Source organism: Anomaloglossus baeobatrachus, chromosome 3 (genome assembly GCF_048569485.1).
Source record: "Anomaloglossus baeobatrachus isolate aAnoBae1 chromosome 3, aAnoBae1.hap1, whole genome shotgun sequence".
Lineage (NCBI taxonomy): Eukaryota > Metazoa > Chordata > Amphibia > Anura > Aromobatidae > Anomaloglossus > Anomaloglossus baeobatrachus.
Window position 1 is genome coordinate 650,095,920 of NC_134355.1, and position 144,179 is coordinate 650,240,098.

At 45.6% G+C, this 144,179-nt stretch overlaps 2 protein-coding genes across 2 annotated transcripts; both read left to right on the forward strand.

The window, feature by feature from the left end:
- The first annotated feature begins 31,267 nt into the window (after positions 1 to 31,267).
- LOC142297355 (astacin-like metalloendopeptidase) lies at positions 31,268 to 77,761 on the forward strand. Its single transcript, XM_075341586.1, has 13 exons — positions 31,268 to 31,333; positions 31,450 to 31,462; positions 34,812 to 34,874; positions 38,150 to 38,284; positions 38,388 to 38,505; positions 45,858 to 46,036; positions 49,323 to 49,407; positions 49,732 to 49,859; positions 54,635 to 54,744; positions 55,124 to 55,349; positions 55,515 to 55,633; positions 61,614 to 61,842; positions 77,620 to 77,761. Exons 1-13 carry the CDS (start codon positions 31,268 to 31,270, stop codon positions 77,628 to 77,630), a joined length of 1,482 nt encoding a protein of 493 aa, XP_075197701.1. The 3' UTR covers positions 77,631 to 77,761.
- Positions 77,762 to 129,610: 51,849 nt separating this feature from the next.
- LOC142297356 (ribosomal protein S6 kinase alpha-6-like) lies at positions 129,611 to 140,989 on the forward strand. The gene is made up of 9 exons (XM_075341587.1): positions 129,611 to 129,656; positions 130,652 to 130,818; positions 131,000 to 131,253; positions 131,576 to 131,714; positions 131,871 to 132,062; positions 132,187 to 132,319; positions 138,335 to 138,505; positions 139,873 to 140,075; positions 140,390 to 140,989. The coding sequence occupies exons 1-9, from the start codon at positions 129,611 to 129,613 to the stop codon at positions 140,987 to 140,989; spliced, it is 1,905 nt and encodes a 634-aa protein (XP_075197702.1).
- The last annotated feature ends 3,190 nt before the right edge of the window (positions 140,990 to 144,179 follow it).

A 144,179-nucleotide genomic window follows, 5' to 3' on the forward strand; every position in this document is an offset into this window, starting at 1 on the left:
TTAGTAAAGTCAGCTAAAGGGTTACTCCGGCAAGAGGAGATTGTTGCTACAAGTAAAGTAGACAAGGGAAACCCAATAAGGGGCTGGCATACAATATGAAGGGGCTCACACGGTAGACTAGGATACAAGGTGAATGCAAAAGAACATTGTCATATGTGTATTACAGTTATTGGTCATATGTAGTATGCCAAGTGAATGGTCAAGATGACGTCAGTAATGCTAGGAGCACTTTGGATAAGGGTGAGAGCACCAGGAGAAAGCCAAAATGGCGAGGTAGAGTGATCAAAGTTCACTGCGTTCTGGGCTCCCACCACGCAGTGAACTTTGATCACTCTACCTCGCCATTTTGGCTTTCTCCTGGTGCTCTCACCCTTATCCAAAGTGCTCCTAGCATTACTGACGTCATCTTGACCATTCACTTGGCATACTACATATGACCAATAACTGTAATACACATATGACAATGTTCTTTTGCATTCACCTTGTATCCTAGTCTACCGTGTGAGCCCCTTCATATTGTATGCCAGCCCCTTATTGGGTTTCCCTTGTCTACTTTACTTGTAGCAACAATCTCCTCTTGCCGGAGTAACCCTTTAGCTGACTTTACTAAGTCCTATTGTACCTACATGATTTTTTACCACAATCTTTTTCCCGTGCTTTTGACCCCTGGTGAAGGCTCCTGCGTGAGCCGCAACGTTGGGCGGGCAGTACAATATTGGTGTAAAATAAAGAAATTCTGTTCAAGCATAAATACCTGGACTTGCCAATTTTTCACACACTGTGTGCCGGGATTACCCCTCTCTATTGACTTCTTTTTTTCCCGAGCACCAGGACTATAGCAGTGAGCACAACTTATTCTCTATTGTTACAAATCGAATTTGGAACATGGTGTAGAATTAAAAAATCTGCTTGAACATATTTGCTGATCTTCACTCACTACATCTTATAACTCAGACATGCCTTGGTTCATTAGGGTTTGGAAGATGGAACTTAAGGACTGTTCTGCAGAAAAATGTGCTACGGCTTTCCTTTGCACAAAAAAGTTTCCCATGGTGCGTTGTACGCAAGAGAAAAACATTGAAATCAACCCTAGACTGTACTGCTATTCAGTTGACCTCCAAAACTACCTTATGATGAAGATACCAAAACGCAATTTTCTGTTTGCTTCATGAATAGTGGAGATGGCCTCAGATACAGGCTCTTTGGGATAACGTGTTTGGCATTTTTTCCTATAGCCATGTCCAAAATTGTTGGCACCCTTGGAATTGTTCCAGAAAATGAAGTATTTTTCATAGAATATTATTGCTATCACACGTTTTATCATACACATGTTTCTTTCCTTTGTGTGTATTGGAACAACACAAAAAACACAAAGAAAAAAGCAAATTAGGTATAATTCACACAAAACCCAAAAATGAGCAGGACAAAATTGTTGACACATTTCCAAAATTGTGGGTACACAATTTTGTTTCAAGGATCTGATGCTCATTCAAACTCACCTGTGGCCAGTAACATGTGTGGGCAATATGAAAATCACACCTGAAACAAGATAAAAAAAGAGAAGTTGACTCAGTCTTTGCATTGTGTGTCTATGTGTGCCACACTAAGCATGGAAAATGTAAAAACACTAAGAAGCAAATGCACATAATGAGATCTTATCTGGTAAAAATGGAAAAAAAGAGAAAGAGGTACGCTCTCCTTTTCAAGTTGTGACAGAGACAGGTGGAATAGCTAGAACAAAAATGAAGCCCAAGGCAAAAATTCAGGAGATTAGTAAATTTACATAAATTAAATTATGCTTTAATCTTTCAATCGGAGATGGACAAATTTATTCGAGTTGAATTGAATTCTACTCAAATTTGACAAAAATCTGTTATTTCCAGAATGTAGATTTTTTTTTGGAATTGGCTCCTCCAGCTAGCAGCCATTTTGTTGAATCGCAGATGGCTGGCAAAAGGTTAAGAAGCAAACAAGCTAATACCTTGCCACTCACGTCTGCTACTTGATCTCCCCTGTACAATCCATAACACCTCTTCTCTTAGCCATCACTTGCTGAAACCACGCGCCTTTTGACCGTAGGCCATGATAGGTTTTCCGGCCATGACAAGTCAGGGACAGCTCTGTCCATGTACATTGTAAGGTCGCAGCAACATCGAGATGCTAAGACATGTGCCATGATCTTCATATGTGAACTCCCTCGAACCCGAGAGCAAAATAAGAGAGAAATTTGTTACTGTCATGATGGTTATTTGCATGGCTGTTAAGTGCCTCCCTACTCACTGTGTGCTCGCGAGTTGCATATTGAAACACATCCAGCACTGATACATCCTCCTTTTGCTGGAAAGTTAGCTGTAGTGAGGCATAGCCAGACATAGCCAGGCACAGCCATGCAGGAGTTGAATCACCTGTCTCCTGCGAGTGTTGCTTCTTTGGCCTATCCCCTGCCAGTAGTGGATATATTAGGCAGCTTCTCCCTCCACACCTCACCTGAGCTTTGGTTCAAGTATATTTGTATCTTGTTCTGGAGTCCAGAAATGTTTGGCTGCATTTCTTTTTGACTCTCCTGATACTAACCCTGCTTGTTTACCAGTTTATCCTGACCTCCCCTCTTCTTACCTCTGCATTTTTATACTGAACTTGTGCTGCCTGCTCCTACATTGGACTTCTTGACCATGTTTCTGTCTTCTCCCTTTGTGCCTCATATTCCCGCCCTCACCCTTTGGTCAGCTGATGCAGGACCATGGACTGCCCTGGAGTGATACTTGATGATGGCCCTAACGGCTCAAGCCTATCCTCACCATCAGAAGTTTTAGTGAAGGCCAGGTAGTCACTTTGTCCCGCTCATACAGGGTAGGCCTGGTTAGTGGCGCAATGGGTCAACACTCACCAATGTCAAAACTACAAATTAAAATTTCAAGTAAATTTTTGCAATTTGGCAAATCCGAATCAGCTCATATCTTCTGTCAATTAATTTAGCTGAAAATAATAAGCAAAAGTTTTATGTCACAGTTTCAAACATTGCTATCATTTTTCATACTACCAATGTGGCGTTAGCTCTTTTCCTATTTGCACTAAAGTTTGAATAGATATTTTCGCCATCATTAAAAATATGTTGTTAATTATAAAAGCAAGAGGCATGTGACTTCAGATCTTAGGGGTCTGACAGCCATGGCCCAATGATCCTTACAAAGATTATGGCATATATGGTGATATTGAGTTCAGGTGAACAGACTTTTTGCTGGTGCAGACATTGTGGTCAAAGAAGTTGTAGAAATCTGTTTTGTGTGTTGGTAAAATAATAGTGATACTTTTCGCCTATAGATTAGTGGCATTTCTGGAGAAGGAAAAATAAAGCAAATGATGAAAACAGCACTCTGCCTACAGTGAAGCATGGTGGTGGCTGGCTAATACCTACAATGAAGCATGGCAGTGACTTAGTGATGTATAAAGTAAAACATAATGATACCTCAGTAATGATTTGCGGTGCCTTTGCGTTTTCTGCACTTGGAATTCTGCAGAGTATAAATGGCAAAACATTAAAAAATAAATCCTAGGAAATAACATCATGCCTTCTGTGAGCAAGATCAATCTTGAAATTATTCTAAGCATACCTAAAAGTCCATCAAGGCTTGATTTCAGAAGAAGAACTTGAAGATTTGGGAGTGCCCATCATAGATGCTTGAACCACAAAGAAAATGTTTGGGGTCACATGTAAAGAAGGCATTTGCAGTTTGAAAACGCTAAAATATTAGTGAGCTAAAGTCCATTGTCCATGTGGAATGGGCTAAAATGTCTTAGGAACTCTGTGAGAAGCTGGTGTCTGGCTATATATGTTTACAGTAGGTCATAACAGCCAAAGGGGCTCTACTATGTACTAGGTACTACAGAAACCAAAAAAACTGCATCTCCAAATAAAACATGTGTGAACAGGTGTCAACTGCTATAACTACTCAAAATACAAATAAAAAGGATACAGCAGCCCTTTGTAAGCACCAAGACACATGTAAACATAGAATACATGAAATTGAAACTGCATTAAAAGGGTGGTTCACCCATTTTCATCACTGGCCACATCGATATTATGTTGAGAAACAAGTTTTCTCTCAAATACCTTGTGTTGCTAATTGTGCCTGTGAGTGGCGCTATTTTGATCCACTCACCCCTTTCGTGTGAACCCTGGGCTCTGAGACCTCTGATGTCTGGTGATGTCATGTCAACTGAGGTGGGCCACAGTCTTTCCGAGTGACTGGGCTGTGGGCGGTGTTTCACCACTCGTCACAGCCCAACGACACAGTGCAGAATCTCCCTGCTCACTCCTCCGTCACTGCAGAGAGCCGCAAGCAGAGAGATGCTGGGCTGTGACGAGTGGTGACTCGCTGCCCACAGCCCAATCATTAAGGAAGACTGTGGCCTGCCTCAGTTGACGTGACATCACCAGACATCAGAGGTCACAGAGCCCGGGGTCAAGCAAAGGGGGTGAGTGGATCGCAAAAGCACCGCTCACAGGCACTATTGGCAGCACAAGGTATTTGAGAGAAACCTTGTTTCTCAACATATCGATGTGGCCAGTAAAGGAAGAACGGAGCCCTAAGCAGAGCCATGGGCGGAGTGACCCATGACTCAGCTTTGGAGGGCAAGCAAAAGGTTAAAAGGAGAGCAAGCTGTGCTGTGCTGGGGTTTGATACTTTAAGGGGAGGTAGTTTGGGGAGGTGTGGTCAGGAGATTTGTAGGAACATATATAGGATGAGGTAAAAGGTGTGGCCTGCAATTAGCACATAGGCACCACTGCTGAAGGTCCCGCCCTCCCTCCCTGATGAATGGGGTGGACAATATGTATGTACTGTATATGTGTTGTGTATGTGGGGATATATATATATATATATATATATATATATATATATATGTATGTATGTGTGTGGGTTTATACATATATGTATGTTTGTGTGTTTTTTTTGGGGGGGGGTTTTTATAAAAAAAATTAAAAAAAAATAATTTTAAGGTCATGTTTAACGGGTCATTTCGGTGTTGTGGAGGAGGCGGGGGTTCTTGGAGTTGGTGGCAAAAATTGTGGTTGGGAGGTGGTACATCTGGTTCATGTAACTTCCCATTTTGGATCAGATCTTGGTTTATTGCCTGGCGGATTGGGGGGCTCTTCAGGGTGGAGTCCATGGGAGTCGGGGATGTTGGTAATTTTCCGGCAATAGTGGTGCCCCCGAGCTTGTGGTTGCAGCTAGGGGTAATGCTGGATGGTTTCAAGTATTTATGGCTTCCGCCAGGCTTTAGAGCTCCAAGAACCTCCTCACTTTTCACGTTGATTTATTGTATGTTTGTTATAATAAAGGCCGATTTGGCCATAATTAATCCAAAATGGTTGTCTGTCATTTGTGGAAGGGGCATCCAGGTATGGGGTAGTTGTGAACCCGAAGGGGAGGTAAATTGAGGTACTAAGTAAAGCCTTTACAATACTGTAGTCATGAAAGCGGGTGAACCACCTCTTTAATGCTATATTGAATATACTTTTTAGAAAAATGAGGGTTTTTTGAGCAAAAATTGGCCAATTCTTGTATGCCCATCAACCGCGGCAAGGTGACATTTTGGATAGGATTTTGGATAATGGAATTTTCTATTGAATTTTGAAAACTACGTGATATATTTGTTGTGTGAGGATCTTTATATTGGTCTTGTTTCATTACTTTATTGCAAACAACAAAATGTTAAAGCAAAGATACTCCTAATTTGCAAGGGAGGTTGCATCATTTTGATTGCAATTGAATCATATAAATTTTATTTTAATTCTTTGCAATGCGCTGGAAAGTCTCTGGAGATGGGTATACGTGTTTAACAAACTTATTTACTTAAGTGATCTTTCTGTATACACCCTTCAGGAATAATTGTTTAATGGCCATGTAATTAGTACAGAGTAAGTTGCCTGTCCATTCACACCAAAGTATATAACATCCTCAGGACGAACACGTAGACAACTGACCAGTCTTCTACATATCAAGTCTTCCCGCACCTGTAAGTTGGGTGTATAAGGAGGATATTGTATTGAGTTCCACACTTCTTTTCTTACACACGTTTAGGCTAGAGCTTCCAAGTGTAATTACCCATTAGACGATACTTCACTGTGTCTAATGAATTCTTCATCGTGCTAAATAGTAACCTGCGGGCAACTACATTCATATCATGAGAACAAGGAGAACAAAAAGGAGTGTATTGCAAAATAACAATTTATTGAAACAGGACTGGCACGAGAGAGGATGGGCGGCGACATCAAAGACATGTGTGTGACAAAATTGTATGGATGATATTACAACATACAATATAATATCAATGGGCCACCATAGAGTAAAAGATTTAAACAAACATGAGTAACTGTAAAAATGGCGACATGGGTTATAAATATGTATAACAGATACAATTACAACCAGATGCAAAAAAAAAAAACAGAGGAAAAATTTATCATAAGCACAGGTTACGTGCCCCCCATTAAATCATGCATCGGAAGTAACCACGGCCATTCACATGATACCCATGATAAGTTATCATATAGCATATGCAAAAAATAATATACATGTGCACATGGGAGATGTAATAGTACAATTGCATATAAGTAAGACCAGAGTCGTAGGTTATAAATGCAGTAAGGCAATACAGCGTCAGCAACACATGTATCCCATGATAGCACAGGCAATTGCTATATTAGACATAAAATTGCATATGAATAACAAAAAACAGGTGGCAATCACATTGAGCCTAAATCAGGCATATAGTGAAAAAACAATGGGCGCGAGCCAAATTGAAAGCATACCCATAAGACACACACAGCCAATGAGTGGCAGCAAGGAGGTCCCCCTGGAGACCCCGACGTATACGTTTCACGATCCTGTGAGTAAGATCATTTCATCAGGGGGATGACCACGCTGTGGATGAAACATGCTTTTAAGCATGGCGCCTACCTCCCTGGTCACTCCCCCCACAGCGTCAGCGCAGACCGCATCATAGGAAGTCCCGGGCCCGGAGTCGTCGGCAATCAACGCCCATCAAGATGATTTGCGCATGCGCGGGAATGAAGACGCGTCACTCATAGCCCGCGCATGCGCAGAGGCGATTAAAGATGCCGAGGAGACCGGCTGTTACCCGGAAATGCGGCTGTCAGACGCGGAGGGGAGGGACCAGGGAGGGGGCATGAGAAAAGGAGTAATAATGGATCACATAGAAGGAAAATACGATGTAAACAATCCTGCAGTCATAGGTATAAGTCCAATTCTGTGATCCCAGATATAGAAATAATAAGAGGATGCCATGCAGAGGTATTCAGCGCTCCTAAGGAAGTGCCAGAAGAAATTTACAACTAAAATAAAAACAAAAATGTAAATGATTAAAAACGAGGCACTTAAAACCAGGGAGACAGAAAAGGTAGAGACAATGCATAATCACAAAAACGGTGCAAAGCTAAGATGTTCGTTTAACCCCTTAGGGGACATTGTCCCCAAGGTGTAAATCCAGCGGGTTTCACGTTGTGCTAAAATTTTACGTACATTCCCTCCACGTGCGCCCCCATGAATAACATCTATACCCCTAACAAGCAGGGATTTAGGATCACAAGCATGAAAGGCATGAAAGTGACGTGGAAGGGTCTTGAGGCTGGAGGTATCAACCACCGTCCGGGCCGCAGCGATGTCCCTCACATGTTCCCTCACGCGTTTGCGTAACTCTCTGCTGGTGAGGCCAATATATATCATGCGGCACCCGCAAGTGGCATAATAAACCACATTGCTGGTGCCGCACGATACATAATGCTGAATATCATAAGTACGGGCCCCGTCAGCAGAGGTGAAGGATGAACTGCGAAGGACATTGCTGCAGGCCAGACAGTGGCCGCAGGGAAAACAGCCCCTAAGGGGGCTACCAAGGTCCAAGAAAGTACTGGGCTGGCGTGGGATGTAATGACTCCGGACAAGAATGTCACGGAGATTACGTGACCTACGAGATGTCAGGAGTGGATAATCAGAAAGTAAATTACGGAGGGTGGAGTCCGATTGGAGGACCCCCCAATGTCTGCTAAGGATGGTTCGCATGTTGTTCCATTCATGATTGAATGTAGAGATGAACCGAATTGGACCGGGATTGGAGGAGATGCCAGATTTAGCTGCCCCACCATAGAGCAAGGTTGAACGAGAGGTATGTTTAGCCCGTAAATAAGCTCTTTTTATACTCCTGTTACTATAACCCCGCTCTTGAAACCGAATTGTGAGGTCCGCCGCTTGCTCCTCAAACTTAAGGTCAGAGGAGCAGATGCGCCTCATGCGCAAAAATTGGCCCGTCGGAATGGCTCGAATAGTAGATCGATCATGGGACGACGAGGCATGAAGCAAGGAGTTAACCATTGATGGAAGGAACTAGGTATCTTTATGCGTTTTTTATTTAAATAAATTAATCAAAATAAGAGTTTGTCCTTCACTGACTAATTCAATTAAAGTGAATTTAAAGTGGATATATTTTAAAACTTAGAGGGGTTGTCCACTACTTTTATATTGATGGCCCATCCTTAGGATTGGTCAGCAATGTCTGATCGTCCGGAGTCCGACGCCCCACACACCCACCGATCAGCTGTTCCCAGTGCAGGCGGTGGTAGCAGGCAGCTGGAAATGCTCAGTTCCAGAAATGTTCTGATAGCGGCTAGGTACTACACATCCGCCTCCTATTGGATTTACAAGGCCACAGCCACTATGAAAAGACAGAACAGCTCTGGAACTGAGCATTTCCAGCCACCGAGACCGGGAACAGCTGATCGGCGGGGGTGCGGGGTGTCGGATCCCGAGAGATCAGACATTGATGACCTATTCTAATTCTAATAAAAATATGGTAAACCTGGCTCACTATCGCAACTAGGTGCTCTGGAGAAAAAAGTCAATCATGCAAGACATAAACTCCGGCACACTAAAAAGGATGTATGAGAAGTCCAATATAGTGCTGAAATTTTTTTTTTATTATTTCATGTGCAAAGAAAGTCCATAGAAGATAGTCCAACGTTTCAAACCGTATGGTTCTTCAAGGACAACAATCTAATCAACATAATGTGGAAAATACAAAATGACAGACTTAGAAACCCTCACAATTAGGGTACAGAACATACATATATGCATTGCACAATGTCATAAATGGTTCCAAAAAACAAAAAAGAAGAGTGAAATCTTGATCATACATAATAATCATGACACGCAATAGAGGGGTAAAGGAACAAACATACAAAATAAGCTGAAGTTGCAGCCTCCAATCTGATCAATCATATTCATAAATTCTCCTCTTTGACATGTTAGATCTGTTGAAATGCGGATGGTGATGTTAGAAACGGCTGAGGGACAACTATAATGTAACCTACCTATATAGAGATATAGGGGCAGTTTCTCTAAGCAGCAGTAACTAAGGTAGGGACCCGTATATGTAAATCGATGAAAAGTCTATGGTGATGAAAGAAAAATCTTTTAGATTTATGCACACAACAGAGGAGATCACATATCATAAGCAAATCATATGCAATGTGAAGGAACCCTATTGGGGGAGATCACAGAGGCTGTATAGGGGCATACCTGTATGGACCTTTAGGGGTACAAGACACCAATGTTAACATGTATACTGAGGTGTGGGGACGAGATAGAGAGAGACCGCTTACTGTGGGTGGGATGACAACTGGAGAAATGCAATAAGCTATTCTTATCTGTGAGTTTCACATAGAGATCCGTGCTTAAGAGTCCGTCAGGTGATAATTAGACCAAGGTGTCCAGGAAGTTGATCTTACCTGGATCATGATGCATTGTGAACGTAAGTCCTGCTCTGAACATGTTGATCTCTTGGTGAAACCCGCTTAATTACGGTCCCCGTGCGAGATGACAAAGATGTAATCTATGTACCTTTTCCATAGTATGACCTGTTGTATCCGCCGGGGAAATATAAGTCTCCTCGAAATGGGCCATATAAATATTGGCATACGGGGTGCCATATTTGATCCCATTTCTGTACCCCTTTATTGCATGAAGAATTGATCTTCAAACACGAAAAAATTATTTTCTAAGACTAGTTGGAGTAAATCTATGCAGAAAGAATGCTGCGGTGGTGTCAGGTTGCCTTGGAGATCTAAGAACCAATTCACTGCCATAATGCCGTCACTGTGTTCGATGCTCGTGTAGAGGCTGTTAACATCTAATGATGCGAGCAAACAATTAGAGGGGACTTCCGGTAGTTGACGCAAATGTGGGAGGAAATCTGATGTGTCCCCGAGGTATGAAGCTATCTTAGGGAACATTGGTGTAAGAATTTTATCAATAGTGATGGCAAGCGGTGACAGGATAGACTCGGTCGAGGCAACTATAGGGCGGCCGGGAGTTGACTGGAGGTGTTTATGGATCTTAGGTAGCGTATAGAAAATTGGTGTTACTGGATCAGTTTTAATGAGAAATTCTGCAAGTTTCCTGTCTATAGTTTTTTGTTGGAGATGATAGTCTACTACATCCTTAATTTTAATTTGTATGTCCCTGGTAGGATCCCTGGGTATGGGTAAATATGTGGACCTATCCTCTAATTGTGAGTGCGCAAACCTCATCATCAACTACAAAAAATGTCTGTGCTTGCCAACAATGGTTTTTCCGCCAAGTAATAAGTCTTGTTTGCCAGAGGGATCAAATACTTATTTCTCACTGCAAAATGCAAATAAATTTATAAAATTTATACAATGTGATTTTCGGGATTTTATTTTGGATATTCTTTCTCTCACTCTTAAAATTAACCTACCCTTAAAATGATAGACTGTTCATGTCTTCGTCAGTGGGCAAACTTACAATATCAGCAAGAGATCAAATAATTATTTCCTTTGCTGTATAGACTAATACTTTTGTCTTCCCTTTCAAAACAAGTTATTCTCACAAAGGAGGTATCTATAAACAAGTTCTTTAAACCCCAGGACAAACACGTACAGACCAGACCAGTTGTCCTCTAAGTGCCTAATTCCAGTCGTCCTTTAAGTGCCTAAATTTCCTGCATATATAATTTTGGGAAGTAATTAGGTGGCTTCTTCCTGTGTTACCTGCAAATTCACCAGGTCCTGAAACTGGAAGGATCATTATCTTCTATTCTATTCCACTTATCTTTTTCTTTCAGGTTAATTACGTTCACTAAACTTTAGAGAGGAAGGAGATCAGAAGATCGGGTATGAATATTCATTAGTGGTTTTATAAGGATCCATAGTATATGCTGTGATTATCCTGAACAGTAGTTGGAACGCGATATTCCTCCTGTCCCAATCTTAACACTTCTTGTCGTTCACGAGCACAGATGTGTGTACTGTAAAATGATTTCACCTTGGTCAGAAAACACCATAATAAAAAGAAAAGCAATGCCAAAATACTGTAACAGTAGTAAAATATACAAATATATATACCATGTTTTTCCAAAAATAAGACAATGCCTTATACTGTATTTGCTCCGAAAAAAAAGCGCTAGGCCTTTTTTTCCGGTAGGCCTCATTCTTGGGGAAACACAGTTGGGAGTAAGTTTACCCCCCCCAAAAGGCATGTATTCTGAAACACTGAGGCAAAACATGATCCCCTCCCTTCGTATTCCAACATGATAATGAATCACACCCACAAGATGCATCTCCAGACCAAAACCCTATTGAGCATCTGTGGGGCCTCCTCAAATGGAAAGTTCTCCAACATCCACCAGCTCCGTGATGTCGTCATGGAGGATGGACTCCTGTGATGCTCTAGTGAACTTCATGCCCAAGAAAGTTAAGGTAGTGCTTGAAAATAATGGTGTCAACACAAAATATTGAAACTTTAGGCACAATTTGGCCACTTTTACTTAGGGGGTTTACTCACTTTGTTGCCAGTGGTTTAGAGGTTAATGACTGTGTATTGAGTTATTTAGAGGGCACCAAATTAACACTATTATAGAATCTGTACACTGACACTGTACATTGTGTCAGTGTCTTATCTCCAGTGTTGTCCTATGTTATGTAAAGATATAATAAAAATAGTTACAAAAATATGAGGGGTGTATTCACTTTTATGATATACTGTATATAGATTCTTGCTCCGATGCTGCCACTGGTTAAATACTTAATTGATTAACACACATTAAAACCATATTGTGATCTACAAAAATTAATAACAAAAAATGTTGGAGTTAAAAAAATTATATAATCACATCCCAATATTAACTCCTTAACGACCTAGAATGTACTGTTACGTCCTAGCCTAGACCATATCGGGGTAATCACCGCCGGCTGCTGCGGTGAGCCGGCGGCGATCCCTGCACATGTCTGTTGCTTTGAACAGCAGACATGTGTGGCTAAACATGCACGGGTGGATTCACGATCCACCCGCGCCTGTTAATCCCTTAAATTGCGCTGTCAAAATGTGACAGCATGATTTAAATGGCCACGATGGGGAACGCGCAGTTCCTTGCCGCCATCTGAGGCCTTATGACGTGATCACGGGGACCAGATGGTGCCATAGTAACAACGGGTCATGTGATGAGTCCTGTCGCTATCATGCCATATTTTCTGTTAAAGCCAACAAAGCGCTGGCTCTAACAGGAAGAAAGCAGTTCTGATCAACAGAAATGAACAAGCGATCAGACTGCTGATCCTTATAGCTCACTAGGTGGACTAGTAAACTAAAAAAAAGTAAAAAAAAGTTTAAATTAAAAAAAAAAAAACTAAAAGTTCAAATCCCCCCTAAATATTAAATAATACTAATAAAAAAAAAAATAATATACACACATATGGTATTGCCGCATTCAGAATGCCTGATCTATCAGAATATCAAATCAATTAACCTGATCAGTAAACGGCATTGTGAGAAAAAATTTCAAGTGCCAAAACTACGTTCTTTGGTCATTTTTTGCACCAAATGCAATAACAGGCATTCAAAACAGAGCATCTGCGCAAACATTAAAAATGTCAGCTAGAGACGCAAAAAATAAGCTGTCACTGAGCTCCATATCCTGAAAAATGAGAACACTAGGGGTCATAGAAAATGTCACAAAAAGTTTTTTTTTTTTTTACAAAATTCAGATTTTGTTTTTATCCCTTAGATAAAAGTAAACCTATACATGTTTGGTATCTTTGAACTTGTACTTATGAGAAGCATCACATAGATACACCTGTTTTACCATATAGTGAAGATGGTGAATAAAATTCCCCAAAACCAATTGTGCAATCGCACTTTTTTTGCAATTTTTCCTGCACTTGGAATTTTTTTGCTGTTTTCCTCTACACTATATGGTAAAACTCATGGAATCATTTAAAAGCATAACTCATCCCAAAAAATAAGCCCTCGTATGGCAAGATTGATGGAAAAAGAATAAAGTTATGGCTCTCAGAAGAAGGGGAAAAAAAACAAAAACGTAAAATCGCCCGATCCTTAAGGAGTTAAATGCAAATATTTTTAAAGATTTTATCATGATGTAATTTGATTTGTCAGTTATATTCTAAGACACTGAATGTCTAATGATTATTGATGATTGAACCCGTGGATATTTGGGTTCGCCAAACCAGCATGGACTAAAAAAAAAAAATCGGGTTCAGCAGCTGAATTTGACCACAGACAACAAACCCCATAAAAAGTCAAGTTCTGGGATGTCAAATAGCCATAGTAAGCGCTAGGGGGCTACAAATGGAAGTTAAATGGTAGTAAGAGCATGATAGTTACACATACCGTGGAAAGCTTCAAGAGGAACCTCAAGACCCACCTCTTCCAACAAGCCTACAACCTACAATAGCCCTCAGTCCAGTAGACCACTGCGCAACCAGCTTTGTCCTCACCTATTGTACCATCACCCATTCCCTGTAGACTGTGAGCCCTCGCGGGCAGGGTCCTCTCTCCTCCTATACCAGTCTGTCTTGTACTGTTAATGATTGTTGTACGTATACCCTCTTTCACTTGTAAAGCGCCATGGAATAAATGGCGCTATAATAATAAATAATAATAATAATAATAATACCGTGTTTCCCACAGGATCGCACAGCAGTCAGACTCTTTTCCAGTCCTGCTTATTAGGGTTAATCAATATTCACTGCTTCCCTCATTCATCCTGTGTGCTAGTGTCTGTGATTAGTTTTAAATTGCTATACACACCCACCACCCTGTGTCCATGTATGTGATATGGTTGCTATGTTAGTGTAAAAATAAATAAATAAATAATTAAAAAAAAAAGGACAGAAGCCCCCATATTTTAATAGCCAGTGCGCCTAAAATAGCTTCTTGTTTTCTTAGCAGTAATGCGCATTCAAATTCCAATATTCACCATCTACATTCGTGTTTTTCTCCTTCCCTTTGAGTGCAACTGTTATTTTTGAATATTGTATGTCATATTCAGTATGCACCAGTTCAGACTGAGATTAGAAGGTGCCGGTAATTTTTTCTAGTGTGATATGGTTGCAGTCAGTTTTCTGTTTGTTAGTGTAAAAATAAATAAATATTTTTTTTTTTAAAAAAAAAAGGACAGACGCCCCCCCAATTTTTGATAGCCAGTGCTGGTAAAAAAAATAACTACAGGCTGAAGCCCCCACCTATGACCTTTACCGTGGCTGGATATCAAAATAGAGGGGATCTTACAATGTTGTTTTGTTTTTTTTTAATAATTTAAATAAATAATTTTTAAAAAAGGCGTAGGGTCTCCCCTATTTTTGTTAACCAGCCATGGTAAAGCAGAAAGGTGGGAGCTGGTATTTTCTGGATGGGAGGAGGCATGGATATTGGCCCCCCAGCCTAATAATTCCAGCCAGCAGCTGCCCAGAATTGGCAAATCTCATTATATGTGCCAACCCTAGTGCTTTACCTGGATCATCCCAATTTTCCTAGTGTAGTGGCAACTGGGGAAATATAATGGGTTAATGACAGCTGTGATTTGTCAAAAAATAATAGGTGCCATCAAGCCCTAGATTAGTAATGGGAGGTGTCTATGTCTATGAGACACCCCCGTTACTAATCCTATAAGTGAAAGAAATAAAACACAAACACAGAAAAAAAATCCTTTATTTGAAATAAAAGACACACCCTCTCTTTCCCCCTTTATTAACTCCCAAAACACCGTTGCAGATCTGACATAGTTGATATGAAGTCCAATGACAATCCTCAGCTCTACTACATCCAGAGGCTGCAGAAAGTGAAAACATGTCCACTCTCTGCAGGCTCCAGAAATCACTGACAGCCAAGGGGGAACTCAGTTCACTGGAAGTCACACAGTGTGACTCAGGTGACCTCACTGTCAGACTGCAAGACACAGCCATGATCAACAGTCCGGAAGTCAGGTTACCTGAGGTCACACTGCCCCCAGTGAAAGTCGAAGCTGCCACTGGACTGTCAGATTGTGGGTTACGACCATATCCTGTAGTCCAACATTTTGGCAACACTTTCACTGGGGCAGCAGGGGAGCCCCTAGTATAACCTTTGGTGACCTGACTGCTGAACTGCCAGACTGTAGGACTGCGGGTCACTGCCATGTCCCACAGTCTGGTAGTCAGGTCACCTGAGGTAAAGCTCAGAGGTGGGGGCTGCAATCTGTAGCTGTAGTTTTAACCGTGCTGGCTATCAAAATAGAGTGGGAGCCCACGTCATTTTTTTTATTTTCTTTACAGTGATTTCTCTGAACAATCAAAACCATACCAATACTTGACATAGTTGTGATGGAGCTGAAAGTGCCCACACTGGAAAAGCTTGTTGATTGGCTGCTCTGCAACCTTTCAACCAGCTTTATTTGGATGACAAACCCGAACAGGAACCGGACATACAGGTAAACGTCTGTGTTCAGGTCCGGGATCTGAACACCTGGTGTTCGGTACAAACCCTGAACTTTACAGCTCGGGTTCGCTCATAACTAATAATAAATATTTTACTAAAAAATGACTGAACATTAATTAATTTTTATAGTGACAGATTTAAAGTAAATTTCCTTAAATAGTTTCACATTGACAACCAACATAAATTCAGTAAGAAATGCCAAAATGTGAAAAATTAACTGTTACATTTCCATTAAATGTTTAAATTACAGTGCCTACAAGTAGTATTCAACCCCCTGCAGATTTAGCAGGTTTACACATTCGAAATTAACTTGGCATTGTGACATTTGGACTGTAGATCAGCCTGGAAGTGTGAAATGCACTGCAGCAAAAAAGAATGTTATTTATTTTTTTATTTTTTTTTTAAATTGTGAAAAGTTTATTCAGAGGTCATTTATTATTCAACCCCTCAAACCACAAGAATTCTGTTTGGTTCCCCTAAAGTATTAAGAAGTATTTCAGGCACAAAGAACAATGAGCTTCACATGTTTGGATTAATTATCTCTTTTTCCAGCCTTTTCTGACTAATTAAGACCCTCCCCAAACTTGTGAACAGCAATCATACTTGGTCAACATGGGAAAGACAAAGGAGCATTCCAAGGCCATCAGAGACAAGATCGTGGAGGGTCACAAGGCTGGCAAGGGGTACAAAACCCTTTCCAAGGAGTTGGGCCTACCTGTTTCCACTGTTGGGAGCATCATCCGGAAGTGGAAGGCTTATGGAACTACTGTTAGCCTTCCACGGCCTGGACAGCCTTTGAAAGTTTCCACCCGTGCCGAGGCCAGGCTAGTCCGAAGAGTCAAGGCTAACCCAAGGACAACAAGGAAGGAGCTCCGGGAAGATCTCATGGCAGTGGGGACATTGGTTTCAGTCAATACCATAAGTAACGTACTCCACCGCAATCGTCTCCGTTCCAGACGAGCCCGTAAGGTACCTTTACTTTCAAAGCGTCATGTCAAGGCTCGTCTACAGTTTGCTCATGATCACTTGGAGGACTCTGAGACAGACTGGTTCAAGGTTCTCTTGTCTGATGAGACCAAGATCGAGATCTTTGGTGCCAACCACACACGTGACGTTTGGAGACTGGATGGCACTGCATACGACCCCAAGAATACCATCCCTACAGTCAAGCATGGTGGTGGCAGCATCATGCTGTGGGGCTGTTTCTCAGCCAAGGGGCCTGGCCATCTAGTCCGCATCCATGGGAAAATGGATAGCACGGCCTACCTGGAGATTTTGGCCAAGAACCTCCGCTCCTCCATCAAGGATCTTAAGATGGGTCGTCATTTTATCTTCCAAGAAGACAACGACCCAAAGCACACAGCCAAGAAAACCAAGGCCTGGTTCAAGAGGGAAAAAATCAAGGTGTTGCTGTGGCCTAGTCAGTCTCCTGACCTTAACCCAATTGAAAACTTGTGGAAGGAGCTCAAGATTAAAGTCCACATGAGACACCCAAAGAACCTAGATAACTTGGAGAAGATCTGCATGGAGGAGTGGGCCAAGATAACTCCAGAGACCTGTGCCGGCCTGATCAGGTCTTATAAAAGACGATTATTAGCTGTAATTGCAAACAAGGGTTATTCCACAAAATATTAAACCTAGGGGTTGAATAATAATTGACCCACACTTTTATGTTGAAAATTTATTAAAATTTAACTGAGCAACATAACTTGTTGGTTTGTAAGATTTATGCATCTGTTAATAAATCCTGCTCTTGTTTGAAGTTTGCAGGCTCTAACTTATTTGCATCTTATCAAACCTGCTAAATCTGCAGGGGGTTGAATACTACTTGTAGGCACTGTACTAGTTGAACTTGTAATCTACATCCCCTGGCAAATTTCAGCACCAAATCTGCAAAAAAAATGGTTTTAACTCTGTTTCAGTGCAGTTTTCTGCCAGTAGGTGCAAACTTGCTGCTGAAATCTGATGCAGACATTATTATTATTTATTATTATTATTTATTTATAGAGCACCATTGATTCCATGGTGCTGTACATGAGAAGGGGGTTACATACAAAATACATATACAAGTTACAGTAGACAGACTAGTACAGAGGGAAGAGGGCCCTGCCCTTGCGGGCTTACATTCTATAGGATTATGGGGAGGAGACAGTAGGTGGGGTGTAGGTGGGGCGGCAGCTCCGCACGGTGGTGGGGCGGCAGCTCCGCACGGTGGTGGGGCGGCAGCTCCGCACGGTGGTGGGGCGGCAGCTCCGCACGGTGGTGGGGCGGCAGCTCCGCACGGTGGTGGGGCGGCAGCTCCGCACGGTGGTGGGGCGGCAGCTCCGCACGGTGGTGGGGCAGTGAGGTCATTCAAGGTTATAGGCATTTCTGAACAGATGAGTCTTTAGGTTCCGTTTGAAGTTTGCAAGTGTAGCAGATAGTCTGACGTGTTGAGGCAGCGAGTTCCAGAAGACTGGGGATGTTCGGGAGAAGTCTTGGAGACGGTTGCATGAGGAGCGAATGAGAGAGGAGGATAGAAGGAGATCTTGGGAGGACCGGAGATTACGTTTTGGAGTGTAGCGAGAGATTAGTTCAGAGATATATGGAGGAGACAATTTGTGGATGGCTTTGTAAGTCAGTATTAGTAGTTTGAATTGGATACGATGGAAGATTGGGAGCCAGTGAAGGGACATGCAGAGAGGAGAAGCGGGGTGGTAGTGAGGCGAGAGGTGGATCAGTCGGGCAGCAGCATTAAGGATGGACTGGAGAGGGGCGAGCGTGTTAGCAGGGAGACCACATAGGAGGATGTTGCAGTAGTCGAGGCGGGAGATTATGAGAGCATGCACTAGCATTTTTGTAGATTGAGAATTGATGAAGGGACGGATTCTGGAAATATTTTTGAGTTGAAGACGACAGGAGGTGGTGAGGGATTGAATGTGTGGTATGAAGGACAAGGCAGAGTCAAAGATCACTCCGAGGCACCGAACTTTGGGTGCTGGGGAGAGCGTGATGTTATTTATTGTAATAGATAGATCAGGTAGAGAGTGTAGGTGAGATGGAGGAAAGATGATCAGCTCAGTTTTGGCCACATTGAGCTTTAGGAAGCGAGAGGAGAAGAAGGAAGATATAGCCGATAGGCACTCTGGGATTCTGGACAGCAGAGAAGTGACATCTGGACCAGAGAGGTAGATCTGAGTGTCATCGGCATATAGGTGGTACTGGAAGCCATGGGACTTTATGAGTTGTCCCAGGCCAAATGTATAGATAGAAAAAAGTAATGGTCCCAGGACAGAGCCTTGAGGGACACCAACAGAGAGAGGACGGGATGAAGAGGTTGTGTGGGAGTGGGAGACACTAAAAGTGCGGTTGGAGAGGTATGAAGAGATCCAAGAGAGGGCGAGGTCTCTGACACCAAGGGAAGAGAGGATCTGTAGTAGGAGGGAGTGGTCAACAGTGTCAAAAGCTGAGGATAGGTCTAGAAGTAGGAGTATAGAGAAGTGGTTGTTAGCTTTGGCAGTAAGTAAGTCATTTGTGATTTTAGTCAGGGCAGTTTCAGTGGAATGATGTGGACGGAAGCCGGACTGTAGGGTGTCAAAGTGAGAGTTAGAGGAGAGGTGGGAGGAAAGTTCAGCATGGACGTGCTGTTCCAGGAGTTTTGAGGCGAATGGGAGTAGCGATATGGGGCGATAGCTGGCAGCAGAGGTTGGGTCGAGGGAAGGTTTCTTTAGGATGGGTGTGACTGTTGCATGTTTAAAGGCAGAAGGGAAGGTACCAGTTGTTAAAGATAGGTTGAAGAGATGGGTTAAGGCTGGAATTAGGATAGTGGTGAGGTTGGGGAGGAGGTGGGTTGGGATGGGATCACGTGCGCAGGTGGTGAGGTGCGCTTTTGAGAGAAGATGTGCAAGCTCTTCTTCGGTGATAGTGGAGAGGAAGTTTATGGGGGAGGAGCAGTGGTCTGTTATATGAGGGGGTTGTGGTGGTTGAGCAGAAAAGACTTGTCTGGTTTGGTCGATCTTTTCTTTGAAATATGTGGCAAATTCTTCTGCGGAAATGAGGGAGGTTGGAGGGGGCAGTGGTGGGCGAAGGAGGGAGGTAAAAGTATTGAATAACTGTTTGGGGTTGTGTGTTAAAGAGGACATTATTATTATTATTTATTATTATAGTGCCATTTATTCCATGGCGCTTTACAAGTGAAAGAGGGTATACGTACAACAATCATTAACAGTACAAAACAGACTGGTATAGGAGGAGAGAGGATCCTGCCCGTGAGGGCTCACAGTCTACAGGGAATTGGTGATGGTACAATAGCTGAGGACAGAGCTGGTTGCGCAGTGGTGTACTGGACTGAGGGTTATTGTAGGTTGTAGGCTTGTTGGAAAAGGTGGGTCTTGAGGTTCCTCTTGAAGCTTTCCACGGTAGGGGAGAGTCTGATATGCTGAGGTAGAGCGTTCCAGAGTATGGGGGAGGCACGGGAGAAATCTTGTACGCGATTGTGGGAAGAGGAGATAAGAGAGAAGTAGAGAAGGAGATCTTGTGAGGATCTGAGGTTGCGTGCAGGTAGGTACCGGGAGACTAGGTCACAGATGTAAGGAGGAGACAGGTTGTGGATGGCTTTGTATGTCATAGTTAATGTTTTGAACTGGAGTCGTTGGGCGATGGGAAGCCAGTGAAGGGATTGGCGGAGTGGCGAGGCTGGGGAATAGCAGGGGGAGAGGTGGATTAAGCGGGACGCAGAGTTTAGGATAGATTGGAGGGGTGCAAGAATGTTGGAAGGGAGGCCAGAGACCAGGAGGTTGCAGTAGTCGAGGCGGGAGATGATGAGGGCATGCACTAATGTTTTTGCTGATTCTTGGTTAAGGAAAGCACGGATCCATTTCGGCACCAATTTTACAACCCCTGGCAGAAAACTGCATCGAAACAGCATCAAAACCCTTTTTGTGCATTTTTTGGCCAAGAGATGCAGATTTGGTGGTAAAACTTTCACAATATATTCCCACTACAATTCACACCTCCTGGGAAAAAAATCGCATCAAAACCGCATGGTGTTGTAATGCATTTATTTTGCCAGGAGGTATAAATTGGGTGCAGGAATATGGTGAAGAACTTTCAGCACCAAATCTGCATTTCTTGGCAAACCCCCCCCAAGGTTTTCTGCCAGGAGATACAGGACTGTGAACTCCATGACCTCACCTGAGGTGAGGTAACTCAGTTCAATGAGGTCACCTGAGGTTAGGCTACCTGCGGTTACAGGTGGAAGACCATGGGAACCTCCAGCTGTGACCGTAAATAACCTGAGTGACATCCCCACTCATCACTGCGGCTCATTCTCTGCCTCATTCTATGCTCACGCGCTGTCACTTCAGATGTAGCAGAACTGGAATCATCAAGGCACCTCATGTGGATTACATATGACTTGGATGTTTTTTGGATTAATAATTTGGAGAAAGGGGGTGGTTTCTTTATATTTTATTATAAATTTGATTTTTGTGTTTATTTCGATTCACTTATAGATTAGTAATGGGGGGGTCCCTATTACTAATCTAGGGCTTAGTGGCAGCTGTGAGTTGTTATCAAGCCCTTATTACCTCGATTGCCACTGAACCAGGACAATCGTTAAGAGTCGGGTAAAGTTCCTGTATTATCAAATCTAATGGATGCGACAATCCTGGGCAGCTGCATGGTGCAATTTTTTAAGGCTGCAGGGGGCCCAATAACCATGGATCTCTCCCCAGTCTGAGAATACCAACTCCCAGCTATTGGTTTTATCATCACTGGCTTTCAAAATTGGGGTGGGGGTGCGCATGTTGTTTTTTAAAATTATTTATTTAAATAATTAACCCTGGAACGCACAACCATAGAAATCTACCATAGAAAACAAGTAACCTAGTAGGCCTGCGAGGCCCAAGGTGTGCGTTCTAGGGCTAATATAAAAAAAATGTATAAACATAAAAGGTAATGAGCAGCCCTTGAAGTAGAGTGAATGGACCTGGAAGCAGAGTTACAGCTGCTCGAGGACCGGTAAGTATAAAGCAATTGCTTTATTCTTATTTTATTTCTTTTTTTTTATTACCTGCGTGGCCAAATCCAGATTTTACTCTGAGTTCCCTGATAACTCTCAGCCTGGCGCTAGCTCTTGGATTCTTTTGAACTTTTACAGTCCGGGTTCACCAATTCGCCGCTTCATTCGGTCGCTCTCTCGCTGTCACACACAGCGATCTGTGCGTCACAGCGGGAGAGCAACAATAAAAAAAACGAACCAGGGCTGTGTGTAACGAGCAGCGATCTCACAGCAGGGGCTAGATCGCTGCTCAGTGTCACGCACAGCGAGATCGCTAATGACGTCACTGCTGCGTCACAAAAAACGTGACTCAGCAGCGATCTCAGCAGCGAGCTCGCTGTGTGTGAAGCACCCCTAAGGAAATCCTGACAACATGCACTCTTGGTTGGCCTTGAGGACTGGAGTTGGGGAACCCTGGTTTAAATAATTCAAAGCATATGTTGCAACCTTGTGTGGAATGTTAGTATAAAGAGATACCAAGTATGAAAAAATGCACAAAATGTTTGGGAACCATATAACATTTGCCATCTTGTGTAGAGCATCGTTAGTGTCCTTAAGGTAACCTGGGACTATCTGAACAAGAGGCTGGAGGAGCTGGTCAAGCCACTTACCCAACCTCTCACTCAGAGACCCAATTGTTCTGGAAAATAATGACTTGAAGGCATTGTTTGTAATAGGAGGATAAGATGTAACATCTCTATTAGTATTATGGTCATTATAAAAGTGTTTTTTTTACTATAATTTTCACAAATTTATCTTACAAATAGTTGAGAACAAGTCAAAATCACACATGAAGACAAAGTTCATGCCCAAGGAAAGCAATTCATTCTGTTCCTCTGTTATTTCCATTGAAGATAAATTTAATCACATCATGTTTACTTATCTTTGGTGCCTCAGATGGTATCTTGAAGTCTTTATGTTTGGTTTATGCTTCCTTCCCCCTCTTCTACAATGTTTCTATGTGGGCGAGATGGATGCTCGAGTTTTTCGACATGTTTGAGATTTCAGAGTCTGTATCCCCGGTAATGCTTGTTGAAGCATCCAGATCTGAAGAGATAAATGATACTGATCCTGTGGATGATGTTTCCTTGATTTTTAAGGATTGATTTAGGGATGTTTTGTGGGCATTCACATCGGCCCCTTTCATAGATTTGATCTTGTAATTTAAAATATGTAGGCAGCACAAGTCAACAAGTTAAAACCAGAATGAGTTAACATTTATACGGCATAAAAAATGGCAACAACATAAAAAAAAATATCACAGGCTTCTAGACATTTTATTAACTGTCACAATGGTAGTTTAGCCACTATTAAAATATATGAAATAGAAAGAACAAAAAAACACCCATGCAATTGGAGATTTGGATCATGTACTCAGAAACAGGGCAACATGGTGCATTTTTAAACTCACACTTTAGAATTGTTTATTAAATGATTTGCTGCTGTCACAGCCATTCTGTGTTAGGCCCCCTTCACACGTACGCACAAAACGCAGGTATAGTACATTCAGTTTTGCCCATCTGTGTGACCATCCGGGTAAACGTGTCTGCCGTCCTTGTGACATCCATGTGACACATACCGGAAAAAATGCATGCAACTGAAATTAGTGATTTTCATGTGTTATAGATGCACAAAGATAGATAGCTAGATAGATACTAGCAGGGCCGCCATTAGGGCATTACTGCCCTTACTGGTGTATGGGGCCCAGTGAAGAAGATTGCCCGGGCCCAAAGGAATTACTTGGCTTTATTAAGCCAAGAGTCCCAGACATAGCCGAAGCCTTCAAATCAGTAGCGTAGCTAGCGGGGGGGGGGGCAGAGGGTGCCGCCGCCCCGGGCCCTGTGCTCAGAGGGGGCCCACCCGGAGCTGCAATACCATTAACTATATCGGCGTGCACAGCGCGCCGATATAGTTAACCTCTGCGGCAGTGCGAAGGAGACATGATCTCCCTGCGCTGCTGCTGATGACAGTGCACACGCAGGACACAAAGTCCCAGCGTGGTGACGTCATCGCTCAGCGCCGGGCGGGGGGGGGGGAGGCAATTGCCCCCCAGGCTGCTCTCCCAGCTATTGTTGAGGGCCGGCCGCGGGCCGCCTGCTGCATAATGTCATTATAACACACATGGCCGCGCAGAGTGAATTGTGTGCGGCCGTGTCTCTTGTACTAAGATGTGGCCGGCCACACTGACAGGCGCAGACAGTGCTGACCGCCACATAGTACAGGAGACCCGGCCGCTGGCATGCACAGTGCGTGGCCACGTGCGTTATAATTACGTCATGCAGCGCGCGCTGCCTCCATCCAGTGTTGTGGCTGCATCCCAGTGATTAGAAGCTGACTGGGTAGTGGGTGTGACCGGCTTTGTTAGTGGGCGTGGCCATGTTTCCTCCCGTCCACTATAATCATGTAGGCTTCGCCCCCCATCTCCCCCTGCGCCCCCCTGCACCCTCCATCTGGAGGTCTTACCTCGGTCCCCGCTTCTATCATAAAGAACTCCAGGACACCTGGAGTTTCTTTCTGTCATCACCTGCGTTGCTGAGGTCCCGCCCCTTCTGATCACATGGGCGTGACGTCACCACAGGTCCTTTAGCTTAGAGGGATTTACCATGGCATGAAACAAGTCTGTGGCTGCACGAGAGAGAAGTGTCCCCCAATCATCAAAAGTAAAAAGCACCTCCAGTATGTGTCTGTGTATAGGATTGTGTCTGTCTTTTGTGTATGATTATTTGTATGTGAATGTTTTCAAATATGTATACACTTCTATGTGACTATATCTGTGTATGTGTCTGTATATATGTGTGTGTATACGGCTGTACGCAGGTGTCTGTATATATGTGTGTGTATATGGCTGTACGCAGGTGTGTGTATGTGTATATGGCTGTATGCAGGTGTGTGAATGTTTATACAGCTGTACGCAAATGTCTGTATGTGTATATGGCTGTACGCGGTGTGTGTATGTGTGTACGGCTGTACGCAGGTGTCTGTATGTGTATACGGCTGTATGCAGGTGTGTGTATGTGTGTACAGCTGTACGCAGGTGTCTGTATGTGTAAACGGCTGTACGCAGGTGTCTGTATGTGTATACGGCTGTACGCAGATATCTGTATGTGTATACGGCTGTACGCAGGTGTCTGTATGTGTATACGGCTGTACGCAGATGTCTGTATGTGTATACAGCTGTACGCAGGTGTGTATGTGTATACGGCTGTACGCAGGGGTGTATGTGTATACATTACTATGTGGGGGGCACAGTGGTGGCATTAATATGTGGGGGGCACAGTGGTGGCATTATTATGTGGGGGCACAGTGGTGGCATTATTAAGTGCGAGGCACAGTGGTGACATTATTATGTGGAGGCACAGTGGTGGCATTATTATGTGGGGGCACAGTGGTGGCATTATTATGTGGAGGCACAGTGGTGGCATTATTATGTGAGGGCACAGTGGTGGCATTACTATGTGGGGGGCACAGTGGTGGCATTAATATGTGGGGGGCACAGTGGTGGCATTATTATGTGGGGGCACAGTGGTGGCATTATTATGTGTGGCAGTAAGAGGAGAATGGTTTTTGTGCACACAGCAGGTGCAGTAATAGGGACACACGGCAGCAGTGGCTCAGTATTGGGGGGACGGCAGGATGAGGAGTTTGTGCAGGTTGGGATTAGATGGGGTTCGGTACAGGAAGTGTGAGGAGTCAAATATGTCTTTGTTGTAATTTCTGTAGATGAGTTGTGGCTGGAAGAAGTTGTCATGTCGGTCTGGGCCAGATGGAAAAGACGGAAAAGGTGAACAACTCCATCCGAAAGAACGTCAGCTGTAAGTCACCATCTATAACTGCACTGTGACCTCTTGTATGTGCTGCAGCACCGATATCTACCACTATATAGTCACCATATAGCGGTAACATCAGTGTCATCTGCCGAGGTCAACTATACCCACGATTAGTCTGCGCCACCATAGTTATCATGGTTACCTGGTAAGGGGCCCACTCAGATGTTTTGCCCCCCCTGAGCTGAAACCCTAGCTACGCCACTGCTTCAAATACTTAAAAGTATGTTCACAGCAGAGATGGCTGGCTGTGTCTTACATAATCAGAGAAGTCAGACACTCCCGGTTGCCCTCTGTTGCTTTGGCCACTTTATGCTGAGTGAGTTCGCACCGTTACATGGCTAATTTGCATGCAATGCCCTTCAGGTGCGTCACATGCAAATTAGCCATGTGGTGGTGCCAGGGGTGGGCTGGGCTGGTCCCCAGGCAGCTTTTCAGGGCTGCTGGAGGACCGGCTCTGTACCTGAGTGTGGCCGCAAAAGGTTCTCTTGTAGCTGGGAGAGACTGGTTTCATTAGAGATGAGCAAACTTGTTCATTTCACGTTCGCCAATTTCAAATTAGGTACGAGCATTTCCCTATGTGGTTCTAGGGCGTGTACCTGAGCATTTTTGGGAAAACCCGGTAATGATTCGCTATGTTCGTTTTCCAAAATGCTTTTCTAATAACATATGATGCTTTTGGATAGGATTGAGGTGCTGTATGGTGAACGGGGGATGTGTTTAATAATGGGAGAGGCCACAGGAGGCCACTATTTTTTCACTTAACTTTATTTGTGGATGTTCCTGTAGCCAATCATGGCACATCCACGTGTTAGGACACAAGGGTTTGTGTCAATGGCTGCCTAAATCACATGTCCCTCTGCAAATAAAATGAGGACATGCGACATCGGCGCCTTTTTGTGAACGTTAAAAGTATGAGAAGGTGCTGTTGCCACTGCAGCTAGACAGCTTAGCTAGGGGTTTAGTCATAGGTAGTTGAGATAGATAGGAGAGCGATCGTGTAGAATAGGAACGTGCAGTGTAGGGAAAGCTTTGTGCTACAAATCGGCATTTCATGATATAAATAGGGATTGCTACTTGTGAGTGTCTCCTAGAGTTGCCAGTGAATGATCTAAATAGATATTGCTACTTTTTAGTGGCTGCTCAAAAATTTGCCAGTGAAAAATCTCAATAGGTATTAGTATTACTGTGGGCCATACCAATATTGCTATCTCAGCAAAGAAATACAAAATTTTCTTTGTGTCAGGTGTCTGGCAGGTGTGGGCATAGTGTTGCAAACATCTGTTTCAAAGGGAATGGTACATCAAACAGGAGTGGTAAATAACAAGGTCGTGGTGAAAGGGGGAATTGGCAGGGTGTTCAAGGTGTACATGGGAGACATTCTAATGTTAGTCAAAGCTCTACTGAGCTAACATTGGCTCATCCTATCCTAAGAGAACTAAGAACAACCTTCATTACTGGATTGGCTTCTCCACTCCATTTCTTTGGCAGCCACACATCGCTTCAACTTGTAAATGAAACAGCATGTGCTAGAGTGGATGGCAAGCTGCATCAAGTGGCCTCTCATACTCATTATGCACCTCAACATCCCACATAATTCATTCCTCAGAGGTGCCACCACAATTACACTTTTTTCCTCCGCATCACAACTCTCCAATCACCCAATTGACTGTTTGGAACCACACGTAGGTGAGTCTGCAAAGTAGTTCACAAATTCTCTCCTATGAGCATCAAAGTTCTGTTCCAAAGATTCACAGACTGAAGAGGAGGAAAGCATATACACTAATGCCCAAAATCTTTGTCAGTTGCATCCAGGGCCAGATTAGGAAGAGGAGAAGGGTGAGTGGGATAACAGAGGCTGACGATGAAATTCTAGATCCCACTTGGTGTGAGCCCACAGGCATGCAGAGGAAGTAGAGGAGGAGAAATACGAGGTGCTTCCCACACAGACACAAAGTGATGTATCCAGGACAACCACTGCATTCTCAGCCACAACTCTGGCTGTGTCCAGCAGCAGTGGCAGATCTACATTTCGCATGGTTGGCAAGGGTTGCATTGCCTGGGTTTTTTTGCGACTGAAATTAATGCCTCAACTCGTTCTCTGCAAACTTTGTAAACAATGAGTCAATAGAGGCAAAAATACAAATAAATTGTCCACTAATGGATGAACCATCACATGATCATCTAACATGCGTTAGTCTGGGAATCTTACGGTGCTAAAATGCGGCCTAGCGGGCATCCCCAACCACCCGATACCCCATCAACTGCATCTGATGCCTCTTGCTCCTCCTTCACCCTCAAACTGTTCTCACTCAGGTCTCTGCCCACAAAACCTCCACTTGCCTACCAACTACAGTTGGGGTGAGTGAGAGCCCAATAGTTGTTACGGAAGTGGACATGCCTGTGGATTTTGACCAATCTCATAGACTGAGCACACCACATGTTTCACAATCCACCATAACATCTCTGCCTGCACTTCCCTCGCAGTCCACCAGTTTCTCGTGTAGAACCTACTCCTTCCTCATTCAACACATCAGCCAGCCCTCAGTCCAGTTCTGGTCACGGAAAAGATTATTTCCTCCTACACATGCCAAAGCTAAGAGCTTGAACGTCACCATATTGAATCTGTTGGCTACGGAAATGCTGCCTTTCTGCCTGGTGGATACAGAGGGTTTCTGAAAGCTAATGGCCGTGGAAGACCCCCAGTACCAGTTGCCATTATGTCTCTAATAAAGCTGTGCCTGAGCTACACTATCATGTTTCACACCATATTACCGTTCCTTGAAAACTCTATCTCCCAGGGTGCATTTCACCACTTACACCTGCATGAGCAAGCATGGCTAGGGGTGTTAAATCTTACTGACTGGGCATTGGGTTACTCTGGTGGCTGTGGGGGCAAGCAGACAAGGGGCTGCTTCCCAAGTCTTGAAATCCCTCAGGCTTGCAGGACAAACCTCTGGATTTACCGCTTCCACCACTCCTTCTGCTTCCTCCACCTCCTCTTTGGCCTCCACCTGCAACCTCAACCTCTCCCTTAATGTAACATGCATTCCAACAGTGCAGAGATAATCCCCCCACCTCCGCACAGCTCTGCCAGAGTTCAACACAATAAGGCAGTGCTGAAATTAATATGCATTGGAGAATGCAGTCACACAGCTGCAGAGTTGTGGACCACTATCCAGACCCAGTTTGATCAATGGCTGTCTCCACTGAACCAGGAGCCAGGGAAGGCTGTTTGCGATAACAGTCAAACCTGGTGGTGGCCCTATGCCTGGGCGACATCACACATGTGCCTTGCATGGCTCATGTCCTCAACCTGGCTGTACAACAATTTCTAGGCCACTATCCTGGCCTGGATGCACTGCTGCAGAAGGCAAAGTCTCTGTGTGCTCACTTTTAAATATGAAAAGTCCAGGCCACATCCTGTGTGTTGCATGGATCATACCTCACTGCTGGGCAAAGACACTGTGAGGAAATGGGGGTGGTGGGCAATTGATGCCACTGTTTGCCTGAAATATTTTTAAAATATCAAAAGTCCAAGATGGGTCTCTAAGTTGTATCTTGTCTGTACTGCCAAAGGTGTTGGAGCAAGATGAATAATCCTGTCACTCAACCACCTCTTAATATTTAATATGGAAATGCCAGGTCACATCCTATGTGTTACATGGACCATACTTCACTGCTGTGCAAAGACACTATGGGGAAATGGGGGTTGGGGCAATTGATGCCATTGTCCTGATGGCCACCTGAAATGTTTTTAAATATCCACACTCCAAGATGGGTCTCCAAGTTGTGTCTTGTCTGTACTGGCAGGGTTGTGGGAGAAAGAGACCTAATCCTGTCACTTATCCATCTTTTGATTTTTAAAGTGGAAATGCCAGGCCACATCCTGTGTTGCATGGATCATACCTCCCTGCTGTACAAAGACACAATGGGGAAATGGGTGGGGGGGGGGGGGCAATTGATGCCACTGTCCTGTGGTCTGCCTGTAATGTTTTTAAATATCAAGACTCCAAGATGGGTCTCCAAGTTGTGTCTTGACTGTACTGGCAAGAGGCCTAATCCTGTCACTCATACACCTTTTGATTTATTTTTAAGATGGAAATGCGAAGCACATTCTGTGTGCTGCAGGGACCATACCATAGCGGTGACGTCACTCAGGTTATTTCCATGGCTCCCCACCTGTGACTGCAGGTAACCTGACCTCAGGGGACCTCAATAAACTCTCACTGAGTTCACAGACCTGAATCTCCTGACACAAAACTGCTGTTTTTTTTTTACCAAAAGATGCAGATTTAGTGCTAAATTTTTTACATCTTATTCCTGAACCCAATCTACACCTCCTGGCAAAAAAAGCATCACTACCGCATGCAGAATGATGTGATAGTGATGCGCTTTTGTTTGCCTGCATTTGTTTGTGTGCATTGTCTTTGAAACTTTTGTACCTACACTACACATCTTTCTGTAGCTCTCCACATGTTGTCCTTTGCTCTTGTACAACTCTTCTGATAATTCTTTTCAGTCCTGTGTTTGAAATCTTGCGGGGAGCACGTGGTCATGACTTCTGGATAATGGCCTCAACAGTGCTCACTGGAATCTTCAGTAGTTTAGAAATTGATCTGTACTAATGCCATCAGTTTGTTTTGCAACAATAAGATTGTGAAGGTCTTGAGAAGGCTCACTGCTTTTATCCAGTTGTTTCTTGTGTGGCACTTGGTAAAGACACACCTTTTTATAAGCCATTAGTTGAACCAGCTGATATTTTTCAATAAGTGGAAGGATTGCTTTCTAATTCCATAGCTCTTTTTTGCCCCTCTCTTACAATATGTGTTCAATGCTTATTTCCCCTGTGTCATTTCACGTTATTAGTACACATAACTTAATTTATGGACATCTATGGTTTGATTTCTTTGCTTGTGTGGATTGGATGGGTTGTTACCAACATCTAGTGAGAAATTCATGTCAATTGCACTTTTAGAAATATATTTACTTAGGAAATTGGTGACATGTTCAAATCTTATTTCACCTGCTTTATATTACATCAACTAGGGGTGGCTCAGTGATTCGCACGGTTGCTTTGCAGCGCTGGGGTCCTGGGTTCAAATCCCACCAAGGACAACATCTGCATGGAGTTCCTATGTTCTCCCCGTGTTTGCATGTGTTTCCTCCAGGTACTCCAGTTTACTCCAAAGACATACTGATAGGGAATTTAGATTGTGAGCCCCAATGGGAACAGTGTTGCTGATGTCTGTAAAGCGTTTTGGAATTAATTACACTATACAAGTGAATAAATATTAATATTACCTCCATCAGCACATGATGTTCAATAGTTATTTCACTTGCTGTAAGTACTTAAATCCTCTCCTCCCCTTTACAACAAAAAAAAATCTGTAATTCTTAAAAGCTACATTGCTAGGTAGGAGGATGGCACTCAGAAATTAACATTACAGGCTTTCAAATATTTGGGTGGAGTTATGGTTCCTCAAATGGGGAGTACCTCCCTTCTCTTGTAATGATTGGCTATTTATGCCCGGTTGGGGGCTATATATTGAGTTTATGCTGCTCATGTACTATCAGAAGAGAGAAAGTTATACGAGATAATGGAGCTTAGACTTGTGCTCCTGTCCCTACTTGGCTGTTCCCTCAGTTGGGCGGTTCCAGTACAGGTAAGTCAGGATCCTAAACGGTCATTTTCTCTAATAAGGAGGAGTAGATAGACCTGTACTTACTGGTCTCTCCACTTTCTTAATATAAATTTGTCTCCTTTCTTTTTTCCTTGCAGGTTAAAAACGATGGTAAGTGACAGATTACATTTATTGATTGTTTTCTTTCCGCTTGTTTCGCTGTTCATTATTTTTCTTTGTCCGATTTTTTATACAAATCTATAAAGTACATAGTCAGTAATAATCTTGCCCTTACAAATTTATTGCCGGCTTTCTCTGCTCCTTCCTGGCTCTACTTTATAAACCACTTTTCTTAGCTACAGTAATATTTCTTTTCTCTCACTGATCATTTTCTTTTTGCTCGTTTTCTTTTTTCCTCGCCTATGATTTCCATAGTAAATAATAAGATTATCCTCATGTCCATGTTATTTTTAGTCTCTCATTGAGTATGTTTGCCCCCTCAAATTTGTTGTAAGAGTTCTCTGCTTCTTGACTTTACACTAAAAACACATAAAACAGTTATTAATCCCAAACCCCTTTCTTGTCTACGTTGGCTACTATTTATTTTTTCCATACTTATAATTTTCATAGTCAGTAAGAAAATTATCCTCACGTCAATTAACCATTAGTCACCCATGTTCTTTAATATTTTTTCTATCCCTGTTTACACTAACAACAATTTTATTGCTAGCTTTCGTTGCTACTTATTGACTCTACCCTAAAGACTCAGTTAAGCATTCCTTTCTTTTTTCCTTGCTGATATTTTTTTTTATATTTTATTTTTTCAAGAACTATGATTTTCATAATTAGTAATAATATCCTCATATCGCCCATCTTCTTTACTCTTTTCTATGTTTGTCTGTACTATATCACTACAAATTTATTTCCAGCTTTCTCTGCTTCTTCCTGACTCTACTCTAAAAACCACATAAAAGATTTTTTTTAACCCTAGTTCCATTTATTTTCTTTGGTTGATCATTTAGTTTTTGTTCATATTTTTCTTTTTTTTCATAATAGGATTTTAGTTATAATATTTTACTCGTGTGGGTCCATGTTCTGAAACTTTAATGCTCAGTTAAATGAGAAGTATAAAAATAGCAACAAAAAGAGGACAATGTCCTCCAAAAATTAAGTATTACTCGCAGCAAGTTGGGCTGCAGTGTGTACATCGCCCAGCTTTTGGCCTGGGCGATGTACACACTGCAGCCCAACTTGCTGTGAGTATCAGTTAAATGAGAAGGAAACAGAATTCAGCTAGTCTTCTGAATACAAGCATAAGGGTCAAGGTCCTCATACCGGTACAAGTAGACTTATTGGTCTTAAGAACCCCAATATTTGGCTGAAAAAAGAGGCAGAACCAATTGGTACATCCTGGGGGTGTGAGGCAGCGCTCACATCAGCGGTATTTTGCTGTAAAACCGGATCCATCACAAATGTGTTTCAGTTCAATTAATTTCCAATGGAGTCGCGGCAAGTTGCGGATGACATGCGGTTGCATGCGTCATACACAACCGCATGTGACCACATCTTGCCACGAGTCCATTGGAAATGAATGGAACTGAAACGCATTTGTGACGGATCCTGTTTTGCGGCAAATTACCGCTGATGTGAGCGCTGCCAGACCGGAGTACACGGACAAGTTGGCCCACGACTCGTCAACCTTTTGGCGTAAAATACCTTCAAAAGTAGTAATATTTTTAGTAGTATCTTTATCTTGCACGTCCATCAATAAGACTATTGTACAAAACTCTAGTTTTAGGTCAGAGTCACACTTGCCAGTGACATGCGCGAGTCTCACATGGCATCACCTGGCATGGCTGCATGCTCTCCGGACAGGAGCGGGTCAGCTCCATATATTTCTATGCAGCTGAGACGCTCCTGTCTGGAAAGTGTGCGGCCGTGCCAGGTGATGCGATATGAGACTTGCGCTGGTCACTGGCAAGTGTGACTCCGGCCTTAAGGAATCAACCCATAAATTTTCTACAATCATAGAGTTTAGTATAAAATATGACTTTGGGGCCGATTCTTAACGACTGATGTAGCACACAATCATGCTGTGCCAATCTTTCTGAAAAAGAATGTGCTGAATTCTAAAAATAGGTGAATTCTAAAATCAGGGGCTGGAGTCGCATTTCTGGGGTATCATCATCATTTTTGATTAATTAGTCGGTCGGGCTGTCCAACCACTGCTCATTTTGGTGTAGCTGAGATAAAAAGAAGTAAAAAATCACCAAATTTTTGCACAACTACCTGTTGCTCAAAATTTTTGCAATTGTTCTGGTTAGCCTATAAAGGTATCACTCCAAAAATACTTTTGTCATTCTTGGGACATAGTATTTCAATTGATTTTTCTGGCTAAAGGGGGCTTTACACGCAAAGACATCGCTAACAAGATGTCGTTGGGGTCACGGAATTCATGACGCACATCCGGCCTCGTTAGTGACGTCGTTGCGTGTTCTAATCCCAAATATCGTTGCTGGTGCTTGATGCAGGTTGTTCGTCGTTCCTGAGGCAGCACACATCGCTACGTGTGACTCCCCAGGAATGACGAACAACAGCTTACCTGTGTCCTCCGGCAACGAGGTAGGCGTCACTTTCTTTCGGCAGCTCTCTGCCCCTCCGCTTCTATTGAACAGCTGACGTGTGACGTCGCTGTGACGCCGCACGAACCGCCCCCTTAGAAAGGAGGCGGTTTGCCGGCCAAAACGATGTCACTAGGCAGGTAAGTCCGTGTGACGGGGACTAACGATATTGTGTGCCACGGGCAGTGATTTGCCCGTGACGCACAAATGACAGGGGCAGGGGCTTTCACGAGCGACATCGCTAGCGATGTCGCTGTTGCTGCGTGTAAAGCCCCCTTTACACGGTACCACAATATTACCTTGCATTGCACATTGCAATTGTTCAAAACTTTCAGGCCAGTTTTCTGATGTAAAAACTTTGATGACTATAAATAGGTGAAATTTACCATAAGGGTATGGTTCGACTTGCGTACAGCGTCCGACGCGAGAGCCTCAGCCAAGGGTCATGTGACTGTGATGCGATCTCAGCTGCGGAGAAGAGGGAGGGAACACTTTCTCTCCTCCCCGGCCTGTCTCTGCCTACATGGCACTGCAGTCGGATGACATGCGAGTGCAGTGCGATATTTCACGTGCTCCCATAGACTTGTATGGGTGCGTGTGAGCCGAGACTTGCTGCCAAACGCAGCAGGCTACGATTCATTCCGCATGCCGCTATGGCATGAGAAATCAATGGCAGATGGACACTGCCCCATGGTTTTGCACTGATGCGAGTGCAGTCTGATGTTTTATCGGATTATCCGTGAAAAACACAAGTCGAAACGTACTCTAAGTACTAATATTTTTGCTGACAGCGCTGTGATTTGGTTCAGTATTTTTATTTATTTCACATGTAGAACATAATATTTCATGCACATTTTTTTTTTTTATAACATTTGTGACTTGCTTTCTATACTCATCAGCTACTTCCACTGCGGCTGTCGATGATAAGACGCTGTACCAAATATTTAAGGAAGTCAACAAAGGTAAGATTAGTGCAACCTCTGCCTGTGAAGTCACTGCTTTTTATTGATTAACGCCTTTATTGATTGTGTTTTTTGGGATTAGTTGCAGTTTTAAATAACAGCATTCATTTTACTACATGATTTTTTGGAAAACGGGAAAAACATTTCAAGTGCGCGGAATTTGAATAAAATAACTAAATAAAACAAACAAAAAAAATGCAGTTTTGCCATCGTTTTTGAGTTTTCTTTTCATTGTCCTTTGTGCGGCAAAAAAAACTTGGAGGGATGATTCTTCAGGTCAGTACAGCTACAGTGATATCAAAAGTGTTCATTTTGTTGTTAAGTGCTAAAATTTTTTTACTTCTGGTAATATTTTCTTTTCTGATAGTTTTTTTTTAATGTTTTTTTTATCTGTCCGTTAATGGAGCTTTGTCAGGGCTTGCTTTTTCTTGCATGCTCAATTAATATTCTTTTTGATACAATTTTGGGGTACATAGACGTTTTGATCATTTTTTATTGTATTTTTTTGGACAGAACAAAAAATGCAATATTGGCATTTTAATTTTTTAGTGTTTAATGTATTCAATAATTTTATATTTTGATAATTGGACTTTTTGGGACATGATTATACTAAATACGTGTGTTTTTTTTTGTTTTGGAGTTTATTGTGGGAGGTATAAGAAGTAAAGGGAGGTAATTTAAAAATTTATATTTTCTTTATATTTGATAAAAACTTTTTTTTTTAATTTTTACATTTTTTATTCCCCCTTGGGGACTTCAACCTGCAATTGTCTGATGCCAACACAACCCCTCCCTATACACAGTATGATGGCATTCAACAGGCCCTCTATGTAGAGTATGATGTCAACACAACCCCTCCCTATACACAGTATGATGACATCCCACAGGCCCTCTATGTAGAGTATGATGAAAATACAAATCCTCCCTATACACAGTATGATGGCATCCCACAGGCCCCCTATGTAGAATATGATGCCAACAGAACCCCTCCCTATACACAGTATGATGGCATCCCACAGGCCCCCTATGTAGAGTATGATGAAAATACAAATCCTCCCTATACACAATATGATGGCATCCCACAGGCCCCCTATGTAGAATATGATGAAAATACAAACCCTCCCTATACACAGTATGATGGCATCCCACAGGCCCCCTATGTAAAGTATGATGCCAACACAACCCATCCCTATACACAGTATGATGGCACCCCACAGGCCCTCTATATAGAGTATGAGGCCAACACAACCTCTCCCTGTACACAGTATGATGGCATCCCACAGGCCCCCTATGTAGAGTATGATGCCAACACACCCTCCCTATACACAGTATGATGGCACCCCACAGGCCCCCTATGTAGAGTATGATGCCAACACACCCTCCCTATACACAGTATGATGGCACCCCACAGGCCCTCTATGTAGAGTATGAGGCCAACACAACCTCTCCCTGTACACAGTATGATGGCATCCCACAGGCCCTCTATGTAGAGTATGAGGCAAACACAACCTCTCCCTGTACACAGTATGATGGCATCCCACAGGCCCCCTATGTAGAATATGATGAAAATACAAACCCTCCCTATACACAGTATGATGGCATCCCACAGGCCCCCTATGTAAAGTATGATGCCAACACAACCCATCCCTATACACAGTATGATGGCACCCCACAGGCCCTCTATATAGAGTACGAGGCCAATACAACCTCTCCCTGTACACAGTATGATGGCATCCCACAGGCCCCCTATGTAGAGTATGATGCCAACACACCCTCCCTATACACAGTATGATGGCACCCCACAGGCCCCCTATGTAGAGTATGATGCCAACACACCCTCCCTATACACAGTATGATGGCACCCCACAGGCCCTCTATGTAGAGTATGAGGCAAACACAACCTCTCCCTGTACACAGTATGATGGCATCCCACAGGCCTCCTATGTAGAGTATGATGACAACACACCCTCCCTATACACAGTATGATGGCATCCCACATGCCTCCTATGTAGAGTATGATGACAACACACCCTCCCTATAGACAGTATGAGTCCAGCACAGCACTCAGCTCCCAGACACCATATTAACGATGATTTAAAGCAAAATTATCACTACCTAAACCTTTTTCCTTGTCTGCCTACTGCAGACTGTCTCCTTTTTTAGCTCGTCTGTGTGCCGGCACTGGAGACATTGGGTGGCGTGACTTCATTATGTCACCTGATGATGTCCACTGAGTGGTGCTAGCCTCCGGCAGGCCGTAGACTAGAAGCAGCCTGTGATCAGTCGGAATAACCTATGGAGAAGGGAGCCAGTGGCTCTTTTTCCCACTCCAGTTATTACCTTCAGGCAAAGGCATTTGCCAGATTTTCAAGATAGAAAGTCCGCCCTGGTTGTAATGCCACAGTATAGGGAAATATTGATTTTCCTATGAAGCTCAGCCTGTAGCTGAGCTTCATTTGAGGACCAAGATGCATCCCGGGGAGCCGATGAGAGCCAGTGACCTAGTGCACCAACACCAGTCATTGCCATTATCAGACATTGACAGTGGCATTTAAGTGGTTTAACTACAGTAATATCAGCCCGCTCCAGTCCCTATAGGCACAGGCAGAGACTGGGTATGTAACACTGCCAGGTATGAAGCCAGCTCAGCAACTGAGACTACTTCATACCTCCCTTACCTACCTATGACGATAAACTATGTCACAGGTCGTTAGAGGGAATCTGTTAGCAGGATTTTGCCTCCCAAGCTATTTGAAGCTTTTTCAAAGATAAGGTTGACAATACTTTTACATGGCCAGTCTGTTGATCCGTTATTGAGAAATTAGTGTTTTAATTGATATGGGAATAGATATGGTAGATCTGAAGCCTGTGTCACTCCAGCTCTACTGTATTCCCCATCCAGCACCGCCTTCTCCTCCTTGACAATCAGCTCTTTTGCTTGTAGTCACACAGCATAGAAGCTGTCATTCAGGTAGGAGAAGGTGGTGCTTGACAGAGAATAGAGCTGGAGTGACACAGGGTTCAGATCTATCTTAGTCCTTCAGCTTCATTTATAGATCAGCTCAAATGCTGATTTCTCAGAAATGGAGGAATGGACTGACCAGGTAAAGGTATTTGTCTTTGATGGAGTTAATAGCACATATAAATAGTTTGCGGGGTGAAATCCTGCTCACAGATTCCCTTAATGGGGTAATGTAACATTTTGGAATATTTGTGACACTTGAAAGTTTCATGATTGAATGTAGCCTCTAAATTATTGTTTTTCCTTCCCTCAGACAGCAGTATGTTTCTTAAAGACGGCGACATCAATGTTAAAATTTCACGTAATGTGGTATCATGTCCTTCATGCCTGTGGAAAAAATCTGCAGACGGAATAGTCAGAGTCCCGTACACCATCTCCCCCTCGTTCTGTGAGTTTTCCATTTTCCAAATGTTATCTGAGAAATGTGTGTCTAGAGGATGTTGGCAAATTATTTCTACCTGAAAAATGTGACTCCGGTCTTCTGTTTCCAGTGAGCTACGAAGGAACAATGATCACTTTGGGCATGAAGGAATTTGAGGTGATGACCTGTGTAAATTTTGTCAACAGAACCACAGAACAAGACTATCTCAGCATTGAGCCCGGCGGAGGGTATGACATTTCACTATTCAGCTTTGTTTGGTCACATTAACTACTTACGATCTATGTACTTGCTAGTGAGGGGTAATTAATATGCGTGGAAAGGCAGTGAAGTAGGAATCAACACCATCTTAAGGAATCATCCCTAAGGCCGCTTAATTCTAGTTAGCCAAGTCCAGCACCATAGTTAAGGCCACTTCACACATAACGAGATTGCTAACAACATCGTTGCTACGTCACAGTTTCTATGACGAAACAACGACTTCACCAGCGATCTCGTTATGTTTCACACGTACCAGCGATCCGCCCCCTGCTGTGAGATCGTTGGTCGTTGCTGTATGTCTTGGGCCATTTTTGGCTCGTTGGAGTCCTGCTGGGCAGGATGGATTTGTATGTTTGACACACATACCAACGATCTCGTTAACGACCTAGATGAGGGCTTAAAGTGTGACACATAGGCGTGTAGTTGCGTCACCTTTTTCGCGCCCCCTCTGCATCGTTACTAAAGTCGTTGGGAAAATGACTGTGACAGCTCACCAACGATCTCACCAACAACTTAACAATGATCCGGAAACTGTGATGTAGTAACAATCTCGCTAACGATCTCGTTATGTGTGACTGGACCTTTAGAGGGCAGTTTATTCTACTCCATGGGGCCTTTTCTGTTATGAGCCCAGCTTTATCCATATTATTTTTATTGATTCTTACAGACAATATTAAATCATTGATACATTCATATAGGGGTCCTAGCCCTATAAAAATCATACTTGTGGGTCAGATTATTATTATTATTATTATTATTAATAATAATAATATAATACTAATTATACCGCCATTTATTCTGTGGCGCTTTACAAGTGAAAAGGATATACATAAAAACAAGTACAAAAATCATGAACATTACAAAAACACAGGAGGAGAAAGAACCCTTCCCACGAGGTCTCACAATCTACAGGAGGAGAGGGGACTCTGCCCGCAAGGGCTCACAGTCTACAGGAGGAGAGGAGACTCTGCCCGCGAGGGCTCACAGTCTACAGGAGGAGAGGGGACACTGCCCGTGAGGGCTCTCAGTCTGCAGGATGAGAAGGGACCCTGCCCATGAGGGTTCACAGTCTACAGGGGATGGGTGAGGGTACAAGAGGTGAGGACAGAGCTGGTTGCGCAGTGGTGTACTGGTCTGGTGGTTATTATAGGTCGTAGGCTTGTTGGAAGAGGTGGCTCTTCAGATTACTTTTGAAGGTTTGCACGGTAGGTGAGAGTTTGATATGCTGGGGTAGAGCGTTCCAGAGTTTGGGGGAGGAATGGGTGAAATCTTGTATGTGAATGTGGGAAGTGGAGATAAGAGGGGAGTAGAGGAGGAGATCTTGTGAGGATCGGAGGTTACGTACAGGTAGGTACTGGGAGATTAGGTCACAGATGTAAGGAGGAGACAGGTTGTGGATGGCTTTGTATGTCATGGTTAGGATTTTGAACTGGAGTCTTTGCGCAATGGGAAGTCAGTGAAGAGATTGGCAGAGAGGAGAGGCCGGGGAATAGAAAACAGTTTTATTATACAGGTAAATGAGGGGGCTTTGGTGTGTCCAAGTCCTCAGTGCCCCATTCCCCTCAAATTGTTAACTTTGCCCTTTCCAATGTGATGATTGCAAATCAGAAAGGTCCGTGGAGTCTCTGTTAGGAGTCTCAACACAGAAGACCAGCCAGATATCCCTCCGGGAAGGGCCCAGCCAGAATCCTACTCCACACTGATGAGGAGCAATACCCCGAAACAGCTGTTTGTGGATGGATACCTGGCCTTGGTATTTCCCTTGTCATATTTTTAAACTTGTCAAAAAGTTGGATATTGACTAAAAGGGCCACTTAATATGGTGGTTATGGTGGTCTCCTAAAAAGAGTCACCCCTTGGCTGGGCCCTTCCCGGAGGGATATCTGGCTGGTTTCTGTGTTGAGACTCCTAACAGAGACTCCACGGACCTTTTTGATTTGCATATTTCCCAGGGGGCAATGTACCTAGGATTTCACTGTCTTGAGCGCCCTCGCTGGCTGCCGGCAGTGTTTTCTCTGGCTGCTCTCCCCGAGATCAGTGATTGTTTTGCAATGTGATGATTGACAGCTGTCCAAGAAGTACCGCACTCTGTAGTGCTAAGTAGCACAATTTTTACTTGTTTTTCATTGCAGTAATGCATGTCTATATTCCCATATTCATTGTTACAAATATCTTAGCACTAGATATTTGTATCAACGAATATGAGAATATAGACATGCATTACTGCAATGAAAAACAAGTAAAAATTGTGCTGCTTAGCACACAAAAATGGTCAGTTTTATGTAAGCCCAACAGCCAGCGGCAAGACAACCTCTTAATGTTGAGTTCCTGCCTACTCTAATGCCTCTCTTTGGGTTAAAAAACCCTCCAATTTATGAGCAGACAGGAACCTACAAATGAAGAATTAAAATCGCCTGAGGCCAAAGAGCATGAAGGCATGACCCTGTAATCTAAAAAAAAAAAAGACTGATGGCACATGCTATCTTTCTAAGGCTAGTTTCACACTTGCGTTGGACGGGATCCGTAGCATTGCGTTGTGTGACGCATGCAACGGATGCGTTGCATATAGTGGCACAACGCATGCTACAGATTGTACAAAATAACGCAATCCGTTATAGGTTTTTTTCCTTGTCTTTACACATCTGAGCATGCGCAGTTGTGTAAAGACAGCTGCGTTAACGGAATCCGTCAAATGACGGATTCTAACGGAATCCACCACCATAGGCCTCCATTATAAAAACAACGGACGCTGACGGAATCCTGCAGGTTGCGTTTTTTTGACACTCCGCCAAGTGCAGAAAAACGCTACATGCAGCGTTACATCCGCCCGACGCTCACTGACGGTCAGCGTCAAAACAACTGATGCGCTGCGGGGCGGATGCAATGCAAGACCATCCGTTGCTATCCGTAGCTAATAGAACTCTATGAGGAATATAACGGTTTCCTGTAACGGTTACCGTAATTCCTCAAGGCTGCGGATAGCAACGGATCCCGTCCAACGCAAGTGTGAAACTAGCCTAATATGAACACACTGACCCTGCACGAGCCGAGCACTTACACTGTCAGAATCCACTTTTATCTGCCTCTACAGTCAGCATCAGCCATCCACTCCTGTGCGATCCTGTATGCAGCGAGTGGCCACTACAGACAGGACAGGAGGATGAGAGGCTGCCAGCACATGTCATTGTGTATTCTCTTGATTTGTGTAATGTCAGTGTGTGAAGGCATAAGGATTCAATACAGACAGTGCTCCTTGGAGGGCTGTCAATCATCACAAAGGGAGGGAGGATAGAGTTTGAGGTAGGAACAGTGCACCGAGCACTTGGCCACATGAAGGGCACACCAAAGCCCCCTCATTTAGATTGGTAATAATACTGCTCTTACATAAAATAAAATAATTAAAATCAGAACTACAAGTATGATTTTTAGAGGGGCCAAGTCCCCTATATGAATGTGTAAATTGCTTAATTGGAGCAAAAAAAAAAAAACCAGACATAAATTATGTCAAAAGAAAAATAATAATAATAAGATATATATAACTTTATTGGTCAATTACAAAATCATTATTAAAATGTAACAGGAACCATATCAAAATTATTCAAAAAATAAAAGCTACAAGGTAAAGGACCAATGACAAAAAAGTAGCCAAACACACAAGTGTAATGTATTCAAGGAACAGTGTGTGGGTAAAGATAAGTTAACAGTTCATATAAAGTAGTCAGTTAAGAAGAGAGTAATATGAATGCCTATGCTGGCCACAGAAATGGCTCAGATAGCAACGAACCGGCAAGCCCAAATAAATGGGAAGCCAGGGGGTTAAATTCTCATGCTAACGACCAAATAGTAATGAAACGTTAAAACGCTGTGTCGCAAAAGCACCAGTTATTCTAAGGGCAATGTATATAGGAAAAAGGATTTAAGGATGTTACAAGACAAAAAAAAAGTAATGAAAACATGAATAAAAATATTTACAAGCTGGTATAAGAAGGATAGACCCTACCCATTAAGGCTTACAATGAGAAAGTGAAGGGAGAAGCAGACAGTAGGTGAGGGTAGAAGTATGAAAATGGAAGGTTGGCTGAGGAGCGGACAAGAGGAGAGTAGAGAAGGATGTCTTGTGAGCATGAGTCAAGAAGTAGTGGGAGATTAAGTCAGAGATATATGGAAGGGGTCAGTTGGGGATAGCCTTAGAGGTCATTCCTAACATCCTGAATTTAATAATTTGGGGAATGGGTAACTAGTTTAAGGATTGAAAGAGTAGAGAATAGAGTAACGAGGGGAGAGATGGTTAATCAGAAGGTACAGTTAAGAGTGGATAGGAAAGGAGCAAGTGTGTTAGCTGGGAGGCCACCGAGAGAGTCTAGGTGGGTTTTTCCAGACTGAGCTCAGCCTGATCGGAACAGCATTCTTCCATAACCAGGACTGATTCAGTTATAGTAGAAATGTATAGAAATACATTTTTTTTATTATAGTTACAAAGTTACATGGGTTGAAAAAAAGACCTAGGTCCATTAAGTTCAAGCCTGCCCCACCATTTATACATTTTTTGCCACTATATTATCTATAACCCACAATGCACTGTACACAGTGCACTGAGGAAATCATCCAGCCCTATTTTAAAAGCTGTTATAGTGTCTTCCATCACTACCTCCTGTGGTAGGGCATTCCACAGTCTGACTGCTCTAACTGTAAAGAACCCTTTCCTATTTAGCTGTCGGAATCGCTTTTCTTCCACTCGCAGTGAGTGCCCCCTGGTCCTTAGTATTGTCTTTGGAAGGAATAAGTCACGTGCCAGTCCTTTGTATTGACCACACATGTATTTATACATATAAATGAGATCTCCTCTGAGACATCAATTTTCTAAGCTAAACATATCTAACTTTAGCAACCTCTCATCATACGGGCGGCCTCCATTCCTTGTAGTAGTCTAGGTAGCCGCCTTTAAACTGACTAACTTCTGAATGTCCTTTTTAAAATGTGGAGCCCAAAACTGGATCCCATATTCCAGATGTGGCCTTACAAGTGATTTATAGAGGGGTAACTATAAATAGTAAGAAGAATAATGAAGGTTTTTTTTCTGGCCAAAATAATATCATGCAAACGACAAAACAAAAATAAACTAATTTATCTTTTAAAAAATAATATAATTATTCACACATTAAAAGCCGGATAAATATGAGAATAAGTAAATTACATATATATATATATATATACAGTTAGGTCCAGAAATATTTGGACAGTGACACAAGTTTTGTTATTTTAGCGGTTTACAAAAACATGTTCAGAAATACAATTATATATATAATATGGGCTGAAAGTGCACACTCCCAGCTGCAATATGAGAGTTTTCACATCCAAATCGGAGAAAGGGTTTAGGAATCATAGCTCTGTAATGCATAGCCTCCTCTTTTTCAAGGGACCAAAAGTAATTGGACAAGGGACTCTAAGGGCTGCAATTAACTCTGAAGGCGTCTCCCTCGTTAACATGTAATCAATGAAGTAGTTAAAAGGTCTGGGGTTGATTACAGGTGTGTGGTTTTGCATTTGGAAGCTGTTGCTGTGACCAGACAACATGCGGTCTAAGGAACTCTCAATTGAGGTGAAACAGAACATCCTGAGGCTGAAAAAAAAGAAAAAATCCATCAGAGAAATATCAGACATGCTTGGAGTAGCAAAATCAACAGTCAGGTACATTCTGAGAAAAAAGGAATTGACTGGTGAGCTTGGGAACTCAAAAAGGCCTGGGCGTCCACGGATGACAACAGTGGTGGATGATCGCCGCATACTTTCTTTGGTGAAGAAGAACCCGTTCACAACATCAATTGAAGTCCAGAACACTCTCAGTGAAGTAGGTGTATCTGTCTCTAAGTCAACAGTAAAGAGAAGACTCCATGAAAGTAAATACAAAGGGTTCACATCTAGATGCAAACCATTCATCAATTCCAAAAATAGACAGGCCAGAGTTAAATTTGCTGAAAAACACCTCATGAAGCCAGCTCAGTTCTGGAACAGTATTCTATGGACAGATGAGACAAAGATCAACCTGTACCAGAATGATGGGAAGAAAAAAGTTTGGCGAAGAAAGGGAACGGCACATGATCCAAGGCACACCACATCCTCTGTAAAACATGGTGGAGGCAACGTGATGGCATGGGCATGCATGGCTTTCAATGGCACTGGGTCACTTGTGTTTATTGATGACATAACAGCAGACAAGAGTAGCCGGATGAATTCTGAAGTGTACCGGGATATACTTTCAGCCCAGATTCAGCCAAATGCCGCAAAGTTGATCGGACGGCGCTTCATAGTACAGATGGACAATGAACCCAAGCATACAGCCAAAGCTACCCAGGAGTTCATGAGTGCAAAAAAGTGGAACATTCTGCAATGGCCAAGTCAATCACCAGATCTTAACCCAATTGAGCATGTATTTCACTTGCTCAAATCCAGACTTAAGACGGAAAGACCCACAAACAAGCAAGACCTGAAGGCTGCGGCTGTAAAGGCCTGGCAAAGCATTAAGAAGGAGGAAACCCAGCGTTTGGTGATGTCCATGGGTTCCAGACTTAAGGCAGTGATTGCCTCCAAAGGATTCGCAACAAAATATTGAAAATAAAAATATTTTGTTTGGGTTTGGTTTATTTGTCCAATTACTTTTGACCTCCTAAAATGTGGAGTGTTTGTAAAGAAATGTGTACAATTCCTACAATTTCTATCAGATATTTTTGTTCAAACCTTCAAATTAAACGTTACAATCTGCACTTGAATTCTGTTGTAGAGGTTTCATTTCAAATCCAATGTGGTGGCATGCAGAGCCCAACTCGCGAAAATTGTGTCACTGTCCAAATATTTCTGGACCTAACTGTATATATATATATATATATATATATATATATATATGTATATGTATATGTATATGTATATGTATATGTATATGTATATGTATGTATATATATATATATATATATATATATATATATATATATATATATATGTATGTATATATATATATATATATATATATATATATGCACACACACACACACACACACACACACACACACATATATATATACATATATGTATATTTTATATTTATATTTATCTATATAAATATATATAATAATAAAAATTATAAATATGGATATATATACACATACACACATTTTATTTATTTTTATATATATATATATATATATATATATATATATATATATATATATATATATATATATATATATATAAATAAAAGGATCATTATAAAGCTATTACTTTTTCATCTAAAAAGTATCTGGTCATTAATTATGTTTTTCTTTTTTAGGTGTTGGTCATATATAGGGAAAGTGGGAGGTAAACAGGTAGTAAGTCTTATTACGCCTACCTGTCTCAGATTCCCTCTTGTACAACATGAACTGATGCACGCATTAGGCTTCTACCATGAACACACCAGGACAGACAGAGACAAATATATTGATATCTTATGGCAAAATATCTCTCCAAGTGAGTATTTATATATCAGTTAACATTTTCGTAAACTAAATGTCAGCTCCTCCTATAGAATATGTGATTCTGTTTATGTAAAGGATTTGGTAATTCATTCTAACTAAGGGTTCATTTATGGCTGTATTATGGGGCATTTTTGAGAAATCCATCCTTGAAGTGTAAGTGCACTGCCTGCCCTTTTGGGGGTGTGGAGGGGGTCGTAGTTGTGGGCAGAGGCAAGCTTCTGCTTCCAGGCAGCATCCATCTTTGGTGCTGCACTCCTGCCACCTCCACAGTGCAACTGTGACGCCCTGGGCAAGCCAGGGGTCACAGGTCACAACACAACACGCACCCCACATTCCCTGCAGGTACACCAAGGTCAAAACTAAAACCCTTGTTGCCTTCCTCCAGGGGCTGGTGTCCACACCAGGAGGTGGGCCAGGCGGTTGGCTCTGCCCACCGAGGAGTTCACAGCCCTGGAGGCGGGAAAACCAGGCAGTTGAGTGTTAGAGTTGAAAGTGGAAGGAGTAAACAGTGAAGTGGAAGGGGGAAAGTGAGAGTAGTGACAGAGAAAAGTGACAGCAAGAAGCCTGAAGTTGGTCCGGGTGTGTGCCCCGGACTGAGACAGCAAGGTTGACAGACGGCGGTGACCGTCTGCAGGAGAGATTGCTCGGAGGTTGCCGAAAGGACCGTGGACGGGTGGTGACCCGGCGGTACCGGAGCGGTATACAAAGAACAGTCAGCACCAGGGCAGGGGCCTTTCGGATCCCGGCAAGGCTAGGAGTCGCCATAATTTACCAAATCCGTCAGTGAAGGGGACGACTGTCTCCCAACAACCAAGTCCCGATTGAAGGCAACAGTCCGACCGTTAAGGGGAGACACCGCCACCGCCAAGGCACCAGTTTCCCAGGGCCAGCGCCTGCGGGCAAGAGTGGGGCTCCTCCGGCCCATATCCAGGCTGGGGAGCGGGTTACCGGTGGAAATTCATCGCTACCAACAGACTACACATAGGTGCAGGGAAGAGACCGTCACCGTCAACTGCAGGGAACAACAGCACCGCAACCGTCTGAGGGACCCGTCCAACCAGCCGTTTGTTTACCGAGAACTGTGTTGTGTTTACTGGCTGAGTGAGTACCTCCGTGCCGTGCGGCACCGCGCTGCCCCTGCGCCCCTGCACCTCCACAGGCCCCATAACCCGCCTGTCCACCATCCCAACCCCCATCACTGGGCCCCGGGACCACCAATCCCCTACCCACGGAGGGGCAAATCAACAACTGGCTGCTCCATACCACCACTCCCGGGATCCCCAGCCAGAGCAGCGGTGGTGTTCACCTAATCACCACAACCGTGGGTGGCGTCACGGACAATAAACAATCCCCACAACCAAACCCCTTTCACTCACGGTTGAGGAGCGCCGCTAGAGTCCCCGGGATCCGGCCCATCGCTCGAGCCACCGAGCAGCAGCAGGCCGCGGCAGCCGGACCCGAGCAGTGGGAGAGCGCGGCGTCCCCTCCTCCTCCCGCGACACAACCAGGGACACTGCAGCTTCTCCTCCTCAGGACAAATTCAGACACAAAGTCCAGGATAACGTTTATCACTTCTTTACGGAACACCTCTCACCGTTTCTGTGGAGCACATCCACTGTGGGCATACAGCTTGAACATTACAGGCATGTTATGGTTTGGTTTCTTTACACTTTTTCCTGCACACTGCTCCTCCTGTACATCTCTCCGGCTACTATAGGACAGTCTGTTTCTTCCGGTAACACCACAGTGGCAGCTAGTAAATTCATGGAGTCCCACATAGATCTAATCACATCCCCTCCCACAGGGATTCATTTCACCACCGGACGGAGTTCCTTCACTACTGTCTCTGTGCCAACCCATTCACCCAGGTCTATGTTACCTCACGCCTAGACTGGTCCTAGTGGAGTCAGTTACTTCCCGGAAATCCCACTAGAATCAAGGCCCACAACTTCAGGTCCAGTCCGTACCTATTTCTGCACCCGGCTACTGAAGAGTTTCCTTTGTCCACTTGATCTGGGTTTCCTGGGATGACCTTGAGGGTCTGGCCATATTACCCTGGGCTTCTCTCTCTGTACCTCCCTCAGGTACAGCTTCTTCTCTCTACTCAAGTGTCCCTATCTGACTAATCCCGACGGTCAACTCACTGTTGCTGGGCAGATTTAACCTTTAAGACTATGTGCGCACGCTGCCTTTTTGCGATGCGTTTTTGGGCTCACAACTGCATGACTTTGCTTCCCCAGCAAAGCCCATGTGATTTCATTTTTGTTTTCCGCACTGTGCAGTTATGTTTTGCTGCGTTTTTGAGCTGAAAAAAAAAAAAGAGCATGTCAATTCTTTCCTGCATTTTTCCATCCATCCAATGCAATTGAAAAATGCAGGGAACAAAAACGCAGCAAAATGCAGCCAAAAACGTGGTAAAACGCAATGTGTTTTTGCTGTGGGTGCGTTTTTGTGCACAAAAACACAGCATTTAAAAGAAGCAATCTGCTCACATAGCCTAACTGCTTCTGCTCTGCTCTCCATCCCAAGCTACGGGACCAAGGAGCAGTGACACCTAGAGGTGCCTGAAAACAGTGCACCCGAGAAGCACATACATATAAACATTTCCCATGCATAAAAACACAAAATAATCATGACGTCTTCAGGAGGGCTGCAGGGCACCGGTCACCCTTCTACAGCCCCGCTGCACTTGAGACTATCAGCTTTAGTGTGCTGCCCCTCTTTTCCATTGCCCACCACCGGGCTCTGGTCTTTGATTGACAGGTTATTCTTCTCTCAGTGACCTATGTCCTCTGCTTTTGTACAGTCATTGCCCAGATTCATTTCATCAAGAGGGGTTGGCACATTCACAGTGAGCACCTTCCGTAATCATTTGGTGAGACCACTGGATTGATTAGTGCAAAATTAATAGTAGTTCTCTGCACATGTTCCGCCCCTTCTGATAAAACAAACCCAGGAAATGATAGCAAATATGCAAGGGAGACCGGTCACCGAGAGAAGACCAGAGGTCAGCGGTGGCTGGTAGTTAAGTGCCTGCCTTTCTGCTCTTAAGATTAAAAATTTAAGGATGAATTTTTTTAAAAAAAATCTCTAACTTAATACTACAGAGTATGAATGTAAAAGGGCTTTACACTCATGCCTTTAGCTAAGGTTCGAATATATTCTTCTGACAAGTCTTCTTTAAGGACTAGTAATGTTATGGTCCAAACCAACTAAAGATAAAGAGAACTAAAAATAGTCAATTTTATAGCAAGATCTCCATTTTTTATCTCAAACAGATGATTACAGTAATTTTATACCTGATACTGATGGGATCCTCATGAACCTACCATACGCCTACAACTCCGTCTTACATTATGCCTCGTAAGTAGATCACATAACATAACGCTTGCTGTAGAGTCTGACCAGACGGATTATATAGCTCTCTTCAATTAGAGGGGATTGTGATTCACCTTCATGATTATATATTTACAAAACTAAAATGGTACAATTAGATCTTATTGCTTTCTACTTCTAACCAAGTGGACTATCGCTCAATTCTGTATATTGTAGTAAGCGAGGGAATTTGAGTCTTGGAAACTTCCATATGATGATATCTTTATTTGTTTCCCAGCTTAACAAAATATCATCACAAATAAATTAATCCATGTTACGTTACTTGAATCTAACCATGTTCAACTTCTACAGGGGAGATTACAGCAATGTACCCGGACAGCCATCGATGGTGGCTAAGATTGACCATAACATGCCTCTGGGACAGTCTGTAGCAATGAATAATTTTGATGTGGGCAAAGTTAATACGGTCTATAATTGCAGTAAGTGCTTTTATTTCATCTTAATTTCATAAACTAGCATTTTACTATGGTCTCATCTGACCAGAGCACCTTCTCCCACAGGTTACATGTCTTGTAGAAGAAGGTGCTCTGGTCAAATAAGACAAAAATGGAACTTTTTGGGTTAAATGTAAAACGCTATGTTTGGTATAAAACTAAGGGGCACTTTGCACACTGCGACATCGCAGGTGCGATGTCGGTGGGGTCAAATTGAAAATGACGCACTTCCGGCATCGCATGCGACATCGCAGTGTGTAAAGGCTGGATGATACGATTAACGAGCGCAAAAGCGTCGTAATCGTATCATCGGTGCAGCGTCGGCGTAATCCATGATTACGCTGACGCGACGGTCCGATGTTGTTCCTCGCTCCTGCGGCATCACACATCGCTGTGTGTGAAGTCGCAGGAGCGAGGTACGTCTCCTACCGGCCTCACTGCGGCTTCCGTAGGATATGCGGAAGGAAGGAGGTGGGCAGGATGTTTACATCCTGCTCATCTCCGCCCCTTCGCTCTGATTGGCTGCCTGCCGTGTGACGTCGCAGTGACGCCGCACGACCCGCCCCCTTAACAAGGAGGCGGGTCGCCGGCCACAGGGACGTCGCACGGCAGGTGAGTGTGTGTGTTAAGCTGGCATAGCGATAACTTTCGCTACGCCAGCTATCACCACATATCGCTGCTGCGACGGGGGCGGGCACTATCGCACTCGGCATCGCAGCATCGGGCTGCGATGTCGTAGTGTGCAAAGCCCGCCTAACACTGCACATAAACATAGCAACAAAAAGAGGAAAATATCCTCCAAAAATTAAGTATTACTTACAGCAAGATGGGCTGCAGTGTGTACATCGCCCTGGCCAAAAACTAGTACTCTAGCAGGATACAGCTAAACCCCCACTAAAGTGGAAGCGTCACAGGGGCAGGAGGAGCAAATCACACACACACCTCCATGGAATGGAGGAGGGCGATTGCTAGATGATAAAACTGCACACTAGTGGCTTGCATAGAGTGCTGTTCACACATGCAGATAACACAGTCACAAACCCGCAGCCTATTAGGTGACGCCCATACTATTAGATCAGGCGGGCTGCCAAGCCGTACCCCACTATGTATCATGCACGGACAGACACTCTACAGTGCAAGGCCCAACAGAAAGGGGCCTGGCTGTATCCTGTCCAAAAAAATAAATATGAGGTTTTTGTTGGTATTTATGGCCATAAAAACGTAAGCCTACAACCCGCGTCACGGAACCTCATGCTTATAGGTCCCTACACTAAATATAAATATAGCAACAAAAAGAGGAAAATATCCTCCAAAAATTAAGTATTACTTACAGCAAGATGGGTTGCAGTGTGTACATCGCCCTGGCCAAAAACTAGTACTCTACCAGGATACAGCTAAACCCCCACTAAAGTGGAAGCGTCACAGGTGCAGGAGGAGCAAATCACACAAAAAACTAACACTGCACATAACCGTGAAAACACAATCCCCACAGTCACACATGGTGGTGGCAGCATCCTGCTATGGGGAGATTTTTCTTCAGCAGGGCAGGGAAGCTGGTCAGAGTTGAATGGAACATGTATGATGCTAAATACAGGGCAATCCTGGAGGAAAACTTTTCAGCGGCTGCAAGACTTGAGACTGGGCTGTAGGTTCACCTTCCAGCAGGACAATAACCCTAAACATCCTGCCAGAGCTACAATGGATGCTTTACATCAAAGCATATTCCTGTGTGTGAATGGCCCAGTCACAGTCCGGACTGAAATGTTATTGAGAATCTGTGACAAGACTTGAAAATTGCTGCTCACAGATCTACAATCCAATCTCACTGAGCAGGAGCTATTTAGCAAAGAATAATGAGTAAAAATTTCAGACTTTAGGTGTGCAAAGCTGGTAGAGACATCCCCCAGAAGACCTGCAGCAGTATTTGCAGCAAAAGGTGGTCCTACAAAGTATTCACTCACGGGGGCTGAATACAAATGCACATCACAATTTCAGATTTATACTTTTAAAATATTTAGGAAACCAGATGTAATCTCCTTTACACTTCACAGATACTTCCACTTAGTGTTGGTATATCACATAAAATCACAATAAAATGCATTTACGTTTTTGAACGTATGTGAAAAAATGTGGAAATCACGGGTATAAATACTTTTTCAAAGCACTTTATTTCTATGTAATTATATTTTTTGTTTTGCATATCCATCTTTTCATTGATAAGGAAGCCATATCATGTTGTTATTACATGAATAGTACAAATAGTAGCACAACCCATTACAAAATAATACCATAGACTGCCGAGATAAACATGAGCATTATCAAAAAGTTTTCTTCCTTCTTTATTAGAATAATATTCCAAACATGCAGAATCTTGGTAGTTGACGGACGACAACAGATTTATTCACTTACTATTTTTTATTTCACTTTCATTAAACCTATACTAACTGTTTGTTATCAAACAAATATAACCATTGTTCCATAACTTGGACTTGAAGCCATATGTTGCCTTTAGCCTTCAAGGGGTTGTGAGTGAAATACTCTACTTTTTTGCCTTTGGAACTCCAAATTCTGAAGATTTATTTTACAAGTGCTTGGAGAAATCAATACAGCACACACCATCTGTGGTGTACTGACAGTTTCTGCTTTATTACATCATGTGACCAGTTTATATAGTACCTCACACAAAGAAATTACCATGCATCAATAAGAGCCGCAGGGGTGTGTGCAGAAATGTGAAACTTTCCTGCCCATTAGTGTAAGCTGAGCCCTATGACATCTTTCAGTTATAAGACAAGATGGTTTCTATAGAATACAAAATGGCTTCTAGTCTCTCACAGGGTGCATGTCTGCCTTCAAGTTTTTAGAAATATTATTTTATTGCCGACCACCTGTGACTTAAAGGGGTTGTCCCAGGAACAAAATAGTTTTTCATTTATAGGACTTGGACTAATAATAAGTATAAAAAAAATTGGATGTGTTAATTGAAAAATGTTCCTGTGTTAAGATATTACAAATGTGCCCCTGATATGTACTGTGTTATTTGCCATGTCCTACCATACACAGCTGCTCCAGTTCATGGTTAGCACATACCAAAACTCATGACCAAGGAAGGAACCACAAGTCACTTATGATAAGTGAGGTTACAGATGACATAGCAGCTCCTACTTTTTTAGGTAACACATTTCCCAGTCTGTTTTATCACAGGAGTGAGTGTTTCTGCCATGACAGCAGCCTACTGAGGTCATCATAAATCAAGTCAGGGGTGTAGATGCTCTTAGCCCTGAGTAGAGATGAGCAAAACCAAACAATAAAGTTTGTAGTTCTTACTGAACACAGACTTTACAAAAAAAAAGCAATAAGTTTAAAGTTCAGGTGCTTTACGCATGCTAACCACTTGATTGAACATCGGTGTGTTTGGGTACACTCCATGTTCGACCCAGTGCGAGCCACTTACAGTATTTGAATGGCTTGCCCTGAAGTTAAAATCAGAAATATTTTATGTAGTGTGCACTAAAAGCAACAAAACCCTGCTCTCCCTCCCCTGGAAGTATTCTGTTTATGGCTGGCTGTAAGTTGGCGGCGAGCCAAACTTTTCAATAAGTGACTTCCAATGGGGTTCAAGTCAAGTATGGGTCCCTAACTGAACTTTAGCTAAAGTCCATCGGAACGTGCCAAACCCGAACGTCAACTGGTCTGCTAATCTCTACCCCTGAGCCTTTATGTTACTGACTTGGTTTACGATAAGTCCAAAAGGCTGGTGACAGGTAGAAACACTCACTCCTGTGATAAAACAGGCAGTGAATTGTATTAACTCAAAAAGCAGTAGCTGGGTAACTCTGCTGTGTTGTTTATACTCTCATTTATTATTTTTATTTTTTAATATTATAGTGCCATTTATTCCATGGCGCTTTACAAATGAAAAGGGTATACATAAAAACAAGTACAACAATACAAGGCACAGACTGGTACAGGAGGATAGAGGACCCTGCTCCCGAGGGCTGATAGTCTACAGGGGATGGGGGAGGATGCAGTAAGTGAGGACAGAGCTGGTTGCACAGTGGTGTACTGGTCTGAGGGTTATTGTACGTTGTAGGCTTGTCATAAGAGGTGGATCTTCAGGTTCCTTTTGAAGCTTTTCACGGTAGCTGAGAGTTTGATGTGCTGGAGAGAGCATTCCGGAGTATGGGGGAGTCGCAGGAGAAATCTTGTATGCGATTGTGGGAAGTTGAGATAAGAGGGGAGTAGAGAAGGAGATCTCGTGAGGATCTGAGGTTGCGTGTAGGTAGGTACTGGGAGACTAGGTCGCAGATGTATGGAGGAGACAGGTTGTGGATGGCTTTATATGTCATGGTTAGGGTTTTGAGCTGGAGTCTTTGGGCAATGGGAAGCCAGTGATGGGATTGGCAGAGAGGAGAGGCTGGGGAATAGAGAGGGGAGAGGTGAATTAATCGGGCCGCAGAGTTTAGGATAGATTAGAGAGGTGCAAGAGTGTTAGCAGGGAGGCCAGAGAGCAGGAGGTTGCAGTAGTCGAGACGGGAGATAATGGGGTATGCATTAGTGTTTTTGCTGATTCTTCGTTAAGGAATGCACAATTCCGGGAAATATTTTTGAGTTGTAGTCAGCATGAGGTGAAGAAGGCTTGGATGTGAGACTTGAAGGATAGAGCCACACATTTGTGGTTTCTCCCCAGGCTAGGAGCTTTGATATGTGTATGTCAAGATTTATCATGTTTTAATAACCTGTAAAATATTTTATTTCAGATTTGTGCAGAAGAAAGTTTGTGGAGTTATCGGGAACTTTTACCTTTAGTCCTACCTCAACAAACCAAGGTGGATCCAATTGCCTTTATCTCTTCCAGAATTCACAAAAGGTACTGTATGTATTACATATTTCCTAATTTTACTTTTAATAAAAGGTTTTTTTCAACTTTGGCCTTACATTTGAAGCCAAATCCTTTTGTAAAAAACCACCATATTGACTAACAGCTGAGGGTTTAGGATCAGTGTCAACTCATGTCCTAGCTATTGCAAGAGAAGTACAGCTATATATTACATCGGTTTATATATATATATATATTACAACTGACAAACTATGGATGATCTGGGTCCTCCTTTGGTTGATGGCAAGAAAAGCATTGCATGCAATGATATTCTTGCCAACAACATCGAGGTCACTTCCTGATAGATACAGTATGTCAAAACTTACCCTTGCGGTATCTTACATGGTTGCTATTTTTGCTTTCATCCCAGGTTCAATTGCAGCTCGATAATATTAACATCCCATCATCCTCAAACTGTAATGATGCCTACATAAAGATCTATGATGGGAATACCAAATCATCCCCTGTCCTGGTGAACAACATATGTGGAAAAATAATACTGCCACCTCTGATTTCAAGTGGATTTTTCATGCTGGTGGAGATCGTTACCAACCAGCCATCAGCTAAGATTGCATTTAGCGGTTCCTACCAATCAGGTAATGGAATTTGACTGTTGCAATCAACCTCATTATTATTGATGGTCATCTTTTGTGGTAGCATATGATTGTACTGATGGAAAGAGCTAGCAATGATTTTTTAGTACTATGATCATATGAATTTAGAGCAAGCCTAGTGACCACTCTTATGTTCTTTTCATCTAGTGAGGTACGGAGGAACCTTTGTGTCAACTACTGTGCCGCTGACATCTCCATTGTTTCCTAATATGTATCCTCCCAGTCTGAACATTTTCTACAGTATAATAGCACCCGTAGGAAACAAGGTAAGACATTTCATCTCCCGTATTATGGACATTTGCTTGTCATCCACTTGATACTTCCGTTTTATCATCTAGTCTTCTATGGGACATGTTCAGTGTAAGGAATATTGTTGTTCCCCCATATTATACTATTCAAGAATCCGCTCCATACTTACTGTAATAGTTTACTGACTTTTCCACCTCCAAATGTAAATTAAGTGATAGGAGTTTGCTGGGGAAGTTCCAGTTTTTAGAAGAGTCTGATATATTCACTTTCTTTAGAAGCTTCCAAGATGGCTCTTGTAAATTGTGCACATGTAGGAGATGATCAGATTACCCCCATTCCTACGGTGTTTACATGGTATCTGATGTGTTTTGTACAGAATGTACTATAAATATGGTTGTGGTTTATAAAGAGATGTAGGAAGTGCTGACTATAGCATAATGTGTGCTTTTTAGTAATTATATTGCTTAATGTATATTAACTAAGTATAGTAGCATTGGGTTCTTCCTGGGTATTGATGGAGCTGAGAGCAAAGGTGGGAGGAGTGAAAGATAGCCAGGGGGGTTAACTGTAGAGGCAAGCCGGAAAGAGATCAGTTCTGCAGTGGGGTTCCTGGAGTGTGGATGGCACGTTGTAACTTGGGCCCGTAGGGAAATCCGGAGGTATAATCCAAGGGTTTAGAGCCTATGGTGCAGTTTGGGATGGGCTTAGAAATGTAGAGGGACTAGACAGATGTGCCCGGGAGAGAGTTCCTTGAGATGGGACTAGGGATGTCGAGGGACTGGAAGCTGTCCGAGGCAGTGAGTGGACCGTGGGTAGTTGTGGAGAGAAGACCAGTGGGGAAGCAGAGGCTTAGGCCCAGCAGCTGGAAGACTAGGTCCCAGGCAGCAGGATAGGCCAGTCAAAGTACCACAGGAAACGGCAGCATTAGATGTGTGGTGGCCATGTCTTTCGTGAAGGTGGAAGAGTTAAATAAATGTTTACAGTTATGTTGCCATAAGTTCTCCGGTATCGTGTATCTATGTAATACATCTAAGATGGCGACCGGCTGTGGGGTGATGGATGCTGAGATGAAGAGTACAGTAAGTGTCGCATACTCAGCCTGAAGCAGTCTGAAAGCACTGGCTTTCTCTGGCAAAGGAGTGCGGAGCCCTCACAGCCCGGCGTCCGTACCATCCTTCACATATATGCAGAGATAATATGCAAGATATTCTGACAGCAAACATCTCCTGTGCATTATTCGGCTTCTTCAGCCTACAATGGCACTTTGCCCAATAATTTGGTGAAGCCAAACAAAAGGTGGCACACTAATGAAGATTTAGGAAAACTCTGTAAATTAAAAACTGGTCTTGTTGTCCATAACAAATAATCACAGCATGGCTTTCATTTTTCAACACCAATATAGAACACAAGAGGCCAGTTCTCCGTCTGACAGTTTTACTAAATCTGCCCGTCTTTAACTGCAAATGGCAACATCTCAGAAGTTGGCAATATGCACTTGTAAAGAAGCAGCCTGTCAATCCTGTACAGAATTCAGAGATGCCTGCAGAAAAAAACAAGACTTATAGCCAAACAAGCAGAGCATCATATGAGACATGCACAATTTTTAATTGGGGGGGAGAGGGGTATTAATCAAAGTGTTTTTTTGTTTTCTGCCATAAAACTGAAACAAAATAACTTTTAAAGTTGCTAAATTTTTGCGTAATTCAGAGTTGCTCAAAAATGTTGCAAATTTTGCAGTTTTCCCACCAGTTTAAGCAGGTCAACCAAAATGGGTGGAGTGGAGAAGTAGCCGTAACAGGATGGGGAGTAGCTATGCTCATCAAATTGATAAGTTCAACAATTCTGACTGCAATAACATTTCCAGAGAGGTGCACGATCGTGCATGACACTAATAAGCTGTGCCAATTCATTAAGTGGTATGCACGTCTTAATGAATTTGTCATTTCTTATTCCTACACAGCTCTTATTAATGTATGAAACGCCATTCTTAATTAGTCCGGGCCTGTCTCTTTAAGGCCCCTTTCACACGTCAGTGATTCTGGTACGTTTGTGCTTTTTTTTCTACGTACCAGAATCACTGACATACGCAGACCTATTATAATCAATGGGTCTGCTTGTGGCACCCTGGACAAGCCAGGTCGTCACAGGTACTACACCAACACACCCCACACCCCGGCTAGGCACATCGAAGTCAGACAAAAATTCTTGTTGCCTCCCTCCAGGGGCTGATGTCCACACCAGGGGGTGGAGCCAGGTGGTTGGCCCCACCCGCCGAGGAGTTCACAGTCCTGGAGGCGGGAAAAGGAAGAGAGAGCAGTCAGATTAGTTTTGAGAGTGAAGTGGTAAAGGAGCAGACTGACCGTGTCCGGGTACATGGCCCGGGCACATACAGCAAGGTTGGCAGACGGTGGTGACCGTCTGCAGGAGAGGCCGATTGGAGTGAACCGTAAGGGCCGGGGACGGGCGGTGGCCCGCCGGTACCGGATCGGGGAGCAAAGAGAAGCCAGCACCATTCGGCAGGACTTACGGACCCCGACCAGGCTAGGAGTCGCCGTAAAACTGGTCAAATCAGTTAGCGAAGGGAACCTCCGGGGTTTCCCAGCAGTCAAGACCCGATTGAAGGCAACAGCTCACACCGTAAAAGGGAAACACAGTCACCGCCAAGACTACAGTTCCCAGGGCCAGAGCCTGCGGGCAAAAGGGGCTCCCTCAGCATCCATCCAAGCTGGGGAGCGGGTTACCGGTGGGAAGACATCAGTACCAAAACATTCTACAGGTGCAGGGAAAGGCAGTCATCGCCAACCTACCGGGAGCAGAAACCACCGCAGCTGTCAGTGGGCCCCATCCATCCAGCCGTGTGTTTTACCAAGGACTTTGCATTCATCATTGGCTGAGTGAGTACTACTGTGCCGTGCGGCACCGCGCTGCCCCCGCGACCCTGCACCTCGCCAGGCCCCGTAACCCGCCTGCCACCCATCCCTCCCTCACCGGGCCCCGGGACAACCAACCCCCTTACCCATGGAGGGGAAAACAACAACTGTGCTGCTCCCTGTCATCGCTCCCGGGATCCCCGTCCAGAGCAGCGGTGGTGTCACAACCTCACCACAACCGTGGGTGGCGTCACGGACAATAAATCCCCAAAACCATTCCCCTTTTCACTCACGGGCGAGGAGCGCCGCTCGAGTCCCCGGATCTGGCCTACCGCTCGAGCCACCAAGCAGCGAAGCAGTAGCAATGCCGGACCCGAGCGTGGTGAGCGCAGCGTCCTCCTCCTCCGCCCGCGACATGCTCACACATCAGTGATTTTTCACTGAACGTGTCTCCGTGCAGCGTGCACCCTTGGCCGTGATTCTGCACGGAGACATGTCAGTTTTTGTCTGGCATCACTGATGACCCACGGACCACACTAGGGTGTGATCCGTGTGTGATCAGTGAAACACGTACAAGAAAATCATATTAAATATTACAAATTTTCAACTTACCTTGCCTGCGATTCGCTCTGCAGCCTCTGGTCTCGGCAGCTCCTCCCTGGCTCATGAATATTCATGAGAGCAGGAAAACCCGACCAGGAAGTAGGTGCTGAGAGCGGTGGGCGGACGCTGCAGACCCGAGGAGATCAGCACCATGGACAGCAGCCGTGAAGGCAGGTGAGTAATGTCCATATGCAATCACGGGATCACGGGATCACGGATTGCACATGGACAACCCACGTGTGCCGTGAATCGAGGAACACGGAGGGACATGTGCATGTTTTACACATCAGTGAAGAATGTCAGTGTTTTTCACTGACGTGTGAAACGGGCCTAAGCAAGTGTTATGATTGAGTAAGAACTCACACGGGAAAATAGGTTGAACACTAAAAGACTGCAAATGACCCAGATGGATCCTGTGTAGACTAAGGTTCTTGGTCCCGCAGTCCCCTTTGGAAACTGGAAAAGCCCTAACCACAGACTAAAGCTGGTGTCACACTAAACGACAGCGACAACGACGTCGCTGTTACGTCACCATTTTCGGTGACGTAACAGCGACCTTGTAAGTCGCTGTTATGATCGCTGCTTAGCTGTCAAACACAGCAGAAGCAGCGATCATAAGGTCGCTGTGCTACATGTTCAGAGAGCAGGGAGCCGCGCTTAGCGCTGGCTCCTTGCTCTCCTGCAGCACACATCGGGTTAATTAACCCGATGTGTGCTGCAGCTACATGACACAGTTCAGAGAGCAGGGAGCCGCGCTTAGCGCTGGCTCCTTGCTCTCCTGCAGCACACATCGGGTTAATTAACCCGATGTGTGCTGCAGCTACATGTCAGTGCAGAGAGCAGGGAGCCGCGCGCACTGCTTAGCGCTGGCTCCTTGCTCTCCTTGCTACAGTATACATGGGGTTAATTACCCGATGCATACTGCAGCCACATGTCACAGTGCAGGAGCCGGCACTGGCAGCAAGAGCGGAGGCTGGTAACCAGCGTAAACATCGGATAACCAGGGAAAGGTCTTCCCTTGGTTACCCGATGTTTACGCTGGTTACAGCTTACCGCAGCTGCCAGTGCCGGCTCCTGATCGCTTCATTTCGTCGCTCTCTCGCTGTCACACACAGCGATGTGTGTGTCACAGCGGGAGAGTGACGACCAAAAAATGAAGCTGGACATTCAGCAACGACCGGCGACCTCACAGCAGGGGCCAGGTCGTTGCTGGATGTCACACACAGCGACAGCGACGGGACGTCGCTGCAACGTCACAGAAAATGGTGACGTAGCAGCGACGTCGTTGTCGTCGTCGTTATGTGTGACACCAGCTTAAGACTACTTGGCCTTAGGCTACCTGAAAGGCCATAAAGCATTTATTTTACCTCCTAAAGAATGGAGGGAAAGTGCAGAGTGCAATTTATCTAAACAGGGAAGGTGTGATGAGATAAAAAATGATCACAAGGTGAGTTAAAACAAACCACAAATACTAAGTGAAAAGAACAATTTGTTACCTCTTGAAGAAACTACAAGAAGGAGAAAGGAGCAGGGTGGAGAACAGCGACAGCAGAGAAAATAGCCCTAGATGGTCTCTCACGGACTGGATTAAACAAACTCCAGTATGGCTAGATTTCCAAGCAAGATCCACTTCAGAATATCACCAGCAGGAAAAAACGGTGAGGGGAAGAGATTAATAGCCGCACCCAAAAGTGATTGGGCCGATAAAATAAACAAATGAAAACATCTGCTGGCCTAAAAAGACTAAAGGACACTTTACACGCTGCGATATCGCTATCGATATCGCTAGCAAGCGTACCCGCCCCCATCGTTTGTGCGTCACGGGCAAATCGCTGCCCGTGGCGTACAACATCGCTTACACCAGTCACACGGACTTACCTTCCCTGTAACGTCGCTGTGGCCGGCGATCCGCCTCCTTTCTAAGGGGGCGGTTCATGCGACGTCACACGGCAGCCATCCAATAGAAGCGGAGGGACGGAGATGAATATCCTGCTCACCTCCTTCCTTCCTCATTGCTGGTGGACGCAGGTAAGAAGATGTTCGTCGTTCCTGCGGTGTCACACATATCGTTGTGTGCTGCCACAGGAACGACGAACAACCAGCGGCTTGCACCACCAACGATATTACGAAAAGGAGTGACGTGTCAACTATCAACGATTTTTGACGTTTTTGCGATCGTTGATAGTCGCTCCTAGCTGTCACACACTGTGACGCACATCCGGTCATTAGCGAAATCGCAAACACCGTGACCCCGAAAATATATCGTTAGCGATGTCGCAGCGTGTAAAGCACCATTAAAGGAAGGGTAACAGGCAAAAAAAAATGGAAACAAAGACTGAACCGACTGTGGCTTTGCAAATAGGAAAGCCATCCACAAAACACAGGCTTACTGGGTTGAATCTCGAGGCATGACAGCAAGTATATAAGTCAAAACAAAATCACCATGTACTGTATAATGTCACTCTCCAGACTCCATTGTTTCGTGACCCATTTATATATTTTTTCTCTTATATTCTCTTTTCAGGTGACTCTAACATTCGATTTCTTCAGGACATTATTTTCCCCAACGTGTTCCACAGAGTATTTGATAATTAGAGATGGACCCTTCATGACATCCCCGATCTTGAGCACTTTCTGTGGACTGTATAATCCTCCTCCTGGTCCAGTCTCGTCTACTGGAAACATAATGGTGCTACAGATGCAAACTGCGGACGTCACTGGGTTTAATGGATTTTTTGCAAACATTGCGTTTGGTAAGAGTTTCATTTATTGGGTAGAACTAAAAGATGTAATTTTAAAAAGATTTTTATCAGACAGAAATAGAAATCTGTCCTTAGCTCCAGTAGTCCCATGGATAATGAGTAGAGAGGAGGCACAAATGTGAGGCCAACGCTCCACTTCAGAGCCGCGTTCTCTGGAGAGGTTTTGTCACCAGTTGTAAGATCCCCACTGACCTACAAGTTGTCACCTATCCAATGGAGAAGTGTTTTCTTTAATGATGAGACTACTTCTTTTAAACCTTCCTTACAAACTAAACAAATGATGCTCCCACAGGGCCTCAGGTCTTACTCGTCACCGGGCCAGTGGTATTTGGGGTTGCTGTGACTGGTCTGACCTGGCTCCGTGGCCCCATCGGTGTAAAAAAAAAGGGTGCAAGGTGTCCGGTGTAGGGGAGATGATGGAGTTTGCTTTTTAGCGCCACCCGTGGTATGCCTGCTGTGTTGTGTAAGTGAAAACCAGTGGTTAACCTCTTTGTTACCCGGAATGAGTATTCCACCCCAAGTCAGATGCAATACCCTGTGGCGACTGAGCCTCAGAAGCGCCACACAATTACCCAGTAGTATTTTTAAAGGAGTAGTTGGCACCACTCACTTCCACATCGAGAAGTTAATGGTGCTGATGATGTTGCTCTCTTGCATAACTGCTAGTCCCGTGCAAAATAGGACATCCGCACAATACTAGCCGATTACGCACATATCTTAGCAAGTAAGTGGAAATCCTAGGCAGCACTCACCTCCAGATGAGAAGCAATTGGCGCTAAAGTACTTCTTTAATAGTTGGAAAAATTTGCCAAATTTATTTAAAATTATTCAAAAAACATAGCCCTCTCACTGATAATTTTTCTGACATCATGATTGATCAATATCTGCAATAAACAATTATCTTTTCCTGGCCAGTTTTTATGATAGTCTGGAAACAATCAAATTAAGATTTTAAGTCTCTAAAGGAAAGCTGGTGGCTGATTCATGCAGCCCAAACTATGGGCATTTCAGTGAAAATTTAGTTAGAAGATCCAGTTGGAGACCACAGCCCGAAATGAAACTAGCTCAGTGTAATAATTATAATGCATAACTCAGGAATCTTATTGGGTGGAACAAAGACACAACTGAACCCAGTTTATAGGTGATAAAGCTTGTATTGTAACACACGGTGATAACAACCTAAGTGCAGAGGAAAACAATCAAGTCCATAAACACACAGGGAAAATATCAAGTGAAGCCTAAAAGGTACTGTCACACTAAGCGACGCTCCAGCGATCCCACCAGCAACCTGACCTGGCAGGGATCGCTGGAGCGTCGCTACACGGGTTGCTGGTGAGCTGTCACACAGGCAGATCTCACCAGCAACCAGTGACCAGCCCCCAGCCAGCAGCGACGCGTGGAAGCATGCTGCGCTTGGTAACTAAGGTAAATATCGGGTAACCAACCCGATATTTACCTTGGTTACCAGCGCACACCGCTTAGCGCTGGCTCCCTGCACTCCCAGCCAGAGTACACATCGGGTTAATTACCCGATGTGTAGTCTGGCTATGTGTGCAGGGAGCCGGCACTGACAGCGTGAGAGCGGCGGACGCTGGTAACGAAGGTAAATATCGGGCAACCAGGGAAAGGGCTTCTTGGTTACCTGATATTTACATTGGTTACCAGCGTCCGCAGAAGCCGGCTCCTGCTCCCTGCACATTCAGTTGTTGCTGTCTCGCTGTCACACACAGCGATGTGTGCTTCACAGAGGGAAAGCAACAACTAAAAAATGGTCCAGGACATTCAGCAACAACCAGCGACCTCACAGCAGGGGCCAGGTTGTTGCTGGATGTCACACACAGCAACATCGCTAGCAAGTCGTGCCTCAGCAGCGATGTTGCTTAGTGTGACGGTACCTTAAGGAAAGTCTCTTGAAAACCTCACAGGATTATGCAATTAGCAGTACAGTCTTTAAAGCTCTGTAAGGAAATCTCTGAAAGTCCAGAGCCTGATGTAGAGCAGTTTACTAAAGTCCAGAACCTAATGCAGAGCAGTTTACTAAAGTCCAGAACCGGATGTAGAGCAGTGTACTAAAGTTCAGAACAGTCCGGTGCTCTGCTACTGCATCTATATAAACATGAAAGTGACAGAGCTCTTATTTCTGCAAACCAGCTTACGTGTCAGCAGAAGCAGGTCAAGCAAGAACCGCAGCAGAGGACAAGGCAACAGCAGCTGAAAGCAGTAGGCAATATGGCAGAAGGTGAAGATAGAAGAACCTCTGATGATCAGTAACAGGAGTGTCACACAGGAATTGCTGGAGTAGGAACTTGAGAAGCCACTAGGAGCATTAAACCAGGCAGAATACTCAAGGGGAGGACTATAGGCTGGACTGGGGTTTATAAAGGCAGGAGGGCATAAAACACATGGAGAGGAATGAAGCATAGGACGCCATCTTGGAAGAGGACAAAAATACCTAAAAGGAAATCAGAATAGCCGGAGTCCTGACACTCAGTGGCATCCTCAGATGGCTTCTCCCAATGCAGGAGACCTGTTAATTGCTGGTAGAAGCCGGCCTTGGGCGGCACCAAACAAGTATCTATGGTCTCCAGTTAGCTTTTTCCAAAGCTGCTCCAGGTGATTTACAGGTCCTAAAGCAGCGAGACACCAAGACTAGTCTCATTTATGATGATGATCTGACTCGCCCACCCCAGGGCTATGGGACACCCGGTGCTGGGCCGGACTAGTCCGGTGGTAGTCAGTGGTGGCTGGGCCCGGCTCCGTGGCCCTGGTGGGTGTCAGTAGAATATGTGGCTGATGACTTTAAGTTTGTGTTCGTGACGCCACCTATGGTATGTGACTCGCCCACCCCAGGGCTATGGGACACTCGGTGCCGGGCCGGACTAGTCCGGTGGTAGTCAGTGGTGGCTGGGCCCGGCTCCGTGGCCCTGGTGGGTGTCAGTAGAATAAGTGGCTTAAGTTAAAGTTTGTGTTCGTGACGCCACCTGTGGTATGCGGCTAATAAGCCGCCGCTGCTGTGTGAGGCCTCCGGGATGATATTATGGCAGCAATGGTAGTACTGCTCCCCACAGGTGGAGCAATGCCCGGGGCACAGTTGGTGCTTGTAAATGTCTATGCAGATGAAATAACTGAGGCAACTTCAGAGGTGCAGTTCAAGTTCTTTTACTCACAGTTCTTGTCAGGGCAGGCAGAACCCTTGGACTGCTGGGACCGCTGTCAGGGACCTCCGTCTTCTGGGTGATTCAGAGTGTGAAATCCGGTACCCTCTCTCTTAGTGTCTCTTTCTCTGCTGTCTTCACTAGCCTTGCCTTAGTTAGATGGACTTGGCTTGGCCTCCATTACAGCCTCCAGGCTGGGGGGTCACCTGTCGGCTGATTACCCCTTTTCTGAAGGTCTGCTCTGGGTTCTGGCCCTGGGAGCTTGCAATTCCCTGGGCCTCGGTTTTTACTGTCTGGAGATTGTCTTTTCACTCCTCCAGTCTCTAGGGACCGTCCCCTGTCGCAGCTAATCACTCCACCGATGTCACTGTGGACCAGGCCACCGCAGCCTGCAGCTACTCGTAGCGCCTCTGGGCCCTCGGCTTCGGTACCCAACAAGGACAGCTCGTGGTACCTACAGGACTACCCGCGGCCCTGCGACCCTTTCTTTCTTTCTTTCCTTTCTCCTCCTTGCCTGCCTCAGCAGGCCTCCTCCTCCCTCCTTTCTCCCGTTCTTCTCCTCCAACTACATGCTGCTTCTCTCACTCCCTGAGGTAAACTGAAACTAACTTGACCTTCCTTTCTCTATCTGCTCTCTGGTGGCTCCTCCCACCTCCCCAGTTGCTAAGCTACCACCCTATGGGAGCAGGGATGGGTCTTACAGCCCCTCTCAGCATGCAGCATGGGAGGGTTGCCTGCCACTTTCCCTGGTCCTGTGTGTCCCCAGCAATGGGTGTAGTGTGGATTTACCAGGGGACCGGAGTTCACTCTCTTCCTCTCCCAGAATGGGGCATCACACCGCTGATGGGGTGCAATGACCTGTGGCGACGGAAGCCTCAGGGGCGCCACACTCCCCCACAGCAAATCCCAGCACGTCCTCGGGCTGAAAAACAACAAAAACATGTGGAGAAACTGCAAAATTTTTGTTATGCAAAACATAAAACAATAAAACATTTCTTCCCTTTATGGGAGGCACATATCAGTGAACGTTGCGAACTTCTTATAAAGAAAACTCTAAGTGTGCACTTCCAGTCCATTGCACGGTTCAGGCAAATCCCCCATAATTCTGGTAGGGGGCACAACGGGTGCAACTAATTACATTTTTGGCTACTACAAGTCCAGTAGCCCGGCAGTTCGTTTCTTTCCATCAGACAATAATGGGACAATCAACCAGCCATTAAGTCCAATGGCCTGGTTACATAGGACACATAAACAACATACCAGCCACTAAGTCCAGTGGCCTGGTAGGACATAACACATACACTTTCACCGGGGCCCACATTCCAGTTCAGTGGCCCGGTAGCACATAACATGGGGGGTGACGTCTTCAAAAAGCATCAGGGGCAGTACAGTAGGAAAGGGTGTCATCTTCGAAAAGAATGAGGGGCTATGTACAGTTCAGCTGCTTCTTACTTCTTTACATGTAGGGATTCTTCTCCAGCTCCCCACCTGGCAGCAGGTAGACAGCGGTCAGCACAGTCTGCGTCTCCTGCGTGGCTGTAGCAGGCCTGCTGCAAGATGCTGCGTCCTGGGCCTGCTCTGAGGTAGTGCTGCTGGCTTGCATAGGGTTACTGGCTGGCGCGAGGCTGCTGGCTTGCAGGGGGTTACCAGCCATACGGTGCCACTCTGGCTCTTCTGGGGCTGCCTCCTTGTCTTGGCGGGCCGCGCCTGGCATGGCGGCGGCCTGGGTTGGAGTCGCTGCTGCGGTGAGATCTTGGCGGGCCGCACCTGGCGTAGCTGCGGCCCGGATCGGCGTCGCCGTGTCGGGCGTCTCTCCAGGGACCGCGGGCATGGCAGCGGGGGTTGGGGCTCTCGCGCCAGCAGGGGCATTAAATGACTCACCCCTCAGTTGCATCTCCGGTGTTCTGGTGGTCGCTGTCTTGCTGCAGGGTGCTGGTATCGGAGCTGCGGTCGTGGCACGCGCGCCTGCAGGAGGACCGGGCAGGAACCCCACCGGGCAATCCGGGCTCCGCCGGCTGGGGGTGTCACTCTCTTTACCCGGCTCTGCAGCGGCGGCCAGATCTTCTCCGCTCTCCAGGACGCAGGACACAACCCGGTTCTGAGGTGCGTGTCCCGGCTCGGCCACTCCTCCTCTGGCCGCTCGTTGCTCGGCGTCCATCCTTTTAGCTTCTTCACGCGCCATCTTTTCTTCCTCCGCCTTCTATGGCGGGCACCACTTCGCGCGCTTTTCTTGGACAAGGGGGCGGGGCTTCTCTTCGCGCCCTTTCTTCTTGCACGCCCCCCTTCTTCCCGCTCTCAGCAGCGCTAATGGCGGTGGTTTCTCAGTAAAGTACACAGTCTGTCACACGGTTCTTCAGGCGCACAGTACCCGGTTAGACCGGGCACGAAATCCTGTTCGTGACGCCAAAAGTTGACTCGCCCACCCCAGGGCTATGGGACACTCGGTGCCGGGCCGGACTAGTCCGGTGGTAGTCAGTGGTGGCTGGGCCCGGCTCCGTGGCCCTGGTGGGTGTCAGTAGAATAAGTGGCTTAAGTTAAAGTTTGTGTTCGTGACGCCACCTGTGGTATGCGGCTAATAAGCCGCCGCTGCTGTGTGAGGCCTCCGGGATGATATTATGGCAGCAATGGTAGTACTGCTCCCCACAGGTGGAGCAATGCCCGGGGCACAGTTGGTGCTTGTAAATGTCTATGCAGATGAAATAACTGAGGCAACTTCAGAGGTGCAGTTCAAGTTCTTTTACTCACAGTTCTTGTCAGGGCAGGCAGAACCCTTGGACTGCTGGGACCGCTGTCAGGGACCTCCGTCTTCTGGGTGATTCAGAGTGTGAAATCCGGTACCCTCTCTCTTAGTGTCTCTTTCTCTGCTGTCTTCACTAGCCTTGCCTTAGTTAGATGGACTTGGCTTGGCCTCCATTACAGCCTCCAGGCTGGGGGGTCACCTGTCGGCTGATTACCCCTTTTCTGAAGGTCTGCTCTGGGTTCTGGCCCTGGGAGCTTGCAATTCCCTGGGCCTCGGTTTTTACTGTCTGGAGATTGTCTTTTCACTCCTCCAGTCTCTAGGGACCGTCCCCTGTCGCAGCTAATCACTCCACCGATGTCACTGTGGACCAGGCCACCGCAGCCTGCAGCTACTCGTAGCGCCTCTGGGCCCTCGGCTTCGGTACCCAACAAGGACAGCTCGTGGTACCTACAGGACTACCCGCGGCCCTGCGACCCTTTCTTTCTTTCTTTCCTTTCTCCTCCTTGCCTGCCTCAGCAGGCCTCCTCCTCCCTCCTTTCTCCCGTTCTTCTCCTCCAACTACATGCTGCTTCTCTCACTCCCTGAGGTAAACTGAAACTAACTTGACCTTCCTTTCTCTATCTGCTCTCTGGTGGCTCCTCCCACCTCCCCAGTTGCTAAGCTACCACCCTATGGGAGCAGGGATGGGTCTTACAGCCCCTCTCAGCATGCAGCATGGGAGGGTTGCCTGCCACTTTCCCTGGTCCTGTGTGTCCCCAGCAATGGGTGTAGTGTGGATTTACCAGGGGACCGGAGTTCACTCTCTTCCTCTCCCAGAATGGGGCATCACACCGCTGATGGGGTGCAATGACCTGTGGCGACGGAAGCCTCAGGGGCGCCACATATGCGGCTATTAAGCCGCCGCTGCTGTGTAAGGCCTCCGGGGCGATGAAGTGGCAGCGATGGTGGTACTGCTCCCCACAGGTGGCCCGGACACAGTTGGTGCTTGTGGAAGTCTATGGTGTTGTGTGACTAACACGGTGCAGGGCCGACAAGCAATGAAAGAAACAGGCACAAACAGTAGTCTCTTTACCTTCTCCACTTTTACTCGGCAGAAGTTTAGTCCAGGGAGACCGTCACAGATGGTAAAGATGGTCCGGCCGGCCTGGAAGTGCCTGGGGTGATCTTTGGCCAGTTGAGTATGAGGCCTACTCCCTAATCTTTCTTTGCTGTTTTAGGACACTGCACTTTGGGTGAGCAATTGCCCTCTTGCTGCTGGGACTGGTGGTTCGTCCCTTTTTCTGTGTGGTAGACTGCGCAGGCCCTCTCTGGTGCTTCTCTGCTGGAGTCCACACCGGGCCCTTGGGATGCAGCTGTACCTTCAGATTGCTTCTGGGCCAGGGGGCTTGCAGCTCTCCTGCCCTCCGGATTCAGCTACCAGGGATGGATTTTATGCCCTGGCAACCACAGACTCCGATGTCCGAGTCTCTTCTGTGCCTCTCTGCACCTCTTGCTTCACTGGGCCAAGCTATCCCAGCTCTAGGCCCCAGTTCTACAAGGCAGCACTACTCTCCGTCTGTCCTCTTTCACTCCTGTCTACAGACTAACCACTACTTCCTCCCTCCAGCCAGACTTAAGGAATCCTCCCTGAAATTCCAGGTTCAGAGCTCCCTCTGCTGGCCGGAGGGAGAACTGCGTTGGGTGTTGAACTTACTGGCCAATAGATCTCCCAATTACCTCCAGGCTCAGCATTAACCCTTTGGGAGGGCAATGCTGTTGTGGCGACCAGGTCCTGGGGCGCCACACTCCCCCTTAGTTAAATTCAGTACTCCCGGACTGTAGAAACAAACATAACATGTTAGAACATTTCATCCCATTATGGGAGGCGCATTACTTGAACATTACAAACTTAAACATTACTATAAGAGTCCACTGTGGCTCCCTGCCGGGTGTCCATTACACTGCTCCATGGGGGACCCGCCGCGATCAAACCCCCAACGTAGGCTCTGGGCGTGCGTCAGAGCATTGATGACCCCACTCTATGCACGCCGGACGGGTTTTTCTTCAGGGGTGTTGAGCACACTGGTGCTAACTATGAACAATTTAGGTGTTGGCCACCCATAGTCCAGTGGCCCAATTGTCCATTTACTTAATCACCTAAGACAAAAGCATTTTATACACAACATGACAGACATTTCACATAACTATTTACATTCTGTTAGATATTTTACTTTCTATGTTCTATACCTTGGAGGGGGCTGTCCCCGAGTGCTACGTTGGGACCGGCGTAGCTCTGGGGTTTGTCCCTGACTACTTAGAGTGTCTGCCCCCCCCGTGTGATTGGTAGGCCTAACCCTGACAGGGATACATGTCGGTTGCCTATGGGATCTCAGATTCGCCAAGGGTACGGCAGGTTCACCACTGGCAGGGGGTTGAACCTCCTGTTCCACTGCTGGCGTGTCACCTCGTGTTGGAGCGGCCGGTTCTTTGGGTGGATCTGGAACCCCTTCTGTTTCTGGCTCGACCAACTGCGGGAACGTCAAGACTGGTACCACTATGGCATTGTTTATTCGGGTCCAAGTTTTGGGGAATTTTCCAAGGATTGTTTGGGTCATCTCTTCCTCTTTTTCTTGACTTTGGGGACTTTCTTGTACTTCTTCTACTTCTTTTTGGGTTCTGCACCGTTCAGGGCACGCTTTCAGGCGGTCTCGAGAAATTGCTTGATAGGTCTTGCCTTCATCCTTGCTTATGAGGCATACCTTACTATTGTCAAAGTTGGAGGGGATAATGGTGTAGGGCTCGTTTTCCCACTGATCATCCAATTTATGCGTCCTCCGCTTCTTCTTGAGGACTTGTTCTCCAGGTGCTAAGGGAGTTGCTGGGGCTGTTTGATTGTAATGCTGCTCTTGTCTCGTTCTTGCTTGAGACAGGCTCCTCTCTACGCATTCCTGGACCTTACGGTACCGCTGCTGCCGCTCTGTATCCCAATCCTCTATTTCCTGAACCGCCTCAGGTGACACAGTCCCCATCTCAAAGTCTACGGGTAACTTGCCAGGTCTGGCTCGCATCAGGTAAGCAGGGCTGCAGTTGGTCGAATTCACCGGGATATGGTTGTACAAGTCTACCAGATCTGGTAACTTTTCTGGCCATTGGTTTCTTTCTTCCAAAGGTAGAGTCTTGAGCATGTCCATAACCACATGGTTCATCTTCTCGCACAATCCATTGGTTTGGGGGTGGTACGGTGTGGTTCTGATTTTCTTACAACCGTACATGTTACAGAACTCTTGGAACACTTCTGCCTCGAATGCAGGACCCTGATCAGTCAGTACCCTTTCAGGGTAACCGTGAGGTCGACAAAAGTAGGCCTGAAATGCTCTCACTGCTGTTCGGGCTGTCTGGTCCTTCACGGGCACTACTACCAGGAAACGAGAGTAATGGTCCACAATGGTGAGGGCGTACACATAACCTGACCGGCTTGGTGTTAACTTCACGTGGTCCAGAGCCACCAACTCCAGGGGCTGCTTCGTGACAATTGGTTGTAGGGGAGACCTCTGGCTAGCATCATCTTTCCGCCTCAGGTTACACGGACCACAGTCTCGGCACCACTTCTCGACTGTCTTTCTCATGTGCACCCAGTAGAACCGATCACGGAGTAGGGTCTCCAACTTCTTCCACCCGAAGTGTCCTGCATTATCATGATAAGCTGCTAGGACCATTGGAGCATCCCTCTGCGGAACCACTATCTGCCAGACGAGTTCATTCGTTCGCCAGTTGACATATCTCTTACAGAGCTTGCCTTGATAGGTGAACAGTCGTCCCCTCTCCTTCCACAACTGCTGGGCTTCTTCTGGAGCATCTGGGCCAAGATGAGTCTCAGCTTGTGCTAGCTTTTCTTTGACCAATCGCACGGCCGGGTCACCGTTCTGTGTCTCTTCCCAATTATGGTGGAGTAATGGGTTGACCGAGACTTCGTGCTGGCTCGAGCGCTTCACTCCTACAGCATGCTCACACTGGGAAACACCTTGGTGATGGAAAGCCGGTAACTATCTCTTCGAGTTCATCCAGGTCTTCTCCAGACTCGGGTAAGTGAGGCATTCTGGACAGCGCATCAGCATTGTTATTCTTCTTGCCAGCCCGATACTTGATGGTAAAGTCAAAGTTAGACAGCCGGGCCATCCATCGATGTTCCAACGCACCTAACTTGGCTGTTGCCAGGTGTGTCAACGGATTGTTGTCCGTGAAGATGGTGAACTTGGCCGATGCCAGATAGTGCTTGAAGCGTTCAGTCACTGCCCAAACAATAGCGAGGAACTCCAGCTTGAAGGAACTGTAGTTTTCTGGATTCCTTTCTGTGGGCCGTAGCTTCCTACTGGCGTACGCTATCACCCTCTCTCTGCCTCCCTGCACCTGGGACAGAACTGCTCCCAGTCCCACGTTGCTGGCGTCTGTATACAGTACAAACGGCTGGCTGTAGTCAGGGTAGGCCAGAATCTCTTCTCCCGTGAGAGCCCCTTTCAGCCGGACAAAGGATGTTTCTAGTTGGCTGCTCCATTCAAATGGAGGGCTCTGCTTCTTAGCCTGCTTTGGCTGGCCCACCAGGAGATCTTGAAGGGGCGCTGCTATCTTGGTGAAACCATCAATGAACCTTCGGTAGTAGCCCCCCAGCCCAAGGAACTGCCGCACCTCCTTTACCGTGGTGGGTCTTGGCCAGTCCTTGATTACGGTGACTTTCTCCGGATTAGGTGCCACACCTTCCGCGCTGACCACATGACCCAGGTACTGTACCTTTGGCTTCAAGAGGTGACATTTGGACGGCTTTATCTTCAGGCCATATTTCGACAAGGACTCAAACACTTCTGCTAAGTGCCTCAGGTGGTCTTCATAAGTCTTGGAGTAGACTATGACGTCATCCAGGTACAACAGCACGGTTTCAAAGTTGTGGTGGCCCAAGCAGCACTCCATCAGCCTTTGGAATGTCCCTGGAGCGTTGCAGAGCCCGAATGGCATACAGTTGAACTCACAGAGGCCCATTGGTGTCGTGAATGCAGTCTTCTCCTTGTCCGCCTCTGCCACGGGAACCTGCCAATACCCACTGGTGAGATCCAAGGTGGAGAAATAGTTAGCTGACTTTAAGGCTGTTAGTGACTCCTCTATCCTGGGCAGTGGATAAATATCTTTATGTGTAATGCGGTTAATTTGCCTGTAATCTACACACATTCTCATTGTACCATCTTTTTTCTTTACGAGCACTAGTGGAGCTGCCCAGGGGCTACAACTATCTCTGATAACCCCAGCCTCCTTCATTTCCCGCAACATTTCTTTGGCACGCTGATACTGTGCGGGGGGTACAGGGCGGTATCTCTCTTTAATGGGATGATGATCACCCGTGGGGATTTGATGTTTAACCCCTTTCACCTGCCCAAAATCTAGGGGGTGTTTGCTGAAGACCCGCTCGTACTCCTGTACCACCCGGTAAACCCCATGCTTTTGGTGTGAGGGGGTGGAGTCGGTGCCCACATGTAATTTTTGGCACCAGTCTTCCAGCTGCCCCTTGGAGCCATTGTCTTCCGCCTGTTCGGATGGGATCAAGGGTTCCACTGCTTTGATGGTATTGTTGCTGACAGTGTACAGTTTTGCTAGAGTGGCGTACCGGGGCAATTTGGCCTCCTCCTCCCCACAATTCAGGACACGGACGGGCACTCTCCCCTTGCGGACGTCTGCTACCCCTCTGGCTACCAGGACTCCAGGCCTACTGTCTGAATACACCGGTTCTACCAAGGCATGGTAATCCTGACCCTTGAGGCCTATTGCTGCCCGACACCATATCAACATTTCACTTCTTGGGGGTATTGCAATGGGGAGGGGGTCACTTACCCTCACACTGCCAATTTCTCCTCCGGCCAGCTCTACCTGCTGCCTCCTCATCAGGGCTCTGATCTCCCTCTGTAGGGCACGCTGCTGCCCGGAGCTGGCGGTTTCAGACGCCTGTTGCAACAAAATTATCACTTCGGCAATACAATTTTCTATCACATTTGTACCAATGGTTAGCAGTGGGTCAGATTCTTTGCGATCAATATCTACAATTATCATCCCCTGACATGGCAATTCTACCCGCCCCACTTTAATGGTTACTTCTTTGTACCCAATTTGAGGTAAGGGCTGACCATTACTGGCCACAATTGTTAAATCATCATCTGGGCCATGGTCAATGTCTGAATCAGCCCAATATCTTTTGTACAGTTTGTAGGGGATGGTTGTTACCTGGGACCCCGTATCCAGGAGGGCATTCAAAAGGGATCCCATCCAGCACAATAGGAAGGACCGGTCGTCCTCCCACATACTTGCTGCGGCTGGGGTTTGAGCCGGGCTTCCTTACACCTGGGGGTTGGCTCCTGGCCCCAGGCTCGGCCCATTTAAAGGACAGCGTCGTGCAATGTGGCCCGCCTGGCTGCAGCGGCGGCAGATCGGTTGTCCTGTTGAATCATACCGGTCTGTGTCTTTTCCTCGGGTCGGCGGAATCCTCCTCTGTCGCATCCATGGGACGTCATCTGGGCTGGAGGCCAACTCGATTCCTGCAGGTGATGGGGTCACTTGTAGAGACTGCACGGTCTTGGCAAGGGCAGCTACAGTCCTGGTCAGCTCCTGGACCTGCTGTCTGAGCTCTGCAGTGGGATCCTTATCCAGGGACTGCGCCTCAGCCCCTGCAGCAGCTCGTGTTGCAGGCACCACCCCGGGGTACGTGATAGCAAGAGGCTGGAGGGGTACCGGGTCATTCGGTGTAGATTCTCTCAGTACCCAGATGGCCTGGTCCTTAAACTTTGCAAAGTCCAGAGCAGGGTTCTGCAGGACCATGATACGCAGCTGGGTCCTGTGGGCATCTGACCGGAGCCCCTCTATGAACTGCTCAGTTAGGAGTTTGTGTTCTTCATGTACACTCTCTGGGTCCACCTGTTTAACTGCTTTCAGGGCCTCCTGCAAGTTTAAGGCATAGTCCCTTATGCTGTCTGTGGCCCGCTGCTTGCACCCAAAGAATCTCATCTTTATCTCTGCTGCGGTGCGGGTGTCAAAAGTACTCTTTAGCTTGGCCAATATCTGGGTTACTGTCCCTTTATCTGTATCAGGCCAGGACTTCACTTCACGCTGGGCTGCGCCGGCTAGCTGTCCCATTAATATGCCCACCTTCTGGCTCTCAGTCAGAGGATACACCCGGAACAAGCTGCGCAGGCTTTCTCTGAAGTCGCTCAAGGTATGGGACTCCCCGGAGTACTGCGGCAGCCATTCTGCTCCCGGGATGTACGGCATTGTGATCGGCATTACCGGCGCTACAGCGGGGGCTGGGGCGACGGCGACTGGGATTGCTTCGGCCGGTGCTGCGGCGCCTCGGGCGATGGCAGCCACCTGCTCTCCCTCTGAGTCGGACATCTTCCTCCCCCTTAGTGAACCTTACCAGGCTCCGTTCACTTTTCAAATTAACTTCTGGGTCGCGCGGGGTTAACGGCGCTCTGCTCTGATGGCGCGCTCCCTTTGCGCTCTTTGTCAGGCACGCCCCCCTTCTTCCTGCGCTCGGCGAGGCTAATGGCGGCGGCAGTTTGCAGACAGTACACAGTCTTTTAAGCACAATTCCTGCAGGCGCACAGTACCCGGTGTGACCCGGCACGAAATCCTGTTCGTGACGCCAAATTTGACTCGCCCACCCCAGGGCTATGGGACACCCGGTGCTGGGCCGGACTAGTCCGGTGGTAGTCAGTGGTGGCTGGGCCCGGCTCCGTGGCCCTGGTGGGTGTCAGTAGAATATGTGGCTGATGACTTTAAGTTTGTGTTCGTGACGCCACCTGTGGTATGCGGCTATTAAGCCGCCGCTGCTGTGTAAGGCCTCCGGGGCGATGAAGTGGCAGCGATGGTGGTACTGCTCCCCACAGGTGGAGCGGTGCCCCGGGACACAGTTGGTGCTTGTGGAAGTCTATGGTGTTGTGTGACTAACACGGTGCAGGGCCGACAAGCAATGAAAGAAACAGGCACAAACAGTAGTCTCTTTACCTTCTCCACTTTTACTCGGCAGAAGTTTAGTCCAGGGAGACCGTCACAGATGGTAAAGATGGTCCGGCCGGCCTGGAAGTGCCTGGGGTGATCTTTGGCCAGTTGAGTATGAGGCCTACTCCCTAATCTTTCTTTGCTGTTTTAGGACACTGCACTTTGGGTGAGCAATTGCCCTCTTGCTGCTGGGACTGGTGGTTCGTCCCTTTTTCTGTGTGGTAGACTGCGCAGGCCCTCTCTTGTGCTTCTCTGCTGGAGTCCACACCGGGCCCTTGGGATGCAGCTGTACCTTCAGATTGCTTCTGGGCCAGGGGGCTTGCAGCTCTCCTGCCCTCCGGATTCAGCTACCAGGGATGGATTTTATGCCCTGGCAACCACAGACTCCGATGCCCGAGTCTCTTCTGTGCCTCTCTGCACCTCTTGCTTCACTGGGCCAAGCTATCCCAGCTCTAGGCCCCAGTTCTACAAGGCAGCACTACTCTCCGTCTGTCCTCTTTCACTCCTGTCTACAGACTAACCACTACTTCCTCCCTCCAGCCAGACTTAAGGAATCCTCCCTGAAATTCCAGGTTCAGAGCTCCCTCTGCTGGCCGGAGGGAGAACTGCGTTGGGTGTTGAACTTACTTGCCAATAGATCTCCCAATTACCTCCAGGCTCAGCATTAACCCTTTGGGAGGGCAATGCTGTTGTGGCGACCAGGTCCTGGGGCGCCACAGATCCCCAATCAAATATTCTAACTATTCTTTCTCTGAAAAGCCAGAGTGTTTCAGAGAAAAATATACCAGACTACAATCATTCATCCACGGTCAGATTCATGCTGCCTTTGGTTTGGGCAGCACGAATCAGCGAACATGTTTCTGTTAACATGCAAGCCATAATAACGACCAAGTATCTTCATCTTTTTCTTCATCAGCGACATAACTTCCTTATATTTATACGTTCATAGGCTGAGTTAACTCAAGCATATAAAAAAAGGTCCAATTTTCATCCAGAAAAAAGGTGATTTCATCCGTATGGTGGTCAATATGTAACCCGTTAGCAATCCATGTGGCACCCTTCTTTATTCTTTTAAATGTTATCAAATGGTGAGGTTAAAGATTCTTTTTAATGTGACTCCCCATGCAGCGGTGGATTCCGCGCCCGCAGTCCATGCCACATCACTCCTCACATTTGTGCTACTGAGGAAGGTCCAATTTGGACCGAAAACGTTCTTCAAGCACAATAAATACACTTTTTCATCACACTTTGGGAGTGCCTTGTTACTTCTTGTTGTATGGCTTTGGAACCTGAAGTGCACCCCAACATCTTTTGAAAATATATACGAAGGAAGTGCCGTTTTCTTCTTCATATGTAAAGCATAAGACAACATCAAATCACTTTGATGTTGTCTTATGCTTTACGGTCCTGAGGAAGGGAGCTGAGTCTCCAGAAACGCGTAGACCTGTGCAAAATAAAGATACATTAATCTGACTTCTCTCATCGGTGATCATTGGCGCGGTGTTTGAAAGCCCCTCTCTACCTCTCTCTGTTATCTAATTTTTGTTCAGGGACAGCACGCAAAACGAAAATATGGTTGTGTGAACTTACACATATGGTAAGAAGGGTGATGTATTCTGGGGGGGAAAAGTAATTTTGTAAATTTTTTTAATGCTGTATCCCAAAAGCCATAATATTTATATCTTTCTGTCGAAACAGCACAAATTAAAAAAACAAAACAAAAAAAAAACAAAACATGGTGGCGTTGACAATGACAACAAATTTCATACATGGGAAATGCTAATTGATTGTATCACGTTGGACCTGAGCTGTAAATTTGTGTTTTTTGCCATTTAAGGAGATCATTTTTTTTCTCTCTTATAGTGCCAATCTGAAATGCAGGAGAAGATTAGGACAGTCCGATTGATCTGGAAGAAGAATGACCATATCCATTTTATTTTTTTATTTTTAAATCACTATTTTTTAATTTTATGTAATTATCATGAATAATTTCTAAATGACAATGTAATGTTATTAATGATCTTTAGTAATGGTGCCGTTTTTATTATTATTGAATACTACATAATACTTTCAACGGAATGATGTATTTTAGAATGTAATGTTATCATCCTTAGTATCTGTTATGTCAATTCATTAAAGGTACTGGCTATTTACCAAAATACATGGGATTAAGTGGTTGCTTTGTTTAGGACCAGTAATATCTCCCATCCAGATATACAGTGGGTACGGAAAGTATTAAGGCCCCTTTAAATTTTTCACTCTTTGTTTCATTGCAGCAATTTCGTAAATTTAAAAAAGTTATTTTTTTTCCGCATTAATGTGCACTCTGCACCCCATCCCCATCTTGACAGAAAATAAAACAGAATTGTAGAAATTTTTGCAAATTTTTAAAAAAAGAAAAATTGAAATATCACATGGTCATATGTATTCAGACCCTTTTCTCAGACACTCATATTTAAGTCACCTGCTGTCCATTTCCTTGTGATCCTCATTGAGATGGTTCTACTCCTTCATTGGAGTCCAGCTGTGTTTAATTAAATTAATAGGACTTGATTTGGAAAGGTGCACACCAGTCTATATAAGACCTCACCGCTCACAGTGCATATCAGACCAAATGAGAATCACGAGGTCAATGGAACTGCTTAAGGAGCTCACAGACAGAATTGTGGCAAGGCATAGATCTGGCCAAGGTTACAAAAGGATTTCTGCAGTACTCAAAGTCCCTAAGAGCACAGTGGCCTCCATAATCCTTAAATGGAAAAAGTTTAGGATCATCAGAACTCTCCCTAGACCTTGCCGTCCAGTCAAACTGAGCAATCGTGGGAGAAGAGCCTTTGTGAGAGAGGTAAAGAAGAACCCAGAGATGCAGTAGGGAGATGGGAGAAAGTTCCACAAAGTCAACTATCAGTGCAGCCCTCCACAAGTTGGGTATTTATTGCAGAGTAGCCCGATGGAAGCCTCTCTTCAGTGCAAGACATATGAAAGCCAGCATAGAGTTTGCAAAAAAAAAAAAACACTTGAAGGACTCCCAGACTGTGAGAAATCAGATTCTCTGGTCTGATGAGACGAAGATAGAACTTTTTGATGATAATTCTAAGCAGTATGTGTGGGGAAAACCAGGCACTGCTGCTCACCTGCCCAATATAATCCCAACAGTGAAACATGGTGGTGGCAGCATCAAGCTATGGGGGTGTTTTTCAGCTGCAGGGACAAGACAACTGGTTGCAATTCAAGGAAAGATGAATGTGGCCAAGTAAAAAGATATCCCGGAAGAAAACCTCTTCCAGAGTGCTCTGGACCTCAGACTTGGCCGAAGGTTCACCTTCCAACAAGACAATGACCTTAAGCACATAGCTAAAATAACAAAGGAGTGGCTTCAGAACAACTCTGTGACCATTTTTGACTGGCCCAGCCAGAGCCCTGACCTAAACCCAATTGAGCATCTCTGGAGAGACCTGAAAATGGCTATGTAAAATGGTGGTCGATTTCCTACCCCTGAACACACTAAATGTGTTCTTAAATATTTACATATGTGGTAAGATATAAAGTAATGTTATGTAGAAATGTTACTATGTAGAGGTGAGGCAGTATTGAAGATGTAATGTATGTATTGGTATAAGGTTTAATGCTATGTAGTATATAATGTAGGAGACTTAAAAAAGTATTATAGGTCTGCAGCTGAAAGGTTAAATCTGCCCCGCAATGGATAGTTGACAGTTGGGATCTTGGGATTAGCCTATAGGGGAGAAGCTAGTGCTTAGGGAGAGAAATGGTTTCTGTGGGAACGTCAGTTAGAGCCCAGCCTGTGACAGAAACAGACTTCAGGTCTGAGGAGCAGCAGAGCCGCATGATATAGGTGAACTGTAATAGGAGAGGAGACCAAGAGCCATGAAAGTGAGATTCTGAGCAGAGAAAAGAGCCATCTACAATACAGAGTGACTGGAGTCAAGTCTGAATCCACTGAGTAAGTGAGTGACAGACAGACTGATCCCTAAGGAAGATTCTCAGCAGTGCGGCCCTTAATGGCTTATAGCTCAAGAAGGGACAGGCCTAGAAGAAATAGTACGCGCGTCGACTAGAGAGTCTTGGGTGGCAGATCCAGAAGCATCAGGAAGCGATTAGCCTACTCCAGCCATATTGGCACAATCTCCATGGGAGAGGAATATGATGTGAAGCCACAGAGAGGACGGAGTGACTCTGGAGGACTGTGATGTCAGGTGGAGCTCGGTGGTGGTGAATTGCTCAGGCTTATGTGGAATGTTTTAGGGACATATGAGAATGAACATTCTGCAGGAATATGTCTGGAGTTACTCTTTAATGCATATGACATGTCCATGAAGCAATGTGCCCACTTTATTGTGCATAGTGTTATCATCAGCCGTCTGTTCAGTAAAGACTTTGTGTTTATAAAAAAGTTGTGGTTTCCTCTCTGGAACTGTGTACCATCTGGTCCTGGCCAGCCAAAGCCATCGGCAACATGCGGCCTTCAAAGGTGTATCACCACTGTAGTGCACCACACACCCAGCCAGGACCCACATTTTCATGTAGCGTGTTAGATAATTACCTCGCCCACGGCTACCACCCCGCAACACGTTAGAGCTGTCCATCAACGTTCACCATCCAACTTGACGGAACTGGAGAGGATCTGCAAGGAAGAATGGCAGAGGATCCCCAAATCCAGGTGTGAAAAGGTTGTTGCATCATTCCCAAGAAGACTCATGGCTGTATTAGCTCAAAAGGGGGCTTCTACTCAATATTGATTAAAGGGTCTGAATACTTATGACCATGTGACATTTCAGGTTGTTTTTTTTTTTAAAAATTTGCAAAAATTTCTACATTTCTGTTTTTTTCTGTCAAGATGGGGATGGGGTGCAGAGTGTACATTAATGAGAGAAAAAATGAACTACCATATTTTTCGCTTTATAAGACGCACCTGATTATAAGACGCACCCCCAAATTTGCTGAAGGAAAAGAGAATTATTTTTTTTTTTAATGTTAAATGTGGTCCATCTTATAATTCCAGTGTCCCTCTAACAAATCATATAGGGTATATATGTCCCTCATAGCCCCCCATCCTAGAATTAGCCCCCCTTAATCTGGATATGGCCCCCTTATATTGAATATAGCCCCCTTGTGATGGCACACATTCCCCTGTGCTGCCCATGGCCCCTATAGATCGCACAAGTCCCCCTGTGTTAGATATCGCCCCCAGGCTGCTGCCCATAGTAATAAAAAAACGTCTTTCCTTACCTCCTCCAGCGTTTATCTCCCTCCTGTCTCCCTCCGTGCTTCTGTTCTTCCACTTCCTGGTTGTCAGTGCGGTCATGTGATCGGCACAGCAGCCTGAGATCTCTGCATGCCTGATCACAGTGGAAGCAGGGACGCTGGAGGGGGTAAGTAAAGCTTTTTTATTTTAGAATGAGCAGCAGCCTGGGGGCCAAATCTAACACAGGGGGGGCATGTGCCATCACAGGGGGGCGCAGGCTCATATAATATGCACCGCTCCCCCAGCCCATCACTGCGTGCGATTTCAGCACCACCGGAGATGGACAGCGGCTGTGCATATTATATGAGCGGGAGCAGGAGATCAAACGCTGCCGCCGCAGCGTTCACCTGCGCCCAGCAGCGCCCCCACCTCCACTGGACCCTGCAGTGTGTATATATATATATACCCCCCGTATATTCGGCTTATAAGACGCACCCCCTATTTTCCCCCAAAATTTGGGCGAACAAAAGTGCGTCTTATAAAGCGAAAAATACGGTATGTTGAATTTACCAAATGGCTGTAATGAAACAAAGAGTGAAAAAGTTAAAGGGGTCAGAATATTTTCAGTACCTACTGTATATATACTGTAAGTCCTAGTGTCTAGTGTAATAATTAATCTACTGGTCTAGCCAAGGCACATCATGGGGAAACCGGTCAGCTGCAGTTTTGGAACAGACTGAGTAAAACATCTTGACTGCAAGCCTCTTGTCGTCTGCTTGTTCCTGTGCCCCATCCAGTTCCATCAGAGACCTTCCTAACAGTTGCCCCGGGGTTACCCGCTCCACCTGTGGGGAGCAGAAATACCTCAGCTGCCATAATACTATCCCCGGAGGTCCCGTCCAGAAGCCACGGATCCAAAGTCGCAATCCACAGGTGGCGTCACAAACATTACTTAATATTTAACTATAACTCCCATCATCATCATCCTCCCTTTATTATTATTGCGACACCGCCAGGGTCACGGAGCCGGATACCCGTCACTGCTGACATCCCCGGACTAGTCCAGTCCGGTTCAGAGTGCCCCTGACCCTGGGGCGGGCGTGTCACATTTCTCTCTAGAATCCATTGATAGTCTTAAGATTTCATTGTACCCTGCACAGATTCAAGACACACTGTGCCAGATGCAGCAAAGCAGCCCCAGAACATAACCAAGCCTCCTCCGTGTTTCACAGTAGGGACAGTGTTCTTTTCATGTTATGCTTCATTTTTCCATCTGTGAACATAGAGCTGATGTGTCTTGCCAAGAAGTTTAATTTTTGTCTCATATGTCCATAGGACATTCTCCCAGAGGTTTTGTGGCTTATCAACATGTAGTTAGGCAAATTCCAATCTGGCTTTTTTATGATTTTTTTTTTCAACAATGGTGTCCTCCTTGCTCGTCTCCCATGAAGTTCACTGTGGCTCAAACAAGGACAGATGGTGCGATCTGACGCTGATGTTCCTTGAGCTTTAAGTTCATCTTTAATCTCTTTAGAAGTTTTTCTGGGCTCTTTTGTTACCATTTGTATTATCAGTCTCTTTGATTTGTCATCAAATTTCCTCCTGCAGCCACATCCAGGGAGGTTGGCTACAGTCCCATGGATCTTACATTTCTGAATAATATTTGCAACTGTAGTCACAGGAACATCAAGCTGCTTGGAGATGGTCTTATTACCTTCAACATGCTTGTCAAAAATTTTCTTTCTAATCTCCTGAGACCACTCTTTCCTTCTCTTCCTTTGGTCCATATTGAGTGTGGTACACACCATGTCACTCGTACACCCAGCACTCAAAACACACAGGAGCAAAAAAGTGTGAACAGGGGAATAACGAAAAAGGGGAGGAAGTAACACACCACAGGGGAACGCTCTCACCACCCACAAGTGTAGCACAAATCACAATATATAGGAGTACCAAAAAGACCAAGGTTTGCATGAGCTATCACCGGCACAAGAAGGAAGAAAGGCGTGCTTAATAAAGGAAGGTGACAGCTGCACATGGCAATCAGCAACCTGACTATTAAGGTCTTGCTCACCAGTCTAAAGGAATTTACTCCTGCAGAACTGAAGAGTGAACCAGAACTAGCCAACGCCCGGCTCTCTGACTGAACACTCCATCAGACCCAAGTAGCTTATCAGACTCTGCAGTGTGAGCAGAGTCTGATGCCAAAGTACCAACAGATGTGTGCAGAGCTGAACATCACATGACATAGGGGTTCTGATGATACATTTCTTTACCTCTGGTGTTTCTGGTAATGTATTCTTGTGCTATTATTAGTCCTAATCCCGTACACATGTAACAATCCGTAACTTGTAGGATTATGTGATACATGGCTATGTCAATAAAGTATTGTTCCATCTGACAAGTTAAGAGTTACTATTTTTTTTTTACATTATGAGCATTAAAGAGGTTGTCCAAGTTTGTGAGGAGTCTGCAGTCACTCTAGGTGACTGAAGACTTCTGAATTCTCACAGCCCGCATGCTGTCAGGATTCTATGGTGTCAACTGGGAGAGCGTGAGGTAGAGAATCCACAAGTATGCAATGTGGTCACATACTGACTAGACATGCATGGTAAAGCTCAATGAAAATGAATTGAGCAAGGTTGGACACGTCTAGTGAGAATATGGCCAGAAGAATACAAATCTCATACTTGTGCTTACATGACCGTCCACTCTTCCACTGGCACCGGAGAATCCTAAAAGTGTGCTGTGCCTGAGCATCCAGAAGCCTGCAGTCACCTAGAGTGATGGTAGACTTTCATCTCAAACGTGGACAACCCCTTAAATTATAAAAGTACATTTTGTAGCTTTCCTAACTCAGCATTCAGCTCTGCTTGATGGTTTCAGCAGTCATCACATGGCCTCTCCACTCATATGAGATTTTCATTCTTACGGTCATGTGAGACAACTTTCTATACTTCCTACTTCTCTCAGTTTGCCAATAGTTTGAGAGACGGGCATTGATTGACACATTCCAGGGGAACATGGCCGTCCACATCACATGACACTCCATGCTGCAGGGTGCTTGCTGCACAGGGAATCATGAGAAGACACAGAACCAGGAACAAGCCGGACACGGCCCGCACATGCGTACTACCTTGAACTCCTAGAAATGGATGTACAGTATGTTAGCAGCTGCATGCTCTATACACAATAGCCACAAGGTGGCAGCATATTGGCTTAATAGCAAATGGAAAATAGGTACACTATGTACTTGGCCTGCAGTGGGGAGACTATCCGCAATAAATCATTTGACAGGGATTTCATTAATTGATATGACCAAGGAAATGTAAAAGAAAAACAAGAAAAGGAAAACAAAAGAAAAATGGAGGAATGATAATGAGAAGAAAAAAACCCCAAACAAGCGAAATATGAAGAGCAGCTGGTCGTAAGTGTGCAAATCTCATGAATTATTGGTGACATGATATCTACTTAAACCGCTTGGGAGGAGGGGGGCACGCCAAAGGAATTCTTGTCCCTGGCGCCAGAAAGCCTAGATACACTTATGCATAAGAGCTTATGTGTCGCCCAGGGAATGGGGTACTCGGTCCCGGGCAGTATATACAATTGGGGATGTCACTGTGGTGGCCGTTGCCCGGTCCCGTGCCCTGGGTGCTTTTTATAAAGGGGTTATTTACCTGGGAGATAAGAGTTAATGTTCATGTGATGCCACCTGCGGGTTGTGGTTAATAGGATGGAACCACCGCTACTTAGTGGAATTACCCCTGGGCTGATGCTGATGGCAGCTATGGTGGTAGGCCCTCCGCAGGCAGGGCTGAGCCAGGGAATTTGTGATATGTGAGCTTTGCACTCTATAATGAAGGTGACCACACCGGGGTTGTAATGAACAGTCTCTACTCACTTTAAGTGTAAGGAGTAACGGAAGAAAGGATCCGGCACGATTATATTATAAAAACATCAAAAATCTTTATTTCCGTGGTTAAAAAAGTAGTCTCTTGTGAGGTACACCGTCTGGTCTCCACAGGTACTTTTTTAACCACGGAAATAAAGATTTTTGATGTTTTTATAATATAATCGTGCCGGATCCTTTCTTCCGTTACTCCTTACACTTGTATTACCGGCTGGGACCTCCCGGTGGATGCCGTGCATTTGTGGACTTCAACACTCAGACAGCAGGTGAGCTGAAAAATCTCCTTTCTCTACTCACTTTAACCTGTGGACGGCTGGTTCAGGTCCTTGTATTTCCAGTGCCAGTTTAATGACTCGGTTGCTCTGTCCCCAGCACTCTCAGTGTAGTTGAGACCTCGAAGCTTGAAACTTTGGGGGTCCCCCAGCTGTGATACAGCGGCCTGTCCTTTCAGCTGGCAGTGTGTACCCTGTGGGGAGGTATGTGCCCGAATCCAGATCATCGCTTTACTGCTGATGCCCCCGGATCTGTAGGTAAGTGAGGCCCGTGGATGACCCTCCCTGTGCAGGATTTGCCAGGCTGTGTGAAACTGTCGCCTGACCTAGGGCCCTGTGCCCCGTGCGTGCCCAGGTTCCAGTGGTGCTCCCTCGAACCATCCCTGGGGTCTTGACTCCGGCCCAGAGGTCCTTAGGTGCCCCGATGCTGGCAACCTGACTCCTGTGCCCCCGGGTCACCGTTACACAGATCCAGCTAGAGGCACGCTTGCTCTCCTCACTACATTATCACAGACTGCTCCCAATCCACACCCACCAGACTGTCTAGTTACTTGGTCAGGCTCTGCCCACTGGGTGGCCTTCCCCTTATTTGACTAGCAATGCCCCCTAGTGTGGTGTGGGAACTAGGATTTTAGGTGTGTGTAGGTGTTACCGGCACTGGTGTTCCAGGTCCCAGAGGGTAGCCCCTGCATCCTTGTGGGGATGCAGTACCTAGTAGTGCCATGAGTGGCTCAGGGGCGCTACATTCCCCCTTGGTTAAACACAGCACGTCCTCAGGCTGTAAAAAGAATAAAGGGTTTATTAAACAGCAAAGGAAAACATATGACATAACATTCTTCCCAGCAAAGGGAGGTGCAAGCTTAAACGTTGCATGAGCATTCCCCCCATTAGCCCACCATCCAAAGGTCCTGGTCCCCAGAACCCTCTAAGGAGGCAGGTTACCGGAGGAAGAGGGGGTTGTAAATTGAAGTACAGAAGATTATTACCAATTCACAACCATTTGAAATGCAAGTACAGACGTCTGTAAATGGAGATACAGATGATTAGAGATGAGCCACCCAATAGTGTTCGAGTTCGGTTCGTCGAACGGCGGGTGTGTTCGTCGAACACCTTCGAACCCTATTGCAAACAATGGCAGGCAAACAAACACATACAAACCCATTATACATATACACATACATTAATAATAAATATTGCCATTATACTTACAGGTCCCGCGATGCGTCTTGCAGACTGCCTCCCGCCGCATCTCCTTCCGATCATCGCTGTGTCCTCCCGGTAACCAGCACTGATGATAGGACCTTTCCGTAATGTCATAGCATGAGACTAGTCACGTGTGTATTATCTCACTGGCTGCAGACTGGTCACATGGCTATGACGTCATGCTAGGTCCTGTCAGTGCATGTCGCCAGTATGCGGTGCTCGCCCGAGCATCTCCGTACTCAGTATACTTGGCGAGATTCTATTAAAGCGCCATTTTCTGGGGTGGCTGCAGACTGCAATTCGCAGCGCAGGGGCCCATACAACTTGGGCCAACCTGTGCTGCGGATTCCACTCCCCAGCTGCCTAGTTGTAACTGGCTGGACACAAAAATGGGGCGAAGCCCAGGTTTTTTTTTTTTTTAATTATTTCATGAAATTCATGAAATAATTAAAAAAAGTGCTTGCCTATATTTTTAGTTCCCAGCCGGGTACAAATAGGCAGCTGGGGGTTGGGGGCAGCCGTACCTGCCTGCTGTACCTGGCTAGCGCACAAAAATATGGCGAAGCCCACGTCATTTTTTTTTAGTTTTTTGTCAAAAAACTTAAAAAAAAAAAAATGCTTCCCTGGATTTTCCATTGCCAGTGAAGGTAACACCAAGCAGTGGGGGTTAGCAGCCAGTAGCTGATTGAATTACCCTTAGCTACCAATACAAAAAATGCAGTGGGAGTCCAGGTATTTGTTTAATTATTTATTTAAATAACTAAAAAAAAATGGGCTTCCCTGTATTTTGATTGCCTGACATCATAGTACTGTAAAAAAAATCATTAAAAAAAAATGACGTAGCGCTCCGCGGTATTTTTGATTCTCAGCGCAGATAAAGCAGACAACTATGGGTTGCCACCCCCATCTGCCTGGCATTACCTTGGCTGGCAATCAAAATACAGGGAAGCCCATTAATTTTTTTTTATTTAAAAAAATAAATAGTTAAAAAAAAAATGTGTGGGCTCACGCCATATTTTGATCGCCAGTCAGGTAAAGCCAGGCAGCTGGGGGCTGGGATTCTCGGCAGCCCACAGCCACCCCTGTAAATAGCGCATTGTTTCTTAGCACCATTTCCAGGCACTTTATCCGACTCATCCAGCGGCTGTGATGGCGGTGGCTCGCTAGGTAATAAAGGGGTTAATACCAGCTTTGTATTCTCAGTTGGTACTAAGCCTGGAATTCATGGTGTCACGCCAAAATAGACATGGCCACCATGAATTTCTAGTAAATATAAAAAAAAACAATGCACAGAAAAATATTTTTATTAGAAATAAAACACAACACAAATAATTGACTCCATCTTTATTGAACTAAAGAACCCCCCAGTCCGCTGTAGTCCTGGGTCGACGATCCCACGATGTCCAATTTAGATCCAATATCATCTGATCAGTTTGCTGTAAGGCAAAGCGATCAGCTGATGTGTCAGGTGTTCAAGGACCTGATTCACATGACACATCAGCTGATTGTATAAAAGCCATTTATACAATCAGCTGATGCATCAGTAGAAAAAAAAAAACCTACACACTTCTGTGCAGACTCCCATTCGATCGCTGCAGGACCCGGCGGTAATCAGCTAATGTGGTCACCTGACAGCATCAGCTGATAGTTTAAGCCGGCCTGGCGGTAAAAAGCCGCCCTCACCGCTAGACTTATACGATCAGCTGATGCCATCAGTTGACCGCATCAGCTGATCACCACCAGGTCCTGCAGCCATCGGACGTGTCCTGGGAGTCTGCAGACAGGTGAATATGATATATTTTTTTCTACTGTTCACTTTTGATTTCACAGCTGCTTCCACCTCCTGTCTGGACATGGCGCCGGACGGGAGGTGGAAGCAGGGGTGCCGGTACCGGGAGGATCCACTATTCTGTGTTTACCAACACAAGGAATCCTCTTCCTGCACATGTGATTGTACTACCCACCCCTTGCGTTTACAGCTGGGTTAGGGCTAGCTGTATATTATCAACTGGCCCTAACCCTGAAATTCATGGTGTCACGCCAATATTAGACATGGCCACCATGAATTTCTAATACAGATAAAAAAAAAACACAACACACAGAAAAATATTTTTATTAGACATACAACACAACACAATTAGTGACTCCATCTTTATTGAAATAAAGAACCTCCCTCTGCAGTAATCCTGGGTCAAGGGTCCCGCGCCGTCCAATCCGGATCCAATATCATCTGATCGGTTTGCTGGAAGGCAAAGCGATCAGATGATGTGTCAGGTTCAAGGGCCTGAATCACATGACACATCAGCTGATTGTATAAACGGCTTTTCAAATCAGCTGATGCATCAGTGCAAAAAAACTCAAAAACTACTCACTTCTGTGCAGACTCCCGTCTGATTGCTGCAGGAGCTGCCATTAATCATCTGATGAAATCTCTTGATGGCATCAGCTGATAGTTTAACCGGCCGGGTGGTAAAAAGCCGGCCTCACCGCTGGACTTACACTGTTAGCTGATTCCGTCAGGTGACCGCATCAGCTGATCATCGCCAGGTCCTGCAGCCATCGGATGTGTCTAGGGAATCTGCACACAGCTGGATTAGGGGTGGTGGTTGCGGGAAGAGGAGATGGGAGCGGACATGTCGGGAGTCTGCAGACAGGTGGATATGATTTTTTTTTTTTTCTACTGTTCACTTGTGATTTCACAGCTGCTTCCACCTCCAGTCCAGCCATGGTGCCGCTAGGGAGTGGACATGGCGCCTGACAGGAGGTGGAAGCAGGGGTGGCGGTACCGGGAGGATTCACGCTTCTGTGTTTACCAACACAAGGAATCCTCTTCCTGTACACATGATTGTACTACGCACTCCTTGCGTTTATAGCTATGTTTATAGTCATAGAAACGCTTAGGGTTTCTGTCACACATAGCGACGCATCAATGATCTGACCAGCGATCCAACCTGGCAGGGATCGTTGGTCCGTCGCTACATGGTCGCTGGTGAGCTGCTAATCAGGCAGATCACCATAGTGACCAGCCACCAGCGACCCGTGTAACGACTCTGTGCTTGGTAACCAGGGTACACATCGGGTTACTAAGCAAAGCGCTTTGCTGGATACCCGATATGTACCCTGGTTACCAGCGTACACCGCTCTCAGGCTGCCAGCGCTGGCTCCCTGCACACGTAGCCACGGTACACATCAGGTTACTAAGCAAAGCACTTTGCTTGGATACCCGATAAGTACCCTGGTTACCAGCTTACCGCAGGCTGCCAGTGCTGACTCCCTGCACACGTAGCTGTACGCTTTTGGTGCTCGAACTGTTATCGAACGGTAACTTGAACGGTCGAACGTTAAGCAAATCGTTTGAGTTCGTCGAACGACTTGAACATCGCCAAAAACAACTCGAATTTGAAATTGGCGAATGATTCGATACGAACAACGCTCATCTCTACAGATGACCACTTGGACTTCCAAGTAGAAATAAGTGGATGCCATGGAAGTTTGGGTGTGCCAGGTTCAGCCTGACTTTAAATAAAAGTTTGGTTCATGACCAGGACTTGACCTGAACATGGCCACAGACGCCAAAGCCCATATAAGTCAAAGGGGGCCCAAACTTGTGTGCTGAAAAATGGTTGTAATAAGGGCTAATGAGCTGAAAAAGTAAGCAAAGTGGGGCAATCTCCCTGGAGGACAATGTACATAGAGAATAAATAAAAAAGTTGAATACTATACTATTTTTTAATAACTCAGCTATCAGCTTTACCTTGGCTGGTTATCAAAAAGAGAAGGGATTCCATGACTTTTTTTTTTATTTTTAAATAAATTATTTTAAAAAACCTCTCGAGCTCAGCTTTATTTTTGAAAAACAGCCAATGTAAAGCAAACAGCTGGGTGCTGGTATTATCAGGCTCTCACGTTCCACAGTTATTTGGCTTTTCCCAGACTGAAAATAGCAGTACACAGCAACCCCAGAAGTGGCGCATCATATCCGATTACTCTGATGTTGTGGTAATCAGGGTAATACTTTTGAGGTTGATATCAGCTGTGTTTTGACAACTGGCATCAAGTCCTTGGAATCAAATATGCACATTACTAACCAGTTAAGTGTAGAGTTAAAAAAGCACACACACAAGAAAAAAAAATTTGAATAAAGATTCCCTCATTTACCAGTTTAATCAATAAAAAAAATCCTCAACATTCCGACTTAATCCAATTGGGAAATATACACTTCCCCGCACTCCCTATTTGATTAATTAAAAATAAATCCTGGAAGTTCCGACTTAATCCAATAGAGTAATATCCCACGATGCCCATAAATTCTTATGGAGTGTGGGTCTGAGAATTTTCTGTGTGGGGGGGGTACTGTGTGGGAGGGGTACTCTGTGTGTGTGCTGTCTGTTGGAGGTACTGTGTCTGTGTGTGAGTGTGTGTGTGTGTGTTGCCTCTGGGGAAGTACTGTGGGTGTGTATAATTATTTTGGAGAGGTGGAGGGTGTATGGGGTTTATGGAGAGCTGCAGCATGGGGGAAATATTTTAGAAAGAGGAAGCATGGGGGATTTTGTGCAGAAAGCAATTATTTATTCAGGGGTGCAGTATTGGAGATATTTTTTATTTATAGGGCAATGTAACGATACTTTTATTTCAAGAGCAATATGTCGGTAAGTGCTGCTGAAGGCGGAAAAGACCTAAATCTGCAGAGACAAGCTGTGGGCATGAATTCTCATCATGACGAACGTACTACATGGAGACAAAAGTGATGGAAGTGACTCCAATCAAAGAAGAGGTCACCTATAAAGGTACCTGGATATAAATGTTTATTTTTTATTTTATTTGTATGGTCTTCAGTCTAATAATGATAATAACATCAACTCCCAGTATCTCCTTACCTTTGTTAAATGTATACTAGGAGTTGTAGGTTCATGTGATATAATTGTACATGGGGTTGACTTGACATTGCAATTGATCGCTGTACTAAGCTTGGTGATTTGTTCATGTACTGATGGAGGTTCTGGCGCTGCATTCATCTACTAACTGTGGTTCTGACGCTGCATTCATGTACTAACTGTGGTTCTGACGCTGCATTCATGTACCAACAGTGGTTATGATGCTGTCTTTCTGCTTTCTTGGCTATGTTATAACTTAAAGATTTTCAAAACTTAAAGAGTCTTAAGATTGTGAGAAGGGTTTGGGGAGATTCTGCTCCAAAAAGTCAGTGTAAGTTAGCATATGTTCACACAATTTTTTGGAGCAGAAACTGAGCATAATCTCTCCAAATCCTGCTCAAATACTTCTGGTGATGTATTTATGTACGAATGGTGGTTATGGTGATGTATTCATATAAGTATCCTTTTAAATTTTTTGGCAGCCTTTGGGATTGGTTCCATATTGCCATGCAGCCCTCGGAGCAAAAGATGTTGTGCACTTCCGCTGTAGTGGATGGTGAGATATGGAGCTTGAAAGTCAAAAGTTTACATTGTTACCCTTTTGCTCGTCAATGTATTATAAGTATACTATACAGCTCTGCACCTTTTCATTATTAACGCTTTACTAATGTAAACTGACTTTAACACTTCTTTGTAAATGAGTGCTGAAGATTATGTAAAAGAAAACAATCACATAATTTTTAATGTTTTCATGTTCACTATTGCATTGTTTATATAATTCAATTTTAGATTTTCATTTTACAGAATCTGTGATGCCCTGGGCAAGAAAGGGGTCACAGGTCATAACACCACCACACCCTACACCCCAGATAGGAACACCAAGGCTAACCAAAAATCCTTGTTGCCTTCCTCCAGGGGCTGGTGTCCACACCAGGGGGTGGGCCAGGCGGTTGGCTCCACCCACCGAGGAGTTCACAGCTCTGGAGGCGGGAAAAACCAGGCAGTTGAGTTTAGGGAGAGGAAGAGTCAAGATAGAGTTTGGAGTTGAAGTCTAGCTGAGGGCTAGAGTGGAGTTAAGTAGAAGGAAGTGAAGTGGTAAAAGAGGAAAGTAGGAGTAGTGACAGTTTGTAAAGCCTGAAGTTGGTCCGGGTGTGTGCCCTGGACAGTGACAGCAAGGTCAGCAGACGGCGGTGATAGTCTGCAGGGGGACTGCTCGGAGGTTGCTGGAAGGACCGTGGACGGGTGGTGACCCGGCGGTCTGGAGCAGTATACGAAGAACAGTCAGCACCAGGGCAGGGGCCTTTCGGATCCCGGCAAGGCTAGGAGTCGCCATAATTTGCCAAATCCGTCAGTGAAGGGGACGACTGTCTCCCAACAACCAAGTCCCGATTGAAGGCAGCAGTCCAACCGTAACAGAGAGACACCGCCAGGGCACCAGTTTCTCAGGGCCAGCGCCTGCGGGCAAAGTAGGGCTCCTCTGGCCCATATCCAAGCCGGGGAGCGGGTTACCGGTGGGAACCCATCGCAACCATCATCATCTTAGGTGCAGGAAAAGGGACCGTCACCGTCAACTACTGGGGAAAAGCAAGTGCAGCCGTCCGTGGGAACCTTCTTTCCAGCCGTGTGTTTTACCGAGAACTGTGTCATCGTCTCAGGCTGAGTGAGTACCACAGTGCCGCAAGGCACAGCGCTGCCCCCGCGTCCCTGCACCCACCAAGCTCTGCATCTCCCACCTCATCACTGGGCCCCGGGACAACCAACCCCCTACCCACGGAGGGAAGGACTAACATCTGGCTGCTCCATACCATCACTCCCGGGATCCCCATACAGAGCAGCGGTGGTGTCAACAAATCACCACAACCGTGGGTGGCGTCACGGACAATAAACAATTCCCACACCCAGACCCCCTTTCACTCACGGGCGAGGAGCGCCGCTAGAGTCCCCGGGCAGCAGCAGGCCGCAGCAGCCGCGGCAGCCGGACCCGAGCAGTGGGAGAGCGCGGCGTCCCCTCCTCCGCCCGCGACAACTCCACTGTAATTTTTGCATGTAATAATATTTTTCCTTATGCAACCCCTTTATCTAACATTAGGACATCATCCTTAACTGGACATTTTTATTTTTTTTTTATTTGGATATGAAACCCCCTTTTATTCCATCTGCAAATGATTTATTCCAGCTGGTCTTCATTCTCCTATTAAGTGCATCGATCTCACCTAAATTATGGAAATGAAAATTGGATGCTATATTTTGAATTTCACATTGTACCATACATCTATATATAGACCCGTTTTATTATTACCATTACTGTGTATATTTTTGTTCATGATTGCACTATGCCACTTTATATGTATACACTTTGGGTGGTTCTTGTGCATGTGTGCGGCCCTCGTGGCCAGCAGCCGGCGCTGCTCGGATCCGGGCCTTCTGTGGGTGGTGGCTCGAGGGTCTTTGGACCCGGGGGTCTCGTGGACACGCCGAATAAATGGGGGGACGTAGATATACAGGCTGGGCCGTAGTAAGTTCGTGAGGTAGGACACCACCGCTGCAGTTATGGGGCACCCGGGGAGGATGTTGTGGCAGCTAGTTGTTAACCCCTCCGTGGGTAGGGATGGTGGCTCCAGAGCCCGGTGTATCGGTGCCAGGTATAGCGACCGCAGGGAGTGTTGGTGTACTCACTTTTAAGAAACCACACAAGTCTCTGGTAAACCAAGGTGATGGTGGCTGGTGCCACGGCCAGTTGCATTCGGGTCCCCCACTCGGCTGGTGGTCTCTATCCTTTTTCCTGCACTACTTTGTGTAAAGTGGACTTCCTAGCATGAAACTCAGGAGTCCGCTCCCGGCTGGATGTGGCCAAAGGAGCCGTGCCCGCAGATGCTGGCCCGTGGGATCTATGGGCCCTGGCGGTGATCTCCTATCTCTTTCGGTGGGCTGTTGTCTTCTATGAGGGACTTTGGGTGGAACAGGACCTCTAGTCCTAGCCTCAATCAGTGAATTAACTAGTCTGCTTGTTTCCGGTTCTGGCTTCAGGGTCCGAGTACCCCCCTTTGTGCTACGGTTTCCGTGTCAGTTCCCCATGTCGGTACCGGCGGGCTACAACCCTGTCCCGGTCCACCTCGGTTCTGCCGAGCTGTCTTGCCGTCTCCTGCTGACGGAGACCACTGTCTGCCTCCTAGCCAGTAGCACCAGGACTCCTACCCTGGTACCGTTCAACTTGGACTTTCCTGCTGGAGCTACCCCTAGCACCAGCCCACACTCCTCTCCAAACTGAACTCCAAACTTGTCTAGACTGATCTCACTGTTTTCCCGCCCCGGGCTGTCTAGACCCCTGGGTGGGCGTATCCCAACTGCCTGGTCACGCCCACTGGTGTGTCTGTCTGTCCCTAAAGGGGGTGACTAGGGTTTCTGGTTGGCTGTGTGTTGCCTAGTGGGGGAACGGTGTTATGCGGGGGCCTATTTGTGACTACCTGGTTTTGCCAGGGCGTCACACATGGGAGGTTAGTATTTGCATACCTTCTTGATTATTGCACTTTTCGCACTTCATAATGATATATTTTTATTTGTATGCTAGCATCTAATGGAATTACATTATATTGCGTCATTTCCGGCCATTACGTCTGCTCTCTAAGATGGCGGCACTGTTCATGCTGACACATGCCACAACTGTTGGACATGCTGATCTTTTCATTCCGGTCCTTTTCGCACTATTTTGTACTATGATCCATGGAACTATGTGTAGCCCATGAAAAAACATTTTATGCTGATGAGCATCTTGGGATCACTGCATATGTGTAAAACACTGACTAGTGATGTCACCTCCACCATCACTGTGTGCCTTGTCTATACTTTTCTTTCCAATGTTTGGCTTCCAGGGAGAAGACACCTGAGGCTATGGGAAATGCCTGATTATACTAATGAGCCGCACAATCACCAGTGTCCATATAGGAGTGGCACTTAGAGGGGCTTTACTTGTGTCCATTACCATCACAATAGCCCCTAACAACAACAACATGTAGTTATACACCTTTAGATCTATGGCGTTCTCCACAGGAGATCTGTTCTGTGTGAAAGTCATCAACACGGAGATCATTGATCAAACACTGCTCCTAAGGGGTGCTTCACACACAGCGAGATCGCTGCTGAGATCGCTGCTGAGTCACGGTTTTTGTGACGCAGCAGTGACCTCATTAGCGATCTCGCTGTGTGTGACACTGAGCAGCGATCTGGCCCCTGCTGTGAGGTCGCCGCTCATTACACACAGCCCTGGTTCGTTTTTTTTATTGTTGCTCTCCTGCTGTGACGCACAGATCGCTGTGTGTGACAGCGAGAGAGCAAGGAAATGAAGTGAGCAGGGAGCAGGAGCCGGCATCTGGCAGCTGCGGTAGGCTGTAACCAGGGTAAACATCGGGTAACCAAGGTGGTTACCCGATATTTACCTTCGTTACCAGCCTCCGCCGCTCTCACGCTGCCAGTGCCGGCTCCCTGCTCTCTGCACATGTAGCTACAGTACACATCGGGTTAATTAATCCGATGTGTACTGTAGCTAGGAGAGCAGGGAGCCAGCGCTAAGCAGTGTGCGCGGCTCTCTGCTCTGTCCACATGTAGCTGCAGTACACATCGGGTAATTAACCCGATGTGTACTGTAGCTAGGAGAGCAGGGAGCCAGCGCTAAGCAGTGTGCACGGCTCCCTGCTCTCTGCACATGTAGCGACGTTATGATCGCTGCTGCGTCGCTGTGTTTGACAGCTAAGCAGCGATCATAACAGCGACATACAAGGTCGTTGTTGCGTCACAGAAAATGGTGACGTAACAGTGACGTCGTTGTCGCTGTCGCTATGTGTGAACCCAGCTTAATTGTGAGCCGAATACTGTGAAGACCCATATACACATTAGATAATGGTCAGTCCATAGATCTGATCTATAGATGAGAAATAAGATAGCACATGATAGATTAGCAGTGACAGAAATAATTATTTCATCCCTTGCTAATTTTGTAAATTTTCCCACTGACAAAGTTATGAACAATCTATAATTTAAGGGTATGTTAATTTTAATAGTGAGAGATAGAATATTCCGAAAAAAAAATCCAGAAAATCACATTGTATAAATTATATAAATTTATTTGCATTTTGCAAAGAAAAATAAGTATTTGATCCCCTACCAACCATTAAGAGTTCTGGCTCCTACCAGTTAGATGCTTCTAATTAACTCGTTACCTGCATTAGAGACAGCTGTCTTACATTGTCACCTGTATACAAGACTCCTGTCCACAGACTCAATTAGTCAGACTTTAACCTCTACAACATGGGCAAGACCAAAGAGCTTTCTAAGGATGTCAGGGACAAGATCATAGACCTGCACAAGGCTGGTATTGGCTACAAAACCACAGGTAAGACACTGGGTGAGAAGGAGACAACTGTTGGTGCAATAGTAAAAAAAAAATGGAAGAAATAGAAAATGAGTGTCTATCGACATCGATCTGGGGCACCATGGAAAATCTCACCTTGTGGGGTATCCAGGATCATGAGGAAGGTCAGAGATCAGCCTAAAACTACACGGGGGAAACTTGTTAATGATCTCAAGGCAGCTGGGATCACTGTTGCGAAGAAAACCATTGATAACACATTATGCCATAATGGCATAAAATCCTGCAGTGCCCACAAAGTCCCACTACTCAAGAAGGCCCATGTGCAGCCAGTCCATCTGAAGAAGGCCCACGTGCAGCCGGCCCATCAGAAGAAGGCCCATGTGCAGCCGCCCCGTCTGTAGTTTGCCAATGAACACCTGGATGATTCTGAGAGTGATTGGGGGAAGGTGCTGTGGTCAGATTAGACAAAAATTGAGTTCTTTACCATTAACTCAACTTGCTGGGTTTGGTGGAAGAGAAATGCTGCCGATGACCCAAAGAACACCATCCCCACTGTCAAGCATGGAGGTGGAAACATTATGTTTTAGGGGTGTTTCTCTGCTAGGGGCACAGGACTACCTCACCGCATGAAGGGGACAATGGATGGAGCCATGTACCGTAAAATCCTGAGTGACAAACTCCTTCCCTCCACCAGGACATTAAAAATGGGTCAAGGCTGGGTCTTCCAGCACGACAATAACCCTAAACATACAACCAAGGCAATAAAGGAGTGGCTCAAAAAGAAGGTCATGGAGTGGCCTAGAAAGTGTCCAGACCATAACCCCAAACGACAGCCTCAAAATCTTAATGATTTCGAGATGATCTGCAAAGAGGAGTGGATCAAAATTCCTTCTGACATGTGTGTGCGCAAACCTCATCATCAACTACAAAAAATGTCTGACTGCTGTGCTGCCAACAAGGGTGTCACCACCAAGTATTAAAACTTGTTTACCAGAGGGATCAAATACCTATATCTCTCTGCAAAATGCAAATACATTTATATATTTATACAATGTGATTTTTCTTTTTAATACTCTCTCACTGTTAAGAATAACTTACCCTTAAAATTATAGACTGTTACATATTTACATAAGGTGAAAAAAGACCTAGATCCATCCTCTTCACCCTTCCTCCACCAATTATACATTTTATCATTGTGATTTATAACCCACAATGTTGTGTACTGAGGAAATCATCCAGCCCTTTTTTAAAATCTGTTACAGTATCTGACATTACAGTTAGAGCAGTCAGACTGTGGAATGCCCTACCACAAGAGGGAGTAAAGAACCCTTTCCTATTTAGCTGCCGGAATCGCTTTCTTCCACTCGCAGTTTATGCCCCCTGATCCTTTGTCTTTATATTGACCACACATGTATTTATACATATAAATGAGATCTCCTCTGAGACGTCTTTTTTCTAAGCTAAACATATCTAAGTTTTTCCACCTCTCATCATACGGGCGGCCTCCATTCCTTGTAGTCGTCTAGTTGCCACTTTTGAACTACTCTAACTTCATTCTATATTCATATTCTAGATGTGGCCTTACAAGTGTTCATGTCTTTGTCAGTGGCAAACTTACAAAATCAGCAAGGGATCAAATACTTATTTCCGTCACTGCAATGTGGGCTAAATATGTGAGATACATAAACTGAAATAGTTATGAGATACCGATATATACTGAATGGATGGATAGAAACATAGATATATAAATAAAGCAGACAGATAACAGATGTAATAGACAGAAAGGAAAGATAGGAAATAGATCGGATAGTGTCACGCTCCCCGTGTCCCAGCACCACTCCTTACCCACTGATCCACTCCACGTGTCCACCGGTCATGGCTGCCGCTCCCGCTCGTGCTCTCCTGTGTCCTGCTCCTGGTCTTATGAGTCTGACTCTGAGTCCTAGCCACATGGTTCTGTATAGGACCAGGCCGCGCCCACTCTCCTAGTCTTATAGGCCCAGCACACCTGCAGCAGGAAATGACATGAGGCTGTGCTGGGTATATAAGACTGGCCTTTCCATGTGGGCGGGGCCTGATCAACGTGTCCTTAAGCTTGTCTTTAGAGCTAGGTGCTCAGGTCCCCTTGTGCTGTGTCCTGTTACTGTTTGTCTTTTGCTACCGGGTACCTGTGCCTGTTTCCTGTATTATCCTAAAGAACTCCGTGACCCTGGTGACCCGGTTATAACCGTCCCGGCCACGCCAGTGCTCCGGCTGCCGTGTACCCTGCCCCCCGGTGGGGTACTCGGTCCAGTGGATCCACCTCCTGGGCCCACCAGTCCTCCCGGCCTTGACAGATTGATCAGGCCATGGATCCCGCTGGAGCACAAGCGTCTGAGCTGGCTGAACTACGCCAGGAACTGGTGCAACAACGTGACACCTTACACCGCATACTGAAGTTCCTGACGTCTGTGGACCACCGGTTGTACACGTTACAGACTGTCGCCTCGTCTCAGTCCACGCAGCAAACTGTGTCTGGATCTGAACCTGTTGTCTCCGCAGCCTCGCAACTTCGCCTCGCTGCTCCGCCTCGGTATGCCAGGGACCCCAAGAACTGCCGGGGGTTTTTGAACCAGTGCTCGCTGCACTTTAAATTACTCCCACACCTCTTCGCTTCCGACCAAGCCAAGATAGCCTTTGTGATGTCCCACCTGGAAGGCGAGGCGTTGGCCTGGATAAATCCGTTGTGGGAGAACGAGGATCCGGTGACGACCGACATCCGGGAATTCCTTCAGGCTTTTCGAAGTACCTTTGATGAACCGGGACGCACTACTGCGGTTACTTCCTCGCTCCTCCGGCTACGCCAAGGAACCCTGACGGTGGGCCAGTACGCCATCCAGTTTCGCACGCTTGCCTCCGAGCTAGGCTGGAACAACGAGGCATTGACGGCAGCCTTTTGGGAGGGCCTGTCAGGCCGCATTAAGGACGAATTAGCCGGTCGTGATGTTCCCCGTACCTTGGATGCTTTGGTATCACTAGCCACCCGGATTGATCTCCGTTTTCAGGAACGGACCAAGGAGGTATCCCGGGAAAAGCGACCAGTCCGTCACGCCTTTGTCCCGCAGAGGTCTACCGTTCCCCCGCCACTGCCGTTCTGCGATTCCACTCCTGAACCAATGCAAATCGACCGACTGAGTCAAGCTGAACAACGCTGAGCAGAGCGACTTGCCCGGGGCCTGTGTTTTTATTGTGGAAGCGGTACACATCTACTTCGTTCTTGCCCGGAGAGACCAGGTAGACCCCAAGTCCAAGGGATGGTGGGAACCGCCACCCTTGGTACCGGAATCCCTTCAGTCCCGGTTACACAGACTGTCGAGGTCATGACCGAGAAGACCCAGTTCACGGCAGAGGCTCACATTGATTCGGGAGCAGCGGGTAATTTCATCCTACAAGCTACCGTGGACCGTTATCGGATGCCGGTCATCCCGCTTGCAAAACCCCTCTGGTTCGCCTCCGTGGATGGAAAACCACTATACGAACCTGTCCGGTACACCACCGAACCCGTGAGACTCTGTATTGGTGCCCTGCACACTGAGACTATTGCATTATACGTCATCCCGAGAATGACTCCTGCGCTCCTGCTGGGTCTGCCCTGGCTACAACTCCATGACCCTGACATCAGTTGGCGCTCTGGCGCAATCTCTCGCTGGAGTCCCTCGTGCCATGATAACTGTCTACAGCCCGTTCCTCAGCCCCTGGCACCTGACCCTATCATGGCACAAGAAGAGGAGAATATGACGCAGTCCAGCGTTGTACCACAGCTCCTGGCACTTGTGCCTGTGGTGCCACCAGAACCGGAAGTGACGACGCACTCCAGCGTCGTTCCACCGTCCCTGACGATTGAGACTCTAATGCCACCGGCTACCGGGGATGAGTCACTGTCCTGTGCCCGGGCCGGTTGTCCACGATGCCAGTCCTGTTTTTGATGGTCCTCCTCTTCCCGTTGCCCCCGTTGCCACTGCTGGGAGATCGGCTAAGCGCCGTGCGGCTAAGAAGGCGGTACGGGGTCAGCGGTCCTTCCCCGCCTTTGCGTTGGGTCCCGGTCCGGTGTCTCGATCCGGGGTGCCCCTGGGGTTCTGTGCTCGGAGGGGGGGCTTAGAGGGGGGGTACTGTCACGCTCCCCGTGTCCCAGCACCACTCCTTACCCACTGATCCACTCCACGTGTCCACTGGTCATGGCTGCCGCTCCCGCTCGTGCTCTCCTGTGTCCTGCTCCTGGTCTTATGAGTCTGACTCTGAGTCCTAGCCACATGGTTCTGTATAGGACCAGGCCGCGCCCACTCTCCTAGTCTTATAGGCCCAGCACACCTGCAGCAGGAAATGACATGAGGCTGTGCTGGGTATATAAGACTGGCCTTTCCATGTGGGCGGGGCCTGATCAACGTGTCCTTAAGCTTGTCTTTAGAGCTAGGTGCTCAGGTCCCCTTGTGCTGTGTCCTGTTACTGTTTGTCTTTTGCTACCGGGTACCTGTGCCTGTTTCCTGTATTATCCTAAAGAACTCCGTGACCCTGGTGACCCGGTTATAACCGTCCCGGCCACGCCAGTGCTCCGGCTGCCGTGTACCCTGCCCCCCGGTGGGGTACTCGGTCCAGTGGATCCACCTCCTGGGCCCACCAGTCCTCCCGGCCCTGACAGATAGATATGAGACAGATCAGAAAGACACAGCAAAAAATCTGATACAAATCAGTGGTGATTATATTTCACTCTATAGAATACTGGACCAAAACAAAGATAAATAGAAAAAAAAAGAAAATAGAATGAAAGAAAGAAAATAGAATGAGAGACAGAAAAAGAGAAAGAGGAATACAACTTTTTCTATGCAAAAAGCCATGTGCAGGGCTGATACATCACATAGATAAATATTGGTTAATAAAGTAAAAATTCCTTTTTTCATGAGAAATAAAATTCACGCTTATGACGAATCGAAACTAATGAATATGCATATGACATAGTTACGCCCAAATTAGCTTGATAAACCCTGTATGTGTGAAAATAAACTAGTTGTTCAGAGCGCACATCTCTTGCTTATGTGCAGATACTGGTCTCTTGTCTGTATCTCATTAAGGCTGAGAGGAGCCGGGGGGGTGACCGGGACCCCCTCCGCATTTGGTCATCGCTGGCAACAGTTGTGACCTATTGGTCGACCTAACAGTACTGTATGTAGCAGACACACAATGCTACAACACGGCAAGACGGACATCATGCAGCCTGGAAATAACATGTCGAAAAATAACTCCTGGGACAGAAATGGCTGCACCACTGGGTCCACCACCAAATCCATCGAAAATTTAGAGATTACAGGGTCTGGCTGCCATACATTAACTCATCTCATACCATGAAAAAAAAAATCTAATTTTGTAGTCTAGATGTGATTGAAGCTATTGATCATTATCCTGGTTTCATCTAATGTGTTTAGGGCTTTACTCTTAAGCCCCCGTCACATTTAGTGACTTACCAGCGATCCCGAAAACGATGCGACCTGAAAGGATCGCTGGTAAGTCACTGGGAGGTCGCTGGTGAGATGTCACACAGTCAGACCTTACCAATGACTCAGTAACGATACAGGTCGCAGTAGCGACCTGTATAACGATCTCTGCTTTCATTGGGACCCTGTCACACAGTGTCAAACATAGCGATGCGTCCTGCAGGACATCGCCTTTGAAGAAAATGGACCAGGACATTCAGCAACGACCGGCGACCTCACAGCAGGGGCCAGGTCGTTGCTGGATGTCACACAGCGACATCGCTAGCAAGATCGCTGTTGCGTCACAAAAACCGTGACTCAGCAGCGATGTCGCTAGCGATGTCGCTTAGTCAGACGTGGCCTTTAGTTGCAGAAGCAGATTTACTATAGTACAAACACAATTCTATTATTTCCATGTAATAATGATGTGAGTGGGGACAAGACTATTCTACAAGATTTGTTTCCATAAACACTGGATACAACATTCTTACATGAGAAATGTAGATTTACATAGAAACATGAATGATAAAGAAGATAAAGGAGATAAATAAAGGGAAATGTGACTTTGGGGGGGTAAAATAACTTCAGAATTAACTACAATAGCAATTAATTAACAATGCAAACAATACTGAGGTGAGCTCCTCCCCGATACCATTGAGGCCCACTAAAGCTGGTGTCACACTAAACGACAGCGACAACGACGTCGCTGTTACGTCACCATTTTCGGTGACGTAACAGCGACCTTGTAAGTCGCTGTTATGATCGCTGCTTAGCTGTCAAACACAGCAGAAGCAGCGATCATAAGGTCGCTGTGCTACATGTTCAGAGAGCAGGGAGCCGCGCTTAGCGCTGGCTCCTTGCTCTCCTGCAGCACACATCGGGTTAATTAACCCGATGTGTGCTGCAGCTACATGTCACAGTTCAGAGAGCAGGGAGCCGCGCTTAGCGCTGGCTCCTTGCTCTCCTGCAGCACACATCGGGTTAATTAACCCGATGTGTGCTGCAGCTACATGTCACAGTGCAGAGAGCAGGGAGCCGCGCGCACTGCTTAGCGCTGGCTCCTTGCTCTCCTTGCTACAGTATGCATCGGGTTAATTACCCGATGCGTACTGCAGCCACATGTCACAGTGCAGGAGCCGGCGCTGGCAGCAAGAGCGGAGGCTGGTAACCAGCGTAAACATCGGGTAACCAGGGAAAGGTCTTCGCTTGGTTACCCGATGTTTACGCTGGTTACAGCTTACCGCAGCTGCCAGTGCCGGCTCCTGATCGCTTCATTTCGTCGCTCTCTCGCTGTCACACACAGCGATGTGTGTGTCACAGCGGGAGAGTGACGACCAAAAAATGAAGCTGGACATTCAGCAACGACCGGCGACCTCACAGCAGGGGCCAGGTCGTTGCTGGATGTCACACACAGCGACAGCGACGGGACGTCGCTGCAACGTCACAGAAAATGGTGACGTAGCAGCGACGTCGTTGTCGTCGTCGTTATGTGTGACACCAGCTTTACTTTAGTCAGTCTATTCACAGCTGATTAAATGACAATAGGGTCTACATGAATATCCATGTTTTAGGAGACACATTCATTAGTAATTCAATGGAAGTTTTGGACATCCAATTAGCAAATGAGGAGGATTGAGCTCATTACCAGGTAGCTGCTTCTCTATATAAAGCTAAAAGTGCATGGGTCTTGTGGAATTATTCCTGAGAACTTCTCTGTGGAGATAGGACCTCTCAGACTGATCCCGAGCAAAGAGACATCACTCTACTTATTGGAGAAGAAGCCAACGTATCATCAACTTCACCAAAACCCAACTGAGGCAAGACCACTCCTCAATAGTATACACACTGGGTTTATGTATCATGGGTTTGGGGTCTTCTTGCCATATAAAACTATTAATCCCCTTTCTAGCAACATTAGACCAGCCATAGATTTTTATTTTCTTGTCTTCAATCACCAAGAATATAAAAAATAATCTCTAGATACAAACACATTTTTATAGAATCATTTTAACCCCTTAACGACCTTGGACGTACTGAGTACGTCATGGTGACATGGTGCTAAAGGACCCATGACGTACTCAGTACGTCCTGGCGAAATCGCGGTCCCGGAGCCCCGGGGAGTGAAATTTATTTACTTAAACGGTGGATTCGGGAAGGAGGGGACCTCTGCCTGACGTCAGGAGGGGTGGTGCCTCCTCCCCGAACCTACAGAGGCTGTGATTGGCTGACGAACGCCGCTCAGCCAATTACAGCCACTGTAATGTTCCAGCCATTGAAAATGGCTGGAACATTGAAATCCAGCCCTGATCAGTGCTGCTGTAGCACTGGCCATTGGCTGGAGCTGGGTGATCGATGCTTCACCCGCCCCCAGCTCTGATTGGAGAGACCGGTCTTGTGACCGCTCTCTCCAATCAATGTGGATCTGCGGCCTGTGACCGTCCCTGGAAGCCGAGGAGAGCGGTAAGTTGTTGTCCCCGCCGCCCGCCCCTGTCCCCGATCGCCCCGCCGCCCGCCCCTGTCCCCGCCGCTGCTCCCGCTTCACCGCCGCTGTCTCCGATCGCCCCGCCGCTGCTCCCGCTTCACCGCCGCTGTCTCCGATCGCCCCGCCGCTGCTCCCGCTTCACCGCCGCTGTCTCCGATCGCCCCGCCGCTGCTCCCGCTTCACCGCTGTCCCCGCCGCTGTCTCCGATCGCCCCGCCGCTGCTGCCGCTTCACCGCTGTCCCCGCCGCCATGCTCCCGATGCACCGCTGTCTCCGCCGCCATGCTCCCGCTCCACCGCCGTCCCCGCCGCCATGCTCCCGCTGCACCGCCGTCCCCGCCGCCATGCTCCCGCTCCACCGCCGTCCCCGCCGCCATGCTCCCGCTGCACCGCTGTCTCCGCCGCCGCTCCCGATCCACCGCCGTCCCCGCCGCCATGCTCCCGCTGCACCGCTGTCTCCGCCGCCGCTCCCGATCCACCGCCGTCCCCGCCGCCATGCTCCCGCTGCACCGCCGTCCCCGCCGCCATGCTCCCGCTGCACCGCCGTCCCCGCCGCCATGCTCCCGCTGCACCGCCGTCCCCGCCGCCATGCTCCCGCTGCACCGCTGTCTCCGCCGCCGCTCCCGATCCAACGCCGTCCCCGCCGCCATGCTCCCGCTGCACCGCTGTCTCCGCCGCCGCTCCCGATCCACCGCCATGCTCCCGCTGCACCGCTGTCTCCGCCGCCGCTCCCGATCCACCGACGTCCCCGCCGCCATGCTCCCGCTGCACCGCTGTCTCCGCCGCCGCTCCCGATCCACCGCCGTCCCCGCCGCCATGCTCCCGATCCACCGCCGTCCCCGCCGCCGCTCCCGATCCACCGCCGTCCCCGCCGCCGCTCCCGATCCACCGACGTCCCCGCCGCCGCTCCCGATCCACCGCCGTCCCCCGCCGCCATGCTCGCCACTGTCCCCGCCGCCGTCGCACCCACCTTTTTCAGCCGCTGCTGCCCCCGATCGGCGGCGGCCGCCGCCTCCTTCATCGGCTGCCCCTTCTCCATCGCCACACCACCTATCCCTCCATGTGCTGCAAGCCACCCTCCCCCCACGTGGGGGGAGGGTGGCTGGCTTGCAGCACATGTGGGGGGAGGGTGGCTGGCTTGCAGCACATGTGGGGGGAGGGAGGGGGGCTTGCAGCACATGTGGGGGGAGGGAGGGGGGCTTGCAGCACATGTAGGGGGAGGGAGGGGGGCTTGCAGCACATGTAGGGGGAGGGAGGGGGGCTTGCAGCACATGTGGGGGGAGGGTGGCTGGCTTGCAGCACATGTGGGGGGAGGGTGGCTGGCTTGCAGCACATGTGCTGCAAGCCACCCTCCCCCTACATGTGCTGCAAGCCAGCCACCCTCCCCCTACATGTGCTGCAAGCCCCCCTCCCTCCCCCTACATGTGCTGCAAGCCCCCCTCCCTCCCTCTACATGTGCTGCAAGCCCCCCTCCCTCCCCCTACATGTGCTGCAAGCCCCCCTCCCTTCCCCTACATGTGCCATCTCTCTCTCCCATCAGACTCTGCCCCCCTCCCCGATCTGCTGCCTGCTCTCTCCCATTTTCCATCTACTGCCCCCTCTCACCCTCCTCGATCTGTTGCCTCCTTCATCTGCTGCCTCTTCTGTCTGCTGTGATCCTGCTGCCTAGATCCATCCTGTAAGGTAGGTATCCCCATCTCACCCCCCCCCCATCCTCTGCCGCTCCTCCATCCGCTGCGCCATTTCCCATCATCCATCCGCTGCGCCATTTCCCATCATCCATCCGCTGCGCCCTTTCCCATCCTCTGCCGCTCCTCCATCCGCTGCGCCCTTTCTCATCTGCCGCCCCGCCCTCTCGCATCGCATTATCCAGCGCAGTTGCTCGCTTCCAGACTGCAGTGGATGATGCGATGCGAGACTCGTGCATTGCTCTCACGTTTGGCACTGGTCTTGGCAGGCGCTCATTTTTTTTTTTTTTTCTACTGATGTCTGTATTTTTTATTTCGCCAAACTAATTTTTTTTGTATGGGGGGGGTCTAGTTTCCAAAATGGGATCACATGTGGGGGAGCTCCATTGTTTAGGCACCTCAGGGGGTCTCCAAATGAAACATGGCGTCTGCTAATAATTCCAATCAATTTTACTGTGAAATGGCGCTCCTTCTCTTCTGAGCCCCGCCGTACGCCCAAACAATTGATTTCCACCACATATGAGGTATCGTCGTACTCAGGAGAAATTGCACAATACATTTTATGGTGCATTTTTTCCTGATACCCTTGTGATAAAAAAGCTACCTGGTTGAAGCAACAGTTTTGTGGTAAAAAAAAAATTTTTTCTTTTCACGGCTCAACGTTATAAACTTCTGTGAAGCCCCCAGGGGTTCAAAGTGCACATAAAACATCTAGAAAAAATATTTGAGGGCTCTAGTTTCCAAAATGGGGTAACTTATGGGGGAGCTCCATTGTTTAGGCACCTCGGGGAGTCTTCAAACCCGACATGGCGTCCGCTAATGAGTGCAGCTAATTTTGCACTCAAAAATTCAAATGGCGCTCCTTGCCTTCCGAGTCCTGCCGTGTGCCCAAACATTTGATTTCCACCACATATGGGGTATCTGCGTACTCAGGAGAAAATGCACAATACATTTTATGGTGCATTTTTTCCTGATACCCTTGTGATAAAAAAAGCTACCTGGTTGAAGCAACAGTTTTGTGGTAAAAAAAAAATTTTTTTCTTTTCACGGCTCAACGTTATAAATTTCTGTGAAGCCACCAGGGGTTCAAAGTGCACATCAAACATCTAGAAAAAATATTTGAGGGCTCTAGTTTCCAAAATGGGGTCACTTATGGGGGAGCTCCATTGTTTAGGCACCTCGGGGAGTCTTCAAACCCGACATGGCGTCCGCTAATGAGTGCAGCTAATTTTGCACTCAAAAATTCAAATGGCGCTCCTTGCCTTCCGAGTCCTGCTGTGTGCCCAAACATTTGATTTCCACCACATATGGGGTATCTGCGTACTCAGGAGAAAATGCACGATACATTTTATGATGCATTTTTCCTGATACCCTTGTGAAAATACTAATTTTTATGGCTAAAGTAACATTTTTGTGTTAAAAAAGTAAAATTTTCATTTTTTTGTCTACATTGCTTTGGTTGCTGTGAAGCTCCTAAAGGGTTAATAAACTTCTTGGATGTGGTTTTGAGCAGAGTGAGGGGTGCAGATTTTAGAATTGGGTCACTTTTGGGTATTTTCTGTCGCCTAGGTTTCTCAAATCACTCCAAATGTGATGTGGTACCTAAAAAATTTTTTTTTGTAAATTTTGTTGGAAAAATGAGAAATTGGTGATGAACTTTGAACCCTTCTAACTTCCTAACGGAATTTTTTTTTTTTTCAAAAATTGCGCTGGTGTAAAGTAGACATGTGGGAAATGTTATTTAGTAACTTTTTTGTGTGACATATCTCTCAGATTTATGGGCATAAAATTTCAAATTTTGAAAATTGCAAAATTTTCAAAATTTTCGCCAAATTTCCGAAATTTTCACAAATAAACGCAAAACATATCGGCCTAAATTTACCACTGACATGAAGTACAATATGTCACGAAAAAACAATCTCAGAATCGCCAGGATCCGTTGAAGTGTTCCAGAGTTATAACCTGTCAAAGTGACACTGGTCAAAATTGCAAAAAATGGCCGGGTCTTTAAGGTGAAAACAGGCTGGGGGCTGAAGGGGTTAATTTAATCTTAATTTTGACACTTTCATTGATTACAATATCTCCATGTGAAATATTTATGACAACCAACATCCCCACCAAGATACATTTTCAAGAGTTATCACCCATCCTTTCCCGGACTGACACATCTTTCTGTTTCATTGGCTTCAAATTTATGATGGAGCTTAATTATAATAGAACATTCCCACAGAACTCAGGATTGGGATCACCACATGATGTTGTATTAAACATATTCCTTATATTTACAGTCCTACTGAATTTCTGTTGGTTAGCCCAAGGAATCAACAACTTTCAATTAACAATGGAGACCGTTCTGCAAATCTTGGAATTTCAGGATATTTCCGAGTGCTACGACATCAAGAAAGAGCTTGGCCGGGGGTCGTATGGAAGAGTTCTACTGGCACAGGACAAATCAACAGGTATGTTAACACAGCCTACAAACATGACTATTTATATTTGTGTCTAGAATGTATGGGATAAATTATGTATACTATATGGGGTACAATTTATAGTATATTCCCCAATATCTAGCTTAACTGGTCACAGAGATGAGATATTTATCTGTAGATCACTGGCAGAGCTAGAATATTTTAGCAACATCTGTTCTATATTCACATAGTAGCAAAGTCATCCATACCTGTAGGGAACTCCTGAATCTGCCGAGACACATGATTTTGGCATAATAATGTTCAGATGTGTACAGGGAGGTTGGGAGAAATAGATGTTGGCCAAACAAGTGTTGGGTCGTCAGCTGCTGATAATGTTTGGGCATCTTATTTCTTACGAGTATCCACATGTGAACAGTTCTCATATTCAGCTGCATTTGCCAGTTGGCTGTAGATACATTTCCATGTGTGTGGCCAAGTTTATTCTTATTCATATTAGTGTGATCGACAAGTAGTGATTCCACCAGAATAAATTTCTCATGTCTACAGCCAGTGATGATGGAATGTATGTGAATAAATGTTTCTAGGAGAGATTATATAAAAAAATTTTTTTTTATTTATTTTTTTTTTTTTTTAGGAGAACCAGTGGCAATGAAGTTTGTGCAGAAGGACAGAACGTATCTGGACACCTTTCTGAGGGAGCTGTCTTTCTCTATCAAACTTTCTGACCTCCCTGACATTGTTAGGACCTATCCAATTTTTTTATGCACGCGGGACCACTATATTATGACGCAGGAGCTGGCACCAGCGGGCACCTTGCAACGTATTATCCAAAGTGAGGTAAGAAAGCATGGCTCTATATGTTATCCTATAATATACCAATACTTTATCTCCAACCTTTGTGTTTTGTAATAGACACCAACAGTCAGGCGGAGAATCTTGATACAGCCGTAATAAATAGCCAGTTGACTAATGTGTATGGGATCTTTGGGAATACATATAGTCTATGTGTAGTAGAGGCTTACATTACAATGCACTGTTATCTACTGCAACATCCACTGTCCGGACACCAGACAAATCTTCAACATTTAGTATTGTTGGATTAGATAAGGCACTACACTAGAAAATCTCATGATATTGATCTGTTTTCTGCAGGTTGGAATTCCGGAGGACGCAGTCTAAGGCTATGAGCACACGTGTGCGTAATTCATGCAGTTACGCTGCGCTTTGTAGCGCAGCGTAACTGCATGCGTCCTGCGTCCCCTGCACAATCTATGGAGATTGTGCAGGGGCCGTGCGCACGTGGCATATTAGAACGCAGCGCTTTGGCTGCTTGCCGAATCGCTGCGTTCTAAGAAGTGACATGTCACTTCTTCCGTGCGCTTTGCCGGCAGCTCCTGCTCTGTCTATGGCAGGAGCTGCAGGCAGAGCGCACGTTCTCGCCGGCACCATGCGCTTCAGAACGCTCGGAAGCGCACCTTTTCGGTGCGGTGCAGAGCGCACACGTGCGCACATAGCCAAAAGATGCGCGATCCAGATATCCTGTGCTCTGGACTATAGCCATAGCAGAGGATTGGTCCACCGGGACTTGAAGCCGGACAATGTTTTACTAATGGATGAAGACTGTCACCACATCAAACTGAGCGACTTCGGTTTGACCCAACGTGCGGGAACCTGTGTGTCAGCGATGTCACACATTATACCTTACATGGCTCCAGAGTTGTGAATTGAAAAAGGAAGAATGGTTATTGTTGAGCCCCAGTATAGACACCTGGGCCTTTGGTGTTCTTCTCTTTGTTATACTCACTGGCTATTTTCCATGGTTTGAAGCACTGAAAACTGACACCTTGTGCCAAGAGTACATGGACTGGAAACAATGTTCAGACTTTACTCCACCACCTGTGACATGGAACATCTTGTCTAGGGAAACCTTGAACATGTTGGCCAACTTTTTTGCTCACTGTCCCTGTTGTCGACATCCAGTGCGTTCGATCTTCAGCTACCTCCAATTTTCTTGGAAAATAAACATTGCAGCAGACGGCAGCCACTTGGCCGATGAAGAAAAGTTGGAGATAAACGTTGTGGACAGCTAAATGCGTGACTTTTGATAAGTACATTGCTTCACTCTTCAATCCTGGCTTGTATGTTGTTGTGTGTTATGGTGCACTGTTGCCCTATACTTCCCAGTATATTCCATGATACCAGTCCAGCTTTATTAGCTACATCAGAAGCAATTGTATCCTTGTGCGGCCTCATAGGCACCAAAGATTTGCATTTTAATTTATACATGATTCCTTTTTAAGACATTTTTTTCAGATTATTCACATCTTCGTGCTCCAGTAACTGTTCACCTCATTGTCTTTTTTTTATTATTTGTTGGATTTTTATCTCATTGATTGTTATTGTTTATATTACTTTTAACATTTTGTTCAATAAAGTACATTATTTTATCTTCATTCACGGACCTTTTTCTTGTTTTTTGTTCTTCTCCTTTGATTTCATTTATTATGACGCTTGGTCCCACATTTCCAATGTAGTCCCCAATACGCCAGTATTGTCTACTTAGACATTATTCTATTATATTGATTTCTTTTACTTTGTGTATAATTTTCATCACTCTTCTCCCTTTGATGTATTAGCGGTTGGCCACTATGTGTCGCCAGGGGTTAAGGGGATACCCAGAACCGGGCCAAGGGGTCGCTTCTGGAAAGGGGATCACGGTGTCGTGACCCGGTCTGTGCTCCCTGGTTCCACAATAAAAAGGGGGGTTATGTTCGTGACGCCACCCGTGGAATGTGATCAGAGATGACCACCGCTGCTGCAGAACCTCCGGGGTGATGGAAGGCAGCTTGAGATGGGACGGCTCCCCACGGGTAGAGCCTTTTCCCCGGGGCAGTGTGTTAGTAGTCTATGGGGGGAGTGCAGTACACGAGCACAATAAACAGGCAGACTCACGGTTTTGCAGTTTCTTTGTCCTTTACTGATGATGGTATTCAGCAGAGTACTGTCCACGGAGTCTGTGAGGGGTTCAGGGTTTCTCCCACCCAGCCGGGCCGTTTTGGCTTCCTTGCCTGCACTGTGTGTCTGTGGCCTGCTGCTGTGAACTATGCAGCCGGCTCTGCTGTGCTCTGCTCCTAGGTACCGACCTGACAGGCAACTCGAGTCCTTCCTAGTATGTTCCTGAACTCTCCTATGTTGCTTGTGTCTGTGGTACAGGTGAAAGATCTGGAATCTTCACTTCTCTGGTGGTAACTGTGCAGTATGTAACCTGCAGTCTCGGATCCAGCATCCGTTCTTGTGCTCCACTGGGATGAGCTCAGCAATGCTCTGCCTCCCAGGAATGTTCTCTGTGTAATCTGTCTCCTTTCCTCAGACCCTCAGCTAGGCCTGGAATTGGTCAGTGGATCCTGAGGTGAGCTAAAGCCAGCTTCCAACCTGCAGATCCTGTCTCCTCAGTGCTCTGCACTGAACTTCCAAACTGAAACTACTCCTGACCATTTCCTCCCTCCACCAGAATATACAGGGAAGCAGCTTGGTCTCCCCCTTCTGGCCAGGAGGTCTTGGTGTTGTGTGTGGGGAGTTAACCCTTTGTGTGGCAACCCTGGGGTGCCACATTCCCCCTTAGTGAAGAACAGTACTCCGGGACTGTGAAACAAACAAACAAGTTATCACAACAATTATATATATACAGAGTCTCAAAAGGAAAAAATACAAAAACCTTAAAGCTCAAAAAGAGTCCAAAATGTTCAAAAATATGTAAGTGTTCATACAGTATAGTCTCTGTAGGTACTGGGCTTTTGGTCTTAACGTTGCAATTAAATAAACATTTCAATCAACAAACACTTCTTAAAGGTGTCTCTACTCTGGTCATAAGTGCAGTAGGCCTCACGGCCCTCGGGCCACCAACATGTGATCAAGTTGTAACTCTCCGGGCTGCCACCTTACACCACTCTTCTCTCACCTTTTCTGTACACTAAACTGTTACGGTTTTTCATATAAACATTATAACATATGTACATTTTATATGCAATTCCACATTAGTCTTTATATCTTGCTGGTATCTGACCCTGAGTACTACGCTGTGATTTGCGTACTGTTGCTGTACTGGGTGTACTTAGCATAATGGTGTGGGTGGAAGTGTACCTATTTGGTGTTTCTGGTACTTGTGAGGATGGGGTACTGACTGTAGGACTGGCAAGCCCACTGGGACCAGGAATCTGTTCTTCCTCTACTGTTTCAACTTCCAGTTCTTCATGTCTTGGGACTTCTTGTGGTATGGATTCTGATGTTGGTTCCACCACTTGAGGGAAGGCGATCATTGGGACTACTACTGCTCCATGGTAATTTGGCCATGTTTTTGGGAAATCTCCTAAGACTGTATGGAATACATCTTCTTCCTTCTTGACAGGTTGTACCTGTATGGGTAAGGTGACTTCTGGTGTTTTCAGGGTTTCAGGACACGGTTTGAGTTGATCTCTTGACACGACAGCTGATATCCTTCCTTCATCCTTACTGATGAGACACACTTTGGGATTATCCATACTGGATGGCAAGACTGTATATGGGGTGGTTTCCCACTGATTATCCAATTTGTTTGTGCGCCGTTTCCTCTTGAGAACTTGGTCACCAGGTTGCAATGGGGTTGCTAGAGCATGCTGGTTGCAGGTTCTCTCCTGTCTTCCCCTAGCTTGTTGGAGACTTTTCTCTACGCACTCTTGTACTTGGCGATACTGCTGCTGACGTAGGGTATCCCATTTGGATTTTTGAACTTCCGCATCTGGCTTCAGAATTCCCATATCTAAATCAATTGGCAGTTTACCGGGCCTTGCACGCATGAGGTAAGCGGGGGTGCAGTTTGTAGAACTCACCGGGACATGATTGTACAAGTCCACCAAGTCTGGCAATTTCTCTGGCCATTGATTTCTTTCTGACTCTGGTAAGGTCTTCAACAGGTCAATCACAATATGGTTCATCTTCTCACATAAGCCATTTGTTTGGGGATGGTATGCTGTTGTGCGGATCTTTTTACAGCCATACATGTTGCAGAATTCTTGGAAGATCTGTGATTCGAAAGCTGGACCTTGATCTGCAAGGACTTGTTCTGGGTAACCATGGGGTCTGCAAAAGTACGTCTGGAATGCTTTAGCTGCTGTTCTAGCTGTAAGGTCTTTCACAGGTACCACCACTAAGAAGCGTGAGTAATGGTCCACGATGGTTAAGGCATAGACATAGCCAGACCGGCTTGGTGACAACTTGACGTGGTCTAATGCAACTAGCTCGAGTGGTTGCTTGGTTACTATGGACTGGAGTGGAGCTCTCTGGTTCTGTTGATCCTTTCTTCTGAGGTTGCACGGTCCGCATTTTCTACACCAATCTTCAATTGATTTTCTCATGCCAACCCAGTAGAATCTTTCTCTTAAGAGCACTTCCAACTTTTTCCAACCAAAATGACCAGCACCGTCGTGGTAAGCTTCCAGAACCATCTTGACGTCTCTCTTGGGCACGATGATCTGCCAGACCAACTCATGTGTTTTTGGATTGGTGTGCCTTCTACAGAGCTTCCCTTGGTACAGGAACAATTTACCTCTCTCTTTCCAGAGATGTTGTGTCTCAGCTGGGGCATTCTGATTAGGGTATGCACCTTGTTGTGTAAGCAGTTCTTTCACTAGCTTCACAGCTGGATCGCTGTCTTGTGTGTCAGCCCATCCGTGGTGTGCTAATGGGTTGAGAGTTGCCTGCTGTTGTTTTTGGTAGACACTCGGTTGATACTGTCCCACCTTAGGATGGTGAAAGGCCGGCAGCTCAATTTCTTCCAGTCCCTCCGGTTCCTCTTCCACGTCCCCCGAGTGTGGCATCCGGGATAAGGCATCTGCATTCCCATTCTTGTGGCCTGCCCTGTACTTGATGACAAAGTTGTAGTTTGACAGTCGGGCTATCCATCGCTGTTCCAGCGCACCTAATTTTGCAGAGTCCAGGTGGGTCAACGGATTGTTGTCAGTAAAGATGGTAAATTCTGCAGCTGCCAGGTAGTGTTTGAAACGCTCTGTTACAGCCCAAACTACTGCCAGTAGTTCTAACTTGAAGGAGCTGTAATTCTCTGGGTTTCTTTCTGTAGGCCGGAGCTTTCTGCTTGCAAAGGCAATAACTTTCTCCTTGCCTTCCTGCTTTTGAGACAATACTGCTCCCAGTCCTACGTTGCTGGCATCCGTGTACAAAATGAAGGGTTGATGGTAATCTGGATATGCCAGGATCTCTTCTCCTGTCAGTGCCCACTTCAACTTCTTAAAGGACTCTTCTCTCTCATCACCCCACTGGAAAGGAGGATTTCGGGCTGCAGACTTTTTTGACTGTCCTACCAGGATGTCTTGTAGGGGAGCTGCTAGCTTCGTGAACCCTTTTATAAATCTTCTATAGTAGCCTACCAGTCCCAGGAATTGCCTCACCTCTTTCACGCTGGTGGGTCTCGGCCAATCTCTGATCACGGTAACTTTTTCAGGATCTGGTGCTACCCCTTCTGAGCTCACGACATGTCCCAGGTACTGTACCCTTGGCTTTAGAAGGTGACACTTGGATGGCTTGATTTTCATGCCGTATCCGGATAAGGCTTCAAACACTTCTGCCAGGTCTTGTAGATGCTGTTCATAGGTCTTGGAGTAGACTATGACGTCATCCAGGTACAGGAGGACAGTTTCAAAGTTCTTATGTCCTAGGCAGCACTCCATCATTCGCTGGAAGGTACCAGGCGCGTTGCAGAGTCCAAACGGCATACAATTGAACTCACAGAGGCCCATCGGCGTGGTGAACGCTGTCTTCTCCTTATCAGCCTCTGCCACAGGAACTTGCCAATACCCACTAGTCAGATCTAGGGTGGAAAAGTAAGTAGCGGATTTTAATATAGCCAATGACTCTTCTATCCTAGGTAATGGGTATGCATCCTTGTGTGTAATGCGGTTGATCCGTCTGTAGTCTACGCACATCCTCATGGTCCCATCCTTTTTCTTAACTAGCACTAGTGGGGTTGCCCAGGGGCTACAACTGTCTCTTATTACTCCTGCTTCTTTCATTTCTTTGAGCATGTCTTTGGCGCATTGGTAGTGAGCCGGTGGTACTGGTCTATACCTCTCCTTTATGGGTGGATGGTTACCTGTGGGTATAGTGTGCTCTACCCCTTTGATCTGCCCAAAGTCTAATGGGTGTTTGCTGAATATTTGTTCATATTCTTTCACTACCCTGTATACTCCATGCTTTTGATGGGAGGGTGTAGAATCGGTGCCTACATGTAGCTTTTGGCACCAATCCTCCAGCTTTCCCTCTGAGCCATTGTCTTCCGCCTGACTTGACGGCTTCAAGGGCTCAACGGTGGTGATGGCGTTGTTATCAACCGTATATAGCTTAGCCATGGTAGCATACTTTGGTAGGGTGACCTCATCTTCCCCACAATTTAGAAGGCGTATTGGCACTCTCCCCCTGTGTACCTCAACTATTCCTCTGGCCGTCAATACAGTGGGCCTACTGTCTGAGTACACGGGTTCTACCAGGGCCTGATAGTCTCGCCCTCTGATGCCTATTGCAGCTCTACACCAGACCAGCATTTCCGTTTTGGGAGGAATTACAATAGGTATTGGGTCACTTACCCTTGCACTGCCAATTCCACCTCCTGACATTTCTACCTGCTGCTTCAGCATCAAGGCTTTAATTTCCTTCTGCAGGAGTCTCTGTTGCCCAGGTTTGGCAGTCTCGACGATCTGCTGCAAGACAGTAATTACCTCTGCAAAACAATTTTCAATTACATTCATTCCTAGCAGCATAGTTGGTTCACGTTCTCGTCGGTCAACATCAACAATGATAATACCCTGATTCTGCAATTCTACTCTCCCAATCTTAATGGTCATTTCTCTGAAACCAACCTGTGGTACTAATTCACCATTGCTAGCCCATATATTCAATGCAACATTAGATGGACCACTGCTAACGTCTGAATCAGCCCAGTACCTCTTATAAAGGACATGCGGAATTGATGATATTTGGGAACCAGTGTCCAGCAAGGCGTTGAGCGGAATGCCATCCAGCACGATGGGGATGACTGGACGTCCTCCCACATACTTGTCGTGCCAGGGTGAGGGACCTTGAGAGTTCATTCCTGAGGAGCGGCCCGCCTCCCCAGGGGATCCCCATTTAAAGCACATTCACGGGCAAAGTGACCTGGTTCCTTGCAACGGCGGCAAATGGGCTGTCCATCCGGCTGGTAGCGGTCGCTGGGTCGTCCTCTCGTCGCTTGGTATCTCCTAGGCCTCATCCATGGGACATCCTCCTTGCTGGTCGCCAGCTCAATCTTGGGTGCAGACTTGGATCCACGCAGCTCCTGGACGATTCTAGCCATGGAAGCAACAGTGTCTGTAAGGGCTTCAAGCTTTTGATGTAGAGCCTCATTAGTGATCGGCTCCAGGTGGTTAGCAGCAGCGGCTGACATGGCCGATGTCACTGGCACTACTGGCTGCTGGGGTGCCACTGTAAGGTGTTGAACAGAGTCTATATCCTGCGGCTCCTCCACCTGCTGGAGGCGGATGGCTCTATCCTTTAGCTGGGCAAATGTTAGTCCTGGATCCTGGATCACCATCATGCTCAGTTGTCCCCGGTGGGAAGGGGATGAGAGTCCATCCAGGAATTGGTCTATCAGCAGCTTATCTGCTCCAGGGGCTAAGGCAGGTTCTGCTAATTTAAGTGCTCTGAGCGCCTCCTGCAAGTTTAAGGCAAAGTCTCTTGCGCTCTCTCTAGGTTTTTGCTTGCATCCAAAGAACCTCATTTTAGCCCGGCTGCCAGCAGTGGATTCAAAAGCTGCTTTTAGTCCAGCTATTATATGCTCTACAGTGTCCTTTGCATCGTCCGGCCAGGATGTAAGCTCCCGCTGGGCATTGCCAGTTAACTGTCCCATAAGCATACCAACACGCTGAGCTTCTGTCAGGGGGTACATGCTGTAGTAGATTTTTAGCTTTCCGATAAAGTCATTAAGTGTGTTGGGCTCACCTGAGTACTGCGGCAGCCACACTGCACCCGGGGTGTACGGCATCAGGAACGGCATGATAGGTGCCGCTGCACCTCCGGGTACAACAGCGTCTCCCTGCTGCGACATCTTTGCGCCCCCTTAGTTAATTTCACCAGTCTTCTTGACAGCAAGCCTGGGGCACTTTTCTGCGTTTTCGTTCGGGTCGCAGCACCGAGCGCACCTCCTCTGCAAGCGGTAGGCGGAGTCTTAGTTCAGGCGCGATGTTTTCCCGCGCGTAGCAGGTAATGGCGTGATTAAAGATGGCGCCTGGAAAATGTTACCAATGATGTTTTTGGATTTTTCCAGGTATCTTTGCAAAGTTTAAAGTCCGTTCTTTGTTGCAACAATTCACAGTGCAAGTCTTTTATGCGATGCAATAAGTCTTTACAGGCGCACGTCACCCGGGTTGCAGCCGGGTCCAGTCCGCATCCTGTTCGTGACGCCAAAGTTGTGTCGCCAGGGGTTAAGGGGATACCCAGAACCGGGCCAAGGGGTCGCTTCTGGAAAGGGGATCACGGTGTCGTGACCCGGTCTGTGCTCCCTGGTTCCACAATAAAAAGGGGGGTTATGTTCGTGATGCCACCCGTGGAATGTGATCAGAGATGACCACCGCTGCTGCAGAACCTCCGGGGTGATGGAAGGCAGCTTGAGATGGGACGGCTCCCCACGGGTAGAGCCTTTTCCCCGGGGCAGTGTGTTAGTAGTCTATGGGGGGAGTGCAGGACACGAGCACAATAAACAGGCAGACTCACGGTTTTGCAGTTTCTTTGTCCTTTACTGATGATGGTATTCAGCAGAGTACTGTCCACGGAGTCTGTGAGGGGTTCAGGGTTTCTCCCACCCAGCCGGGCCGTTTTGGCTTCCTTGCCTGCACTGTGTGTCTGTGGCCTGCTGCTGTGAACTATGCAGCCGGCTCTGCTGTGCTCTGCTCCTAGGTACCGACCTGACAGGCAACTCGAGTCCTTCCTAGTATGTTCCTGAACTCTCCTATGTTGCTTGTGTCTGTGGTACAGGTGAAAGATCTGGAATCTTCACTTCTCTGGTGGTAACTGTGCAGTATGTAACCTGCAGTCTCGGATCCAGCATCCGTTCTTGTGCTCCACTGGGATGAGCTCAGCAATGCTCTGCCTCCCAGGAATGTTCTCTGTGTAATCTGTCTCCTTTCCTCAGACCCTCAGCTAGGCCTGGAATTGGTCAGTGGATCCTGAGGTGAGCTAAAGCCAGCTTCCAACCTGCAGATCCTGTCTCCTCAGTGCTCTGCACTGAACTTCCAAACTGAAACTACTCCTGACCATTTCCTCCCTCCACCAGAATATACAGGGAAGCAGCTTGGTCTCCCCCTTCTGGCCAGGAGGTCTTGGTGTTGTGTGTGGGGAGTTAACCCTTTGTGTGGCAACCCTGGGGTGCCACAACTACTTTAACATTGATGACTTATCCCTAGGGTAGGGAAATCAGTAAGAGTCGGGCAAAGCACCAGAATTGGAGCATCTAATGGATGCGCCACTTCTGGGGCGGCTGCGGGCTGCTATTTTCAGGCTGGGATAATTCCAGGGGGAACCTCATGCTGTTTTTTTTAAATTTATTTATTTAAATCATCTTAGAAAAAAGCGTGGGATCTCCTCTGTTTTTGATAACCAGCCAAGGTACAGCAGACAGCGGGGGCTGCAGCCACAATTGTCTGCTTTACCTGTGCTGGTTATGAAAAATAAGAGGGAGCCCTAGTGTTTTTATTATTTTTTTTTTATTCACACCAGCATCTTCCACATGCAATAAAGCGTGTTGATTGGCTGTGCTACAACCTTTCAACAAACTTTATAAACATACGAAAATTACCTGAACACCGAACTCAGATAGACTTTTTTTTTTATGAAAAACCCTCAGTGTTTGAGTTAGAGACTCGGACACCTGACGTCCCGTACGAACCCCGAAGTTTACCTTTCAGGTTCACTTATCCCTATGCATAGCCAATCCCAGAGTGTGATACAATCTGCGAATCTAATCCCAGATTTTAGCTGTATTTTATCCCAGTTTGTGTATCTAATCCAGGAGCAAGATAAAGTCTGTTTATTTAATCCTAGAGTGATATACAATTTGCGTATTTAATCTGAGCATGAGTGATACACTTCATTTATCTAACCCCATACAGTCTGCATATCTAATCCCAGCACATGACAGACATACAAACTATATCCTGCTCTGGAATGAGATACCTAGACTAATTCCAACCTGGGATACAGATTGTGCAATAATCTTAAGGTCCAGTCACACTAAGCAATTTACCAGCGATCCCAACAACGATAGGGATCGCTGGTAAGTTGCTAGGAGGTTGCTGGTGAGATGTCACACTGCAACGCTCCAGCGATCCCACCAGCAACCTGACCTGGCAGGGATCGCTGGAGCGTCGCTACACGAGTTGCTGGTGAGCTCACCAGCAACCAGTGACCAGCTCCCAGCGCCGCGTGGAAGATGCTGCGCTTGGTAACTAAGGTAAATATCGGGTAACCAACCCGATATTTACCTTGGTTACCACTGCACGGAGCTACACGTGCAGAGAGCAGGGAGCAGCGCACACTGAGCGCTGGCTCCCTGCTCTCCTAGTTCCAGCACACATGGGGTTAATTTCCCGATGTGTGCTGTAGCTACATGTGCACAGAGCAGGGAGCAGCGCACAATGCTTAGCGCTGGCTCCTTGCTCTCCTAGTTCCAGCACACATGGGGTTAATTTCCCGATGTGTGCTGTAGCTACATGTGCACAGAGCAGGGAGCAGCGCACACTGCTTAGCGCTGGCTCCTTGCTCTCCTAGTTACAGCACACATCGGGTTAATTAACCCGATGTGTGCTGCAGCTAAATGTGCACAGAGCAGGGAGCAGCGCACACTGCTTAGCGCTGGCTCCCTGCTCTCCTAGTTACAGCAATTAACCCAATGTGTGCTGCAGCTACATGTGCACAGAGCAGGAGCCGGCACTGACAGTGAGAGCGGGGGAGGCTGGTATCAAAGGTAAATATCGGGTAACCAAGGACAGGGCTTCTTGGTTACCCGATGTTTACATTGGTTACCAGCCTCCGCAGAAGCCGGCTCCTGCTGCCTGCACATTTAGTTGTTGCTCTGTCGCTGTCACACACAGCGATCTGTGCTTCACAGCGGGACAGCAACAACTAAAAAATGACCCAGGACATTCAGCAACAACCAACGACCTCACAGCAGGGGCCAGGTTGTTGCTGGATGTCACACACAGCAACATCGCTAGCAACGTCACAAAAGTTGTTCGTTAGCAGCGATGTTGCTAGCGATGTTGCTTAGTGTGACATCCAGCAACAACCTGGCCCCTGCTGTGAGGTCGTTGGTTGTTGCTGAATGTCCTGGGCCATTTTTTAGTTGTTGCTGTCCTGCTGTGAAGCACAGATCGCTGTGTGTGACAGCGAGATAGCAACAACTAAATGTGCAGGTGTGTCGCCCTGGGCAAGCCAGGGGACACAGGTCACACACCACCACACCCTACATCCCAGGTAGGAACATCTAAGCTGACCAAAAATCCTTGTTGCCTTCCTCCAGAGACTGATGATTCACACAAGGGGGTGGGCCAGGCGGTTGGCTCTGCCCACCGAGGAGTTCACAGTTCTGGAGGCGGGAGAAACCAGGCAGTCCAGTGAGGGACATGAACGAGTGAACAGTTAGGGGAGTGGAGGAGTAGCCCAGACAGGGCTAAAGTAAAGAGCTAAGTGAAAGTGAAGGAAGAAAAGTAGTAAAGGAGAAAAGCAAGAGTGGTGACAGAACAGAAGGAGTGTGCAAAGCCTGAAGTAGTCCAGCTGAGTGCAGGACAGGTCAGCAAGGTCAGCAACGGCGGTGACTGTCTGGAGGGGGACCGTTTGGAAGTTCCTGGAAGGACCCCGTAGGCTGTGTGCCCGGCGGTCTGGAGCAGTGTTCCGAAGGACAGTCAGCACCAGGGCAGGGGCCTCTCGGACCCCGGCAAGGCTTGGAGTCGCCAGAATTTGCCGAATCCGTCAGTGAAGGGGACGTAGATCCCCCAACAACCAAGTCCCGATTGAAGGCAACCGCCCAGCCAGTGTAAAAGAGACACCGCCACCGCCAAGGCACCAGTTTCTTAGGGCCAGCGCCTGCGGGCAAAGAGTAGAGCTCCCCCGGTCCAGCTTGAAGCCGGGGAGCGGGTTACCGGTGGGGACCCATCGCAACCAACTAGTACACAGAGGTGCAAGGAAGAGGGACATCACCGTCACCTACTGGGAGAGCAATTGCAGCCGTCCGTGGGACCGTCTTACCAGCCGTTTGGTTTACCGTACAAACTGTGTCAACGTCTCAGGCTGAGTGAGTACCACAGTGCCGCAAGGCACAGCGCTGCCCCCGCGTCCCTGCGCCCACCAGGCCCTGCACCTCCCAAACCGCCACCGGGCCCCGGGATCACCAACCCCTACCCACGGAGGGGCAACACAACACCTGGCTGCTCCGCATCACCATCCCCGGGATCCCCGTATTGAGCAGCGGTGGTGAAATCACCACAACCGTGGGTGGCGTCACGGACTATAAACAATCCCCACACCCAACAAACCCCTTTCACTCACGGGCGAGGAGTGCCGCTCGAGAAACCCCCGGGATCCGGCCTACAGCTCGAGCCACCACTGAGCAGCGGCCGCCGGACCCGAGCAGAAGGGGTGAGCGTAGTGTGCTGACACCCTCCTCCCCGCCCGCGACACAGGCAGCAGGAGCCGGCTTCTGCGGAGGCTGGTAACCAATGTAAACATCGGGTAACCAAGAAGCCCTGTCCTTGGTTACCCGATATTTACCTTTGTTACCAGCCTCCGCCGCTCTCACTGTCAGTGCCGGCTCCTGCTCTGTGCACATGTAGCTGCAGGACACATCGGGTTAATTAACCCGATGTGTGCTGTAGCTAGGAGAGCAGGGAGCCAGCGCTAAGCAGTGTGCACTGCTCCCTGCTCGGTGCACATGTAGCTGCAGCACACATCGGGTAATTAACCCGATGTGTGCTGTAACTAGGAGAGCAGGGAGCCAGCGCTCAGTGTGCGCAGCTCCCTGTTCTCTGCACGTGTAGCTCCGTGCACTGGTAACCAAGGTAAATATCGGGTTGGTTACCCGATATTTACCTTAGTTACCAAGCGCAGCATCTTCCACGCGGCGCTGGGGGCTGGTCACTGGTTGCTGGTGAGCTCACCAGCAACTCGAGTAGCGACGCTCCAGCGATCACTGCCAGGTCAGGTTGCTGGTGGGATCGCTGGAGCGTCGCAGTGTGACATCTCACCAGCAACCTCCTAGCAACTTACCAGCGATCCCTATCATTGTTGGGATCGCTGGTAAGTTGCTTAGTGTGACTGGACCTTTAGGGGTGCTTCACACACAGCGAGCTCGCTGCCGAGATCGCTGCTGAGTCACGTTTTTTGTGACGCAGCAGTGACCTCATTAGCGATCTCGCTGTGTGTGACAATGAGCAGCGATCTGGCCCCTGCTGCGAGATCGCTGCTCGTTACACACAGCCCTGGTTCGTTTTCTTCAAAGCCGCTCTCCTGCTGTGACACACAGATCGCTGTGTGTGACAGCAAGAGAGCGACAAATGAAGCGAGCAGGGAGCAGGAGCCGGCGTCTGACAGCTGAGGTAAGCTGTATCCAAGATAAACATCGGGTAACCAAGATGGTTACCCGATATTTACCTTAGTTACCAGCCTCTGCAGCTCTCACGCTGCCTGTGCTGCCGGCTCCGGCTCTCTGCACATGTAGCTGCTGTACACATCGGGTTAATTAACCCGATGTGTACAGCAGCTAGGAGAGCAAGGAGCCAGCGCTAAGCAGTGTGCGCGGCTCCCTGCTCTCTGCACATGTAGCTGCATTACACATCGGGTTAATTAACCCGATGTGTACTGTAGCTAGGAGAGCAAGGAGCCAGCGCTCAGTGTGCGCGGCTCCCTGCTCCCTGCTCACACTGGTAACTAATGTAAACATCGGGTAACCATACCCGATGTTTACCTTAGTTACCAGTCTCCGCAGCTTCCAGATGGCGGCTCCGTGCAAGCGCAGCGTCGCTTGCACGTCGCTGCTGGCTGGGGGCTGTTCACTGGTCGCTGGTGAGATCTGCCTGTTTGACAGCTCACCAGCGACCATGTAGCGATGCAGCAGCGATCCTGACCAGGTCAGATCGCTGGTGGGATCGCTGCTGCGTCGCTAAAGTGTGACGGTACCCTTAGTGTGGGATACAGTCTGCATTTCTAATCAGAGCGAGATATTATCCCTGTATCTAAGTTTAACGCATGATAAAATCTGCAAATCTAATCCCAATGCATGATACAGTCCACGTATCAAATTCCAGAGTGGGATACAGTCCACATGTCTAGGGCAAGTGATACAGTCAGTGTATCTAATCCCAGTGACTGATACAATTCCTGTATCTAATCCCAAGGCAGCATGCAGTCTGTGCATCTAACCCCATCCTGCGTAACAAAGTCAAACGTATCTAATCCAAGCATATGATACAATCCGTGTATCCAATCCATCATCGTATTACAAAGGAATTTAACCAGAGCAAATGTGGATACAACTATATAATTGATATTTAATGCAAAAGATAGAGTTCTCTCAGATCTATCTATCCATCCCTCCATCAAAACTGGAGCAGCACGTTATAGTTAGAGCAGTCGGTGTTTGGCCTCCAAGTCCTGATCAAGAGCCAAAAGTAAAAAGAAGGCAGCTCTCCAAAAATTGTGCAAAGAAAAGTGTTTTCTACAGTAAATCACCAATATTGGCTGCAGATAAAAGGTTTTTACAGGGGCAGTGGATGCAGATGTGATATTTGACCTTTTGCCCAAAACAAAAAAAATCACTGTCTTAATTCCCTCTGGAACAGCGCACATCATAAAATCCTTTATTAATTGCGATAAAGACCATCTCATTTTTTGCATTGAACGTGTCATTCAAGCTGTGTTATGTGGCTTACAAATCTCGGAAAATTAAGAGTCGTATAGCTGAACACATTGCCAACATAAGTAATAACAATGCATCCTATTCTGAAGCCACCAAACATTTTGGGGGAAAAAGGAGAAGCTGTCTAGATTCCCCTTACGCACAGTTACATAGAAAGGGTCACTGCACCCATCAGGGGCGGTAACTGGATGACAAATTTAGCCTTAAGAGAAGCTTTCTGGATCCTGACACTAAAAACTAAATTCCTGGAGGGAATGAATTACAGAATCGATCTATATTACATCTATTGATCGCAACGTGTTCATTAGTACGGGTGATATATTTGGCTATCCTTCTATGGTTTGTTGCAATCTGAAAATATATCACAATTGTTGTTTTTTTTGTTTGTTTTTTTCAAAAGTGCCGGTAAACTTTTTTTTTTTATATAATGGAATAATGTTTACAATATTTTAATTTCTCAGATTTTTGGAAGATATATTTTGGAGTTTCCCAATTTTGTCAAATCCTCTTTGTTTTTAAAAGTGTGGGTTTTTAACTTTTCTAATTTTTCCTAATTGGGATTATTAGTCTATGTACATAAATGTTATGGGTATGGTCAGATCCCCATCCTATGATTAAGGATTCTTATTTGCTCTGGAAACGCGTCAGGGCTACTATGTCTTGGATTGACTTGATTTATGTGGAAATAAAGAAATTTTGTAACATTTTTGGATGTGCCGATCCTATTTTTCCTGTTTTCCAGCCAAGCTGGTGGACTTTTCCATCGCAGCACTCCATGGATGCATGGTGACTCTCATTGTTGGGCGTGTTCAGTTTTCCTCTGTCTCCTGTTTCATATAATTTGTTGTGCAAGTTCTCCTGAGTACACCAATACCCCATATGTGGTCAAAAACTAGTTCTGATCCACAGTGCAAAGTGAAGAAGGGAAGGCGCACAATATTGGAGTCCACATTTAGATGGAATGGTGTGCGGGTGCCGTGTCGCATTGGCAATGCCACTGAGATGACTAAAAAGCGGAGCTCCCCCACAAATGACCCCAATTTACAAACTGCACCTTTAATAAATTCATCTAGTTGTGTCATCACAGGTGTGTCACAAAATGTTATACTATTGAGTGGTGAAAAAAAAAAAAAAACCCCAACATTTTAAAATTCATGAAGTTCAGACTAGTCTAAAGGATAAAGATGTTGTCTACGTACTTCTGTCACCTCAGTAGGTTTTGAAGGTGAAGGGATACGTAGACAAGATCCTCCTTCATGGACATAACTATATTTGCAGGCGCCATGTTGGCACCCATGGCGGTCCTGCACTGCTGGACATAATAGTTGTCCCCAAATAAATAGCAATTGTTTCTCAGCACAATTTTAATACAATCAATGCTTTTTGTTGTATATGATGTATTGCAAAATATACTTCTGTCAAAGTGTCATAGTGAAGTGTATAAAGATAAAAAGTCAAACAAAACCACAGCTTTAAATGGTGTTTCTGAGGGGTGTTGAAATTAATTTTTTTTTTCCTTTTACTTACAGCTCACCTCTGAATTACATGATATCCATGATGGATAGAGACTAGTGATGAGCGAGTATGCTTGTTACTACTCGGTACTCGCACGAGTATCACTGTACTCGGGCTACTCGGCGGGGACCGAGTAATCTCGCAATACTCGTGCTGTACTCGTGGTCTTCATGTTGGCGCTCTTTTTAGAGCCAGCCCTTATGCAGGGATTGGCTGGCAGACCACTGATATGCCACAGCCCTGTTGTGGAATTGCAGTGATTGGCCGGCCCTCACAGCATGACCGTGCCTTTAGCCCGACACTTCCCCGCTCGGCTACGGCCCCTCCCGCACTCCACTCCGCGTGTATATATATATGCACGCTTACACACACACGCACGTTTTTTTTTTTAATTTACAGTTTTATGGTTTCTACATGCTGCCGGTGGTCATTTCAGAATAGTACTCGGGTCCCCCATAGGATAACATTGGACTCGGTGCTCGGGCCGAGTACACGAGTATCTTGGGATGCTCGGCCCGAGCCTCGAGCACCCGAGCTTTTTAGTACTCGCTCATCACTAATAGAGACTCATCTTAGCATTGTCTTCCACTGATTTTTTTTTTTATAAATATCTTCTTTAAGAAATTTAATATTTTTGGCATTTTTTTGTGAGGCGTTGGATTGTTTTTGTCTCTAATACAGATGTGCCAAAAAAGTAGGAGCAGCCTTTGATTAATTAATGATCTTGTGCCAGATCACTCTCACACAGAACAGATCTCTGGAGAACATCATAGATCTACAATTGTATAATCATTTGTTGACGTTCTCAGAGGGGCTTCACTTGTAGCCATTACCATCACATTAAGCTCTAAATGCCGCTCCTATGTGGACACAGATTATGATTGTACCACTCACTAATACGATGAGGCCTCTTCCATAGCCTCCAGGAGTCTCCTTCTCCCTGGAAGCCAAACATTTACATCTGCACAATGTTCTTCACCCATATTTTGATAACCACCAGAGGTTCATCACCCGTCTATACCAATGTCCATTCAATACTTTTTTAGTCATTGTGGTTTTGTTTTTTTTATTTAAATATTGCAAAATATAATGTCACTAAATTATATGATATTTAATCCCTTTACAATTGTGATCAGATCTCAGAAATTAAAATCTTTGGAGATATCTACAGTAGGAAAAAAAAACATCTCCTTTAGATCAATCTATGATTTTATTGTAGCAAAGTCATTGAGAAAAAAATTATATTTATGCCTAATAGTCAAAATTGAGACTTCAGGGAAAAGCAATTTGTGACATAACATGTCAGCCCAATTTGATCCTTCTCCAAATCGCTTCACAGCGATCCTAAAATCAGACAACTTGTGGTATCGGGGTAAAGCTTCATCCTAAGAACATCCGGACATTAGAGCGATGCTGGACTTTGCTACTGGATTTCATATTGTAAATCTGAAACAATTTACAGTTCAATAAAGATAAAGATTTCTAAAACCTCATCCCCACATAGCGGAAAAATCAGAGCTGGCAGTAGAGTTATGGGAAGGGTCCCCCTATATGTTTATTGCCCAACACCAGGAGTGACCGCTTTATTCATAACTACCATAATAATGGCCGGACTCTTCACTGTCCCCCAACAGCAGATTCATGTGTAATGATGGTGAGGCCGGTGGTCGGGAGAGACGGCGGCTGCTCAGCTCACACTTAAGCATCAATCACACGTGTGTGTTTTCCACAGATAGAACCTGCACCCATTTCAGGCTATGGGGCTGTTCACATGGACATGGTTTTGTGGAACAACTGCGCAAACAAAAAAAAAATAAATAAATAAATAGTCATAATATCTCTATTTCGACCCATTTAACAGATCAAAATTTGCTCATTCAACAGAAATAAATTACAGATATCCCTCGGATGACGTCCATGTGTCATCTAAGTGCTGTCCATTATCACAATTTAATGGGTTGGAAAAACTTGGGCTTTTTTTTTGCATAAGAGATAAACAGATGTCGAATTTATGGGATAATCAGACACCGAGACCAAAAATGATGAAGATCAGGTCAATCTCTCTGATGAAAAACAGACAATTATTCTAAAAGAAAATAGAAATGTGAATGAGGCTTTTGTGGAAATATTTAGATTCCGCAGGTAATGTCCGCAGTGTATTACCCCAGCTGATAAGGGGGGGATATTTTACACATCTCACCCGGATGCTACATAAATCTGACATCAGGTCTGGGCTTTTAAATCAATTCTGATAGAGAATATATTAGTTTGATTGAAGAAGAAACTATACTTCAATATATTATATAAATATTTAAAAAAAAATCATTTTATAAAGTATATATAATATATATATTAGATTATATTTATTTATTACAAGTAAAATTTTGTATGGATTTTAAGTGAAATATTTTTGCCTCCTTATTATCCACAGGGTTTGATAACTTTCTAGGATATTTTTTTAACATTTGCTGCAAAAAGCATAAGAAAAAGCTTAAACCCCAAATTAAAATTTAAAGAAAAATAAATAAAACTGCCATCTCTGCGGCAATGTGGATTTTGGGAGCCTCTACTCATTAGATTGATCTAGAAGGAAATGTCTGATTTCCCTCATATTGAATGACCGATATTTGTGAGGTTAGAAGGAGCCATTCTACATTTCCACCAATGAACATTAATATAATGGCTCAATCACTGGTCCAGAGTGTTGGATTTTTGGGCAGATGATCACTTCTCAATGCCCCAAACACATCACTGAAGTTAGACAATATTTTTTTTGTTTTTTTGGGCAATTACTGAAGGATCTCTCCTTTCCCCATTTTCATCTAATCTGTTTGGGGCTTTACCCTTCATTGTATGAGCAGATTTACTATAGGACACATATATACCATTCTGTGATTTCCATGTAATAATAATATTAGTTGGGCAGTACAATTCCACAAGATTTCCTGTCTCACTTTGTTGCCATAAACACCTGATACAACATTCTTCCATAGAACATGTAGATTTATGTAAAACATGGCTGACTTCTCTTGTGGTGAAAGCAGTAGGAGGTCAGGGAGGTGAGATGTGAGTGGAGGGAATAAAAAAACTTCAGAACTAATTACAATGCCAATTAATTAGCAATACAAACAATACTCAGGTGGGCGCCTCCCTGATACCATTAGGGCAAAACCTACTCATATTTACATCAAATTAAATAACAATTTGGTGCCCATGAATGTCCAAATTCTAGGAGACCTTCATCAGTAATTCAATGGAGATTTTTTTTACAACCAATTGGAAAGAAGGATTGACCCTACTGCCAGATATCAGCTTCCCTACAAAAGTATGGGTTCATGGGTCTTCTGGAATTAATGCTGAGAACATCTCTTTGGAGATAGGACCTCTAAGACCGAACCATAAGAAGCGAAATCTCTCAACGCGATGGAGCAGAACCTAACATATCAACTTAATCAGAAATCTAACCCAGGTAAGACTCTTCCTCTATAGGATATACACTGGGGTTATTTATTATGGGTTTGGGGTCTTCTTGCCATATGACCATACAACAATCATTCTCCTTTCTAGTTACATTATACCAGTCAAAGATTCTACATTTCTTACTTGTCTTAAATCACCAAAAGCATAAAAACTAATTTCTAAATAAATACTTCAATAATAATGTAGAAAACCCAATGAAATAAAACACCTCATTTACCTAGTGATACCAATGCAGACACCCTGGACGTCCATTACCGGGGTCGGCCTCCTCGAGGAGACATCCCGGCATCCAGGACCTCACCTCCGGCGTTCCTACACATGTTATGATAAAACCGTTCATATTGGTCGCATTAATATGAACCTGGTTTCTTATGTATCAGATATATAGACAGACTGATAAATCTAATAACCAGAATTGTTCTATTGTTGTCAGTATTGTCTGATCTATCACAGAATTTCTGATAAATCACTCCATACCTGAAAATCAGCAACTACTTCATTTAATGGGAACCGGTCACCAGGTTTTTCCCATGTAAGGTGCGGTCACCATCTTTGGAGTCTCTTTTACATAAATACTGGAATGCTGTAAAAAAGTCCCCAATCAAGTCCACAGATCCCAAAAAAGACCTTTTATTGTACCCACAAAATGGGATCACCGCAACTGCGAATGTAAAAAAAAAAAAAGTTTTTGTGATCTGCAGACTGGACTGGGAACTTTTTCATAGCTTTCAAGTATGATGTAAACTAGGCTTTAGTGGTGGTGATCGTACTTTATATGGGGGAAAACTTGGTGAATGGATCCCTATAAAATACATGTCAGCATTAAAATAATTAAATTGCAGTAATCAGTACATAGCTGTGTAACATAGCTGGCATCTGCCTGCTATGGTGCATGCTCAGCTCCTGAGCCTGCTCTATACCTTTGTCGCCCAACATGACAAATATTTCCATTATGTGTTAATAAAGCTTATATTATCTTAGCAGATAGAAGCCTGATGACCTCCTCTGACATAGCGGACATGTCACAAGACGACATTGCTGGTGCCGGATGCCGTAATTTACCACTGATTGAAATGGTCAACATGGAGAATCCTATTGACCTTTGTAGCCTGGAGTTCCACAAAGAGCTTGGAGATGGAAGCTTTGGAACTGTAAGTGGGAATTTATCCTCCATGTTCCCCAATGTATCCTGCACCATGTATATACAGGAGGGATATTTATATATTCATTACAGATCGTTCATATGTAATAACTAGGAAAATCTAGTGATCTACTACACAGATCCACATTATAGAGGAGATAATTTTCTGATCTGTTGTGATTTTTCTCCAGGTCATCTTGGCATCTGATCCGGTCTCTGAAGAGCTGCTGGCCATTAAAATCATAGAAAAGAGTCGCTGTACTGAGGACAAAGTCAGTACAGAGATCGAAGTCCTGAAAATGGCCAACGGGTGTCGCTACCTAATGTCTCTGCGGGCATTTACAGAGACACCAATGGAGTATTTGATAGCCATGGACTATATGGCCAGAGGAGACCTCTTTGACCACATGGCAGTTTCAATGCCATTTAACATGGAGACAATAAGGTAAGTGTCTTATACTAAAACTTAATCCGCTGCTCGTACATTGTAGTCCTAGAGCAATGGACACTGACTACAGGAGAAGATGACAACATTAAAACAATCATTGTGTTCTCTCCACTGATCCATCCTCTACTTTCTACTTCACAGACTCTTTGCGGCAGAGATGGTGTGCGGAATCCAATTCCTGCATGACCACGGCGTCATACATCGGTAATTAGTTCATCTTCATAAATCTGTCAGCTCTGACTTTGTTGTCTCCTTTTATATCTGTGGTAGAACGTTCTTTTCATGAATTGTCCTCAGTGTCTGCTCCTTCTCCCTGCAGTGACCTGAAGCCAGAGAACATCCTCCTTGATGACAATGGACACATCCGAATCTCTGACTTCAGATTATCAGCTGTGAATGTGTTTGAGGAGGACACATTGGATCGCTTTGTTGGTTCCAAGGGTTACATCGCACCTCAGGTAAGGCACATCTGTGAGACAGACGGTGATAGTAGACCTGACGGATAATCTGATCCCAATGTATCCTGCTTATATCTAAATCAGACTGGTCCTCCTAGCACTTGGGTTTATATCACCTAATACATTCAGCTCATCTCCTATCCTATGTTCCCACAGGTAATGGACGGTGAGGAATACAACAGTCTGGTAGACTCCTTTTCCTTCGGCGTCATCTTATTTATGATGACTGTAGGGGACAAGCCTTTCTACAGCCGAGGGTCAATGGATGAGTACCACCAATCTTTGCATGAGGACATCCCTTGTTTTCCACCTGGGATTTGCTTTGTAGCCATTGATCTCATAGAAGGGGTGAGTTTGAGCAGATGGAGAAGGATTACAATGGATAGAAGATAAGATATTGATAGTCCATAGACTGTGTAATAATTAGTCAGTAATAATATATAATATAATGACTAATGGTCTAATTTTCTAGCTCCTCTGCAAAACTCCAGTTGCCAGATATGCCATACAATCGTCCATCGGATCCCACCCATTCTTCTACTCTACAGACTGGAGTGACGTGGAGTCTGGAAGAGCCGACCCACCATTCCCATATTACTATGTAAGTACGACACATACAGACCTCCATAGTGTTATCACTACCCAGTAACATACATACCCACTATATACCTTATTGTTATATCCCTGCAGTATACTGTATATATGTGAGGAGCTGATTCTCAGACGTGTACATTTCTCTACTTACAGGAGTATTAGGCTGAGAAAGATCAGCCCCATTCCAGCGACAGCCAGGAATGAAGATTTACTTTATTTGGATTCTTTTTTTTGTCTCTTTCCTGTCCTCTTTTTGAGTAACCCTGTCTATACCAATTGAATTTGTTTCCCGATTACTATTATTACTTTTTTGTTTGTTTTTTTAATTTTTTTTGATGAATTCATACAATAAAATATATAATTTTAATTAAGATTTGATTTTCTGGTGGTCTTTACCTCTGAACAATTTTTGCCACACATCTGCTCATAGGGGTCTTTCTGTTTTGTTTCTCTTTGACACCATATTAAGGGATTTTTTATTATGCTTTCATTGGATGAGACAAATAAATTGGACTTTTCTATTTAATGGACTGTCAGAAACGGACAATGTGGTGGTAAGAAGAACGCCGGATATAGACAGAAAGAAGCTTGAGGCTGCTCCTTCACCTTCGTCGTCATGGACAGACAGAAGGAAGCGGCTGCTCCTTCTCCTTCCTTGTCATGGACAGACAGAAGGAAGTGGCTGCTCCTTCTCCTTCCTTGTCATGGACAGACATACCATATGGCTGATTGACCCGGATGTCAAAATAATTGCACAAGTGTAAGCCAAGGCCTGAGGAGCAGAATAATCATCCTCTGCTCCTTTCTATGGAAAGCATCCTCATCTAAAGACTTTTTTTGCATATTAACAACTTTCATGCACAATAAATATATAAAACATCTATGGTGCTTTTCGTCATATTCTTCTCACATATAGAACTGCTTTCTGGTATTTTTTATTAATATGCAGGGATTGGTCAAGGTATTTCGGTCCTCTTACTATACGAGGACCCTCCCCCCACTAATCCCTGGTAATGGAATGGGTCAGAAACTAAGGTACCAAAACCCATATCGCAGCACCTCCCCCTTGGTCAGGTAGGAAGTGCTGATGACCATTTCTACTATTGTTTATTAAAAAAATTCAAGTCAAAAATGTTGTGTATTTTAGTGGTGAGGCTGAACAGGGAGAGTATTTTACAGTTTGATATAGAATCATTGTTTGAGGACCAGTTACACAATACAAGGGACAAATAGCGATATTCATCCTTGACATCCGTTATTTTAAAAGTCAGACCCAAATATGATAGGAGAGAAAAGGCGCAATAGGGTCTTATCCGATTTACTGGGTAAAAGGTATAAGGAAATGTTGCACTCACCTGATCGGGTTGTGCCAGTCACAACCCCTTTAGTGGCATGAGCGAGTGCTTAAGTGGTCTAGCAGCAGCCCTGTTGTATAAGCGAGACATCAAATATGGAACTGGAGGAAAACAGGTTTAACACCGCGCTTGAAGACCACGGACATCAGTGTTGAACACACAATTCTTTTATTTCATTTCATTCCTACGCGTTTCGGAGACCACAACTGCCTCCTTCTTCAGGGAAAAGAATTCTTTTCCCTGAAGAAGGAGGCAGTTGTGGTCTCCGAAACGCGTAGGAATGAAATGAAATAAAAGAATTGTGTGTTCAACACTGATGTCCGTGGTCTTCAAGCGCGGTGTTAAACCTGTTTTCCTCCAGTTCCATATTTGAAGACCCAAATATGGTCATGCAAACAAATAAAGCTAATTATAATGGGGCAGTTTGGTTTATATTAAGGTCACGCAACAAATGCAGCTTGCAACAAATCTGATGCTGGTTTTAGTGCCATATTTCTGCTTGGCTCCAACATGGGGAAGGCCGAAAGTAGCCCATGTCTTGCGGGAGTTACCGGCAGAGCAGGGATCTTATTGCAGCTCCTCTGCTCCTGTCCTTGGCAGCACTCACATAAATTGTATTTGTGCCGCCCCTGCAGCGGTCAAACTGCTCGGAGCCGAGGTCTGCTGTGGCTCAATGGTCTCTGGACCCGGGGGCTCGCGGCCACTTCAAATGAAAAAGGGGGTATATTTACAGGGGATAAGAGTTTGTGATGCCACCCATGGTTCGTGGTATAGGGAGTACCGTTGCTGCCGATGGGAATACCCAGGGGAGATGGAGTGGGGCAGCCAGATGTCGTTCCCTCCACGGGTAGGGGAGGCCCCGGGACTCTGGAAGGTGAGAGGTGGTGTAGGGGAGTGCAGCGCTGGTTGGAAGCAGGGGAGGACCACGTACTCACTCAGGCAGTGTTGGTGATGATGGGACCGCAAAGCAGACTCTGACAACAAGGTAAACCAAGTCTCTGGGTGCCGCTGCCCTCTTGGGGGAGCTCCTCCGGATGTCCGTCCCCTCTGGTACTGCCGGATGGTCCAGATCCTGCCTCCGTGCACAATTAGAAATGTTCTGGTGGCCCATTGGCTTAAAGCTGTCCGGGCCCTGTTCCCTACTTATTGGTAGTGGAGCTGTGCTCGCAAGGGCTCTCGCTTGGGATTTCCGTGGGCTGCATGGGTTGGAAAGCCCTATCCCCCTTGTTGCGCTTTGCTCCCGATCTCGGAGCTTCTTGGGAACAGTCCATAGAGTTACTATCCTCCACAGGTTAATTGCCGGGTTGCCTGAAGCTACTCCCCGACCTAGGGTCCTGTAACCCGCCATGCTTTCGGTCCCAGACCAGTTATTAGGCTCGGGATGCTGACCGTCCTCCAAGACCGGGTCTAGGCACCCAGCCTCAATACCCTGCAACAGGGTCTGCGACTGCTTCGGGCCCAGACCACCGTCTGCGACCAAACCTGCAACATTCAGGGAGCCACACGCTCCCTCAGATCCTCACTTCTTGAGGGCTACTACTGCTCTGTCTACTTCCCTCCCACCAGTCTGCCTGACCCCTGGGTGGGCAGCCCTATTCCAGCTAGGCAGCCCACTGGTGTGCCTGATAGGTTGTGGTGTGAGATCTGGTTGGGATTTGGACGCTGATGGAGGCAGTACCATAGGTTGGGAACCTAGAACTATGAGGGGATGAGTCCTGCACCCTAGGGTAGAAAGTGCAGTGCCCTGTGACGCCCTGACTAGTCCAGGGGCATCACATATTCACATCTTAAATACACAAACACTTCAGTGCAGGGAGAGAGCGACGGCCGAGGTGATGGCATTGAGCAGTGTTAGTGACTCACCTTTGTGCTCCTCTTTGTGGTTGTGCCCTGCCGTCAGTGTGCTGAATGCCCGCATTCAAAGGAAAGTGTTGGGTGGCTGTAGATTTTCACCAATGTCAGGGGGTTTTTGTTTTGTTTTTGTTTTTTTAAAACTGCACCCCTTTTAGATTGGAAAGAGTTAGCGCCCTAGGTAAGTGACTACCCTGCCTACTCCTCATCCCCGTCCTGGGTTCATGACAATCAAAATGCCCACCAAGAAACATTTTACATGGGTTCTCAACCAACCTTTTCCAGACTGTCACATCTTTCTCTTCATGATGGATTTCCTCCAAAGCTGTAAATTTAGCAGACTTTGATCACTAACTTATTAACCAACTCTTACTAGACACATAATATTGAGTTAAAGAAGTATTATGTGATAATTGAGTAGTTGGGAGAAATTGGAGTTGGCCAAATAAGCAATGGGCAATATCTGTTGATCGGGTATATCATTATCTTATGTGTATAGGGGACTCATGAATCTGTCCAGAAACAGGATTGAGCTTGATGATTTTAAAGATTTTAAATTTTATAATGAGTACAGTTTGGAATTTTCAGTGCTGGAGTGCACATTTGGTGCTGGCTTTTTATTTTTTCTTCATTGAATTGGTCGGTCGCTGACCCCCACCATGCTATGCACCCCAATTTGGGATGTATTCCACCTGTCTAGATTTTGGCGGTTGGTGACTGTACACATTCAGTCATCAGGCCTTGTCCACAGGCTTTTTACTTCATGCAGCATTTGCTTGGACCTGTCCCGCCCACAGCCATGACTCAGTCATGGGTACGGGATTGAAATAGACCAGGTGAGTGCTGCTAAGAGCAGTTCTACTATTCATATGTGAGGCCGTATGGCACATTTTATAAAAATATTTTAGTGTAGGACTGCCTCAAATGAGATTTGCCGTGACGTGGCGAGGCAGCTCAAGAAATTGCAATTTTTTGCCAAAAATCTCAAAAATTTTTATAATAAGTACAGTTTGGAATTTTTAGTGCCGATTGCTGAAGTGCACAGTTAGTGCTGGTTTTTTGTTTTTCTTTTTTTTTGCAAAATAAGTTGTAGCTATTTGTGAGGGAAGGGTTAACCTTTTTGGACTGGTTAGGAAAAATAATAGAAATTCATTCTCCCTGGCAAGAGCAAAACCAGACTTATTTACATGATAAACTGAGACCAAACTCAAGGACGCAGAATGTTTTGACTTAGAGACGACTGAAAAACATCTTGTTATGGGAGTACAAGTCATTATGTTAATTTTTCCTGCTCGACAAATATGTAATTCGCGCCCTTAATGAATGTAGATTAATGAATATGTATGTTGCATAGTTACGCCCTAATCAACTTTGTATAACTTTGTAATGTAAACAAAAACAATACAGTGATCTGTAGTGCGGATTATAGAGACACCAAACTTGTGCTTATTTCTATTATGTACAGTTCTTTCCTATAGTATATGTAGCAGACACACAATGCTACAACACAGCAGGATGAGCATCATGCAGTCTGGTGTTAAAATGTAGGAAAATAACTCCTGGGACATTTTGGGGGAAATGGCCGCACCACTGGATCCACCACCAAATCCATGTAAAATTTAGAGATTAGAGGGTCTGGCTGCCATACATTAACCCATCTCATAGCATGAAAAATATCTAATTTTGTAGTCTAGATGTGATTGCAGCCATCTACAAAATATTGATCATTACCCCGGTTTCATCTAATGTGTTTGGGGCTTTACCCTTAGTTGTAGGAGCAGATTTACTATAGGACAAACACAATTCTATTATTTCCATGTAATAATAATGTTAGTTGGGACAAGACTATTCTACAGGATTTGTTTCCATAAAGCTGGATACAACATTCTTACATGAGAAATGTAGATTTACATACAAACATGAATGATAAAGAAGATAAAGGAGATACAGAAAGGGAGATGTGACTTTAGGGGGTAAAATAACTTCAGCATTACCTATAATAGCAATTAATTAGCAATACAAACAATACTGAGGTGAGCTCCTCCCTGATACCATTGAGGCCCACTGACTTTATTCAGTCTATTCACAGCTGATTAAATGACAATAGGGTCTACATCTATATCCATGTTCTAGGAGACACATTCATTAGTAATTCAATGGAGATTTTAGACAACCAATTGGCAAATGAGGATTGAGCTCATTACCAGGTAGCTGCTTCTCTATATAAAGCTAAAAGTTCATGGGTCTTGTGGAATTATTCCTGAGAACTTCTCTGTGGAGATAGGACCTCTCAGACTGATCCCGAGCAAAGAGACATCACTCTACTAGAGAAGAAGCCAACGTATCATCAACTTCACCAAAACCCAACCCAGGTAAGACCACTCCTCAATAGTATATCCAGTGGGGTTATATATCATGGGTTTGGGGTTTTCTTGCCATATAAAACTATTAATCTCCTTTCTAGCAACATCAGACCAGCCATAGATTTTTATTTTCTAACTTGTCTTAAACCAAGAATATAAAAATAATGTCTAGATATAAACACATTTATTTTTATACAAATCATTTTTAATTTAATCTTAATTTTGACACTTTCATTGATTACAATATCTCCATGTGAAATATTTATGACAACCAACATCCCCACCAAGATACATTTTCAAGAGTTGTCACCCATCCTTTCCCGGAATGACATCTTTCAGTTTCATTGGCTTCTAATTTATCATGGAGCTTAATTATAATGGAACATTCCCATAGAACCCAGGATTGGGACCACCACATGATGTTGTATTAAACATATTCCTTATATTTCCTTTACAGTCCTACTGAATTTCTGTTGGTTATCCCAAGGAATCAACAACTTTCAATTAACAATGGAGACCGTCCTGCAAACCTTGGAATTTCAGGATATTTCTGAGTGCTACGACATCATGAAAGAGCTTGGGCAGGGGTCATACGGCAGAGTCCTACTGGCACAGGACAAAGCAACAGGTATGTTAACACAGCCTACATGCATGATTATCTATATTTCAGTCGAGAATGTATGGGATAAATTATGTATAAAATATAGGGTACAATTTCTATAATTTAATATATAGCTTAACTGGCCACATAAATGAGGTATTTATCTGTAGATCACGGGCAGAGCGAGACTATTTTAGTAACATCTGATGTAAAAATGCCCATACACATAGGAGAAAAGTCATCCATACCTGCAAAATCACTAACTTAGAGGGATAGGGGATTCCTGGAATCTGCCCAGACACATAATTTTGCCAAAAAAAATGTTAATATGTGTACAGGGAGGTTGGGAGAAATAGATGTTGGCCAAACAAGTGTTGGGTCATCAGCTGCTGATGTTTGGGGACCTTATTTCTTATGAGCATCCACATGTGAACAGTTCTCATCACATTCAGCTGAATCTGTCAATGGGCTGTAGATAAATATCCATGTGTGTGGACAAGTTTATTCTCTTATGTCATACAAATTGCCATCTAAAAATATCTGAGGTCTGCACCATCTAACGTGTTCCTGACAAAAGATATCGGGGAACACAAAAGTCAATGGAGTTCAGTCTCCTAATGCTTTTGTGCTCACTGTAAAGAAGTGTCTTCCAGATGACGCCGGTAGTGAGTCTCATGGAGAACACATGAATGCTTTAGAGCGGTCGGGTGTTCAGTATTAGACAGCCACGGTTAATATCATCTGGCAGTCACTTATCTCGATGGACTAAAATAAGTATCATGAGATTGAACTCCAACCTCAGCCATGCCAAGTGTTCCTATGTACGGGTCAGTCCAAGAGAGACAGCTGTCAGCTAAATGATAAATTGTGTGTATTCCTCAGGATTATGCTTTTTATGTTCCTAAAAATGAAAACAATTGCATATTGAGTATATATCTTCCTGATCGATCCTTCTCTTCCCCGACATCTGTTTAAAGAGTTTTCATGACCCCAACCTCATCAAATAGTGAGCAGACCTGCCAAAGTTGTCTGGTTTGGCCAACTTTATCCAATTGTGAATGATAGTCTTAGAGGAGACTCAGGGAAACTCAGACTAACATAACTGTTTTGTTTAATCAAATCTGCATTTAATTTTGAAAGAAAAAGGGGATAAGTGGTCGCAAAACACATCTGGTGTCAGTTTTAGAATGACTGACTTTGGGTTAAACCAGTATAAATCCAAGCTATCCTTGACCTACCATAGTGGTCTGCCTCAGAACTGAGATCGACAATTAGTGATTCCACCAGAAAAAAATTCTCATGTCTACAGCCAGTGATGATGGAATGTGTGTGAATAAATGTTTCTATGGGAGATCATTATATATACTTTATTTTTTTTAATTATTTTTTTTTAGGAGAACTAGTGGCAATGAAGTTTGTGAGGAAGGTCAGAACGTATCTGGACACCTTTCTGAGGGAGCTGTCTTTCTCCATCAAACTTTCTGACCACCCTGACATTGTTAGGACCTATCCAATTTATTTATGCACGCGGGACCACTATATTATGACGCAGGAGCTGGCACCAGCGGGGACCTTGCAATGTATTATCCAAAGTAAGGTAAGAAAGCATGGCTCTATATGTTATCCTATAATATACCAATACTTTATCTCCAACCTTTTGTATTTTGTAATAGACACCAACAGTCATGTGGAGAATCTAGATAAGCCATAATAAATAGACCGTTAACTGACAGATGTGTATGGGGTCTTTGGGAATACATGGTCTATGGGTAGAAAAGACTTACATTACAATGTTTTATCTACTGCAGCATCCCCTGTCCCAACACCAGACAAATCTTCAACGTTTAGTATTGTTGGATTAGATAAGGCGCTATACTAGAAAATCTCATGGTATTGATCTGTTTTCTGCAGGTTGGAATTCCGGAGGATGCAGTCAAGAGATGCGCGATCCAGATATCCTGTGCTCTCGACTACATCCATAGCAGAGGATTGGTCCACCGGGACTTGAAGCCAGACAATGTTTTACTAATGGATGAAGACTGTCACCACATCAAACTCAGCGACTTCGGTTTGACCCAACGTGTGGGAACCTGTGTGTCAGCGATGTCACACATTATACCTTACATTGCTCCAGAGTTATGTGAATTGAAAAAGGAAGAATGGTTATTGTTGAGCCCCAGTATAGACACCTGGGCCTTTGGTGTTCTTCTTTTTGTTCTACTCACTGGCTATTTTCCCTGGATTGAAGCATTGAAAACGGACGCCTTGTACCAAGCGTACAGAGATTGGAAACAATGTTCGGACTTTACTCCACCACCTGTGATATGGAACATCTTATCTAGGGAAGCCTTGAGCATGTTGGCCAACTTTTTCACTCACTGTCCCTGTTGTCGACATCCAGGGCGTTCGATCTTCAGCTACCTCCATTTTCCTTGGAAAATAAACATTGCAGCACACGGCAGCCACTTTGCAGATGAAGAGGAGTTGGAGATAAACGTTGTGGACAGCTAAACGCGTGACGTTTGATAAGTACATTGCCTCACTCTTCAATCCTGGCTTGTACGTTGTTGTGTGTGTGTTATGGTGCACTGTTCCCTTATACTCCCCAATATATACCAAGATACCAGCCCAGCTTTATTAGCCACATCAGTAGCAATTGTATCCTCATACAACTTCATAGACACCAAAGATTTGCATTATAATTTATACTTTATTCCTTTTTAAGGCTTTTTTTTTTCTTTTTTTTCACATCTTTGTGTTCCATTAACTGTTCACCTCATGGTCTTTATTATTTGTTGGATTTTTATCTCATTTATTGTGTATATTACTTTTAACATTTGATTGTTCAATAAAGTACATTATTTTATCTTCATTCACGGACCTTTTTCTTGTTTTTTTATTCTTCCTTTGTTTTCATTTATTATGACACTTGGTCCCACATTTCCAATGTAGTCCCTGATATGCCAGTATTGTCTACTTAGACATTATTCAATTATATTGATTTCTTTTACTTTGTGCATCATTTTCAACACTCTTTTCCCTTTGATGTATTAGCGGTTGGCCCCTACTTTAACATTGATGACTTTTCCCTAGGGTAGGGAAATCAGAAAGAGTCGGGCAAAGCGCCAGAATTGGAGCATCTAATGGATGCGCTACTTCTGGGGCGGCTGCGGGCTGCTATTTTCAGGCTGGGATAATTCCAGGGGGAACCTCACGCTGTTTTTTTTAAATTATTTATTTAAATCATCTTAGAAAAAAGCGTGGGATCTCCTCTGTTTTTGAAACCAGCCAAGGTACAGCAGACAGCGGGGGCTGCAGCCACAATTGTCTGCTTTACCTGTGCTGGTTATGAAAAATAAGAGGGAGTTCTCATGTTTTTATTATTTTTTTTTTATTCACACCAGCATCTTCCACATGCAATAAAGCGTGTCGATTGGCTGTGCTACAACCTTTCAACAAACTTTATAAACATACGAAAATTACCTGAACACCGAACTCAGATAGGGTTTTTCATTAAAAAAAAAGTCTCAGTGTTTGAGTTAGAGACTCGGACACCTGACGTCCCGTATGAACCCCAAAGTTTACCTTTCAGGTTCACTTATCCCTATACATAGCCAATCCCAGAGTGTGATACAATCTGGGAATCTAATCCCAGATTTTAGCTGTATTTTATCCCAGTTTGTGTATCTAATCCAGGAGCAAGATAAAATCTGTTTATTTAATCCTAGAGTGATATACAATTTGCGTATTTAATCTGAGCATGAGTGATACACTTCATTTATCTAACCTCATACAGTCTGCATATCTAATCCCAGCACATGACAGACATACAAACTATATCCTGCTCTGGAATGAGATACCTAGACTGGGATACAGATTGTGCAATAATCTTAGTGTGGGATACAGTCTGCATTTATAATCAGAGCGAGATATTATCCCTGTATCTAAATTTAACACATGATAAAATCTGCGAATCTAATCCCAATGCATGATACAGTCCACGTATCAAATCCCAGAGCAGGATACAGTCCACATGTCTAGGGCAAGTGATACAGTCAGTGTATCTAATCCCAGTGACGGATACAATTCCTGTATCTAATCCCAAGGCAGCATGCAGTCTGTGCATCTAACCCCGTCCTGCGTAACAAAGTCAAACGTATCTAATCCAAGCATATGATACAATCCGTGTATCCAATCCATCATCGTATTACAAAGGAATTTAACCAGAGCAAATGTGGATACAACTATATAATTGATATTTAATGCAAAAGATAAAGAGTTCTCTTATATCTATCTATCCATCCCTCCATCAAAACTGGAGCAGCACGTTATAGTTAGAGCAGTCGGTGTTTGGCCTCCAAGTCCTGATCAAGAGCCAAAAGTAAAAAAGAAGGCAGCTCTCCAAAAATTGTGCAAAGAAAAGTGTTTTCTACAGTAAATCACCAATATTGGCTGCAGATAAAAGGTTTTTAAAGGTGCAGTGGATCAGTGGATGCAGATGTGATATTTGACCTTTTGTCCAAAACAAAAAAAATCACTGTCTTAATTCCCTCTGGAACAGCGCACATCATAAAATCCTTTATTAATTGCGATAAAGACCATCCCATTTATTGCATTGAACGTGTCATTCAAGCTGTGTTATGTGGTTTACAAATCTCGGAAAATTAAGAGTCGTATAGCTGAACACATTGCCAACATAAGTAATAACAATGCATCCTATTCTGAAGCCACCAAACACTTTGGGGGAAAAAGAAGAAGCTATCTAGATTTCCCTTACGCACAGTTACATAGAAAAGGTCACTGCACCCATCAGGGGCGGTAACTGGATGACAAATTTAGCCTTAAGAGAAGCTTTCTGGATCCTGACACTAAATACTAAATTCCTGGAGGGAATGAATTACAGAATCGATCTATATTACATCTATTGATCGCAACGTGTTCATTAGTACGGGTGATATATTTGGCTATCCTTCTATGGTTTGTTGCAATCTGAAAATATATCACAATTGGGGTTTTTTTTATTTTTTTTTTAAAAGTGCCGGTAAACTTTTTTTTAATATAATGGAATAATGTTTACAATATTTTAATTTCTCAGATTTTTGCAAGATATATTTTGGATTTTCCCAATTTTCTGTCAAATCCTCTTTGTTTTTAAAAGTGTGGGTTTTTAACTTTTCTATTTTTTCCTAATTGGGATTATTAGTCGGTGTACATAAATGTTCAGGGTATGCTCAGATCCCCATCCTATGATTAAGGATTCTTATTTGCTCTGGAAACGCGTCAGGGCCACTATGTCTTGGATTGACTTTTAATTTATGTGGAAATAAAGAAATTTTGTAACATTTTTGGATGTGCCGATCCTATTTTTCCTGTATTCCAGCCAAGCTGGTGGACTTTTCCATCGCAGCACTCCATGGATGCATGGTGACTCTCATTGTTGGGCGTGTTCAGTTTTCCTCTGTCTCCTGTTTCATATAATTTGTTGTGCAAGTTCTCCTGAGTACACCAATACCCCATATGTGGTCAAAAACTAGTTCTGATCCACAGTGCAAAGTGAAGAAGGGAAGGCGCACAATATTGGAGTCCACATTTAGATGGAATAGTGTGCGGGTGCCGTGTCGCATTGGCAATGCCACTGAGATGACTAAAAAGCGGAGCTCCCCCACAAATGACCCCAATTTACAAACTGCACCTTCAATAA

Coding starts and splice junctions, on each gene's coding strand:
- LOC142297355 (XM_075341586.1), top strand. CDS start 31,268: ATGGAGCTTAGACTTGTGCTCCTGTCCCTACTTGGCTGTTCCCTCAGT. Junction 54,745..55,123: donor TCTTCCAGAATTCACAAAAG/GTACTGTATGTA, acceptor CTTTCATCCCAG/GTTCAATTGCAGCTCGATAA. Junction 55,634..61,613: donor TAGCACCCGTAGGAAACAAG/GTAAGACATTTC, acceptor TTCTCTTTTCAG/GTGACTCTAACATTCGATTT.
- LOC142297356 (XM_075341587.1), top strand. CDS start 129,611: ATGGAGCAGAACCTAACATATCAACTTAATCAGAAATCTAACCCAG. Junction 132,063..132,186: donor CCATTGATCTCATAGAAGGG/GTGAGTTTGAGC, acceptor CTAATTTTCTAG/CTCCTCTGCAAAACTCCAGT. Junction 132,320..138,334: donor ATTCCCATATTACTATGTAA/GTACGACACATA, acceptor TTTCCTTTACAG/TCCTACTGAATTTCTGTTGG.